At 41.1% G+C, this 119,685-nt stretch overlaps 4 protein-coding genes across 4 annotated transcripts; all 4 read left to right on the forward strand.

Moving 5' to 3' along the window:
• Positions 1-26,552: 26,552 nt before the first annotated feature.
• IFIT3 (interferon induced protein with tetratricopeptide repeats 3) lies at positions 26,553-91,114 on the forward strand (the record flags this gene model as incomplete). Its single annotated transcript, XM_084245464.1, is given in 3 exon segments — positions 26,553-26,666; positions 89,730-90,986; positions 90,989-91,114. Coding segments are annotated over 3 exon segments (1,461 nt in total). The 5' UTR covers positions 26,553-26,588.
• On the forward strand, positions 27,126-43,272 carry LOC311178103 (interferon-induced protein with tetratricopeptide repeats 2-like; the record flags this gene model as incomplete). Its single annotated transcript, XM_084244483.1, has 2 exons — positions 27,126-27,975; positions 41,846-43,272. The coding sequence occupies 2 exons, from the start codon at positions 27,126-27,128 to the stop codon at positions 43,270-43,272; spliced, it is 2,277 nt and encodes a 758-aa protein (XP_084100609.1).
• Positions 47,569-73,995, forward strand: LOC311178104 (interferon-induced protein with tetratricopeptide repeats 2-like; the record flags this gene model as incomplete). Its single annotated transcript, XM_084244484.1, has 3 exons — positions 47,569-48,738; positions 62,912-63,014; positions 72,606-73,995. Exons 1-3 carry the CDS (start codon positions 47,646-47,648, stop codon positions 73,993-73,995), a joined length of 2,586 nt encoding a protein of 861 aa, XP_084100610.1. The 5' UTR covers positions 47,569-47,645.
• Positions 91,115-100,416: 9,302 nt separating the features above from the next.
• Positions 100,417-101,995, forward strand: LOC311179199 (interferon-induced protein with tetratricopeptide repeats 1-like). The gene has a single exon (XM_084246221.1). It carries the CDS (start codon positions 100,432-100,434, stop codon positions 101,755-101,757), a length of 1,326 nt encoding a protein of 441 aa, XP_084102347.1. The 5' UTR covers positions 100,417-100,431; the 3' UTR covers positions 101,758-101,995.
• The last annotated feature ends 17,690 nt before the right edge of the window (positions 101,996-119,685 follow it).

Consider the following 119,685-nt stretch of genomic DNA (forward strand, 5'->3'; position numbering starts at 1 on the left):
CAAGGAAGGAAATTTCCTGGGCCTCTGCCTCAATGGTTATTTCATTCCATTGGGATGATCCCATTTTGTGGCAGGTCTCTGGGAACTGGGGTAGTTGTGCTGAGCATCACTGAGAATCTTTCAGGCCATCACTGTGCCAGTTGGGATGTGCTGAGCCAACTTTACCTAAGTTACCTGGGTGAGTTACCTCATCCCTGGCCTAGAAGAACTGGGAGCCCCGCATGGGTCTATCCTCAGCAGAGATGGCTTAGACGCCTCCTTCCTGCACCTGGATTGGGTTGTCCTCAAGTTGGATTTAAATTGGGAAAAGCTGGTAAGAAGCTTAAAGCAATCACTTCAAAAGAAAAGGGGGGGGGGATGAAGAGAAAAAAAATGAGAAAAAGAAAACAGAAAAAAAAAAGACCAAATGTGAAGGGGGGACACATGTTAACTGTGTTCAAAATCTCTCCAGTCACTGAAAAGCAACTGCCCAAACTAGAAAGACAGCAAGCTAGGCTCAGCCAGACACTTGCAAAGGTGCGTGGAAGTCCACAAGAACAGCTCTGTGTGTATAAGGCCAGAGGAAGAAATGGATTTAAATACAAGACTGGAGATACCCCCATAATGATTTTCTCATTTTATGCTCTCAAAATCCCTTACTCTTGTTTTGGAAAATGAGGGCCCCAAAGAGCTATTTGTTTACATGGGTTATAAGCAACTGATCTTTGCCTTCTCAGAAATTAAAGCCTGTAGGATGCTTCAGTGGCCTTTTCTAATTTGAAAAACTGCATTAATTTGACTTGTAAAGAGCTCACATCTACGCATTTAATATAAGATGCCTTTTTAAAGTCTGAATAATTGGTCTCAAGACAATGCCATAAGTTACCTGATTTTATGACACTGTGAAAATGTTTTTTTTTGTATCGGATACAATAAAGCACATCAATATTATAAACTTAAGGGGAAGATACATGTCACATTTTTATTTCTTTCTAGTGTGCTCAAGCTCTTTGGAATAGGTTCCTTCTTTTCCATACTCCCACCTCAGCACCAGCCCTGCACTTGCTCTTGGAATATCTCCTGAAATATTCTTTCCCAGAGATCCACGTAGCTTCTTCCCTCATACCATGACTTTGCTCTAATATCACATTCTTAGTGAGGCTTTCCCGGATCTCTTCAGCCTTAAGAAAAAAAAAAAATCCTTGCGTATCTTATCTGCCAACCTATCCAAGTCTTTTTTCTATGGACTATTTCAAACATACAAAAAATGGAAAAGCATAAAGGCCTTTCATCATTTTATCTATCATCCAGTATCAATAATTAGTAATATTTTTTCAATCTTAGTTTATACATAAATACTTTAGTCTGCATCTTTAAATATTTTCATTTTAGAAACACACTGTATCATTATCAAATCTAACAGTATCATATGTCAATATATATTCAAGTTCCCCAGTCATCTTAAAGATGTCTTGTTATAGTTGACATGTTTCATGCTTGACAAGGTATACATATTGCTCAATTTTTCCAAAGCCATATCACCATTCAAAACACTATATATTTTACTTAGATGCTTATTGTCTCATTAGAATATTAACTTCGTGAAAGCAGAGATTTTTTATCCTTTGTTACTTCTTCAGCACTGAGAGTGGTTCTTTGCATGCAGTAGGCATTTCAATAAATGTTTGTGGAATGTATGAATGAAGCTAGGATATAACAATCAAGGGGAATGCTGTATAAACCTGGTCAAATACATTCATTTATAGCTCTATAACATTAGGCAATTTTCCTGAGTCTCGGTTTTCCCATTTGTGAAAGGGAACCATAGCACCCACCAACTGTGCCAGATTATTTGCAAGTTTGTAGGGTTGTTGTAAGAATTAGGCAACATGTGTGGTGCCGGGCATGTAATACATTGTCAATGTAGCTTCTATTTTTATTTTTCATTAAGTTAAAGATCTTGAGATATTTCTGGATTCAGGAGAAGCCCTAAATCCAATGTCAGTGTTCTTATGACAGAAAAGAAGAAGACATAAGGACACAAAAGGAAAACCACAGGAAGATGGAGGCAATGGCTGGAGTAATGTGACCACAGCCAAGCATCACCAGAAGAGGCAAGAATAGATTATCCTCTAGCATCTTCGGGGGACATGACCCTGCTCACACTCTGATTTTAGGCTTGTAGCTTCTAGAACAAGAAAGAATAATTTCTGGCGTTTTCTGAAAGATTTATTTATTTAAGCATACAAGAACTGGGGTACAGGCCAGAGGTGTGGGGGTGAGAGGATTCACCAGGGACAGAGCGGGGAACAGAACAGGCAGACTGACGAAATACACTGCTGAGGGGAGTGGTGGGCAAGATAGGAGAGGTCTGCTGCGCCATGTGGGAGGCTGCAGATAGCTTCACAGTGCTGTGCTTAACCCCTTGCACCACAGGGAGGCCCAATTTCTGTTGTTTTGATCAGCCAAGTATAGGATGTTTTATTAGAGCTGCCACAGGAATCTCATACCCATTCCCCTACCCTTATATAACTGGCACATGCCAGTTCTCCACCAATCAGTGGTTTGAGTGACTGACATACATTCTAGAGCAGCTACACGATACATTGAATGGGTTCAAAGTCCAACCCAAATTGGTTCTCATTCTTCATTTATCTATCTCAAGCTCTTGCCAATGTATGTCCCTATGCCGTCCTACTCTCCCATTTTTATGGTAGAGTTAGAGGCCCCAAAATGGGACCCAAACCAATTGGATTGACTATACTAATGTGATTTGATGCTGTACAAACATATTTTCTATCCTCTAAAGGGTCAGGAGGGTGGGATTGCTGGGTATCAAATAGAATGTGCTGGCTGAGTGATTGGAGATAGAAAAAAAGAGGCAAATCAACATGTGTGCTTATGCATACATGTGTGTAAAATGTGCGTGATGAGGCAAGAGAAGCAGGATTTTGTCTTCAAACCTTAATCTGGGCCTCCTCAGTGGCGGAGGGGTTAAGCACAGCACTATGAAACTACCCGTAGCCTCCGTAGCACGAGTTCCATCCCCAGCCAGCCAGGGAGCTACCCACATGGCGCAGCAGACCTCTCCTGTCTTTGCTTGCTGCTCCCCTCAGCAGTGTATTTCAGTCAGCCTGCCTGTTCTGTTCCCCACTCTGTCCCTGGTGAATCCTCTCACCCCCCCCCTACACCTCTGGCCTGTGCCCCAGTTCTTGTATGCATAAATAAATAAATTTACAAAAAAACTTAATCTGTGTCCAGCTGAGTCTCACTCCACCATACCATTAGGGACTTTAGGGCCAACTGTTTCTGCTGTGCCACCTAGTGGGGTGGTAGGTTCAGAGGGCAGCGGGGAGAAAGTATTTGCAGAAATGATGGAGCATCTCTTGGGAAAGAATTTAAGGTAAGGGAAGAGAGAATGGGAGAATATAAATTTGTTCTAAAGAAAATGGCCCTGTGTAAAAGAAAGAGCAGGTTTTGTGCGTTTTTTGACTTCTAGATTGATCCCACACACACCTATCCAGTTCACTTGTGTCAGGGTCATGAAAAGTGGAGACTGAGATTAAAATTCATTAACGTTCTTCCATCACTGAATTTTCCATATGATGTAATTAAGCTCCCTGCAGAGAGCTAACATAAACCCCTTGTTCCACTTCACCCGGGAGCAGCAGCCTGACCAAGGACCAAGGAGCAGTGGCAAGAGAACTGCCAGACACATGGAGGAGGGAGGAGACAATTGTAACTCACTGTGGAACTCAGACACCTCTGGGAGTGGGGGATGGATGAAGGCTGATTCTGCTACTGTGGGTAGGAAATGGAGTTGGAGAAAGAGTTTCGTTTCATCTGTTTCTCACATGAAAACCCTGGTTTTGAATCCAGACTGGAATGGCTTCAGAGACACTGGTGACGGTGCGAAAAGAGGCAGAAGGCAAGTCGCACATACTGAAAACCCATCCTTGCTGGAGCTCACTGAAACGGGCTTGCTCTTAAAAGCTGGTGAAAAGGGACCTCCCCGGTGGCACAGCGGTTGAGCGCTGGGTTGCGAAGCTGCCCGCAGCCTCTGCAGCGCCGATTCCATCCCGGCCGCCAGGCGAGGGTCCCACATGGAGCGCAGACCTCTCCTGCCTCCCGCTGCTCCCCTCAGCAGTGCACTTTGTCACTCTGCCTGTTCTGCTCTCCGCTCTGGCTCTGGTGAATTCTCTCACCCTCCCACGCTTCTGACTGTACCCAGTGCTTGTTTAAATAAGTAAATAAATCTTTTTAAAAAAATTAATAAATAAATAAAAATGTTTAAAAAAAAAAAAGCTGGTGAAAAGAATTTGTAAGAGTTGTTCCAATGTGGTGAAGTTGATCGTTAAAAATAATTAACTTTGCGTAGATGTCAATAACGAACTTGAATTACAGAATAACTCTCCAGGATTGGAACCATGCAGGGCGTCAGATCTATTCCCATAATAAATGTGTGGTGCTATGGCTCTCCTGGCTTCTCTTGGTCTCTCTCATCCAGCTCTCAGATTTACTAGCCAGGATATTCCTGGTATCTGGGACTATTTCAGCCTCAGGCCTCCACTCACACAGCAAACTGGGGAATCCTGGAGACCAGCAAATCTCTCCAGGATGCTTTTCACTGCAGAAACACATTCAAGCTTTTCAATGAAGTGTAGATGGTTACTGAGCTACCATATGCAAGGCAGGGCAGGGAAATCTCCAGGGCTCCATGCACCTTCTCCACCATTAGGAGCAATTTGGGGAAGAAAGCATACATTGAGACTAGAAAAGGAAGAAAAAGGAAGGCAGTGTCATGTAATGGCTTGGGCTCTGGAGTCAAAGAAATATGCAAAGTTCAGGTCTGCAGGAGTGAAGTTTTCTCAACTTAAGCCTCGGTTTTCTTACCTATGAAGTGGGAATCATAATCATATTTGTCTGAGAAGCAGAATCATATCTAGACTGCATGCCTCAGGCAAAATTTTTTGAGGTTCCCCGGCTCTCTGTATATTAATTGGGTCTTGGCAAAATGAGTAACCAGTAACCATTCTGGCAATCTAAGCTCACACCTTCCCACCAAAACAACCCTCCTTTCTGACAGCAGGAAGGATTTGCTGGTTAGGTCACCTTCCGGAACCAGGACTCAGAGTGCCCAAGCCAAGAAGAATGAGGCCTTGAAAAGGTCACTCACTGGGTTTTGGGCAGTAAAGTCAAGCTGCCCCCTATAAGCTCCCCCAGTTTTATTGAGATAAAATTGATATATTATGTAAGTTTAAGGGGCACAACATGATGATCTGATACATATGTGTATGTATTGCCAAATGTTTGCTATATACTAAGTTTAGTTAACATATCCTTCACCTCACATTGCTAACTTCCTACTGCTGTTTTGGTGAGAACATTAAAGCACTACTCTCATAGAAGCCTTCAGGTCTAAGATACAGTACTGTTAAGTATAATCACCACGTTGCACAATTAATCCCCAGAACTCATTCTTTAAACAACCTAAAGTGTATACCCTTTGTACACTTTCACCAATATCTCCCCATTTCCTTCACCTCTCAGATCCTGCAACCATCATTCTACTCTGTTTCTAGAGTAGATCTAGCGAGATCATTGAGTATTTGTCTTTGATTTATTTTATCTAAGATAGTGCCCTCAAGTTCCAACTATAGTGTTGCAACTGGCAGGATTTCCTTCATTTTTTTGCAGCTAAATAATATCCCATTACCATGGGAGATGTGTGTGTGTGTATGCAAAATATATATGTGGGTATTTAGGCTATTTCCAAGTCTTAATTGTTACAAATAATGCTACAAGGAACACAGGAGAGCAGATACCTTTTCAAGGTGGTGATTTCATCTCCTTAATTTTTTTCTTTTTCTGAGATAACTTTAGTTACAATGGTGCACATGTTTTAGAGGTATAAGATTCCCCTCCTTCAGGTGGTGTTACCACACCACACCCACCAAGAAAATACCCATCACCCACCACCGTAGTCCACTGTGCTTCCTCCCCACTTTGTCATTGCCCTTCCCACTCCCCCCCCCCATAGGCTCCATTCTACAGTCAGACTTCTAGGGTTGGTTATTATTTTGGCTTTATCTTAGCTTTTGTTTTGTTTCTCTGTGTTACACATATAAGTGACACCATCTGGCATTTGTCTTTCTTCTTTCGATTTATTTTTCTTAACTCAATCCTCTCCAGTTCCATCCACATTGCTGCAAATGGCAAGACTTTATCTTTTTTTATAGCCAAGTGATATTTTATGGTATATATAGACCACATCTTTCTGATCCACTCATCTGTTTGCGGGCACTTGGCTGTTGTAAATATTGCTGCAATGAACATAGGAGTGCATATCCCTTTGAGTTAGTGTTTTTGTATTCTTCAGGTATATATCTAGGAGTGGAATTGCTAGGTCATATAGCAGATCCATTTTTAATATGTTGAGAAACCTCTAGACTGTTTTCCCCACAGGAGCTGGACCAGTCTACATTCCCACCAGCAGTGCACAAGGCTTCCCATTTCTCTACATCCTTGCCAGTGTTTGTTATTTCTTGGCTTTTTGATAACTGCCATTCTAACAGGTAGGATATGATATCTCAGAATGGTTTTGATTCACATTTATCTGAATAATTAGTAATATTTGTGTGTACCCACTGGCCATTTGTATGTCTTCATTGGAAAAAATGTCTTTTCAAGTCCTCTACCCATCTTTGTCATTTTATTTTGCTCTGGAGCTGTATGAATTCCTCACATATCTGAGATTTTTTAAAAAAATGTATTTATTTATGTATACAAGAGTTGGGGTACAGGCCAGAGATGCGGGGGATGAGAGGATTCACCAGAGACAGAGTGGGAAGCAGAACAGGCAGACTGACTGAAATACACTGCTGAGGGGAGCAGCAGGCGAGTCAGGAGAGGTCTGCTTCGCCATGTGGATTGCTCCCTGGCCGGCTGGGGATCAAACTCGTGCTGCAGAGGCTGCAGATTGCTTCATAGTGCAGTGTTTAACCCCTTGCACCACCAGGGAGGCCCATATTTGAGATATTAACTTCTTATAAAATACATGGCTAGGAAATATTTTTGCCCACTCAGTTAATTACCTTTGCATTTTGTTGATTGTTTATTTTGCTGTATGGAAGCTGTTTGGTTTAATATAGTCTCATTTGTTGATTTTTGCTTTCATTGCTTTTACTTCTAGTGTCATACCCCAAAAAATCACTGCCAAGAACCACATTCAGAAATGTTCTCAGCAAAGGCAATTTTAATACTCTTGAGTGGAGAGAGTTGTGAGGCTTCTCCACTAGGGGGCGTGTTTGATGAATTTGCAAGTCTGCCCTTGCGTTGGACAGAGGAGGCCCAGTCCCTAACCTTGCCTACAAAGGCCTTCCACACCCCCTTCAGAAGTGAGAGCTCTAAATTTAACACTGTTTTCATTTGTGTTTCTAATTTGAAAAAGCATACACAGAAAATTGAGGAGCTACAGAAAACAACAAAGAAAAAATTAAAATCACCCAGTCTCAAAACATTGGGATTACACTAGTGTTTTAATATAGAAAGAGTTGAATTTTCATATGGACAACTAATCTTTGACAAAGGAGCAAAGAATTTGCAATAGATGGTGCTGGAAAAACTGGACCACCACATGCAAAAGAATGAAACTAGACCACTACCCCACACCATGCACAAAAATCAATGTCAAAATGGATAAAACAATTGAACATAAGACCTAAAACCATAAAATATATAGAAGAAAAATTGGCAAGACATTATGTGACAAACATCTCAGTAACATCTTTAAAGACTCATCCCCCAAAGCAAAGAAAGTGAAGGAAAAGATAAACAGCTGTTTTAGTTTAAACTAAAACACTTCTTTACAACAAAAGAGACATTGGGCAAAACAAAGAGCCACCCCACCGAGCCTACTGATTGGGAGAAAATCTTTGCCTGCCATATAGCTGATAAGAGACTGATCACAAAGATCTCCAAAGAACTCACAGGACTCAACAAAAACAAATTAAACAATTCTGTCAAAAAATGGGCAGAAGAGCTAAAAAGACACTTCTCCAAAGAGGAAATGCAAATGGCCAACAGCTATGTGAAAAAATTGTCATCTCTCTAAGCATTTTGGGATAATTAGAGAAGAAACAGGCAACCTGGAGAAAGAGGACCAGTGACAGGGTGTGTCGGGCTGTTTCCTGCGATGGCCCCAACTAGAAGTGAGTGTGTATAAGTCTCTGCTCTTTTCAGTCCTGAAAAGTAACTCACGAGTGAAAGAGAGATTTCTGCATTGAACAACTGGGAAACCGAGGCAGGAGCATGTCTTTAGGAAGCTTGATTAGAAAATAAAAGGGAGATTTTGAAAAATATTTTTGACTGATGGCTATCTCTTAGCAGCCTGGACCTTGTCATCACTGATATATAAAATGACATGGTTTATTGCTATTGGAATCTGGCAAGGTGAAATGTATTTCCCCCAATCCTTGAATTATGACAATTATGAGTAAGAATGGGGTTTTGGTCTCCCGGAAGAGTCAAGAATTTCCTGGTGTGACGGGAAGGAGGTAACTTGTCTGGGTCTAGACTTTGTTGGAGTTTTCTTCCTCTCCCAACACACAGACACCAATGACTTAACATGTGGGTACAGCTGCTATTATTAGAAGAGGCATCTGGCACCATGACTTCTCCTGCCCTCACCCCAGAAATCAAGAATGCATTTTACTCTTTGACATTTTTCTAAGCTGAAATGTTGTTCAGTCTGGAGGGCACTGCCCAAATGCTCACACGACACTAACCCAGTTAGGCCAAAATGAAATAGAATTGTAAGCTTTGAGGATTTTGGAATTTGTTAACTTGACCAGACTGAATCTTTGTATCCCAGAATTTCCTTCTCCATATGTTTTCAGCCAGGCAGAGTTAGGAAACATTTTTTGCATCCAAGTTTGAGAGTAGAAAAGAATCTCTCTCTCTCTCTCTCTCTCTCTCTCTCTCTCTCTCTCTCTCTCTCTCTCTCTCTCGCTCTCTCTCTCTCTCTCTCTTATGCCTGGAACATCAGTGAGGGTGGTGACGTAACCACAGACTATCGTTTAACACCTGAATCGACCCCCTGGTGTACCAGGCCTGTTGCTGCTCCATCTTTCCTTGGCTCCTCCTTTAGTGACTCTAGTTGGTCAGGTGTGTGTTCACCTCCCTGATGAAGGGCACCAGCTTCTCCTGTAGGACCCCACATCATCAACATCAAAGGCAGTGAGAGCTGAATCAGAATTTAGTCCATCCTAGTGGGACTGCAACATGTGCAGGTTCTGGTCTGTTCCTCCATTTCAACTGCCTGCCTGGGCCTTAGCAGGATAGACCTGTGGTTGTGGTGTCCAGTATTAAACTCTACCATGAGACAGGAAGGCAAGAACCTCACAGAGGCCACTTAGCCAGCTCCCACAATTGCATAAAATCAAATTTCTCTATGAAAAATACTGATAAAGGGGCCTCCCTGGTGGCACAAGGGGTTAAGACAGTACTGTGAAGCTATCCACAGCTACTGCAGCATGAGTTCGATCCCCAGCCTGGGACGTGACCCACATGGCACAGCAGACCTCTCCTGTCTTGCCCGCTGCTCCCCTCAGCAGTGTATTTCAGTCAGTCTGCCTGTTCTGCTCCCCACTCTGTCTCTGGTGAATTCTCTTACCACCACCACCACCACCACCACCCACACACGGCCACACCTCTGGCCTGTACCCCAGTTATTGTATGCATAAATAAATAAATCTCTTTTTAAAAAAAGTTGATACACCTCCACTCTCTCATTGACTAATGCACAGAGATACTTAATGAAACTTAGAACTAGAAAGTTAGTAATCTAATTTTATTTCTTCCAATTCTGGTTCTGTCTCTTTATGAACATATTTTTTTAACTTTTTAGGCTCAGTTTCTTTAAAGTACAGGAGTTTTGGGCCTCCTCTGGTGGCAACAGCAGTTGAGCACTAGGCTGCGAAGCTGCCAGCTGCCTCTGCAGTGCCAGTTGATCCCCGGCTTCCAGCAAGGGTCTCACATGGCGCGACAGACCTCTCCTGTCTTGCCCACTGCTCCCCTCAGCAGTATATTTCATCGGTCTGCCTGTTCTGTTCCCTGTTCTGGCTCTGGTGAATTCTCTCACCCTCCCGCACTTCTGACTGTATCCAGTGCTTGTATAAATAAATAAATAAATCTTAAAAAAAAAATAAAGTACAGAAGTTTTACCAACTAATCTTCTTACATCCTGTGGCAACCCCAGGACTGTCAAATGACTTGACGCTATGCTGAGGTAGACCAGATGGTTCATAAATAGCCCTCTCACCACAAAGTATAGAAATTACATTGTGACTTCATATTTCTACATTATCTTGAATTTTCATCTGCACAGCTTGTATGACAGCAAAAATGTCAACTCGGGGGTGATTTTGACCTTTGTATTCCATAGTGTAATTTCGTAGAGAATTTTAAGCTGTTAAAGGCAGAATTTTTAAAATCTAGGTACAAGGACAAGGTAAGGTAAGGCAAGTGAGACACCATTTAAGGAGATACTATCAATGTTGTGCAAATGGGAGTCAGTTTTGTATCATCCTGAGAGCAAGTCTTTCCTTAAATTTTGTACCCTGGATTTCTCTCTCACCTCACTCCATCCTGTTCTGGTTCTGGAACCAGACTACCAGGTTGAAGCAAAGTATGCAAGTTTATGGAAGTTATTTAATCTCTTTGAGACTGTTTCCTGATCTCCAAAATGGGACTCATAACTACATAACATAGAGATATATAGAAATGGAGATATAGAGGTATAAACACACATATAGATATGTCATTAAACTGTGGAGATTAAACACAAAAATCTATGTAGAACAGCTAAAAACAGTTCCTGGAATATAGTTAAGGATCAGTAAATATTAATGAACTTTGCCATTATTTGTATAATATTCAAACAAAGGTATAGAGGAGTCAATAAATATTGACTGAGTAAATTAACGAATAAATAGAGATGGATGGATGGATGGATGGATGGATGGATGGATGGATGGATGGATGGATGGATGGATGAAAGGATGGATAAAGTTCATATTCTGTCTGAGTTCATCTTCCTTGAATTTGTCCTCAGCTGTTTAGGAAAATACAGACAAAACAGAAGGAAAAAAATGCTAACAACTTCTTGATCATTTATTTTTATTTTTTTAAGATGTATTTTATTTATGCATACAAGAGTTGGTGTAAAGGCCAGAGGTGTGGGGGGTGAGAGGATTCACCAGAGACAGAGTGGGGAGCAGAACAGGTGGATCTACTAAAGCACACTGCTGAGGGGTCAGCAGGCAAAACAGGAGAGGTCTGCTGTGCCATGTGGGTTAGCTCCCTGGCCAGGGATCGAACTCGTGCTTGTAGTGGCTGTGGGTAGCTTTATAGTACTGAAACTTAACCCTTTGCACCACCATGGAGGCCCTATCATTTACTTTTAAATGGGGAAACTACTTAAAATAACCTCTGCCATCACGTTTGGGCTTAGAGAAGACATGGGGTTGGGGGTCAGTTAGGAGTCTTCTTTCATTCATTCACCTTCCAAGTAAACAGCCCAATTTGCACTTCGAAATTCTACATGTCTTTTACAAGATATTTATTTTTTTGTTACACAAATAATAGCACTCTTCCCATGCTTCCATGCCCTCATTTTTTGTTGATGTTTTGTTGTGCTCTTGGTGTTTATTATTTGTTTGTTTTTAACTAAACAGTCTCCCTTACCAGTATTATAAAGGTGACGTGAAAACACACTGCTTTATAAAGTGAGGGAAAAAAGATGACTTATTGACATGTTGACATGTTGAGAACTTGTTATTCAATCCTGTCTCTTGTTTACAGTCTACTTCTCCCTGATCAGATCAAGTTCTTTGTATGAATCAAGTTCAGGGCCAAGACTAACACCAGCAAAAGGGTGACACTGAGAAAAAGAACAATTCTTCAAATGCAATTGAACTTGAGGCATTTCACTCTGTTAGGAAATCATAAGTGAAGTAGTTTCGTTTTCCCAGTTCTATATTATATCTTTGTTGAAAGAAACCAAAGATTAGACTTGTGACAAGAGAGATCACAGCTAAACTGTCTCCAAAAGCTGAAGTCCACCCACGAACATCTGAGTCACGGTGCCGTGTCTGCAAACAAGACTTAGGACTGATAAGGCTCTCTGGGTGTGCCAGGGAAAACCACGTAATGACCTTGCAATAAATAATGTAACTAACATTTACTAATAGCTTACAATTTGCCAGGTAGCATTCTGGAATTTTTCTTGGTTTATTTCATTTAATCATTACCACAAACATATATAGTAGGAAGCAAAAGTGGTAAGAGGTTAAATATCTTCTCCAAGGTCACACAACTAGAAAGCCACAACCCTACTTTATTTTTGAGCTGGAGGATTTGATAATTAATATAATGTTAGTTTCAAATATTAGCCCAAGATCAACTTATGAAGACAGGCTACCAATAGTTTATTATACTTTAGAAAAGCAAAAGATCTCATAAAATATTTTTAAAATGTAATATTTCACACTGAAGTTATTAAAAAATTTTATTATTCTTCCATAGTTCATGCAGTTTCACGTAGAAAACCTCAGCCTCTTTTTAAAAATGATGAGTCAGTTCTCTTCATAAACTTTGCAATTTCCTATCCTCAGTTCTATGACAAACCTTTATTTCTAGAATATCTGTCAGTCCTTTACCTGTGAATTCCTCTGCCTATAAAGCAGTGTAAATAACACTTAAGTAAATAAGAAAAGACTTTAAAATGATTGTAATTAAAATCTGATTACAATAAAATTGACAAGGAAGTTTATCCAATTTTGTGATATCCAGTATTTTAACATAAACAGAATTGACTAATAACAATCTGCCTGAACATGTCAGAATTTTAGAGTGTTTTACATAATTATAGAACTCATGTTAAAAGTTTTGTTTTGCTTCTCCATACTTAAGAAAACTTTTTTCCATTTTATTGAGTTACAACTATGACCTGCAGCTATGGTGTAAGCCCTATGATGCATTTATAAATGTAATTCAATATTCCTTATGAAGAGGTCCAGAAAAGCAGGTTTTTAAAAGTGTATAATTATATATTATATCCTTAATTGTGTTTATGCAAAAAAGTCAAATTGATTGGAACTAGACTTAATTAGCAACTGAATTAGTTTTATTATGATGATTTGCTAGAATTAGAGTAAAGGTGGAGGGAAAATAGGCTTCAGGCTTCAGTAATATCTTTTTGTTGACAGCAGATTCTAATCCTCTTAATCATTATTGAGATTTTTGGTTTTTACCTGTGCTAGATTCTGAATTTTTCTTCTATCTGGCTATGATTTTCCCAACTTATGTTTCCAGTTTTTCTCCCAATCTTTTTGGCTTGGATTTATTGAAAACTAAGACTATCTTTTTTCTATAACCACACAATCTGGCTGTAGGCACCTGAACAACTTCAGAGAGATCACCATGATGGCTGTGGACAATCCTCAGTACTTGCTCTTTTCCTAAATACCCGAAGATATCTAGCTGCAAATGGAAAACCACTATTTGCCCTCACCCATCCCAATATGCTGGGACCCCCAACATCTAAACCTCTAGAAATCTTCTTAACTGGCTTCCCTCAAGATGACTCACTGGATTTATGGTTTCTTTAATCCTTAACCTCTTTTTCTTTTGCTTCTATAAAAATGCCTCTTATTATTGGCACACAATAATGTCTCTAAAAATTGGACACACTGTTTAATTGGACACAACTATTCTCAGGACTGAGAGACAGGCTCTGTGAAATAATTGAACAGCTCAATTTCTGAATTGTGAAACTTCTTCAGAAGCTCCAAAGGTGACACTGCAGTGAAGTAAAATTTGGGTTTCTGCTGAAAGTGGCTTTTGATATTTATACATATAAACTTCTTCTACAAGCCCTCTCTCAAGAAGAAGAACCTCCTTTTTAATGCAGAGGGCAGAACTTAAATGTACATTCTTTTGTTTTAAACTCCCTTGCTGAATTTTCCCTTCCTTCCCCAACTTCCCTTATCTTAGCTTACTTAGTCTTGCTGGATGTTTCTCAAGTATACATGAGGTATACATGTTATTATTGAACTCCTACATATTTGGTTTTCTTTTATCAATTTGTCTCATGTTTGTCTGGCTACATGCCATCCAAGGACACCTATCAGACAGCTAGACCTGCCTGTTCCCCTAAGATGAGTGCAAGTAGAGGCAATCTAGTACTTCTAAACATGCAAGCAAGCAAACATCATTTGGTCACCAGAAAAAGAAAAATAAATAAAAATTCCTAAGGCACAACTTGTGATGACTGAACATTCAGGCAAGGACCTCATGGATTTATTCTACCTCATGGATTTATTCAGTCCCAAACAACAACTTTCACAAACTGAGATAGGTGGGAAGAGTAAAAAGAATGTGTTAGGAATTACATATATCTAATAAAACCCTGTGTGAGGACAATAATCAGCAAAAAATTAGCAGTTACAGAAGATTGAGATGCCTGTCCATGATCCCTCCAGAAGGAGGAACGGGTATTCTCACAGACGGGACTTGGTGAGCACAGGGTTAAAGAGCCAAGGTGTTCCCCCTGTTGGCTCAGGTCACCTTGTACACTGACCTCTTGATCATTAATAAAATCTAGATGAGTTAAGAATCATGTATGAGGGCCTCCCTGGTGGTGCAGGGGGGGTGAGCGCAGCACAATGGAAACAAAAATCAACAAATGAGACCACATTAAACCAAACAGCTTCCACACAGCAAAATAAACAGTCAACAAAATGCAAAGGTTATTAACTGAGTAAGCAAAAATATTTCCTAGCCATGTATCTTATAAGAAGTTAGTATCTCCCTCTACTAGGAGATATGGGCCTCCCTAGGTGCGCAAGAGGTTAAGCATTGCACTATGAAGCAATCTGCAGCCTCTGCAGCAAGAGTTCGATCCCGGGCTGGTTGGGGTGCAACCCACATGGCGCAGCAGACCTCTCCTGTCTCGCCTTCTGCTCCCCTCAGCAGCGTATTTCTGTACATCTGCCTGTTCTGCTTCCTGCTCTCTGGTGAATCTTCTCATCCCCCGTGACCCTGACCTGTACCCCGCTTCTTTAAAAAAAAATTCATGTATGTAACAAACGCTCATGTTTTTCAGTCCTCCCCTACTGAAAGTAAAGAATGCTTGATAAAGCTGGTAGCAAGGAGTGGAGACCAGAAGACTCTGGCACAAGGAACAAAGACGTTCCTGAAGACTCCCTCCCAGCCTAAGCAATACTATATGACCCTCTATGAGACAGTGTCTTTAGAAATGCTAGTTTCACTGCCTCTTTTTTCCTGTTAAAAAGAAATAACTACTTGTTTTCTGTGCAGTCTGTCCTGATAGTCTTTTATTCAGCCCAGACACCCACCAAAAGATCAGATTCATTGAGTTTGGTTACACACCAAGTCTGCTCTTACTCGTCTGTCAAATGGCCAGTTCTCACAAAAGTGTAGAGTGAAGTAAATTAGATGAGTCCAGTTATTCTCAATCAACGACTAGCTAGTGGTATTACTAGTGATAGTGTTACTGATGTCAAAAGATTTTTGTCTGGCGCTGACCAATTAATCCCCCAACAAATTTTGAAAGAGCTAACAATAGGTTTCAATGGAGGAATATTTATTGTGGACTACACACAAAAAGAGGGGTACCAAATGTCCTGAGCTACAGTCTCATCTTGAGAGCGGTGGGGGTAGGGGGGCCTGGTTTTATGGAGTTGGTTACCAGGGTGGGGGTAGTGGGAAGCAGCATCGTAGCATGTTTTAGACTGGGCTACACTGGGACGTGTGCGAAGGGTTTTATGGAAAATATGCTTTTCCATATGTGATATTGGCATGTTAAGTCTTCACCCACAGGTGTGCATTTTAGTATGTTAATGAGTTCTAGGCCACTGCTAGGTCAGGTTTTCTGCCCTCTGTGCTAGACCACCAGCAGGTGTCAGCGGGCTTTGGAACCATTGCCTGAAGGCAGGAAACTTCTGCAGCGTTTTTTTCACTGGTGATTGGTTAAGTTCCTATTAGCCTGAGGACTCAGTAACAGGAAGGTCAGGCAAGCAAGGTCTAGGTCCAAGGGATTAATAAAAGCAGCACTCTCCTGAAACAACCGTGTTCAGTGGTCATTGGAATTTCTAGTTCTCTGATCTATGTTCACTGGAAATAAAGTCTGAGTCACAGTTAAATAAAGAGTTCATTAGATAATCAAATGGAGGATTCAAGTGCAGGTAGCAGGCCAACAGATTTAACTCTGCAAGAACTGTTCCAACAATGCAAGTTGGAATTTAGTTCATGTTGGGACAGGAACTTTGTCGCCGTTTTGCAGCCGGAATGCAATGACAGACACAATAGTCATGGAGCAGGTTTGCAAGGCAAGACTCTGCTACTTGAGCAAAAGTTCTTGTGCCATTTTTTTGAAAGCATACAGACTAGTAAAAGCTGATCATGAGACAATGGCATGAGGAATAGGGTCCAGAGGGTAGGATTGGAATGGGGGACAAAGTTTTACAAGGGACAGAGAAAGGGATATTGTGACCATACATCGAGACATTTGTGTCAGCAAAGTATTTGATGTTATCACAGGCAAAGTTATCCAAGACCACCATGGAAATAGTCACAAAATCAGGTCAACAGCGGCCCATCCACTGGCTTGACTCGTGATACGGACTATACTCCATAGGTAGTCAAGGAACGCTCTGCTGTGATTTGCAGATAGCAAATAGGTCACAGTTGCCCATGAGTGGCCAGTTAGTAGCCGACTCATAGGAACCCACAGTTTATATAGGTAGGAACAGTGAGTCACTGCCATTAAAAATGTAATTATTTCTTTTTTTTAAAGATTTATTTATTTATGCATACAAGAACTGGGATGTAGGCCAGAGGTGCAGGGGGGTTGAGAGGATTCACCAGAGAGAGTGGGAAGTAGAACAGACATAATCTACTGAAATACACTGTTGAGGGGAGCAGTAGAAGAGATCTGCTACGCCATGTGGGTCTGCTACACCATCTAATTTGTGATGCAGTGGTTGGCGATAGCTTCAAGAGCTGTGTTTTTAACCCCTGAGTCACCAGGGAGGCCGCAAAAATGTAATTATTCTTGACAGAAGGGTTGCTAGTTCTTAATTGTCCAAACCTAATGCTATGCTTATAGCATTTTTTTTAACTATGTGTCAGGCATCAGCAAACTGTTTTTTTTTTTTTACAGATCTAATTGACTTTATTGAAAAAGTCTTGAATCAGGCAGTATCCTCCTTAGGTTGTAAAAGGGTGCTCTAAGAGAGGGGTTAGACAAATGGGAGGTATGTTTTTTGGGGGGTTTTGTTTTGTTTTGTAGCAGCTAATGATAACTTGAGTTTATTTTTTATTATTTTATTATTTTTTTATTTTTTACATCATTGTTCATTTTTGATCAATATTTGCTTCCCCCTACCCCCTCAGGTATTGTCCCCATTGAGTTTTCTTCCCCAATGCACCTGTGCACCATCACCTCAGTCCCCTGTGCTCCTCCCTCCCTCCCTCTGATCCCTCTCCCACCTCCTCCCCTGCAGGATGTCTCTGGTTTATAATTATCTGTTTTTGCTTTGTTGTGTTTTATACTGTTATTTTTTTTTACATTGATGTCTTATTTGGTACCCCTATATTCCTGCTATTAGTGAAGCGATCCAATATTTTTCTTTTTCCTTCTGGCTTATTTCACTGAGCATAATTCCTTCTAGTTCCATCCACATTGCTGTGAAGGCATAAGTTTATCTTTTTTGATTGCTGAATAATATTCCATTGTGTATATATGCCACATCTTCTTGATCCAGTCATCTATTTTTCAGCATTTGGGTTGTTTCCAGGTATTACCTATTGTAAATAGTGCTGCAATAAACATAGGGGTACAGGTTGTCTTTTGAATCAATGTTTTTGTGTCCTTTGGGTAGATCCCTAGGAGTGGAATTGCTAGGTCATATGGTAGCTCCATTTTTAGTGACTGAGGAACCTCCAAAGAGTTTTCCATAGTGGTTGGACCAGTTTGCAATCCCACCAGCAATACAGGAGAGTTCCTTTTTCACCACATCCTCGCCAACAGTTGTTATTGCTTGTTTTTTTGGTTTTTTTTTTGTTTTGTTTTTTTGATATGTGCCATTCTCACTGGTGTAAGGTGATATCTCAATGTGGTTTTAATTTGAATTTCCCTTATTATAAGGGATGTTGAACTTTTTTTCATATGCCTGTTGGCCATTTGCAATTCCTCTTTGGAGATATGTCTCTTAAGTTCTTCTGCCCATTTCCTTTTCTTTTCTTTTTTTTTTTTAAGATTTATTTATTTATTTATACAAGCACTGGGTACAGTCAGAAGCGCGGAAGGGTGAGAGAACTCACCAGAGCGGGGAACAGAACAGGCAGACCGACGAAATACACTGCTGAAGGGAGTAGCGGGCGTGGCAGGAGAGGTCTGTCATGCCATGTGGGACTCTCGCCGGGGATGGGGGATCACAACGGCACTGCAGAGGCTGTGGGCAGCTTCGCAGCCCAGCGCTCAACTTCTGCGCCATCAGGGGAGGCCCTCTTCTGCCCATTTCTTGACTGGATTGTTTATTTTGTTTTTGTTGAGACATGTGAGTTCTTTGTATAGCTTTGTGATCACTCCTTTATCAGTTGACTGGAGTGCAAAGACTTTTTCCCAATCAGTGAGGTGTCTCTCTGTTTTGGTTAATGTCTTTTGTTGTGCAGAAGTTTTCAGTTTGATGTAATCCCGGGTGTTTATCTTTTCCTTGACTTTCTTTGCTTTGGGTGATGAGTCTTTAAAGATGTTATTGCGATGTATGTCTTATAGTGTTTTACCTGTATTTTCTTCTATGTATTTTATGGTTTCAGGTCTTATGTCCAATTCTTTTATCCATTTTGAGTTGATTTTTGTGCACAGTGAAAGGTAGTGGTCTAGTTTAATTTTTTGCATGTAGTGGCCCAGTTTTCCCAGCACCATTTATTAACAAACTTTCTTTGCTCCATCGCATATTCTTTGCTCCTTTGTCAAAGATCAGTTGTCCATGTAAGTGTGGTTTTATTTCTGGGCTCTCTCTATTTGGTTCATTGGTCTATGTGTCTGTTTTTGTTCCAATACCAAACTGTTTTAATTATTATGGCTTTGTAGATATGCTAATGCTATCTAATGCAATATTTCATCTCTTCCTTTCTAAAAAAATGCAGTGTAGGGATTCAAAGGCTGGGTACCCATTTTTAAATCTTGATCTGGTTCATCAGTCCTCCTGGTGTTAATAAAACTGGCTTTACCTGAAGGCATTAGATTTTGCATAGTTGTTTCAGCCTCAAGTTTATACAGATGACCTCACCCTCCTGTCTCCCAGATCAGGGTGGGGTCCTCATAAAACATTTTACAATATGTTTATACCTGCTATATTTCAGATTCTGCCTCTAGTAAATTTTCCTCTACCTTGAACTTCCTTATGCATGCTTCCTCCAGACAATTTCATCCTAATTGAGTCTCCAACTAGAAAAATCAAAACTCTCTAAAATCTCCTTTTCCCTTAACAGGAAACCAGGGTAGCTGATAGTTAGATGTGCTTGCCAGGATACAATTTCACTTCACATTTACAAGTACACAGAAAGGTACCTTCCATCAATAACTCTGTGCTTCTCACCCTCAAGAAGCTGCAGACAGCTCAGGTATTTTTCCCAGCAGTGAATCAGCCTTTGCCAGAACACTGAAGGATAGCTGGGCAGCGTTCGGCCATGAGGTAAAGTTTTTATTTCTTGCATTGATCCCTTAAAATTGTGTCAACGTCTTTGAAAACCCCAAGGCAATTTTTTCTTTAATGCTAGAGTTCAGCATCTGTTTAAATATTTAATGTACCTTAATCGAGACCAAAAATTGTTTCGGGCATTTTAAATTCTGTAGCAGCACTGGACTCGTAGCATAGTCGCTTCGGAAGCACTGGACTCATAGCATAGTCCTAATGGAAGCTATTAGAAATCTTAATCAGGAAGTGACCAGAGGTTGGAACAAGGAAGGAATGATGCAGGAGGCATTGGAAGGTGGGGGAGGAGCAAATACCTTTCATTACAATGAAAGAAAATTTTCATCATTTAAGGATGCAAACCATGCAGAAATGGTCTTACAGGCCTTTTTGTTTGTTTTGCATTTGAAAGGAAAAGTCAGAATCTTGGAATTATTTAATTATAGAATTATAATTTTTAAAGAAAACCTCCCGCTTTATCAGAGGTCAGCTCTGGTTGTCCAGTGAAAGATGGACAAGCTTTAGCTAATTCTTTTCTAAATCAGAGTGTACATCTCTGAGGTCCCCCAAAGCCTCCAGGGAAGCCGGGTTTTTCAGTCATAGTATCCACCCTCTCCTATTTTGTTTTGTTTTTATTCCTCAGTGTTCTTTTGTTACTGAATTTCTGGGTTCTTGAGTTCTCTGAAAAATAGAAATAATGGAGACTCTAATATTGAAGCAATCGAATAAGAATTTTTTTAAAGCTTATGTAATTCAGCATAAGAGAGTTAACATTATGCTGCTCCCTGAGGAACAGGTGGATGCTCTATTTAAGCAGTTTTAACTCAACATAATTAAAGGACAAGGGTCCTTTAATTTGCTCTTTTTCCACGAAGTCATTCCATCTTTCCCACTTGGGATTTCCTGTGCCCTCTTCATAGTAGATTCCCCAGCATTAATTTAGAAGGGCTGCTAGCTTAAAGGGTTTGCTAGTGGTGAAAACTATTTCATCTAAATTATGTATTGGGGAGGACTTCCTTTTCAGAGACGATACCGTACGCCCACCTCAGGTTCCCCCACCCAGTAAAAGGAAACAGAGTTTGAGGAGAAGGAAAGTAGTTTAATTTGTCGACAAACTGAGGAGGGCAACAGACTCATGTCTGAAAGACCACCATCCTGCCCTTTGGCAGAGTGCAGGGGTATTTATACAAGGAGTAAAACAAAAGAGAAATAAACAAGGGTCAGCATGTTATTTTTTTTAATTTTTTTTATTTTTTTACATCATTGTTCATTTTTAATCAATATTTGCTTCCCCCCACCCCCTCAGGTGTAGTCCCCATAGAGTTTCCTTCACCAGTGCACCTGTGCACCATCACCTCAGTCCCCTATGCTCCTCCCTCCCTCTTTCTAATCCCTCTCCCACCTCTTCCCCTGCAGGATGTCTCTGGTTTGTAATTGCCCATTTTTGCTTTGTTGTGTTTTGTACTGTTATTATTTTTTTACACTGATGTCTTATTTGGTACCCCATATTCCTGCTATTAGTGAAACGATCCAATATTTTTCTTTTTCCTTCTGGCTTATTTCACTGAGTATAATTCCTTCTAGTTCCATCCACATTGCTGTGAAGGCATAAGTTTATCTTTTTCGATTGCTGAATAATATTCCATTGTGTATATATGCCACATCTTCTTGATCCAGTCATCTATTTTTCGGCATTTGGGTTGTTTCCAGGTTTTACCTATTGTAAATAGTGCTGCAATAAACGTAGGGGTATAGGTTGTCTTTTGAATCAATGTTTTTGTGTCCTTTGGGTAGATCCCTAGGAGTGGAATTGCTAGGTCATATGGTAGCTCCATTTTCAGTAGACTGAGGAACCTCCAAAGAGTTTTCCATAGTGGATGAACCAGTTTGCACTCCCACCAGCAATGCAGGAGAGTTCCTTTTTCACCACATCCTCGACAAAAGTTGTTGTTGCTTGTTTTGTTGATATGTGCCATTCTCACTGGTGTAAGGTGATATCTCAATGTGGTTTTAATTTGCATTTCCTTTATTATAAGGGATGTTGGACATTTTTTCACATGCCTGTTGGCCATTTGTAATTCCTCTTTGGAGAAATGTCTTTTAAGTTCTTCTGCTCATTTCTTGACTGGATTGTTTATTTTGTTTTTGTTGAACCATGTGAGTTCTTTGTATAGCTTTGTGATCAGTCCCTTATCAGTTGACTGGCGTGCAAAGATTTTTTTCCAATAAGTGGGGTGTCTCTCTGTTTTGGTTAATGTCTCTTTGCTGTGCAGAAGCTTTTTAGTTTGATGTAATCCTAAGACATACATCGCAATAACATCTTTAAAGACTCATCACCCAAAGCAAAGTCAGCATGTTCTTTTGATGAAGACATACAGATGCAAGATCTCAGGTGGGCACCAGCTTGCTTTGTTAACACCCAATGTTTAACTTCCTTAGATGTTTAATTTCTTTATTATCCTCTTAGGGATGGCCTTCCTTTTCCTTAGAATGCAAGAAGACAAACTTGTTAAATGCAACAGATAGGAATGTTTATCTGATGGGGCAGGAGGAGAGACCTGTCCTGTTTCACTGCATCGGAGATAGGGACAGAACTATCAGAGTGAGGGTAGGTGAACTTGCCTCCAATCTATAGTGGGAAAAATGTTAGGTTATAATGACTCGGTTGGCCTCAATCTGAGTTAATGTAATGGCATTTCCTGAAACTCAGAACCCTTTCTCCTAGCTAACACATTTTAAATCAAACAAGCAAAACAACTAGGAGCATTGTTGGGACTCAGATGATGAGGTTTGGTGGGTGGGGTTCTTGGGCCTCCTTAAGAAAGAATTCAGCAGACCTTCCCATTCATCAGCACATGGCAAGTTTATTAAGGAAAGGCAAAAAAGGAAAGAGAGGTGCCTGCATAGACACAGGCAGGCAATCTTAAAAGATAAAAACTGTGTTTTGCCAGAGCAATGGGTAGTCTTTTATAGTGCTCTTTTATGCAATTATTATGGAAAGTATCCCATGGGGGTTAAGTTGGGTTGACCCCATCTCGAATTCCTGCAAACTTCCATAGTAGGATGACTAATCATCCCTACCCCCACCTCTGGTGTTTATCCTTGTGAGACCTTCCATCCTAAATTTTTCTACTCTAAGTGTCCATCATTATGAAGTGCTTTTCTGAGGATAAAATATTATAGCGCACCAAAGAAACTTTGGAAAAATCCTGGCTAGTATAAGGGGGAAATTCACACCATCCATTATTTCACCAAGTAGAAATAAAGTATCTCAAAACTTCATATGTGACCTAATTTTTCTATAGGCTTAGATCTTTCAATTTCCTTAAGTATTTTAACCTGAAGATATATTGACACTATCTATATTCATGGAAGGCAAATGCTGGCTTTAACGGTGTTGATACCGTAATTTCAGGTTTACAGTTCTAGTTCCCCAGCCACGAATGGATCCCTGGCTGCAGTGGCAGCGCTAGTGTCTCAGGAAGCCGCAGCAGGAACTATGCTGACACTCAGGCAAGCAAGCGAAAAGAGGCAGATTTGTTTAAAGAAATAGATGTAAGGAAAAGTTTATTAAGGAGCAGAAACAAAGTGGTTTCATTTCTCTTGGACTTCCTTGATTCCCTCCATAACTATCTTTTAATCTCTTGCCTGGAGGAAATTAACCTAGCTGCAGCACTTTGGATCTGACTAGGAAAGAAGAAGTGATTTCAAAGTTCAACATGCAGGGCCTCCCTGGTGGCACAAGGGGTTAAGTACAGCACTATGAAGAAATCTGCAGCCTCTGCAGCATGAATTTGATTTCCCCAGCTGGCCAGGGAGCTACCCACATGATGCTGCAGACCTCTCCTGTCATGCCTGCTGCTCCCCTCAGCAGCGTGTTTCAGTCAGTCTGCCTGTTCTGTCCCCCACTCTGTCTCTGATGAATTCTCTCACCACCACAACCACCACCACCACCACCACCCCCCACTGCCACACCTCTGCCCGGTACCCCAGCTCTTGTATGCATAAATAAATAAATCTTTTTAAAAAATCAACATGCAAATATTTATTTAACTCTTGCTTTCAGTGTAGTACCTCAGACTTTGAACTGTGCCTATAATCCCCAGTACAGGCCTCTCTATTTTATTTTCTTTATATGATAAACTTACAATCTTCTGCCTACCTTGAGGAGTAAGAGTTGTAAGTACTAGAAGCTGAGTCTATAGATACAGACTTTTCTGAAACTAACTTTTAACCAATCCTCCTATTCCTAGCTCCACTTCATCTTTTCACACACACACACCCCACTTCTGCACCTGGTGCCACCAATTTTTGAACGTTTTGGGAACTCATCATTACAATTTTGGTTGTTTCTTAGATTTCCCCCACTGTTGACAGATTTAGCTTTTTCAGATTTAGAAAAAGCAATTAATTCAGCTTTTCTACAATTTTTTTTGCCTTTTGTGCTATTATCTATCTTCTTTCCTTATGGATTTTAGTCTTCATAAACTATTATATATCATTTTAATAGGGCTTGAGAAATGACTTAAAATGACTCATTAAATTGAAATTCCCACAATACCTTCAAATATTTTTTATGAACCCTCATCTACTTTGTTTTAAATTTTAAGCTATTAAAATACTCCTGCAATGAACACCTTTTTATCAATTAAAGTTTAACCAAAAAATCAGAAGGAATCAGAGACTCATATTAAGATATTGCAAGATAAGATATCTTAAGATAATGCAAAGAATTCGTTTAGGCATTATGACATCTGGCTAGGCAAGTCCAAATTCATCAAGAAAGGTAAGCTGGAACTCAGACATAAACTACAGTTATTGTACACTGGCAGAATTTCTTTATCAGGGAAGCTTTACTTCTGTATTAAAACCTTTCAACTGCTTGAATCAGGACCATTCTTATTATCCAGGATAATCTTAAATAAAATTAGCTGATTATGGACTTTAATCATGGCTACAGAAAACCTTCACAGCAATATCTTGGTTATTGTTGGATTGAATAACAGGCACTCTAACCTAGCTAAGCTGACTCATCAAAGACCATAAAAACTTTGGCTGAATATGTGATATTCAGTATATTCTTTTTGTGTAAAGGTTTATTTATTTATGCATACAAGAACTGGGGTACAGGCCGGAGGTGTGGGTGGTGAGAAGATTCACCAGAGACAGAGTGGGGAGCAGAACAGGCAGATTAAAATACACTGCTGAAGCAGTAAATGAAATAACAGGTAGGTTATTTTTATTTATCCACATATTTTTGAAGTATATTTTGATATAGAAGTTGCTGGGCATTGTGGTAGGCATACTAAGAGCTTTTGACATAAAAATATGCTTCAAAAATATGTGGATAAATAAAAATAACCTATCTGTTATTTCATTTACTGCTTTGATTAATTTTTTTTCTGTAATGAATAACTTTATATGGCATTGAGCTATTGATTTTATTTACATATCTCTGATTTTTAGTGATGACTTTTTATATACAATGTTGGTAAATTGTAAACTGCCTGTTTCTGTTAGTATTTTCTGAACATTGGGGAGGGGGACTTTTAAGTATTAAAAATGATGATTTTTGTCATATAAGTTATAATCATTTATCTCCTATTTGCTAGTTTGCTTTTTGAGTTTTGTGACCAGAATTCGCATGTGGCCTCCTGGTCATGTTTCTCATCTGCTCCAGAGTTTTCTCCATCTCTGTATGGAAATTGACAACTGTCTTTGTGTCTCTAGGGAGCCTAACCATTGACCACAGCAAAAGGGTGGAGGGTCATGACATTAGATGACACTATCCAGTGGGGAGCATTTGAGCATCCAAAAACAGAAAGAGGGTTCACCCATAAGCTTACCTCAGTTGTTTCCCATCTTGGTATTACTACTGCCCACTAAGTTATTCAAGCCCAAAAATTTTACTATAATCCTAATTTCTCTCTTTATATAACAACACAAATCCAACCCACAAGTCTAGTTGATGCTACCTTCAAAAACACACCTCAGTGTGTCCATGTCTTTTGTTTCTTCTACTCTCACACTGGTCCCAGCCACCCCCACTCCTTGTCCGAACCACAGCAGTAACTCCCCAGCTAGTCTAGCCATTTCCACATTTGACTTCTTAAAATCCATTTCCATACATAAAGATCTTACTCAAGTATTTATAAAATAAAATTACTTTTCTGCTTAAATTTCCTCCCTTTTTCCCCATTTATCCTACCCCATCCACACACCTTTGGGGGTAGTTACTTACCAAAAGCAAATGTTTCTCTTTTGTCCTCTTCCTTCACTGCTTCTGACTTTGTGTGAAAATGTGCTTTTCTTCCACACTCTCTCTCTCTCTCCTCACTTTTGTTCTTGACTGATGGGCATGCAATTAGAAAGACTGGCAGAAAGAATTAAGTGTTCTGTCAAATTTAGGAACAAATCTAATCTGAGTGGGGGAGAGGGAGAATGATCACTTGTCTATATGTGCAAGACTGCAGAACTAAATTTTAGCTAGTGTTGTTCAGGATGAGTGCAGCTCCCCATGTTAGTATGGCAAGAACGTACCATTTTCCCATGCCTGATCCCTCAGATAATATCCTCACACCACTTTCTCTAAGGCAACTTGAAACAGCATGAAAAAGAGGTCCGGAGATTCATGACTTATGTTACCAATATTAAAGAATGGCTGAAAGACTACCAAGTTGCTTATCTTGTGTATATTTAATCTCTTCTCAGCAGAGGTCAAGGGCTCAAGCCCTAAACCTATGTGTTCACTCACATGCAAAATGTTCTTGTGTCTTCCCCTACAGCGAAATCACCAAAAATTCCTTGGAAAATATCTTACCACAAATGAAACGTCATTTTACCTGGAATTTATATGATGAAGAAAGCTCTTTAGATGATTTAGAAGACAGAGTGCATGATCAGGTAGAATTTCTAAACACAGAATTCAAAGCAATCATGTACAACCTGTTTGCCTATGTTAAACACGTCCAAGGCCAAAACCAGGCTGCTCTGGAACACTTACACCAAGCAGAGGAGTTTATCCCACACAGGCAGGCCCACCAAGGCAAGATCAGAAGACTGATCACCTGGGGAAACTATGCCTGGGTCTATTATCATATGGGTAGACTTCCAGAAGCACAGGCTTACATCTTCGAGGTGGAAAATCTTTGCAAGACATATGCAAGCCCCTATAGCATTGAATGACCTGAGATTGACTGTGAGGAAGGATGGGCGCTTTTAAAATGGGGAGAAAAGTATTATGAGCAGGCTAAGGAGTGCTTCAAGAAGGCTCTGGGAAAAAAACCTGCCAACGCAGAGTTTTCCCTAGGATTGGCGATCACATTTTACCGTTTGGGTGACAAAGCACCAACAGAGAACACCATGCACCTTCTGAGGGAGGCCATCCAGCTGAATCCTGAAAACCAATATATTAAAGTGCTTCTTGCTCTCGCTCTTCAAAAGCTCAAGAAGAAAGCAGAAGGAGACAAGCTGCTAGAAGAGACCTTGAAGAAAACACCGTGTCCAACAGATGTCCTCTGCAGTGCTGCCAAATATTACTGGAATAAAGGGATTGTGGACACAGCTATAGAATTGCTGAAAAAGGCTTTAGAATCAGTGCCAAATAACGTCTACCAGCATCTCCAGATTGCATGCTGCTATAGGGCGAAAATCAGACAAATACAGAGGTCAAGAAAATGGGCCACTAATGAGGATGAAGAACTACAGGAAATGATGGGAAATGCTGTGGACCATTTTAAGAAAGTTGTTGAGTTGAATGTCAACCTCCCCCAGGCCTGCTCAGACCTCGCCTGCCTCTGCACCATTACAGGTCAGTATGATGAGGCAGAGTATTACTTCCAGAAGGAATTCAGCAAGGACCTCTCTTCCGCAGAGAGACAGGTGCTGCATCTGCGGTATGGCAACTTCCAGCAGTACCAACGCAGGCACAATGATGCCGCCATCTGCCATTACTTGGAGGGTTTGAACATCAGTGGAACTTTGACCGAGAAGGAAAAGCTGATCACAAACCTCAGAAAACTTGCCAATAAATGGCTCTCACAAAGCACTACAGATGCAGTGGGTTGGCAACTCTCCAGATTCATTCGTGAACTGAATAGAAAAGGGTACCCAACATCTGGTGATGCTAAGAGAGGCCTGGGATGCCTGTTGGACCCGCCAGCTTCAGAGCCTGGCAAATGTGTCCCCTGCACATGTCCATCTGAGAAGAGAGGTAAAGAAATGGCAGAGGCTGCAGGTGGGGCCCACCACTCATAAGAACAGACAGAGCCTCTAAAGGGAGTCAATAGCCAAGATTCCAGACCTGTTGTAAATGATGCTATGAACATTGTGGACCATGTGGGTTTTTGCATTGACAGTTTCTTACTCTTTGTATAAATGCCCAGGAGTAGGCTTGCTGGGTCACACAGTATTAGTGCTTCTTAGTTTTTTTTTAAGATAAATCCACATTTCATTCCATAATGGTTGCACTATTGTACATTCCCATCAGCAGTATAGTAGAGTTCCTCTTTCTCCTCATCCTCTCTGGCACTTATTGCTGAAGGTCTTTTTAAGATGTGCCTTTCCCATGGGTGTGAAATGGTATCTGGTTCTGCCTTTAGCCTGAATCTCTTTTACTGGAATGATAAACATATTTTCATGTCTCTGGTCAAAACCTCTAATGCTAAGTTAAATATAACTGGTGACAGTAGGCATCTTTGCTTTATTCCTGAGGGCAAAGCTTTTAGTTTTCACCATTAAATATTATATGGGCCATTTATTTGTGACATACGGCCTTTGCTAATTGAGGTAGATTCCTTCTATTCCTGTCTTTTTTTTCTAAAGATTTATTTATTTATGCACACAAGAACTGGGGTACAGGCCAGAGGTGTGGGGGTGGGCGGCGAGAGGAGTCCCCAGAAAGAGAGTGGGGAACAGAACTGACTGAAATACACTGCTGAGGGGAGCAGCGGGCAAGTCAGGAGAGGTCTGCTGCGCCATGTGTTTTGCTCCCTGGCTGGCCGGGAATTGAACTTACTGCAGTGGCTGTGGATTGCCTCATAGGTTGCGTCTTAACCCTTGCACCACCAGGGAGGCCTCTGTTCCTGTCTTGTTTAGAGTTTTTATCATAAATGGGTGCCGAGTCTTATCAAATGATTTCTATGCAACTATTGATATGACCATATGGTTTTTACCTTTACTTCTGTTGATGTGTTATATTAAAATAATTGATGTATATTAATTGTTTAATATATATAAGCAATAATAATATAGAACATATTAGTCTATATTGTATTAAAATAATTGATGTATATTAATCCATTCTTGCATCCCTGGAATAAATCCCATTTGATTATGGTGTGTAATCCTTGTGGAGTTAGCCAGTTTTGTCTAGTCTTTTAGATTTTTTTAAATCAGGAGGCCACAAAAATCACACCCAGATTGCTGGGGAAACAGGGCATCACCTAGAGATCCCGAACCATGAGCTGGGGGCAATGATTGCCTTCATCCTGGGTTGACTCTCCTGGGTAAGGTATGAGTACATTCTGTGTTTGGTTTTTTTTTGGTTTTTTTTTTTAAAGAAGATTCATTTATTTATCCAAGAACTGGGATACAGGCCAGAGATGTGGGTGGGTGAGAGAATTCACCAGAGATAGAACGGGGAACAGATTAGGCATATGGACCAAAGACACTGCTGAGGGTAGCATGGGCGAGACAGGAGAGGTCTGCCGCACCATGTGGAATCTCCCTGGCTGGCCGGGAATCAAACTGGCGCTACAGAGGTTGTGGACAGCTTCACAGCACTGTGCTCAACCTGCTGCGCCACCAGGGAGGACGCCCATTGTGACTGTTTAGACTGAATAGGATACTGTCATAGAAATAGCCTTGGACCCACCCAAGCAATTGTTCTACTTCCATAGCTGAAGTTGTCATTGGAGAGGGGCTTCCAATCTGGAACTGCATTACAAGGCACACGTGCCTTCTCCCCCGAAGGGAGAAGGGGGCTGCAGAGTCACAGGATAGAAGGAGCCTGTGTCCAGGAATCACTGGGTGGAGGATCACTCTCAGCTGCCCAAGAGCACCACATTTGGACAGTCACCTGAGCAAGAAATAAACTTCTTTTATAGTGTTGTTTATATTTTTGAATTTCTTCATCAGAGCAGCTAGTTGTATGGAAGCAATAATTCCTTTCTTAGGGAATTATTTGGGGTCTGATTTTATACTTTTCTGCTGTTTGGGCAGTACAAGTATCCCTTTATACAGAATTCCTAGCTCTGCATTCTCTCAGTAAAATCCCAGGTTTTCTCTATGGCCAAGAAGGAAGATCAAGAGCATAACTGAATCTGAAATGGCAACCCAATGTCAGCCACTTGACAACACAGTAGTTGTAGCCTCACATTAGCGCACAGATCACTTTTAGGTGAGTGACCCCTGACTAGAGAAGTAAATGCCTTAGTGGGCATTTATTATGTTCCAGGCACTCTCAGGATTTTATATGTAATGGTCCATTTAATCATCATAAAATGCTATGTGGTAAATATTAATGTAATTCCTATTTTACCAATGAAGAAACTGAGTTATAAAGAGGTTGCTACCTCTACCATGTAAGCATCTGTTAGACCTTAGCCTCTATCCTCCCCTAGTATATAATTCCTCTTACTGACGCTACTTGTTCTTTTTTTCTGTAGCTCTTATCACATACATCTAATTTTATTATTTACAAATACTATTTATTTACAAATACTGTTGTAAATACAAATACTGTTACAAATACTGTTGTAATAAATAGTATCTGTTGTATTTGCAGATACTATTTATTATTTACAAATACTATTATATTTGTTGACTTGGATTGCCATAATAAAATATTAAACTGGGTAGATTACACATCAGAAATGTATTTTCTCACAGTTATGGGGGTTCAAAATCAAGGTGCTGGGCCTCCCTGGTGGCGTAAGGGGTTAAGTCTTAGCACAATGAAGCTATTGGCAGCCTCTGCAACACAAATTCAATCCCAGGCCAGGGAAATAACCCACATGGCGCAGCAGACTTCCTGGTCTCCCCTCAGCAGTGTATTTCAGTCAGTCTGCCTGTTCTGTCCCCAACACTGTCTCTGGTGAATCCTCTCACCGCCCCCACCCTAAGCCTCCGCCCATACACCTCTGGCCTATATCCCAGTTCTTGGGTGCATAAATAAAACAAAATCTTTAAAAGAAAAAATCAAGGTGCCAGCAGAGTTGGTTTCTGATAAAGCCTCTTTTCTTGGCTGGCCTCTGCCAAAGATGGCCAAAGGCCACCTTCCTGCCATGTCCTCCCACAGACTTTCCTCTGGTGTCTCTTTTCTTTTTAAAGTTATCAGTTCTATTGAATGAAGGCCCAACAGTTGTGACCTCATTTAATCTGCATTGCCTCCTTGAAGGCCCTGTCTCCAAAAACAGTCACATTAAGTTTAGAGTTTCAACATGTGAATGGGGTAGGGGGTCACAATTCAGTCCATATAACCATATTTTTGCCTTCTTGATAAGATCCAAGCCACCATAAAGATTAGAATCTTGGTGTACTAATGTATCCCAAGTGTTTATAATGGTACCTAACAGAGAGAAGGTATTCAATATGTATTTATATGTTTTTATTGAATATGTTATAATTTATAGGTATGTGAACAAATGAATAAATGAATGAATGCAGCAAATATTTCTAATGTACAAGAGGGATCCAAATTGTCCCAGCATAAGTTAACTTGGAGGATCTTATTTCCTGCTTATGAATATAGAGAACTGCTTACCTCCAAGTTCCCACAGACTGTTCAAATGCAGCTGAAATGGCTGATACTGAAAAAAAATAATGTTGAATTAACTGTAAAAAAAAAAAAAAGAATAAGAATAGGGAGCTATTGAATTAACTCTAGCAAATTTTAGAAGCCAAATTTTTTTAATTAATTAATTTATATATATTTTACACCGTTGTTCATTTTTAAACAATGTTTGCTTTCTCCCCCCGCCCTCAGGTGTAGTCCCCATAGAATTTCTTTCACCAATTCACCCATGCACCATCACCTCAGTCCCCTGTGCTCCTCCCTCCCTCCTAGAAGCCACTTTTAAACCAATTTTAATTTTAAGCCAATTTTAAAATATCATTTTAAACACACATCTGTTTGTTAATATGTACAGGAAGGAATGGTATGTTAGGTGGGAACACATTATTCCCAACTTGTAGACCCTTGTGGAGATCAAGAAAACCCATCAGGATATGTGAAAATTCTTCTAGCTGATATAAATACTATTGAATTAGCCATCAGCTATTCTGGATGGGCAAAGAAAGGAACAGAGATTGTTTGGCCCACCTTTGGAATTTCTGATTCACTCCATCTAGGATGGAACCTGAGAATTTGCATTGCCAGCAGGTGAAGGTGATATTCCTGGTGGTTGATGACAATAATTTATACAATTTGTAGTCGATGCAGCCCCTCAGGAGACAGCAAACAAGGACTCTACCTTACTCTTGACTGACACAAGGACTGTCCTAGGTCTGTCCTCTAGGACAAAGACAAATATTTGTAACAACCAGAGTAATCAAAACTCGATAAGTTTCATTTTCTCAAGATAAACACTGCTAGGGAAAATTTGGTTTCTCTTTCCACTTTCTGTTTTGTAATCACAGGGCACATTCTCACACTAACCCAAGTGTGAGGACAGCGCAAACATTGCTACTGTGGCAGCAATAGCCACGGGCACTGGCCTTCCACATTTCTGAAGAGTAAATCAGTACCTCTAGGTATTTCAAAACAGCAATCATGTGGTTGCTTTGTGCTTCCTCCCAGCCAGTACTTTCAGTAATAAGATGTAAGCATTTCTATCCAATTCCAGTTTTGTAATGCAAATTGCAAAAAACAAAACCTAGTTTCCTATTTCAACATTCTTGTGTCCCTTAACAGTTACTTCTATAAATTCACAGAACTATGACTAGAACTAGAACCTGTAACTTTTTTTTTTTTAAGATTTATTTATTTATACAAGCACTGGGTACAGTCAGTAGCGCGGGAGGGTGAGAGAATTCACCAGAGCCAGAGCAGGGAGCAGAACAGACAGAGTGACGAAGTACACTGCTGAGGGGAGCAGCGGGGCGGCAGGAGAGGTCTGTGTGCCATATGGGGCCCTCTCCTGGCAGCCGCGGATCAAACTGGTGCTGCAGAGGCTGCGGGCAGCTTCGCAACCCAGCGCTCAACCGCTGCGCCACCGTGGAGGCCCAGAACCTGTAACTCTTGAATGGATTTAAAACTAAGAGTTTTCAACTGGGATAAGCTTAGCTAATAAATAGGTAGCTTGTCAAGAAGCACAGCTTTCACATTGACTGCCCTAGGCAAAACGATCCAAGGTATAATGTTTTCTGCAAGACTGAATAAACTGCTTTAGCAATCTCAGTTTTCTGGAAAATAGTTACATCTTTGCTCTGTGTAACTTTGCTGGGGCCAGCCTCAGCAAACTGTCGTTTCAGGGGTTTCCCTAAGGATGAGACTGCACAGACGAATCTGAGGGATTAGTGGGAGGGGAGTGAGGAGACACAAACACTTGATCAGGGTGCAGACATCATCCTGCTGAGGGTCTCAGCAGCCCTTTATTTATACATTGCAAGCAAACTGAGAGTACATAAGCATATGTATTAGAGTAGGAAGATAAGAATCATCACATCTTCCTCTAGAACAGCCAGGGGTTTATTTGCCATTCAACAGAGGTCTTAACATTCTTTGTTTTGAAGAAGGCACAGTTGCTAAACACAAGTATTCTTAGAATAGTCATTTATCTTAAACCATTATTTTATTACTAGCAAAAACTTATGTGACTGAAACTAACATTTCTATGTTTATCATGGTGAATGATTAACTAAGGGCTAGGGAAGCAAAGGACAGGATGTTACCTGGGGGAAAGGAGACAAAGGGATATTTTCTAACTAACCTATAAAGTTTAGACTAACATATAACCATATGACTAAAGCAAAAAACAGAAGGCTTTCATATGGAAGTTATCATCTAATAGTATATTGTTTTAATAAGATATTGATTCAATATTAAGGAACCAAGGGCCTGGAGGGCGTCAATGCCAGACAAGCCGCACTGACTCTTCCCTAGCCCCAAGCTCTCAATTAAGGGAGGAATTCTCCTAATCTAACAAAAGAGTTTTTCTACCTATTATTCCTATACTTATTTAGTCAGCCTAGTTCCTGTATCTAACTTTAAGATCAAGGGAAAATTCCTTTTTCTTGATTGTTGTTTTAAGGAACTACAAATATTTCATCAGAGGCAGGGCTGGAGATAGTTATAGCTTTTGATTTTCAGAATGGTTAATACATGATATATAAGTAGTTTAATGTTACAGGGCAGCCCCGATATAAAACGGGTTACCTGGCCAGAAAAAAACTGAAAGAATTCAAGCTAGGGATAAAACTGCTTAAGCTCATGGTTGAGGCCACGTTTGGGTCAAAAACACACCCACAAGAACCGTATGCACAGGAAAAAAAAGCAGACCTTTCAAGACGTGAAACAAATATTTCACTGCGAGTCCTGCAGACCTAGTGTGCTTATGGTGACCAACGCAAGGAAAGTTACTTTGGGCTGGTCAACCACGGGTGTAGCTTGGAAGCCACATTGGGTGCCAAACTGTTACAGGGCAGCCCCAATATAAAATGGGTTGCCTAGCTGTGGGTCCCCACCTGCAAGCTTAAAAGGGACTTATTAATACTCTCCTGCAGGCACACACAGAAAAGGTTAATAAAAGGTTTATTTACAAGGGAAGGGGAAATGAGGAAATGTACAACTCAGGAAGAAAATAGGGAAATAAAGTCTTAAATGCTTCCTTCCCGATCCGCCAACCTGGAAACCCAATGGCACTCTGAGAGCTGGCCGAGAGCCGAGAGCTGGAGGAGAGCCCAAAGGAGACCCCCAAGGCCCACGTGTCTGGTTTTATACCAAACCTGGCTGCTTAACTCCAGCCTCAGTTCCCAGCAACCTTCCCTTTGGTGGTGATGGGATTTGTCTTTCCCAGTGTCCTGATGGCTTTGGTCTGGAGTGGGGGTGGAGTCCACAAAGCCTATATGGAATTAGCTTAGGACATCCTTTTCCCCCTAACAGTAACATTGACTATTTTCAAGTGCATTATTTGTGCTGCCAAGGTTATTAGCTTAACCATTCACAAAATTGTTGATGACTTATTCTTGAATACATACTCCAACAGCTACCATACCAACTGTCACTGAAAGGGAACTGTTAAGGAAAAGGGAACTATTAAGGAAAAGGAACTCTTTCCCTGCTAAAGAGCCATAGACATGGAAATGTAAGTAAAAGACAAGTTTGCTTCCTTAATAAGCACATCTAAACAAGGCCTGGCAGCCTGCTAGGCTGGTTGTTCTCCCAGGCCATTCTCAAAGATCTGTATCCTTCCCCTTTTCCTGTGTCAAGAATTTGTATGCTAACTAACCAATGTTATCAATGAATCATGCAGTGCCATTTGCTGTCAAATTGGTTATTCAGTAATTGATCAAACAGCATTTGCAGTTTTACTTTTAGACGAGATCGGGCGCGTTCAGGGTGGTATGGCCGTAGACTGCAGTTTTACTTTTAAATGCATATTTTAACAATGGTAGAAACTAGCCATAAACAAATGAGAGGAATCTAGCAAAAGTCAGCTAATGAGATTCCTGACTTTTCAGGAATCTGCACCATACCTGGACCCTTGTCAGACGACATGAGTAGCATGGCTCCCAGCATCACTTCCTGACCTTAAAGTCAGGAAGCACCTGGTGCTTCCTTGGGTCTGTGGACATTATAATCATTTTCTGATTAAATAAAACAAAGTTTTTCTATCATAACAGACTATGGCTGCAAATTGTGATTGTGGTTGCTGAATACCTGGGGATTTTAAATGCTGTGGAGTTCAGAGAGCTGAGAATGTGTAGAAATGTTAGTGTTAGGGGGAAGTGATGTCCTGAGTTAATCCCATACAGGCTTTGTGGACTCCACCCCCACTCCAGACTAAAACCATCAGGATCGGGGTTGCTCTACAACATTAGGAACTATTTGGTTTGGATTATGGATGATAATGAATCCTAGAATATCAGAGGAGCTAAAGTCCTGGAAAAGGCAGGCATCAAAATTTCCCTTCTGACCTCTTTGGTTAATGATTTTAGTTATTAGTTACAGTAAAAACTAAGTTATTGTGTGCCAGGCATTTTCCTAAAGACACTTCATATATCAACCTATTTAATCCTCACAATACCATCACAAGTTGGTAACAGGAATATTCCCAATTCACAGAAGAGAAATTAAAGCGAAGAGACAAGTAGTCATTGACCTGGGCTCACAGCAGAATAAATAGACCCCGGTATCAAATGTGGATAGACTGACAACATACAGAGTCCTTGGTGCTAATCATATATTCATTCATTTGGCAACTACTTTTGTTGTAGAGCAACCCCGATACAAAACGGGGTGCCTGACTGTGGGTCCTCACCCGCGCGCTTAAAAGGACTTATCAATGCTCTACTGTAGGCACACGTGAAAGGTTAATAAAAGGTTTATTTACAAGGGAAGGGGAAATGAGGAAATGTACAGCTCTGGGAGAAAAGTGGGAGACAAAGTTTTAAATGAGTCCTACCCGATCCGCCGATCAGGAATCACAAAATGGCGCTCTCAGAGTTGGCCGCCAGCCAGGAGCGGTGAAGCCAGGAGGCGAGCGATCGCGAGCTAGAGCGAGAGCAAGGCCCACGTGTTTGGTTTTTATATCCAACCTGGCTGCCCAACTCCACCCTCAGGTCCCAGCCACCCTCCCCTTGGTGGTGATGGGATTTGTCTTTCCCAATGTCCTGATGGCTTTAGTCTGGAGTGGGGGTGGAGTCCACAAAGCCTGTATGAGATTATCTCAGGACATCCTTTCCCCCTAACACTTTCATAAAATAATTTTTATGGAAGAAGTATTACATTATAATATTATATAAATTTCATTATAAGCCAACCTCAGTATACAAAACGTTCCTTTCATACTAAAAGTCCAGTTTCATCCTTCACCACACAGTTGAATCCTTTTCCCTGATTTACTCGCCCTGCCCCCTTCTCCCTTTCTTGCTAATAACCATTAATTTGGTCTTATGGTTTAAAAGTTAATTTTTGTTTCATTCATCCAGAAAAGGAACTGCTAAGAAAAAGAAATCTTTCCCTGCAAAAGAGTCATAGACCTGGAAATGTAAAGTAAATAATAAGTTTGTTTCCTTAATAAGCATATCTAAACAAGGTCTGGCAGCCTACTAGGCTGATTGATCTCCCAGGCCATCCTGGAAGATCTGCATCCTTCCCCTTTTCCTGTGTCAAGAATTAGTATGCTAACTAACCAACTTTATCAATGTAAAGTGGTTGTGTCTAAAAGAAACTCTTTGTCTCTAGATCAGCGCTCAGACCTTAAGGGACTACTCAAGTCTGAGACCTCATGCATGAGTAATAAAGCTTTCCTGACCTCACCATTCCTAAAGTACCGCTTGTTCTTCCCCTGCCTGGGTAAAAGGCAAGAATTTATTTCTGCAACAATCCATTTGTTTGATGTCTCTATATACCACATATAAGTGGAAATAATACAGTATTTGTCATTCTCCCTCTGACTTTTCTCACAAAGCATAATACCTCTAGGTCCATACATACCACATCTTCCTTATCCACTTTTTGAACACCTGCCATGCTCAGGTATTATTGCAAGGACATGAGATGCAGCAGTATAGACAACAGCAAACCCCTGCTCCAGGAAGGCTTCCTGGCTGCAGGACATGTTGGCTATCAAGGCAGGCAGAGTGAGGGGAGGTTGACACTAAGAGAGTAAGGTGCTTTGTGAAGGTGTTCTTCTCTGGGCTCCTTGCTGTCAGTTCATCCAGAACCAGAGAAAATTCTCCTAATTCATAGTTTGGTTCTTGCTCAAGATTCATTTCCCTTGGGAATGCTGCTGGTTTCACTTTCCAGTTTCAGTTTCTCTTTCCTCAAGTCAAGTGCAGAAAAAACAGTCAGAAGTAACAACGGATATTTCCATAAATAGGCCTTTTTAGGATGTATTTGAGGTAAAGGAGGAAGATTGCTGAAGAGTCCAGGAAACTAAACTGCAGTCTTTCAGAAGAGCGTGATGATCATGAGGTAAGGAGGCTCCCTTCTTTGCTCGTATTGCCAATGACTATTCTATCTTGCCAGTCCCAAACAGTCAGGCCCCAAAGACCCTGAACTGTTCGGCGGCAGCAATGTTTGTTCATATAGCATCAATATGCTGCAGGTTGTGTATCTGTCTTACTGGATGACATGTTTCCTCCTAATTTATTTTCAGACTCATAGTCAAGCCTCATAAGGCATCTCTCACCAGGGGAGCATGGAGCTGTGGGCAGAGTTGCTTAATCCGGCAGTTGCTTCATTTAAAGATGGGTTTGGGGAAAGTGCTCCTGTCACTCTTTTGTTCCTTATTTGAAAGGATTAAGTGAAAGATTTTAACAAAACTGTTCTATAGTCAGTTTCTAGGGTTAGTTCTTAGCTTGGTTTTCTCTGACCCTATGTTCGATTTCTCTAAATTAACGCCATCAGTGTTTGTCTTTCTCTTCTGACTTATTTTGCTTAGCAAATGACGTGAGTTTATTTATTTATTTATTTATTTTGCTAAATTCCTATGTAACAAAAGATCTCTTTTCAGTAGACATTGTGAAAGATGGACTGGGGATAGCAACCCACTTCATGTTGAGATGGATTTTGCTTGTGGCATGCTCATTCATCTGGATTTGCACTAGGACTGGTAAAACAACAGAAACATTTTTTAACGCTTAGAAAGCTAGAGTCCTTCTGTCTCAAGTATGAATGGGAGCTGGCTGGAGTCCTGGGAGAAAATAGTTCCCACCTCTAAAATCTTCTCGTATGCCAGAAACAAGCTTGCCCTGGGGAGGAAGTGTTAGCTCACTTGATAAGAAGGGAGCTTTCTGTTTTCTTCCTTTTTGTGGTGTGGGGGTTAGGGAGGGCAGCCAGACCTGATATTTAAGCTCAGTCCTGAGAACTCCTGAATCCTGAGATACCAGCTCCAGCACTTAATTCCTACAGGACACATTGCCTCCTATAAGTTTCCTGATCTCTCTTCCTGAAACAATGTTTTTGCTGTTTGTCTGCATGTCAGTCTGATAGAAAGAAAGAAAAGACTTGAGATATTTACAGATGTCTATTTCTGTAGTAATTCAGAATCGATAAAAAAACCTTGTTCCTATATCTTAGAATATTAGCATGGTCTCGCAGGATCTTTCTCCAATAATACAGACCGCTCAGTCCTTCTCATTTTCATTTATTCTTTAGCTGTACAGACGGTGACCAGGCATTGACCATGTGTGCTAAGATGGTGCTTCTCAAACTTGACTATGTACTAGATCTCCCTGGAGAACTGGCTAAAGACAGATTCCTGGGCTCAGTTGCCCACACTAGATTCTGATTTTCTAGTTCTCGCTTGGGGTTCAAGGATGTAATGGGATTTTTGGTGGTGCAATTACTACTCTGAGACACTGCGGTGCAGCTTTAGCTCTGCACCGAGAGGGCAGTCATTGTGGCTTTCACAATGGGTTAGTTTTTCACTAGGGTTAGTTCTTAGCTTGGCCTTATCTGACCCTATGTTCGATTTTTCCAAATTAACACCGTCAATATTTGTCTGAATGTGTTAGAAGCAGGGGAAGAAATTGTTCTTCCAAACTTGTCTGGGGTTCTGTTCCCATGGTTCACAGGACCCACACATAGGGGTGTGGTGACCCCAACAGTCCTAGAATAGTATGAGGTTAGAGGAACATGGAGTAACTTAGGCTAAAGGAACCTAGAGTGATTCAGGCTCTTTTTTCACCTTCCAAAGGCCTTCCAGACACTGAGCAGACTCAGCAAATTCAGCAGATAGCCCTTAACCTTGATGGTATCCTGCAAGCAAGGAAAAATGTATTAATTAGTTGTGTCGTTATGAGCACACAATTGGCCCTGAGCCTGCTTCGTTCTTTGTACAGTATAAAGAGATGAGAACTCTGCCCAGTGAGACAGTGGGTGTATGGCTACTGCCACCACCACCGCTTGTGTACCCAGCCTCCTGTTGCAACAATAAAGACTTCATGTATGACCTGCCCAGGCTCCCTGACTTTTCTCCAGCTTGCTGGCATCTGGAACCTGGCCAGGTTTGGGGTCCTGGCACAACAAATAAGATACTGGGGGCTTCTGGGACCAGACTCTGTTATTCCCATGTGTGTCCTGGTCTCTATGTGCAACATTCTGCACCACTCTTCCCAAGGGGTAAAGACTCCCTCCTGTGACTTCTCAGTTCCACATCCAGCTTGAATTTGGGTACCCAGACCTGGACCCATCAAATTGTGGGGTAAGGGAATAATATAAAAAGTGAAAGGGCACAGGAAGTAAACGAGAGGTGGCAGGTGTAATCTCCCACTTGGTCAAGCATTTTAAAAGTGATCCTCACCACATGACAGGACTTTCCAGAGATCTCTATTGGATGTCTATGTTGGAGTCCAAAATGTTTAGAATACCAATTCCTGAGAAGCAGGCTGATTAATATATACCATAAAAAAATTAAGTGGGCCCCCCCCTCCCCGGTGGCACAGTGGTTGAGCGCTGGGCTGCGAAGCTGCCGCAGTCTCTGCAGTGCTGGGTCCATCCTCAGACATTGGTGAGGATCCCACATGTTGCGACAGGCCTCTCCTGCCACTCCTGCTGCTCCCCTCAGCAGTGTACTTCGGTCCTTCTGCCTGTTCTGCTCCCTGCTCTGACTCTGGTGAATTCTCTCACCTCCTGCACTTCTGACTATACCCAGTGCTTGTATAAATAAATAAAGAAATCTTAAAAAAAAAAAAATAAGTGAGAGAAAATGACATTTCAGGAATGCTAATACACAGGCAATGTAGTGAAACAATTTGAAGCAATGAATGATTTTAACCTGCTCATTCTAAAGCTCTTCAAGATAAGGTTTTGTCTCTTTGTTGTTTCTTTTTGTGTGTTTGATTTTTTTGCTTATTTGTTTCTTGCTGTTTTATTTATTTGACCAAGACTGAAGGAAAATGAACTCTTTTCAAGAGTTAAAAGGACACCCTAATGGAAAAAGAGTATTTCCCAAAAAGGAGATACGAACATTGGCTGTGTGCCTTACTCCCTGTTGTGAAAGGAAAGCACAGGAAGGAAGAAAAGTTTCCAAAGCAAATTAGAACAATACGTGCAAAATTATTGAGATCAATTCAATGAGACATGTTAAGAACAGAAATCGCCTGCCTGAGAAGTGGGGGGAAGGGTGATTATATTTTGTTCCAAGATAAAATCTCAAGATATCGTTTATATAAAAATACTAACAAAAGATTAAGTAATACAAAAGCAGGGAAATGACTAAAAGTCAAGAATGGTTGCAATAAAATTTAAATGGTTTAAATAGAAACATTCAGGAAAATGAGAATATATCACAATAATAAAAAGACAAACAAAACTAATTAGATTATTAAAAGTTTATCTAAACAAAAAAGTCAATTAAAGATATATGAAAAGTTCAAATGATTAGATAGCAAATAGAAAATAATGAAGATTTTAAAAGACAAATAAGGAGAACAAAGGAATTGAAAATATAGTAGATAAATTAGAATTGAATTTCAGAGCGATAACCAGAAATCAAATATCAGGTTGAGGACATATTGAAATAACAGAAAATTATAAAGTTAATATTTTCAAAACATAAAATACTGAGTGAAAAAAATTTAAATACACTTACTTCTGAAAAGCTACATAAACTCAAAATATCACTGAAATCAATTTCTACAGATTTGTCGGTCCCTGCAGAGTTCCTTCCAACCAGAAAGCGGGGTCCAGTGCACCCTAATAAAACTGCTCTATTCTGAGGGAAACTTGCCTCAGGCTCAGAGATCTGCCCAATCTCCCTTGTTCTCCTGCTACCAACAATCACTCTATTGCTGCTTTGCCAGACATTTCAACATAATGCCAAAATATAAAAAGGAAAAAAAGGAAAGATTTTTCTCTCTTGATTGACAAAGATGAGAATCATCTTTGCCATGCTCTCTGGTTCTTGCTGCAGGAATTGATGCTATGTTTAAAATTGTTCATCTTCATTTTTCCTATAGTGAGACCAGGAAGAACTCCTTGGAGAGCAGTCTACAGCAGTTAAAATGCCATTTCACTTGGAAGTTGGTAGAGGGAGAAAATTCCTTGGGTTATTTTGAAGACAGAGTGTGTAACCAGATTGAGTTCCAAAACACTGAGTTCAAAGCTACAATGTGCAACCTGTTGGCCTACATAAAACACTGCAAGGGCCAAACTGAAGCAGCCCTGGAATGCCTAAAGCAAGCTGAAGAGTTCATCCAACAGGAGCACACTAATCAAGCAGAACTCAGAAGTCTGGTCACCTGGGGAAACTATGCCTGGGTCTACTATCACCTGGGAAGACTCTCAGAAGCTCAGACTTATGTAGACAAGGTGAAACAAGTTTGTGAGAAGTTTTCAAATCCTTACAGTATTGAGTGTCCTGAGATGTATAGCGAGGAAGGGTGGACACGGTTAAAGTGTGGACATAAGCAAAATGAAAGGGCAATGGTGTGTTTTGAGAAGGCTCTGGAAAGGAAACCAGAGAACCCAGAATTCACCAGTGGACTTGCAATTGCAACTTATCGTCTGGAGGACAGACGACTCCGTAAGAATCCCACTGAACCTCTGCATGAAGCCATTCGACTAAATCCCAACAACCAGTATCTTAAAGTCCTCCTGGCTCTGAAACTGCAAAGGATGAATGAAGAAGATGAAGGAGAGAGGTTAGTTGAAGAGGCCTTGGAGAATGCCCCGTGTGCAACAGATGTGATTCGCCAGGCAGCAAAGTTTTATCGAAGCAAAGGTGACCTGGACAAATCTATGGAACTGCTAGAAAAGGCTTTAGAATATATGCCTGACAATTCTCATGTTCATTTCCATATGGGATACTGCTATAGAGAAAAAGCCTTCAACATGGAAAATATGGGCATAAATGAAATGTATGGAGAAAGAGAGAAGTTTCAGGAACTAATAGCACAAGCTATTTATCATTTTAAAATAGCTGAAGAGAGTAATGGAAACTATTTCTCTGTCTGCTCCATTCTTGCCACCCTCTATATAATAGCTGGTCAGTATAAAGAAGCAGAGAATTACTTTCAAAAAGAATTCAGCAAAGAACTTCATCCCATAGCCAAACAGAGGCTCTATCTGCGTTACGGCAACTTTCAGTTGTATCAAATGAAGTGTGAGCACAAGGCCATCCACCATTATATGGAGGGTGTGAAAATACACCAGCAATCCACTGAGAAAGAAAAAATGAAAACTAAACTGCAAAAAATTGCCAGGAAGAGGCTTTCTGTAAACCAAGCAGATGCCAAGGCTTTGTGCCTTTTAGAGTTCCTTCAGGAGCAGGATGGAGAAATGCAGCCAGCAGGTGACAACTCTGAGAGGGGTTGGGACTCTGGAGCCTCATCCCATTAGTGTCTTTAGCTGAGAAATGAGGCCGAGGGAGACAGCACCCACAGAGAGGTGGGAGGGAGCTGAGCCCCAACACCAAGTGAGATTCAACACATTAATAACTGGTATGGCAAAGATATGGAGTAGACATTGGGCATGGGCTTTGTAAGACATTAGATCTTAATTATTCTTACCTTTAAAAAAGAAATGATAGCTATGCCATGTGATACAAAGATTATCATCACTACAGTGGCAATCATATTACAATATGTGAATGTATCAATCCACATGTCCGCCTTAAATAGACACAATGCTCTACATCACTACATTTCAATAAATACACATATACAATAACATTTTCATTAAGTAATGAAAGCAATGTCTAAAATTCAAGCATCTGAAAATTAAATTCCAACTACTGTATCACTAGTTTCCGTATTATTGTTGTATGTACTTGAGACCGTAAGTATTTATAGTATAAATTTTTGAAAAAAATATTGTAGATGTAGTTAATAAAACTCTGATGTGATGGAACATAAAGGAGTATTGTAATTTTTCTGAGATTGTGCTCTATTTAAGTCTTTCAGCACCCAATGATAAACAGCATTACAATGGGATGACATAGCTCCACTAATCCTGACTGGTCATAATCAGTGAACACAACAAAAACAGTTTCCTTTATATTCAGCTTATCCTGCACCCACCACCACTCACCCTCATGTGCACAACATCTGCCCAGCACTGACAAGAAGGCTGCTAACTTGTCTCTCACACATTGTTAACATTTCATACATTCACCACATTCTCGTTCCTCTTCTGAACTCCATATTGAGAGATTAGGATGTATCACAGATTCTCTTTACACCCCATCCAGGAAGCAATAGGAAAGTTTTCCCAATTTACAATAGGAAAGAAAAGAAAAAGACTAGATCCTGCAGTCTCTTTTTTGTCTATTCCCTCTTGTCTCTTCAGATGAAAATAGAAGTCACTCAGATACAAAGGGAAACTCATTCCATTTGATTGAGTAGGACAATGTATGCCCCAGGAGAAGGTTGAGCTCACTTGACTGAGGTTCTTGTGACTGGATCTGCTGCCTGGGGAGGAAATCCAGAAGTGGTCTGAGTGCAAGGAAAGATGGGTAGGGCTCCTGGCCTTGAGAAAGGGCTACTTGTACTTGTGTTAAAAACGTATATAGCCTTGCCCTTCAGTGTTCTGTCACCTAAACCCTTGCTGGAACAAATCCCTAGAAGGAAAAAGATGATGTATGGCATGTTATTCACTCACTATTTATTTGAGGCTCTAGAGACAATAAATGATTTGGAAATGATAAGGAAAATCATTTAAATGTGTGTGTTTGTGTGTGTACCTTTCACTCTCTCTGAAATCTCACTCTCCAGATATATAACAGAGGCACCACATTGACTGCAATGGCTTGTAACTCCCCCGCCCTTCACACATCTCCCAGGGCAGGACATTGGCCTCTCCTCACATACTCGCCAGGTGAATAACAGCTACCAGAATTTCAGTCATTTAAACAACATACATGGTCATTAAACAACATAAATGGTCATTTAAACAACATACAGTCATCACAAATAACTTGCTCTTCTGTCTTAAGTGATCTTGACCTCTACTTGAGACTGTAAATCAGTTTCATTTTCAGTTCTGTAAAGCAACTGCTCAGAGGCAGAAGGAAATGTCACCTGATGCACCACACTCACACCATCTCTATAAAGGTTGTTCAACAGGAACTTGAGACTCACTAGGATGATTACCGAAGACCTACCTGCTTGGACACCAGCTATCAAAACAGCCTGGAACGAGATGGCCATCATGAGGTGGGTGAGACAGAATTGCTTAGCACGCTTAATACTGAATGCAAGTTACAAGCTGAGCTTCTGGGGTGCAGGCAAGCTCCTGTGGTGACCTGTTAAGTATGAACTAAATTTTATCAATTCAGGCAATTTTCTTCTGTACCATTTCACTATAAACAGAGAATCCCTAAACTTCTAGATCACTCAGGTTGCTGGGAGCCAGATCCAAATGAGAGAGGTTTGGCAGGAGAGCAGTTTGGCAGAACCATCCACAAATTGGATGGTTCAAGGTAGACCCAAGGAAAGTACTCTTCATGGACTTTGTAGCGGTTATTCCCTTAGTCTGAAGGGTGAAGACAGGCTTTCCTCTTGCAATTATAACAGGAATCATTTCTTTTCATTATGTATTAGTAAAGGTGGAATCAGAAAGGCAAACCCTGCTCACGTTGCGTTGAATTTAGCCTGTGAAATATTTAATCATTTCCGGGTGGGGAGTTGAAAGGAACAATTACTATACATGGGCATTGTTCCATTTTAAAGCCAAAGCTTAGATTTTCTTGCTGTCATGAGAGAAAGTGAGCAGCAGGAAACAATTCTCTTCAAATCATGCTGACCTGATCTCTTTTCAAATACTAATGGGATCTCTAGCTTCAGGGAAGATCGGTTGCCTGGGGATGGTCGGGTGTCGGTTTGGGAATGACTAGGAGGGCACATGGGAAACTTTAGGATGATTCAAATGGTTGATGGGGTGAGTCTGGTGGTGGCACTCAACTATTATCCATGTCTCAAAACTCAGCGACCTGTACCCTTAAACTGGGTGCATTTTATTGCATGGAAAGGACAATTTGTAAACTTCAGTTTTAAAAACACATATAGACCTGCTGGAGGTCTTTCATCAGCATGTCAGGAATGAGATACATTTCTTCTTGGAATTGATTTCTATTCTCACACTCCTGTGACCAGACAAGATACCTGACATGATTTCAGTCTTCTTTTTGTGAGCCAACATATGAACTATCCTGGAGAGTATTCCATGTGTCCTTGAGAAGAATGTGTATTGTGTTGCTATTAGCTGGGATATCTGCAAAGGTCTGTTGAGTCCATTTGGTCTAATGTACAGCTTAAGCCCAATCATTCCTACTCAGTTTTCTGTATGGGTGAACTATACATTGTTGAATTTATAGAAGTAAACTTGCCTAATAATATTTTATTGCTATGTCTTTCTTCAGGTCATTGAACCTTAGTTTTATATGCTACAGTGCTCCTGTCTTGGGTGCATAAACATTTACAAAATAAAATACAAAATAAATGCGTTGTGTAGACATCAAATGCTAGTAATATTTTTTCCTTCAAGTTTTGTTTTTTGATTATTGTACTAAATTTACAAATTCTTTATCCACCAAGGCAAGAGCATTTTAGTGCAAATCTCCTGCACCTGGCTATGTTTCTTGTTGCCCCACCTCAGGACTAAATTCCAAGAGATAAACAACCATGGGCTTTCATGTCTTATATGACTCCTTCTAACCAGACTCAAACTTCTGGGGGCAGAGAAGGCAATGATAACCTTTATTTTACTTAATATCCCTGAAAAATAAGAGAGTGTCATGAAGAGATGGTCCTGTAAAGGACCAATGGCTGCCACAATGAAACTTATCTCAATAAATGAGGAGTGAGAACTGATTTGTACAGAAGAAAGACCACATTTCCTTGTGTCATCCTCTCTCCTTCCATCCACCCCACCTTACCTCCTGCATATCCACACTCATAGTACATTCACCTGCTTTGTGTGTTCTTGCACAACCAGCTTAGAAATATAATTTAAGGAAGTCAAAGGAAAGGACCTCATTTCTATCTAGTAAAACTTAAGTGTGTGGAGTATTCGGGGTTGTCCAAAGGAACAAGGACAACCGAGGACCCAGAAAAGGCAACATATGGTGCTAGTCTGAGTCTGAAGGCTTAAGAACCAGGAGGGCTGATGTTATAAAACCAAATCTCATGGAGAAGATCCATGTGCCGGCACAAGCAGCCAGTCAGAGACAGCAAACTCATCCTTCCTCTGCCTTCTGTTCTACTCAAGCCCTCAACAGGTGGGGTAATGCACATCCACCTCGGTGAGAGTTAGATACTTTATTTAATCGATGGAATTAAAGCTAATCCCATCTGGTGACACTCTGACAGCTAAGCACAGAACAAATGTTTAACTAGACTTTGGGTATCCCAAGTCCCAGGCACGATACTTGATATGATTTCCGTCTTCTTTTTGTGACCCAACATAGGAACTATCCTGGAGAATATTCCATGTGTCCTCAAGAAGAACATGTATTTTGTTGCTGTTAGCTGGCAGTGTGACATTCAAAATTAAACTGTAATTGCATTCCTGTGCCAATGCTTGCAAATGCACATCACAGTAATCATGTTTATTTTCTCTACAGTGAGGACAGCAAGAGTTCTTTGGAGAAAGTACTCTCGCAGCTGAAATGCCATTTCACTTGGAACTTATTTAAGGAAAGCAGTGTGCCAGAAGATCTTGAAAGTCGAGTTCTTGACCAGATTAACACGTTAAATACTGAGTTCAAAGCTACAATGTACAACCTGTTGGCCTACATAAAACACTGCAAGGGCCAAACCGAGGCAGCCCTGGAATGCCTAAAGCAAGCGGAAAAGTTCATCCAGCAAGCCCACGCTCATCAAGCAGAACTCAGAAGTCTGGTCACCTGGGGAAACTATGCCTGGGTCTACTATCATTTGGGAAGACTCTCAGAAGCTCAGACTTATGTAGACAAGGTGAAACAAGTATGTGAGAAGTTTTCAAACCCTGACAGTATTGAGTGTCCTGAGGTGTATGGCGAGGAAGGGTGGACACGGTTAAAGTGTGGAGATAAGCAAAATCAAAAGGCAATAGTGTGTTTTGAGAAGGCTCTGGAAATGAAACCAGAGAACCCAGAATTCACCAATGGACTTGCAATTGCCACTTATCGTCTGGATGAGAGTCTACCGTGCGAGAATCTCCTTGACCGTCTGCATGAAGCCATTCGATTGAATCCTGACAACCAGTATGTTAAAGTCCTCCTGGCTCTGAAACTGCAAAGGACGAATAAAGAAGATGAAGGAGAAAAGTTAGTTGAAGAGGCCTTGGAGAATTCCTCATGTGAAACTGATGTGCTTGAAAAGGCAGCAAAGTTTTATCGAAGCAAACGTGACTGGGACAAAGCTATAGAACTGCTAAAAATGGCTTTAGAAAACATGCCTGACAATTTCCGCTTGCACTTTCATACTGGTAGTTGCTATAGAGAAAAAGTCCTCCAAAAATTACCAGAAAAGAAGAAAATGTCTGATGAGGAAAACCAGAAGTTTAGGAAACTAATAGAGCAAGGTGTGTATCATTTAAAGAGATCTAATGAGATCAATGGAAATCACTTCACTACCTGCCTCTATATTGGTGACCTCTATACTCTAGGAGATGATGTTGAAAATGCAGAATATTACTATCAAGAAGAGTTCAAGAAGGCCTTTACTCCAATAGCCAAACAGAGGTTCCATCTGCAACGTGGCAACTTTCAGTTGCATAAAATGAACTGTGAACGAAAGGCTATCCAGCATTATAAGGAGGGAGTGAAAATACAGGAGGAGTCAAAGGAGAAAGAAAAGATGAAAAAGAAGCTGCAAAAGATTGCCAGTAAGAGGAGCAGATGAACAGGCTTTGCTAAAATCCCTTCAGGAGCAGGATGGAGAAATGCAGCAGGCAGATGACAACTCTGAGAGGCTTGGGACTCCGGAAGCCTCATCCCATCAGCATCTTTGGCTGAGAAATGAGGACTAGGGAGACAGCACCCACAGAGAGCTGGGAGGGAGCTGAGCCCCACCACCAAGTTGAGATTTAATAGTTCAATAACTGGGGGCTTCCCCAGTGGCACAGCCCTTGAATGCTGGGCTGCGAAGGTGCCCACAGCCTCTGCAGCGCTGGTTCGATCCCCAGCCACTGGTGAGGGTCCCACATGGCGCGCAGATCTCTCCTGCCACCCACTACTCCCCTCAGCAGTGTACTGCGTTAGTCTGCCTGCTCTGCTCCCCGCTCTGGCTCTGGTGAATTCTCTCACCTTCCCGCGCTTCTGACTATACCCAGTGCATGCATGAGTAAATAAATAAATCTTCAAAAAAAAAAAAAGTTCAATAATTGGAACAGCAAAGATATGGACTTTTTAAAAAGAAACGAGAATTATACCATGTGGATCAAAAGCTATCATCCCTACAGTGACAATCATATTATAATATATGAATATATCAAATCCATACACACTTTAAACAAATGCATTGCTATAATATATGTTGCTATATTTCAATAAATTTACGTATACATGAACATTTTCTTTAAGCAATCAAATCAATTAAACTCAAGCATCCTCCAATTACTGTATCTCTGGTTTCCACATTAGCGTTTTGTGTACTGAGATCATCAGTTTCATGGTACACATTTTTTTTTAAATGTCATAGATGTAATTAATAAAACCAATGTGATGGAACATAAATTATGTTCTGAAACATAATTATGGCTGTGGCTTTTCTGAAATTATGCTGTATCTGAAGTCTTTCCCTCACCCGTTGGCAAACAATATTCCAGTGGATGAACCGGCTCCACCTAAACCTGACTGGCCATAACCAGTGATCACAGCAAACATGGTTTCTTCTATATTCAGCTTGTCCCTGCACCCCCAACCCTCACCCTCATGCACACAACACCTGCCCACCACTGACATGTGGGGCTGCTGCCCTTCTCCCTCCTCTATCTTGTTAACATCCTGTACATGTATCTCTATTCCCTTTCCTCTTCTAAATTCCATTTTGAGAGATTAGGATATACCACAATTTCTGTACCATGCAGGAGGCAATCTGGAGAGTTTCCTTAATATAGGGAAAAAGAGAAAAAGACAAGTCCAACAGGCTTTTGTTTGTCAATTCCCTCTTGTTTCTTCAAATGAAAACAAATCACCTCAGATGGAAAGAGAAAGAAACTCATTCCATTTGATTGAGGGGGGACAATGTATTCCCCAGGAGAAGCTTGTGCTCACTTGACTGAGGTTCTTGTGACTGGATCTGCTGCTTGGAGAGGAAATCCAGAAGTGGTCTGCGTGCAAGGAAAGATGGGTAGGGCTCCTGGCCTTGAGAAAGTGCTACTTGTACTTGTGTTAAAAGCATATATAGATGATGGGCGGAGCAACAGATGATGGGCAGAGCAACATGGCGGCGAGGAGAAGCTGCGAGTAAGATCTCCCATTAAAAAAAGTTAATAGGGAGGAAAAGCGGCAGGTCCCAGTGAGAACTGGGACACGGAGGATAAACGGACGACTCCAGCAAACTACCCGAAGAAGAAAGTGGCCATAAAAGAGGACTAGAAGGGAGGAAAGCGCAGAACCCGGCTCCCCTCCCCCGCCCACAGAGTCGGCACTCTCCGACCAGCAGAGAGGAGGGAAAAAAAAAAAAAAAACTAAAAGGACCAACAAGAACAAACTACGCAGCAAGCGGGACTGTGAGTGGAAAGGAACTATTTCAGCCACCACACCCCGTGAACGGGAGCTGTGGAGAATCCTGCAGGATCCACCGCAGAGGTGAGCTCCAGGCGCCATTAAAGAGAGACCCCGCCTCCCAGGAGGAGACCAGCACCAGCACACAGCCCCAGGCCACTGGCGGTAAGCTTGCACGGAAAAGCGGCGCGCTGGAAAAGCAGACGCGGACCGGAATCGGGATCGCGCGGAAAAGCAGTGCGGTTGAAAAGCAAGCACAGGTCCCTGTGCCTGCGACCTAGGCTTGTGGGGAGATGCGTGGAGACCCTCACTGAGTGAGCAGGAACCAGGCGCCCACGCACGGGAGCGGGATTCAAAAGGCGCCATTCCCGCACCACTGAACTGGGCTACAGCCCAAGTCCTGGAACTGAGGGCTTTGGAACTGAGACCCGGGGCACGAAATTAGGGGTGTGGGTTCCCCACGACGGTGGGGCACAAGGCAGACACAGCACCCCAAAGCCGTTGAGGTTTACCCTACCATTCCCGCTCTGTTCCCTGTCCCACGGGGTGGAAAATCAGCTCCTCAAGGGCTCTAGGAGAGATCTCTGGCGCCACCTAGCGACTTGAAGCCAGCAGAGGCTCCTGGAGGAGCCAGTGGCCAGCTGGGGAGTTAGCCCACGCCGGGCCCCTTCCGACCAGTAGTCTGAGCCCACAGGGGGAGCGAGCACCCACAACCGGGGCAGACCAGGAGCGCAGAAGAGTGTGCCTGAGACCGGACGCGCAGGGAGTGTGTCCCACATCACCATTTTAGAACAGGGACATTACTTCAGTAAAGACTACCTGCAGAAGGCTCCCTCAGGAGCCAGAGGTGAGCGGGGGAAGTTCGCCCACGCCAGACCCCGTCTGGCCTGCAGTCCAAGCCCAGAGGGGGAGCAGGAACCCACCGCCGGGGCAGACCAGGCGCACAGGGGAGTGTGTCCCCACATCAGCATTTTAGAACAGGGAACTTTCTCCAGTAAAGACTGCTTGAAACTAACATATGGCTCCTGGAGGAACCAGAGGGGAGCAGAGAAGCTCACCCAAGATGCCGGCCAGTCCCAACAACACAGTGTCCCAATGCATACGGCAAATTAGAAAACAGACAGTAGGGAGTAGAAGAACCACACGCAACCTAGCAACTCCCCAGGGAAAAAGCACACCACAAAAAGAAAACCAGCCCCCAGATTGCAACGACAGTAACTTGGAAGAACTTCTGAGCCTTCCAGAAAGAGAATTTAAAATTGCCGTGATAAAAAAACTGACAGAAGTCATAAAGGAAAACAATGATAAGGGAAAAATAATCAACGATCAGAAGAATGCAATTGAGTCCCTAGAGAGGGAAAACAATGGTCAGAAGAATGAAATTGAGTCCCAAAAGAGGGAAGTAAAAGAAATGCAGGATATCAAAGAATTAATGGAAGAACTAAAGAATTCTGGGAAAAGCAATGAAAGCAGAATAGATGAAATGGAAGAACGAATAAGTACTCTTGAAGACACAGAAATAAAAAGAACCAAAACAGAAAAGGAAAGAGAAGTATGAAGGAAAAAGAACGAAGAAAGACTTCGGGAACTATCTGACTCCATGAGGAAAGGAAATATAAGAGTTATAGGAATACCAGAAGGAGAGGAGAGAGATGTAGGAACAGAGAAAATATTCAAAGAGATAATTGAAGAGAACTTCCCAAATGTGAAGAACGAGCTGAAAATTGATATACAAGAAGGAAGAAGAACACCAAACTTCCAGGACGAAAGGAAAAATACAGCAAGACACATAATAGTAAAGCTCCCAAGAATCCAGGACAAGGAAAAAATAATGAAACTGGCAAGAGGGAAGAAACAGATAACATTCAAAGGAAAGCCAATCAGGCTGACATCAGACTTCTCCGAAGAAACACTACGGGCAAGGAGAGAGTGGAGGGACATAGTCAACAGACTCCAAGAAAACAGATGCCAACCAAGAATACTCTATCCCGCAAAGCTCTCCTTCCTCTTTGAAGAAAGAATATGGACCTTCCCAGACGAACAGAAACTCCGGAATTTCATTACAACTAAACCCCCACTCCAAAAAATACTACAAGGAGTCCTAAAGCCAGAACCTCAGAGGGACGAATAACAATGAAAGAAGGCCAAAAAAAAAAAAAAGTTATTAAAAGAATAAATAAATAAAATCAAAGGAGAGACAATCACAATGGCAAATACAGATGCTAACATATCACTATTAACTCTAAATGTAAATGGACTAAACTCTTCAATTAAAAGACACAGAGTTGCAGCCTGGATTAAGAAACAAAACCCAAACTTTTGCTGTCTCCAGGAAACACATTTAGCTACAAAAGATAAAAATAGGCTCAAAGTTAAAGGATGGAAAACAATCCTACAAGCAAATGGGCCAAAAAAGAAAGCAGGGACAGCTATACTTATATCAGATAAAACAGATTTCAAACTCAAAAAGATAAAAAGAGACCCCAATGGTCACTACATTATGATCAAGGGGATAATACTTCAAGAAGAAATAACACTCATTAACATATACTCACCAAACAAAGGAGCACCAAAATATATCAGACAACTGTTGTCCTCTCTGAAAACAGACATCAGAGAAAACACATACGTAGTGGGAGACTTCAACACACCACTATCAACAATGGATACATCAACAAGACAAAAAATAAATAAAGAAACCAAAGCTCTAAATAAGGACCCAGAGCAATTGGGCTTAACAGACATCTATAGAACACTAAACCCCAAAAAAACGGAGTACACATTTTTCTCAAGCGCACACGGATCATTCTCCAGGATCGATCACATACAGGGGCACAAGACAAATATCAACAGATACACCAAGATTGAAATCATATCAACCATCTTTTCTGACCATGAAGGCATCAAACTAGAAATAAACCATAAAAAGAAGGCAAGGAACTTTCCTACCTCATGGAGATTAAAAACCACACTACTGGAAGACCACTGGACTAATGAGGAGATCAAAGAAGAAATTAAAAAATTCTTTGAATTGAATGACAAGGAGTACACCAATATCCTAAATGTATGGGATGCAGCAAAAGCAGTAATAAGAGGAAAATATATAGCAATAGAAGCTCACATCAAGAAACAAGAAAGAACTCAAAGAAACAACCTAATCTCGAAGCTCAAAGATCTAGAAAAAGAACAACAAAAAAACCCCAAAACCAGTAGAAGAAAAGAAATAATAAAAACCAAAGCAGAAATAAATGAAATTGAAACTAAAAAAACAATCCAAAAGAACAATGAAACCAAGAGCTGGTTCTTTGAAAAAATCAATAAAATAGACAAACCCCTAGCCAGGCTCACAAAGGAAAAAAGGGAGAAAGCACAAATAAACAGGATCATCAATGAAAGAGGAGAAATCACAACGCACACAGCAGAAATCAAAAGAATAATCAGTAACTACTATGAACAGTTATATGGAAACAAGTTCAACAATCTAGAGGAGATGGACAAATTCCTACAACTCTACAATCACCCAAAGCTAGATAAAGAAGAAATAGAACACCTAAACAGACCAATTACAAGCAGCAAAATTGAAATGGTAATCAAAAACCTCCCCCAAAACAAAAGCCCAGGACCTGATGGATTTACAAATGAATTCTACCAAACATTCAGAGACGAATTAGTGCCTATCCTTCACAAACTCTTCCAAAAAATTGAGAAGGAAGGGACAATACCAAACACGTTCTATGAAGCCAACATTACACTAATACCAAAACCGAACAAGGACAACACAAAAAAGGAAAACTACAGGCCAATCTCCCTAATGAACACTGATGCAAAAATCCTCAATAAAATTTTAGCTATCAGAATCCAACAATGTATCCATAAGATAATTTACCACGACCAAGTAGGATTCATTCCAGGGACACAAGGATGGTTCAACATCCGAAAATCAATCAACGTTATCCAACACATCAACAAAAAGAAATATAAAAACCATATGATAATATCAATAGATGCTGAGAAAGCTTTTGACAAAGTGCAACACCCATTCATGATAAAAGCCCTTGAAATTCTTGGGATACAAGGAACATACCTCAACATCATAAAGGCCATCTATGACAAGCCAACAGCCAGTATCATTCTCAATGGTGAAAAGCTGAAAGCAATTCCATTAAGATCTGGAACAAGACAAGGATGTCCACTCTCACCACTGCTTTTCAATATAATACTGGAAGTCCTAGCCAGAGCAATAAGACAAGAGAAAGACATCCAAGGAATCCAAATAGGAAAAGAAGAAGTCAAGCTATCACTATTTGCAGATATTATGATAATATACATAGAGAACCCCAGAAACTCCACAGAAAAACTAATTCAACTCATCAATCAGTTCAGTAAAGTGGCAGGATACAAAATCAACACGCAAAAGTCAGTAGCCTTCCTATACACAAACAATAAATCTGAAGAAGAAGAAATCAAAAAAACCATCCCTTTTTTTATTGAAACGAAAAAAATCAAATATTTGGGAATAAATCTAACAAAAGAGGTAAAGGACCTATACAAAGAAAACTATAAAACACTGTTAAAAGAAATAGAAGAAGACACAAAGAAATGGAAAGACATCCCCTGCTCATGGATTGGAAGAATAAACATTATTAAAATGGCCATCCTTCCAAAAGCAATATACAGATTCAATGCTATTCCAATCAAAATTTCAATGTCATTCTTCAAAGAAATAGAACAAATATTGATGAAATTCATATGGAATCACAAAAAACCCCGAATAGCCAAAGCTCTCCTGAAAAAAAAAGAAGGGAATGGAGGCATCACACTCCCAGACTTCAAACTATACTACAAAGCCATAATCATCAAAACCGCATGGTATTGGAACAAGAACAGACATACAGACCAATGGAATCGAATAGAAAATCCAGAAATAAACCCACAGATTTATGGTCAACTAATCTTTGACAAAGGAGCAAAGACTATGCATTGGAGCAAAGAAAGTTTGTTCAATAAATGGTGCTGGGAAAACTGGGTTGCTACATGCAAAAGAATGAAGCTTGACCACTACCTCACACCATACACAAAAATCAACTCAAAATGGATTAAAGAACTAGACATAAGACCTTAAATCATAAAATATATAGAAGGAAATATAGGCGAAACACTACGTGATTTGCACATCAAAGACATCTTTACAGACACATCACCCAAAGCAGTGATAGTGAAGGCAAAGACAAACAGCTGGGACTACATCAAATTAAAGAGCTTCTGCACAGCAAAAGAGACAATAACAAAAACAAAGAGAAACCCCACCAACTGGGAGAACATTTTTGCACCCAACACTAATGATAAAGGACTGATCACAAAAATCTGCAAAGAGCTAATGAGACTCAACAACAACAAAGAAAATTATCCAGTCAAAAAATGGGCAGAAGAGCTAAAAAGAAACTTCTCTGAAGAGGAAATGCAAATGGCCAACAGGCATATGAAAAAATGTTCAACATCACTTGTCATCAGGGAAATGCAAATCAAAACTACCATGAGATACCATCTTACACCAGTGAGAATGGCACATATTAAAAAAACTAGCAACAACAAATGTTGGCGAGGGTGTGGAGAAAAATGAACTCTTCTGCACTGTTGGTGGGAGTGCAAACTGGTCCAACCACTGTGGAGAGCTGTGTGGAGATTTCTGGACCTACTAAACATAGAGCTTCCATATGATCCAGCAATTCCACTCTTAGGTATTTACCCAAAGGACACAGAAACATCAATTCCAAAGAACACCTGCACCCCTATGTTTATAGCAGCACTATTTACATTAGCTAAGCTTTGGAAACAGCCCAAGTGCCCAAAAATAGATGACTGGATCAAGAAGATGTGGTACATATATACCATGGAATATTACTCAGCATTCAAAAAAGATAAACACATGCAATTTGCAGCAACATGGATGGCGCTGGAAGGGATCATGCTCAGCGAAATAAGCCAAAAAGAAAAAGAAAAATACCGGATGGTCTCACTCATAGCAGGAATCTAGAAAACTTAAATAAGGGACCAGGAAAATGAATAACTATAAGAAAGTGAAAATCAAAATCAACAAAACCTATGATCCAGAGACACTTTTAAGAGGGCGGGGGCGGGAGGGGAGGGATTGGGGTCAGAATGGGGGGGGCTGCAATTGTATGGGGAATATAAAAATAAAATTTATTATTTAAAAAAAAAAAAGCGTATATAGCCTTGCCCTTCTGAGTTCTGTCACCTAAACCCTTGCTGGAACAAATCCCTAGAAGGAAAAAGATGATGTATGGCATGTTATTCACTCACTATTTATTTGAGGCTCTAGAGACAATAAATGATTTGGAAATGATAAGGAAAATCATTTAAATGTGTGTGTTTGTGAGTGTACCTTTCACTCTCTCTGAAATCTCACTCTCCAGATATATAACAGATGGTACCACATTGACTGCAATGGCTTGTAACTCCCCAGCACTTCACACATCTCCCAGGGCATGACATTGGTCTCTCCTCACCTACTCATGTACTCAGGTGGCTAACAAACCACAGGAGTTTCAATCATTTAAACAACATACGTGGAATGAGTCATCACAGATGACTTAAGTTTTTTGGTTTTGCCTCTTCTTGAGATTTTAAAACAATTTCATAATCAGTCAACTTCTCATTCCTGCGTGCAACCACTCAGACAGGAGGATAGCATCAGCTGATGCACTACCCTCACACCATCTCTATAAAGTTCCTTTAACATGGACCTGACACTCACTAGGACTATTTCCAGAGAGCCTATCAGCTAGAACACCACTTATCAAAGGAGCCCAGCCACCAACAGCCGTCATGAGGTGGGTGAGACAGAATTGCTTAGCACCCTTAATACTGAGTGCAAGTTACAAGCTGAGCTTCTAGGGTGCAGGCAAGCTCCTGCGGTGACCTGTTAAGTATGAACTAAATTTTATCAATTCAGGCAATTTTCTTCTGTACTATTTCACTATAAACAGAGAATCCCTAAACTTCTAGATCACTCAGGTTGCTGGGAGCCAGATCCAAATGAGAGAGGTTTGGCAGGAGAGAGGTTTGGCAGAACCATCCACAAAGTGGATGGTTCAAGTTAGACCCAAGGAAAGTACTCTTCATGGACTTTGTAGCGGTTATTCCCTTAGTCTGAAGGGTGAAGACAGGCTTTCCTCTTGCAATTATAACAGGAATCATTTCTTTTCATTATGTATTAGTAAAGGTGGAATCAGAAAGGCAAACCCTGCTCACGTTGCGTTGAATTTAGCCTGTGAAATATTTAATCATTTCCGGGTGGGGAGTTGAAAGGAACAATTACTATACATGGGCATTGTTCCATTTTAAAGCCAAAGCTTAGATTTTCTTGCTGTCATGAGAGAAAGTGAGCAGCAGGAAACAATTCTCTTCAAATCATGCTGACCTGATCTCTTTTCAAATACTAATGGGATCTCTAGCTTCAGGGAAGATCGGTTGCCTGGGGATGGTCGGGTGTCGGTTTGGGAATGACTAGGAGGGCACATGGGAAACTTTAGGATGATACAAATGGTTGATGGGGTGAGTCTGGTGGTGGCACTCAACTATTATCCATGTCTCAAAACTCAGCGACCAGTACCCTTAAACTGGGTGCATTTTATTGCATGGAAAGGACAATTTGTAAACTTCAGTTTTAAAAACACATATAGACCTGCTGGAGGTCTTTCATCAGCATGTCAGGAAAGAGATACATTTCTTCTTGGAATTGATTTCTATTCTCACACTCCTGTGACCAGACAAGATACCTGATATGATTTCAGTCTTCTTTTTGTGAGCCAACATATGAACTATCCTGGAGAGTATTCCATGTGTCCTCAAGAAGAATGTGTATTGATTGCTGTTAGCTGGGATATCTGCAAAGGTCTGTTGAGTCCATTAGGTCTAATGTACAGCTTAAGTCCAATCGTTCCTACTCAGTTTTCTGTGTGGGTGAACTATACATTGTTGAGTTTATAGAAGTAAACTCGCCTAATAATATTTTATGCTATTTCTTTCTTCAGGTCATTGAACATTAGCTTTATATATTTAGGTTTTCCTATGTTGGGTGTATAAATATTTATCAAAGTTGTGTGCTCTTGCTGGTTTGTCATTCCATATGGCTTTTCTTGTATCTTATTAAAGTTTGTATCTTATTAAATCTATTTTGTTTGTCTTAAGATATATTTATGCATACAAGAACTGGGGTATAGGCAGAGGTGTGGGGAGGCTGAGAGGAGTTACCAGAGACAGAGTTGCCGCAGACCAGCACAGCAGTAGATGATGAGGCCACCTCAGGGTTGAGAGAAGCGTGCATGGTGGTCAGGGCATCGGCGAAAGAAATGACAAACAGACACACTTCAAGAGTGAAAATCTGAGTGTAATTTTCTCTAAATTTGTGACCAGTATATATATGTTTTCCAAAAGCACAGGAATGAATATCAAGGAAATTAGCTTGCTCATGGGCTCAGTCTATCACCATCAGGGAGGTGATCTACATAACAAGCAATGACCATTATAGAAGAAAGAAGGAAGTTTAGAAAGACAAATAAGGGATTAAAGTTTGTAGTTCTAGGAAGAGGGATAAGATTTTTAGCATTCTTGTAGTGGTTCTTGGTGGTCGTTGTCTTTTGATAAGCTTCTGCCTTTTCAGGGAACTTCCGCTGCACTTCCTCTGCTTCAGGCTGTTCTCCCACCGGGCTGGTTGCCCAGAGGGATCTAGGGAGCGTGTTGAAAGCCATTCCTAAAGATCACTGCGGTGGGAGGTGCAGCAGGTATGTAGGGTTTTGCTGTTCTTCCCCTGCGCGCTGGTTGCCCAGCTGGACCTAGGGCCGGTTAGCCCTAAAGGTCACTGCAGGGGAAGGTGCAGCACAGAGTAGGGCTCAGAACAGGCATACTGACATACTGACTGAAATACAGTGCTGAGGGGAGCAGTGGGCAAGTCAGGAGAGGTCTGCTGCACCATGTGGGTCACCTCCTTCTCCGGGGATCTAACTCATGCTGCAGTGCCTGGGGATAGCTTCATAGTGCTGCATCTTAACCCCTTGCTCCACCAGGGATTCCCCCTGGTTTAAACCTATTTTGTCCAGTGTAAGTATAGCTACTCCACACTAATTTGATTTCCATTTGCATGGAAAATATTTTTCCATTCCTTCACTTTCAATCTATTTTTCCTTAAAGCTGAAGGCAGCATATAGTTAGTTATTGTTTTATCTCCGTTCAGTCACTCTGTCTTTTTTATCTAATCTGTTTACATTGAAAGTAATTATTGATAAGTATACATTTACTGTTACTAATTTGCTCTTTTTGTTCTGGTAGTTTGTAATTTTTTCATCTGGTCATCTATTGCTCTTTGTGATTTGATGATTTTATTAAGAATATTCTTAGAGTATTTCTTTACCTTTTCTGTCTTTACTGTAGATTTTTGCTTTGTGGCTACCATCCATTAAATGAGACATATTAGAAATCTTTTGACTTGATAACAGCTTGTTAAAATACATATCAAAGCTCTATCTTTTTACTCCCCCATCAAAGTTTATTCTATTAGTGTCACAATTTGTTTCTGTTTACCTTGCATATCTATAACACTCTAGTATAGTTTTTGCTTAATTTTGGTTTGCTATCTGTTGCACATATTTACAAATGATTTACCCACCAAGGCAATAGCATTTCATTTTAAAACTGCTGCATCTGGCTGCTTTTCTTGTTGTCCCATCTCAAAACTTTCAGTTCAATGTACTTTCCTGCAAATCTTACTTCAAGGAGATAGTGTAGACATAATACTACTAAAATCGGATACCTCAGATAGGTGGGTTAGGAAAAATCAACAGACCAGAATTCCAATTTTCAACAGACTTTATAATCACAAGGCCACTAACTACATTTCTGGCCTCTTCCTGAACAAACAGTTCCATGTTACTCTGATTTTTTTTATCATGGCCAGCTGTAGCATTCTTGAAGAGATGGGATGTCCATTACCAGGGCTTTACCGGGTTCAGGAATGTAGAGTAAGCTCCTCCACTTCTTCTGAACTTTTCTGGGGGATCAGCATCTCCTAAAGCTGCTACAAGGCAGAGTGGAGTATATTTCATCACTGAGGAGAAAATAGTTATGAGTAAGTGCTCAGAAGTTTATTGGTGAAATCACTCGGTTTTTCAAATAATTACTAATATGTCAAACCTGCATAGCCATCCCCATCTCTGCTTCAGCCTTAAAAAATGGTAGTGACATCAAACTGGCAAGTGGCATCTGTTTTTTTGAAATAAATACATCCAAGGACTCCTGTATTTCTCTTGGGTCACTGAGAGTTGGGTTTTTTAGTGTTCACCTACTATCCAGGCAAATCTGCAGACACATTCTGTTGATCTGAAAATTGCATTATTTTTCCTGTTTCTAAGCTTCCTAATTTAGGAAGAAGGAAGCAGACTTTTCTATTTTCAAAGGAATCAAAGTTAACTTCTGTTGAAATTTTGATTCTTTGAAGATACTTTAGTGGTAACAATTATAAAGAGATCTATGCAGTGATCAGCTTCATAACTTAATCTTTATTTTCCAATAATTGCTAACTGGAGTGTTGACTTGTAGTTCTTTGTACAAGGCAGCTAAATTCTCCATAGGAAGCAAAATTGGGAAACCCTGCAATAGAGAGGGAAGGCATTGGCATTGTAGTGCTTATGCACTACAATGTCTAACCAATGACTAACCAGAGTCTAAACAATGACTCTGGGGATGAAAAAGAATTTCAGGAAGAGGGCTCCCCTAGTGGTGCAGTGGTTGAGCGCTGGGTTGCAAAGCTGCCCACAGCCTCTGCAGCGCCAGTTCGATCCTCGGCTGACAGGTCTGCCACATGGCATGCAGACCTCTCCTGCCACGTCCGCTGCTCCCCTCAGCAGTGTATTCCGTCAGTCTGCCTGTTCTGTTCTCCGCTCTGTCTCTGGTGAATCCTCTCAACCTCCCACACTTCTGACAATACCCAGTGCTTGAACTAAAAAAAAAAAAGAATTTCAGGAAGAGAGGCACACACATAAAGAAAATAATTGGTATTAAAATGAACCCTGACCTTGAGTTCATTTTCTTGTTTGTGCCTCTCTCACAAAAGCATTTTGCATGCAATCACATTGGGTCAGAAATGGTTTAGGTGAACATTGTTAATGAGTGACCCAAACTACGTCAGACAATTGCAAGAGTGGTATGTGTTGGCACTGTCCATAATAAACTGCAAATAAAAGCAGTGCATCCTTAAGGAGCAGACTGCAATTTGTCAATTTAAGAACTTCCTCTTACTCTCGAATTATATCCTCCTTATCTCCTTCCTTCTCTCCATTTCTTTTTACAAATAAAATGTTGGTAAGAATGATGGTGTTTGTTTGTTTGTTTGTTTGTTTGTTTGTTTGTTTGTTTGTTTGTTTGAATGAATGAATAAATGAATGACTTGTCTTCCAGGTCATTCTATTGCCAAGTAAGTTCACAACAACGATTGGTTCATAACTTTATCTGAAGTTTTGCTACTGTGTGAAATAGAAAATGGACAATGATTTAATGATTGCTGGAGGTTTTATGCAATAGTGTAGTATATCCCAGTAGCCAAAACCTACTGGGAAGAAAGAAGTACAAAAGCAGTAAAACTTAACCCTTCCACAGCCTGAAAACATAGATGTGAGGACACATTGAGATCTGATGCAACTCATGAACTCAATAGGGAAAGTGACTTCCCTTGATAACTTCTACCTATAAGGCATGCTAGTCAGTGTTGCTTTTGTGTCTCATAGAACGCATCTCCAAATTCATTCTCTTTGGGGATGTGGTCAGTATCAGAGACACTGTTACAATCAGAGTGAAAATGAGCCTACTTGTGTGTGTGTGTGTGTGTAATGTAGGGAGATGGTGAGAAGATGGATGTTGAGTAAAGAACTATATCACAGAACACCGTGAAAAACAACCATGGATTTTCATGTCTTACATAGCTCCTTCTAACCAGACTCTGTGGTCTGAATGGCCAGGATAAACTTTATTTTACTTAGTATCCCTGAAAAAGAACAAAATGTCATGAAGAGATGGTCTGTAAAGGGCCATTGGATGCCTCAATGACCTTACCTAAATGGGTGAGGACTGAAAACTGACTTAGTGATTACAGGATAAGAAAGTCAACATTTCCTCGTATCAGCCTCTCTCCTCCCATCCACCCCACCTCATCTCCTGCATATCTACTCACAGGTAAGGACCTGCTTTGAGTGTTCTTGCACAGCAAGGTTAAAAAGGTAAATTAAGGAAGTCAAAGGACAATACCTCCTTTCTATCTAGGAAAATTTAAGCTGCTGGAGTTGTCAGGATTGTCCAAAGAAATAGTGTCATTAAGAATATATCAAGAGGGAGAGGCGGATCAATATGGCGGCAAGGAGACGCTGTGAGTAAGATCTCCCATTAAAAAAAAGTTAATAGGGAGGGAAAGCGGCAGGTCCCAGTGAGAACTGGGACACGGAAGATAAACGGACGACTCCAGCAAACTACCCGAAGAAGAAAGTTGCCATAAAAGAGGACTAGAAGGGAGGAAAGCGCAGAACCCTGCTACCCTCCCCCACCCGCAAAGTCGGCACTCTCCGACCAACAGAAAGGAGGAAAAAAAACAAACTAAAATGACCAACAAGAAGAAACTATGCATCAAGCGGGACTGTGAGTGGAAAGGAAGTATTTCAGCCACCACACCCTGTGAACGGGAGCTGTGGAGAACCCTGCAGGATTAGCCTCAGAGGTGAGCGAACGGCTCCTGGCGCCATTAGAGAACAACAGAGACTCCCAGAGACCTGCACACAGCCCCGGGCCAGCCGGTAAGCTTGCGCGGAAAAACGGTGCGCTTGAAAAGCAAACGTGGATCGATGCTGCCCAGGTCCCAGTGCCGCGACCTAGGCTTGCGGGGAGATGTGTGGGGGCCCTCACTGAGGTGAAAGTCCCTTACTGAGTAATCAGGAACCAGGCGGCCGCACGGGAGCAGGGTGCAAAAGGCGCCATTTCTGCGGTCATTGAATTGGACTACAGCCCGCGTCCTGGACCTGAGGGCTTTGGAACTGAGACCTGGGGCACGAAATTTGGGGCATGGGTTCTCCACGATGGTGGGGCACAAGGCAGAAATATCACCCCAAAGCCGTTGAGGTTTACCCTACAATTCCCGCTCTGTTCCCTGTCCCACGGGGTGAAAAAAACAGCTTCCCAAGGACATTAGGAGAGATCTCTGGTGCCACCTAGCGACCAGAAAAAAAGTCACTAACACCCTATAGAACAGGGACCTTTCTTCAGAAAAGACTGCTTGAAAAAGGCAGAAGGTTCCCGGAGGAGCCAGTGGCCAGCTGGGAAGTTAGCCCACGCCAGGCCCCTTCCGATCAGCAGTCTGAGACCACAGGGGGAGCGGGCACCCACGGCCGGGGCAGACCGGGCACACGGAAGAGTGTGCCTGAGACCAGATGTGCAGTGAGTGCGTCCCTCATCGCCATTTTAGAACAGGGATATTTCTTCAGTAAAGACTGCCTGAAATCAGCAGAAAGCTCCCTCAGAATCCAGAGGTGATCGGGGGAAGTTCGCCCACGCCAGGCCCCTTCTGGCCTGCAGTCCAAGCCCAGAGGAGGAGCGGGAACCCACCGCCGGGGCAGACCAGGCAAACAGGGGAGTGTGTCCCCACATCGGCATTTTAGAACAGGGACCATACTTCAGTAAAGACTGCTTGAAACTGGGCCTCCCTGGTGGCGCAGCGGTTGAGCGCTGGGTTGCGAAGCTGCCCGCAGCCTCTGCAGCACTGGTTCGATCCCCGGCTGCTCCCCGGCCACCGGAGGAGGGTCCCACATGGCGCGCAGACCTCTCCTGCCGCCCGCTGCTCCCCTCAGCAGTGTACTTCGGTCCTTCTGCCTGCTCTGCGCCCCGCTCTGGCTCTGGTGAATTCTCTCACCCTCCCATGCTTCTGACTGTGCCCAGTGCTTGTATAAATAAATAAATAAATCTTTAAAAATAAAAAATAAAAAAAAAAAAAAAATTAAAAAAAAAAAAAAAAAAAGACTGCTTGAAACTGACAGATGGCTCCTGGAGGAGCCAGAGGGGAGTGGAGAAGTTCACCCAAGATGCCGGCCAGTCCCAGCAAAACAGTGTCCCAATACATACGACAAATTAGAAAACAGACAGTAGGGAGTAGAAGAACCACATGCAACCTAACAACTCCTCAGGAAAAAACCACACAACAAAAAGAAAACCACCCCCGAGATTGCAACGACAGTAACTTGGAAGAACTTCTGAGCCTTCCAGAAAGAGAATTTAAAATTGCCATGATTAAAAAAGTGACAGAACTCATAAAGGAAAACAATGATATGAGAAAAATAATCAACGATCAGAAGATGAAATTAAGTCCCTAAAGGGGGAAGCAAAAGAAACGCAGGAGATCAAAGAATTAATGGAGGAACTAAAGAACTCTGGGAAAAGCAATGAAAGCAGAATAGATGAAATGGAAGAACGAATAAGTACTGGGCCTCCCCGGTGGCGCAGCGGTTGAGCACTGGGTTGCGAAACTGCGCGCGGCCTCTGCGGCGCCGGTTCGATCCCCGGCCACCGGAGGAGGGTCCCACATGGCGCGCAAACCTCTCCTGCCGCCCGCTGCTCCCCTCAGCAGTGTACTTCGGTCCTTCTGCCTGCTCTGCTCCCCGCTCTGGCTCTGGTGAATTCTCTCACCCTCCCGCGCTTCTGACTGTACCCAGTGCATGTATAAACAAACAAACAAACAAACCAGCAAACAAATAAATAAAGCATGCCTCTATAAAAAAAAAAATAAAAAAATAAAAAATAAATAAATAAATAAATAAATAAGAACGAATAAGGAAAAATACAGCAAGACACATAATAGTAAAGCTCCCAAGAATCCAGGACAAGGAAAAAATAATGAAGCTGACAAGAGGGAAGAAACTGAAAACATTCAAAGGAAAACCAATCAGGCTGTTATCAGACTTCTCTGAAGAAACACTATGGGCAAGGAGAGAGTGGAGGGACATAGTCAACAGACTCCAAGAAAACAGATGCCAACCAAGAATACTCTATGCTGAAAAGCTCTACTTCCTCTTTGATGAAAGAATAAGGACCTTCCCAGACAAACAGAAACTCTGGAATTTCATTACGACTAAACCCCCACTCCAAAAAAATACTACAAGGAATCCTAAAGCCAGAACCTCAGAGGGACGAATAACAACGAAAGAAGGCCAAAAAAAAAAAGTTATTAAAAGAATAAATAAATAAAATCAAAGGAAAGAAAAACACAATGGCAAATAAAGATGCTAACATATCAATATTAACTCTAAATGTCAATGGACTAAACTCTTCAATTAAAAGACACAGAGTTGCAGCCTGGATTAAGAAACAAAACCCAACATTTCGCTGTCTCCAGGAAACACATTGAGCTACAAAATATAAAAATAGACTCAAAGTTAAAGGATGGAAAATAATCCTACAAGTAAATGGACCAAAAAAGAAAGCAGGAACAGCTATACTTATATCAGATAAAACAGATTTCAAACTCAAAAAGATAAAAAGAGACCCCAATGGTCACTACATTATGATCAAGGGGACAATACTTCAAGAAGAAATAACACTCATTAACATATACTCACCAAACAAAGGAGCACCAAAATATATCAGACAACTGTTGTCCTCTCTGAAAACAGACATCAGAGAAAACACATACGTAGTGGGAGACTTCAACGCAACACTATCAACAATGATAGATCAACAAGACAAAAAATAAGTGAAGAAACTAAAGCTCTAAATAAGGACGTAGAGCATTTGGGCTTAACAGACATCTATAGAACACTAAACCCCCAAAAAACGGAGTACACATTTTTCTCAAGCGCACACGAATCATTCTCCAAGATCGATCACATACTGAGGCACAAGACAAACATCAACAGATACACCAAGATCAAAATCATACCAACCATCTTTTCTGACCATGAAGGCATCAAACTAGAAATAAACCATAAAAAGAAGGCAAGGAACTCTCCTACCTCATGGAGATTAAAAACCACACTACTGGAAGACCACTGGACTAATGAGGAGATCAAAGAAGAAATTAAAAAATTCTTTGAATTGAATGACAAGGAGTACACCAATATCTTAAATGTATGAGATGCAGCAAAAGCAGTAATAAGAGGAAAATGTATAGCAATAGAAGCTCACATCAAGAAACAAGAAAGAACTCAAAGAAACAACCTAATCTCAAAGCTCAAAGATCTAGAAAAAGAACAACAAAAAAACCCCAAAACCAGTAGAAGAAAAGAAATAATAAAAACCAAAGCAGAAATAAATGAAATTGAAACTTAAAATAAATTCCAAAAGATCAAGAAACCAAGAGCTGGTTCTTTGAAAAAATCAATAAAATAGACAAACCCCTAGCCAGGCTCACAAAGGAAAAAAGGGAGAAAGCACAAATAAACAGGATCATCAATGAAAGAGGAGAAATCACAACGCACACAGCAGAAATCAAAAGAATAATCAGTAACTACTATGAACAGTTATATGGAAACAAGTTCAACAATCTAGAGGAGATGGACAAATTCCTACAACTCTACAATCACCCAAAGCTAGATAAAGAAGAAATAGAACACCTAAACAGACCAATTACAAGCAGCAAAATTGAAATGGTAATCAAAAACCTCCCCCAAAACAAAAGCCCAGGACCTGATGGATTTACAAATGAATTCTACCAAACATTCAGAGACGAATTAGTGCCTATCCTTCACAAACTCTTCCAAAAAATTGAGAAGGAAGGGACAATACCAAACACGTTCTATGAAGCCAACATTACACTAATACCAAAACCGAACAAGGACAACACAAAAAAGGAAAACTACAGGCCAATCTCCCTAATGAACACTGATGCAAAAATCCTCAATAAAATTTTAGCTATCAGAATCCAACAATGTATCCATAAGATAATTCACCACGACCAAGTAGGATTCATTCCAGGGACACAAGGATGGTTCAACATCCGAAAATCAAACAACGTTATCCAACACATCAACAAAAAGAAATATAAAAACCATATAATAATATCAATAGATGCTGAGAAAGCTTTTGACAAAGTGCAACACCCATTCATGATAAAAGCCCTTGAAATTCTTGGGATACAAGGAACATACCTCAACATCATAAAGGCCATATATGACAATCCAACAGCCAGTATCATTCTCAATGGTGAAAAGCTGAAAGCAATTCCATTGAGATCTGGAACAAGACAAGGATGTCCACTCGCACCACTGGTTTTCGATATAATACTGGAAGTCCTAGCCAGAGCAATAAGACAAGAGAAAGACATCCAAGGAATCCAAATAGGAAAAGAAGAAGTCAAACTATCACTATTTGCAGATGATATGATAATATACATAGAGAATCCCAAAAACTCCACAGAAAAACTAATTCAACTCATCAATCAGTTCAGTAAAGTGGCAGGATACAAAATCAACACACAAAAGTCAGTAGCCTTCCTATACAAACAATACATCTGAAGAAGAAGAAATCAAAAAACCATCCCTTTTATTATTAAAACAAAAAAATCAAATATTTGGGAATAAATCTAACAAAAGAGGTAAAGGACCTATACAAAGAAAACTATAAAACACTGTTAAAAGAAATAGAAGAAGACACAGAGAAATGAAAAGACATCCCCTGCCCATGGACTGGAAGAATAAACATTATTAAAATGGCCATCCTACCAAAAGCAATATACAGATTCAATGCTATTCCAATAAAAATCTCAATGTCATTCTTCAAAGAAATAGAACAATTATTGATGAAATTCATATGGAATCACCAAAAACCCTGAATGGCAAAGCTCTCCTGAAAAAAAGAAAGGAATGGAGGCATCACACTCCCAGACTTCAAACTATACTACAAAGCCATAATCATCAAAACTGCATGGTATTGGAACAAGAACAGACATACAAATCAATGGAATCAAATAGAAAATCCAGAAATAAACCCATATATTTATGGTCAACTAATCTTTGACAAAGGAGCAAAGACTATGCATTGGAGCAAAGAAAATTTGTTCAATAAATGGTGCTGAGAAAACTGGGTCGCTAAATGCAAAAGAATGAAGCTTGACCACTACCTCACACCATACACAAAAATCAACTCAAAATGGATTAAAGAACTAGACATAAGACCTGAAACCATAAAATACATAGAAGGAAATATAGGCGAAACACTACGTGATATTCACATCAAAGACATCTTTACAGACACATCACCCAAAGCAGTGATAGTGAAGTCAAAGATAAACAGCTGGGACTACATCAAATTAAAGAGCTTCTGCACAGCAAAAGAGACAATAACAAACACAAAGAGAAACCCCACCAACTGGTAGAACATTTTTGCACACAACACTAATGATAAAGGACTGATCACAAAAATTTACAAAGAGCAGATGAGACTCAACAAAAACAAATAAAATAATCCAGTCAAAAAATGGTCAGAAGAGCTAAAAAGAAACTTCTCCAAAGAGGAAATGCAAATGGCCAACAGGCTTATGAAAAAATGTTCAACATCACTTGTCATCAGTGAAATGCAAATCAAAACTACCATGAGATACCATCTCACACCAGTGACAATGGCACATATTAAAAAAACTAGCAACAACAAATGTTGGCGAGGGTGTGGAGAAAAAGGAACTCTTCTGCACTGTTGGTGGGAGTGCAAACTGGTCCAACCACTATGTGTGGAGATATCTGGACCTACTAAACATAGAGCTTCCATATGATCCAGCAATTCCACTCCTAGGTATTTACCCAAAGGACACAGAAACATCAATTCAAAGAACACCTGCACGCCTATGTTTATAGCAGCACTATTTACAATAGCTAAGCTTTGGAAAAAACCCAAATGCCCAAAAATAGATGACTGGATCAAGAAGATGTGGTACATATATACCATGGAATATTACTCAGCATTCAAAAAAGATAAACACATGCCATTTGCAGCAACATGGATGGAGCTGGAAGGGATCATGATCAGCGAAATAAGCCAGAAAGAAAAAGAAAAATACTGGATGGTCTCACTCATAGCAGGAATCTAGAAAAATTAAATAAGGGACCAGGAAAATGAATAACTATAAGAAAGTGAAAATCAAAATCAACAAAAAACTATGAACCAGAGACACTCTATGGGGGCTAGGGGGTGAGAAGGGAGGGATTGGGGTCAAAATAAGGGGGTTGCAATTGTATAGGGAATATAAAAATAAAATTTATTATTAAAAATATAAAATAAACAACATACGTGGAATGAGTCATCACAGAAGACTTAAGTTTTTTGGTTTTGCCTCTTCTTAAGATTTTAAATCAATTTCATAATCAGTCAACTTCTCATTCCTGCGTGCAACCACTCAGACAGGAGGATAGCATCAGCTGATGCACTACCCTCACACCATCTCTATAAAGTTCCTTCAACATGGACCTAACACTCACTAGGACTATTTCCAGAGAGCCTATCAGCTAGAACACCACTTATCAAAGGAACCCAGCCGCCAACAGCCGTCATGAGGTGGGTGAGACAGAATTGCTTAATACTGAATGCAAGTTACAAGCTGAGCTTCTAGGGTGCAGGCAAGCTCCTGCGGTGACCTGTTAAGTATGAACTAAATTTTATCAATTCAGGCAATTTTCTTCTGTACTATTTCACTATAAACAGAGAATCCCTAAACTTCTAGATCACTCAGGTTGCTGGGAGCCAGATCCAAATGAGAGAGGTTTGGCAGGAGAGAGGTTTGGCAGAACCATCCACAAAGTGGATGGTTCAAGTTAGACCCAAGGAAAGTACTCTTCATGGACTTTGTAGCGGTTATTCCCTTAGTCTGAAGGGTGAAGACAGGCTTTCCTCTTGCAATTATAACAGGAATCATTTCTTTTCATTATGTATTAGTAAAGGTGGAATCAGAAAGGCAAACCCTGCTCACGTTGCGTTGAATTTAGCCTGTGAAATATTTAATCATTTCCGGGTGGGGAGTTGGAAGGAACAATTACTATACATGGGCATTGTTCCATTTTAAAGCCAAAGCTTAGATTTTCTTGCTGTCATGAGAGAAAGTGAGCAGCAGGAAACAATTCTCTTCAAATCATGCTGACCTGATCTCTTTTCAAATACTAATGGGATCTCTAGCTTCAGGGAAGATCGGTTGCCTGGGGATGGTCGGGTGTCGGTTTGGGAATGACTAGGAGGGCACATGGGAAACTTTAGGATGATACAAATGGTTGATGGGGTGAGTCTGGTGATGGCACTCAACTATTATCCATGTCTCAAAACTCAGCGACCTGTACCCTTAAACTGGGTGCATTTTATTTCATGGAAAGGACAATTGGTAAACTTCAGTTTTAAAAACACATATAGACCTGCTGGAGGTCTTTCATCAGCATGTCAGGAAAGAGATACGTTTCTTCTTGGAATTGATTTCTATTCTCACACTCCTGTGGCCAGACAAGATACCTGATATGATTTCAGTCTTCTTTTTGTGAGCCAACATATGAACTATCCTGGAGAGTATTCCATGTGTCCTCGAGAAGAATGTGTATTGTGTTGCTATTAGCTGGGATATCTGCAAAGGTCTGTTGAGTCCATTAGGTCTAATGTACAGCTTAAGTCCAATCGTTCCTACTCAGTTTTCTGTGTGGGTGAACTATACATTGTTGAGTTTATAGAAGTAAACTCGCCTAATAATATTTTATTGCTATTTCTTTCTTCAGGTCATTGAACATTAGTTTTATATGCTTACATTAGTTTTATATAGTTTTATATACAGGAGCACCTCAGTGCTCCTGTCTTGGGTGCATAAACATTTACAAAATAAAATACAAAATAAATGCGTTGTGTAGACATCAAATGCTAGTGATATTTTTTCCTTCAAGTTTTGTTTTTTGATTATTGTACTAAATTTACAAATACTTTATCCACCAAGGCAAGAGCATTTTAATGCAAATCTCCCTGCACCTGACTATGTTTCTTGTTGCCCCATCTTAGAATTAAATTCCAAGAGATAAACAACCGTGGGCTCTCATGTCTTATATGGCTCCTTCTAACCAGACTCAAACTTCTGGGGGCAGAGAAGGCAATGATAACCTTTATTTTACTTAATATCCCTGAAAAATAAGAGAGTGTCATGAAGAGATGGTCCTGTAAAGGACCAATGGCTGCCACAATGAAACTTATCTCAATAAATGAGGACTGAGAACTGATTTGTACAGAAGAAAGACCACATTTCCCTGTGTCATCCTCTCTCCTTCCATCCACCCCACCTTACCTCCTGCATATCCACACTCATAGTACATTCACCTGCTTTGTGTGTTCTTGCACAACCAGCTTAGAAATATAATTTAAGGAAGTCAAAGGAAAGGACCTCATTTCTATCTAGTAAAACTTAAGTGTGTGGAGTATTCGGGGTTGTCCAAAGGAACAAGGACAACCGAGGACCCAGAAAAGGCAACATATGGTGCTAGTCTGAGTCTGAAGGCTTAAGAACCAGGAGGGCTGATGTTATAAAACCAAATCTCATGGAGAAGATCCATGTGCCGGCACAAGCAGCCAGTCAGAGACAGCAAACTCATCCTTCCTCTGCCTTCTGTTCTACTCAAGCCCTCAACAGGTGGGGTAATGCACATCCACCTCGGTGAGAGTTAGATACTTTATTTAATCGATGGAATTAAAGCTAATCCCATCTGGTGACACTCTGACAGCTAAGCACAGAACAAATGTTTAACTAGACTTTGGGTATCCCAAGTCCCAGGCACGATACTTGATATGATTTCCGTCTTCTTTTTGTGACCCAACATAGGAACTATCCTGGAGAATATTCCATGTGTCCTCAAGAAGAACATGTATTTTGTTGCTGTTAGCTGGCAGTGTGACATTCAAAATTAAACTGTAATTGCATTCCTGTGCCAATGCTTGCAAATGCACATCACAGTAATCATGTTTATTTTCTCTACAGTGAGGACAGCAAGAGTTCTTTGGAGAAAGTACTCTCGCAGCTGAAATGCCATTTCACTTGGAACTTATTTAAGGAAAGCAGTGTGCCAGAAGATCTTGAAAGTCGAGTTCTTGACCAGATTAACACGTTAAATACTGAGTTCAAAGCTACAATGTACAACCTGTTGGCCTACATAAAACACTGCAAGGGCCAAACCGAGGCAGCCCTGGAATGCCTAAAGCAAGCGGAAAAGTTCATCCAGCAAGCCCACGCTCATCAAGCAGAACTCAGAAGTCTGGTCACCTGGGGAAACTATGCCTGGGTCTACTATCATTTGGGAAGACTCTCAGAAGCTCAGACTTATGTAGACAAGGTGAAACAAGTATGTGAGAAGTTTTCAAACCCTGACAGTATTGAGTGTCCTGAGGTGTATGGCGAGGAAGGGTGGACACGGTTAAAGTGTGGAGATAAGCAAAATCAAAAGGCAATAGTGTGTTTTGAGAAGGCTCTGGAAATGAAACCAGAGAACCCAGAATTCACCAATGGACTTGCAATTGCCACTTATCGTCTGGATGAGAGTCTACCGTGCGAGAATCTCCTTGACCGTCTGCATGAAGCCATTCGATTGAATCCTGACAACCAGTATGTTAAAGTCCTCCTGGCTCTGAAACTGCAAAGGATGAATGAAGAAGATGAAGGAGAGAGGTTAGTTGAAGAGGCCTTGGAGAAAGCCCCACGTGCAACAAATGTGATTCGCCAGGCAGCTAAGTTTTATCGAAGCAAAGGGAACCTGGACAAATCTATAGAACTGCTAAAAAAGGCTTTGGAAAACATGCCTGACAATTTCCGCTTGCACTTTTATATTGGTAGTTGCTATAGAAAAAAAGTCCTACAGAAAGTTCCAGAAAAGAAGAAAATGTCTGATGAGGAAAATCAGAAGTTTAGGAAACTAATAGAACAAGGTGTGTATCATTTAAAGAGATCTAATAAGATCAATGGAAATTACTTCAATACATGCCGTTATATTGCTCACCTCTACATACAAGCAGGACAATATAAAAAAGCAGATTATTACTTTCGGGAAGAGTTCACCAAGGACCTTACTCCAATAGCCAAACAAAGGGTCCATCTGGATTATGGCAACTTTCAGTTGCATCAAATGAACTGTGAACACGAGGCCATCCAGCATTATAAGGAGGGTGTGAAAATCCAGGAGGAATCAAATGAGAGAGAAAAGATGAAAAATAACCTGCAAAATATTGCTGATAAGAGGCTTTCTGTAAACCGAGCAGATGCGAAGGCTTTGGGCCTTTTAGAATTCCTTCAGGAGCAGGTTGGAGAAACGCAGCAGACACTTGACAACTCTGAGAGGCATGGGACTCCGGAAGCCTCATCCCATCAGCATCTTTAGCTGAGAAATGAGGACTAGGGAGACAGCACCCACAGAGAGCTGGGAGGAAGCTGAGCCCCACCACCAAGTTGAGATTTAATAGTTTAATAACTGGAACAGCAAAGATATGGACTTTTTAAAAAGAAATGATAATTATACCATGTGAATCAAAAACTATCATCACTAAGGTGACAATCATATTCTTTTTTTTTTTTTTTAAGATTTATTTATTTATTTATACAAGCACTGGGTACAGTCAGAAGCGCGGGAGGGTGAGAGAATTCACCAGAGCCAGAGTGGGGAGCAGAGCAGGCAGACTGACGAAGTACACTGCTGAGGGGAGCAGTGGGTGTGGCAGGAGAGATCTGTCACGCCATGTGGGCCCCTCACCGGTGGCCGGGGATCAAACCGGCTCTGCAGAGGTTGCGGGCAGCTTCGCAGCCCAACGCTCAACCGCTGCACCACCAGGGGAGGCCCAACAATCATATTCTAATATATGAATGTATCAAATCCATATACACTTTAAACAAATGCATTGCTATAATATATGTTGCTATGTTTCAATAAATTTACATATACATGAACATTTTCTTTAAGCAATCAAATCAATTAAACTCAAGCATCCTCCAATTACTGTATCTCTGGTTTCCACATTAGTGTTTTGTGTACTGAGATCATCAGTTTCATGGTACACATTTTTTTTTTTTTTAAATCCTAATGAGCTTTTTTTTTTTTTTTTTTAAGATTTATTTATTTATTTATACAAGCACTGAGTACAGTCAGAAGTGCGGGAGGGTGAGAGAATTCACCAGAGCCAGAGCGGGGAGCAGAGCAGGCAGAAGGACCGAAGTACACTGCTGAGGGGAGCAGCGGGCGGCAGGAGAGGTCTGCGCGCCATGTGGGACCCTCTCCCGGAGGCCCGGGATTGAACCAGCGCTGGAGAGGTTGGGGGCCGCTTCACAACCCAGCTCTCAACCGCTGCGCCACGGGGGAGGCCCTGGTACACATTTTTTTTTAAATGTCATAGATGTAATTAATAAAACCAATGTGATGGAACATAAATTATGTTCTGAAACATAATTATGGCTGTGGCTTTTCTGAAATTATGCTGTATCTGAAGTCTTTCCCTCACCCGTTGGCAAACAATATTCCAGTGGATGAACCGGCTCCACCTAAACCTGACTGGCCATAACCAGTGATCACAGCAAACATGGTTTCTTCTATATTCAGCTTGTCCCTGCACCCCCAACCCTCACCCTCATGCACACAACACCTGCCCACCACTGACATGTGGGGCTGCTGCCCTTCTCCCTCCTCTATCTTGTTAACATCCTGTACATGCATCTCTATTCCCTTTCCTCTTCTAAATTCCATTTTGAGAGATTAGGATATACCACAATTTCTGTCCCATGCAGGAGGCAATCTGGAGAGATTCCTCAATATAGGGAAAAAAAGAAAAAGACCCCCCCCAAGGCCTACATATCTGCTTTTATACCAAACCTGGCTGCTTAACTCCACCCTCAGGCCCAGCAACCCTCCCTTCAGTGATGATGGGATTTGTAGTTCTGGGTGTCTTGATGGCCTTGGTCTGGAGTGGGGGTAGAGTCTACAAAACCTGTGTGGAGTTTGCTCGGAACATCCTTTCCTGGTCACAGGATTATTCTTTCAAACATCAGAAAACAAGTATGTTAAACAAGGCACGGTTGTTAAATAAGGGAGGGTAAATAAGCAGCAATGCTTATCTGGTGGGGTAGGAAGAGAGACATGTCCTTTTATCACTGTGTTACCCATTCCCTCGTGGGTAAATGCCCAGCCATACAGGCTCAAAACAGGGCTCAAATCAGGTCCACAATTCTAAGGCACCTCCTGGTGAGGAACCTTAGGAAAGGGGCAGAAGGGGCCAGATGAGTCTGGAAGAAAAAGAGCAAAATCAAAATCAAGATAAATGCTGCCATTGTTAACATTCCCATGGGCCTCTCACCCACATCTGTTTCAAATGTCTTTTTCCATGTCCCCCAAGTCCCTGGTACAAGTACAAGGCCAAGAATCAAGCACAGCTTCTTCACATGTCTCTCTGCTCCAGGTGCCTCCTCCAGGTCTCCTTCTTCTCTCCATCCTTCTTTCTTCCTTCTTCAGTCTCCTCTTCAGCTGCTCCTCCTCCCTGCTCAGTTCCACCCTCCCTTGGATGGGGCAGGGAACCTGGAATCTTGGCTTTCCCTGGGGATCCACCTGTTAGACTTGGACTCAGGCCCAGATCCCAGCCTTAAGTTTTCATTTACTGCTCTTGCTTTTAGTCAGTTTCACTTTCCATTTCTTCTCTCTAGTTGGACAAGCATCTACTCAGAAGCTTGAGGAAGAGCATCAGCTGATGCAGCTACACCCCCACACCCACATATACCTTGCCTTTATAAAGCTCCTTCAGCATTTACTTCAGGCAGACTAGGAAGATTTCTGAAGAACAAGTCATCTTGGACACCAGCTTTTGAGAACAGCAGGGAAGCAGACTGCCATCATGAGGTCAGTGAGAAAAGAATGCATAAGCATGCTTTCACCTTGAATGCAAATTGTAAGGCAGCTCCTGGGTTGCAAGCTAGTTCTTGAGTTGTCCTGTTAATTATTGTCTTAACTTGCCTCTATCTGCCTCTGTCTATTTCTATGACTTTTTCTGGAACCTTCACTTTCCTAGTCATATAGGGTTGGCTGGAAAAATGCCAAACAGATACAGGAAAGTTCTAAACTGGTGTAACAAGTTCTAAGCTACTAATACTCATCACTGAATGGTGCCTAGAGCCAGGAAATGGGGTAAAAGAGACCTGGCAGAAGGGATACCACTTTGTGATTCAAAGATCGACCCAAGGAAATGACCCTTTATGTGCTCTGTCCTTGTTTTGCTTGAAAGAACAGGAGGTTTACTTCTCATAATTTTAAAAGGAAGCAATTTTTCAGCATGGATTATTAAAGATGGAATTGGTAATCAAACTTAATTCACATTGAAGGGGATTTTGCTCTGAAACATCTGATCACTTTACAGTGGGAAGTTGGAGGAAACAATTCTTATAGATGGGCATTTTTCCATTTCTTAAATGAAAACTAAAACCAAAACTTAGTTTATTTTTATTGTTCTCATGAGAGGTGATGAGCAGCAGAACATTCCTCTTCAAAACATGATGACCTGATCTCTTTTATAACACTGATGGGGTCTCCAGAAAGCAGAGCAATGGTTGCTAGGAGTGCTTGGGAGTGAGGTTGTGACTGACTAGAGAGAAAGGAGCACAGGGAAAAGCTTGGGGATGATACAAATTGTCTGTAGGAGATAGGGGGTGTTTTGCCTGAACATTTGTCAAAACTCAAGAATCTGTACAATAAAATTGGGTGCATTTTAATGTACATTAAAGATAATCTTTGTAAACTTCATTATTGCATACAGACCTGTTAGAGTTCTTCCATCAGAGTCTCAGAAAAGGGAGCACAGGGAGAAAAACATGCCTTTCCCACCAAACACCTATAGGGAGAGACAGAGGGGTGAAAAGCTTAAGGAAGGGGGATCCTATTTGAAGGTCTTGGAGAGGTGTTGGTTAAACACTGGGAAAAGTTTCTCCAGAGTTCCCCTTTCAGCCCCACACAGTGAGACAGTTAAATCCAAAAGCGTAGGCTCTTTAGTAAAAGAGGGAGAAGAATAAAGGACGCTTGCACAGACACAAGTGGGCAGAAAGAGTTGCCCCTGAAAAGGGACAGGTTCAGTAAAAGAAAGTTCTGCATAGTCACAGGTGGGCAGCCTTAGGAGGAGAGCTGCCTCTGCTGCCTTGCAAAGGGAAGAGATCAGTGAAGGGAAGCACCAGCATGGTCACAGGTGGGCAGAAGGGCTGCTGCCCCTTGCCAGTGAAGAAATTGCACTGATAAAAGTCTTCTCTTTGGGAGGGGCTCATTCCTTTGTGGAGTTAACTTTTGTTAACCTAATTAGTTCTAGGGTGTGACTATGTTGATATGTAAGGACCAGTGATTCTCTATAACGCCCCTCCCCCATCTCCATATCCCCACCTCTGCTCTGCAGCTCTGTGATACTCGCTATAGTAGTCTGACACTTGCCATAGCTGTTGGCACCTAAGGATTTTTCATTTCTATAGGTGGTTTAATGACCACCTTAATCACTTCTACCCCCACCTGCAGCTTCTGGCCTTGTGAAAGTCGGTTTCTGGTCTTGTAGTGCCTCCTTTCCATATTTTCTACTCTTAACTTCCATCACTATTATCCTTCATAAAGAAAGGAAAAGAAGACCCCAGGAGTAAGGAAATGAAGCATTCTCAAATGCTTTGCAGGGTTATGTCTGGGGAGGTGGTGAGTGAAAGGAATTCACTGTCAAGTACCTCAGGTTACCCTTTTCCCTGTCGGAGTCCTGGTTGTAAGTGGTGTTAACTGTGCATAAATGAGGTTGACCAGAAATCCAGGCTCTTTCCAGTCCAAGCTTTGGTAATTTGCCTGCTGAAAGCTTTTACAATGGTCCATGCTTGAGTGTATGTCAAGTGCCACTGATATGCAAGGCCACAGACCCTTTTCTCTGGACTGTAGTCTCTGGTCTATGCTGAACTAAACTCCACATGATACCTATTCCCACCAGCTGTAGGGACACAAGCACCCTGGGCTGCTCCTCCCCAGCAGTGCTAAAAATTACCAAAGAGAAATACCATCTGGGAAAATGCCTGGCAACTGCCCGCTGATGGAGGAACTCTGCCTCCCCCTTCAGATATTCAAAATTCACCTACAATATAAATAACAGTCTCTATGTGATCAGATATAAATAACAGTTTCTATGTGATCAGTAGTTGGCAGTGTACTCTGTTAAGTTCTTTTTTTTGCTAAGATTTATTTATTCATGCATAGAAGAACTGGGGTACAGGCCAGAGGCGCAGGAGGGTGAGAGGATTCACCAGAACAGGCAAACTGACTGAAATACACTGCTGAGGGAGGAGCGGGAAAGACCAGAGAGGTCTGCAGCACCATGTGGGATTTTCACCAGCTGGCCGAGATCCAAGTTCTTACCTGCATTCTCACCTCACCTTCACATTAATCTTAGGAAGGATTATTCATTTTTTTATTCACCTCAAATTCTTTTTTTATTATTTTATTTTATATATTTTACATCATTTTTCATTTTAGTACAATGTATGCATTTTCATTTTGGTTATAGTCCCTGTGAAATTCCCAACACCCATTCACCTGTGTACCATCACCATAGTCCCTTGTGCTCTTCCCACCCCTGTTTTGATCCTGCTTCCTTCTCCCTCTTTGCAGAATGTCTCTGGCTTATAGTTGCTTATTGATTTTGATTTTGATTTTATTATGATTACTTTTTGTTTCCTGATCCCTTATTTGGATCCTCTACATTCCTCCTATAAGTGAAACCATCCGATATTTTTCTTTTTCTTTCTGGCTTATTTCTCTGAGCATAATCCCTTCTAGCTCCATCCACGTTGCTGTAAATGGAATGAGTTTATCTTTTTAGATTGCTGAGTAATATTCTATAGTGTATATATACCACATCTTCTTGATCCAGTCATCTATTTTTGGGCATTTGGGTTGTTTCCATAGCTTACCGATTGTAAATAGTGCTGCAATAAACATAGGTGTGCATCACCTCAAATTCTTGATCAGCAAAATGGGACTTAGAAGGGCAAAAGTCTAGGGCCTCCCCTGGTGGTGCAATGGTTGAGCGCTGGGCTGCGAAGCTGCCCACAGCCTCTGCAGCGCTGGTTCGATCCCCAGCCACTGGCGAGGGCCCCACATGGCGCGCAGACCTCTCCTGCCGTGCCCACTGCTCCCCTCAGGAGTGTATTTCGTCAGTCTGCCTGTTCTGTTCCCGGCTCTAGCTCTGGTGAATTCTCTCACCCTCCCAAGCTTCTGATAGTACCCAGTGCTTGCATTAAATAAATAAATGAATGAATGAATGAATGAATGAATAAATAAAAGAAGGGCAAAAGTCTTGCTCAAGTGGTCACACAAAGAGCAAGCGTCAGAAATGGGTCCCTACCACTGAGGCACTGAGAACCTTCTGGCTCCATGCAAAAAGACCAAAATGGTTGCATTATGTTCACTATGCTCACGGTTTAGAGAGAAGGGAGAGGACTATTACGATAAGACTCTGAGGGCTCTGTTTGGAGAGTGAAGACCACTCTGGTGGTGACCCTCTCCTTACAGTGCCAGAGTCACAGTGTAAGTGAAGGCAAAAGTGGATATAGGAGAACTATTTCTTTAAAAAAAAAATTTATTCATGCATACAAGAACTGGGGTACAGGCCAGAGGTGCAGGGGTTGAGAGGATTCACCAGAGACAGAGTGGGGAACAGAACAGTAGATAATGGAAACACAGGACTGAGGGGAGCAGGGGCAAGTCAGGAGAGGTCTGCTGTGCCATGTGGGTAGCTCCCTGGCTGGGGATCAAACTTGTGCTGCAGTGGCTGCAGTTAGCTTCATAGGTTGCATCTTAACCCCTTGCGCCTCCAGGGAGGCCCCAGAGAACTATTTCCTGAAACTCATTCTCCCACCCTTAGAATGGGCTGGAAAGAATTCCTTTTCCTTCCTTCCCAATTAAAGGAACCCCAGGGAGAACCATTTTCCATTTCTCCACAAAAATCTTAATAGCACTCTATCAGTTTCTTTTTCTTTCTCTCTTTTTTTAAAGCACATACCTAAGAGCTAGCTAGCATCCTGGGTGGAAACCTGTTCAGCATTTTCTATTGATCCACAAGCAGAAAATAAAATCTGCCTAAACCACAGCCTTTCAGAATTATAGAGAAACAGCTCACAAAGTAATTCATTCCTGTTTCTCAAATAAGAGGCTGAGAATTTCTGAGTACAATATCCCCAATTAGACTGACTCGTTTGTTGCATGCTTTCAAATCAAATATATATTTATCTAATTCAATGATAAATCGTTCCTACCAATTCATGCATTTTTATTTCCGTGACTCTTTCTCATTTACAGAGTCAGACAGTGTGAGGACCCAGAGGGAAGGGATCCCAGCTGAACTGGCAACTGGGAGCTGGGGGAGAGAAAGGAGCTTACTGGGGAGGTGGGGAGGAGGTATGCTCAAAACTTTGCAAGCAAAACCTGGTCAACAAGAGCTGGGGCCTGGAGGAAGTTGACCAGGTTCTGTTCCCTTTTTTTGTTGTTGTTTCTTATATTTGAAAAGGTTACATCAGGGCATTGTGAATTTCCCTGTGGTTATTTTGAAAGCATGCTTCCTTCTTCACAAATGTCCTCATGATTAACCCAGCATTGCAAAACTCCATTTCACAATGAGGGTTTTTCCTTGAAATTTGCCTTTTCAGATTTGGGGATAAATACTTGAATATTGTTACTTACCTGCTAGATATCCCATTTGAACTGTGAGCAGGGGAAAGAGGTGCAGAATCTCCCAAACTATGTTGCAGATACCCTCTATCACCCCCAACCTAAGTGATCTATCATTGTGAAAATTCCTGTGTCTTGCACTCTGAAATCCTGACTGAGTAGATCAGAAATAAGGTTCAGGAGAAAAATGCATATTAAAAGGGGACCAGAAATATTTCATATGTATACTAATTGTTTCCTGCATTGGATGTGTGTACATGTGAGTAGAAGAACCCCAAAGTGTGTGGAGATGTTAACATAAAGCAACGCTTGACTGTTCAAGGGATATTTTAGGGATGAGAAAGTGGCCTTGAGAAAATCACTGCCATGAAGTGAAGTCTTACCAGAGTCTTCATACTCACTGTGGTTCGATCCAACCTCACCTGAGAAGGTGTTAGAAAGGCAGCCTCCCAGAACTACTGAATCCAATATGCAGCTTTTTAAATTGAATTAACATTGCTTTATAATATTGGATAGGTTTCAGGTATGCATCATTATAAAATGACATCATGGACCTCCCCGGTGGCGCAGTGGTTGAGTGCTGGGCTGCGAAGCTGCCCGCAGCCTCTGCAGCACCAGTTCAATCCCCGGCCACCAGTGAGTGCCCCACAGAGATCGCAGACCTCTCCTGCCGTGCCCGCTGCTCCCCTCAGCAGTGTATTTCGGTCCATCTGCCTGTTCTGCTCCCCGCTCTGGCTCTGGTGAATCCTCTCACCCTCCCGTGCTTCTTTTTTATTTTTTTAATTAATAAATTTTATTTTTATATTCCCCATACAATTGCAATCCCCCCATTCTGACCCCAATCCCTCCCCTCCCGCCCCCCACCCCCCAAAAAGTGTCTCTGGTTCATAGTTTTTGTTGATTTTGATTTTCACTTTCTTATAGTTATTCATTTTCCTGGTCCCTTATTTAAGTTTTCTAGATTCCTGCTATGAGTGAGACCATCCGGTATTTTTCTTTTTCTTTTTGGCTTATTTCACTGAGCATGATCCCTTCCAGCGTCATCCATGTTGCTGCAAATTGCATGTGTTTATCTTTTTTGAATGCTGAGTAATATTCCACGGTATATATGTACCACATCTTCTTGATCCAGTCATCTATTTTTGGGCATTTGGGCTGTTTCCAAAGCTTAGCTATTGTAAACAGTGCTCCTCCCGTGCTTCTGACTGTACCCAGTGCTTGTATAAATAAATAAATAAATCTTTAAAATAAATAAAATTGCATCATGGTCAGATCTGCATTTTAACAAGATTCCCACATGGTTAGGTCCATGTGCTCATGAAAGTGAAGAAGCACTGCTTTGGAAAATTCCTTGGCTCACATTTTGAAGCAATGGACTCCTTGGGTTGTAGCTATTCTGATCAATTAAGTGGACATGTGGTCTGTCTGTCCCTTTGTCACCATAATTTCAGGTTTTCAGGCCTAGTTTCCCAGCCAGGAAGGGATCCCAGGCTGCAGGGGCAGCGCTGAGTCCCAGCCACTAGACCACCCAGGGCTGGTGTCTCACAAATCCGCAGCAGGAACTTCACCGGTGCGCAAGAAAGCAAGCGAAAAAAGGTAGATTTGTTTAGCAAAATAGATGTAAGGAAAAGTTTATTAAGGAACGAAGGAACAGAAACAAAGTGGACTCCCAGGCCTGTGGAAACAGGCCAGGGAAGAGTAAAGAAGCCAGAGCAGATTCCTGCCTCGGGTAATATTCACCTTCTTTCCCTCATTATTCGGTCTCTTTGTGATTGGTTAGTTCTCAGCGGTCTCACTCACTCTGCCTCTGCTGAGAATGACCTCCTGCATCCCAGCCCTTATCTTGAGTCCCTTATCTTTATCATCCTTGTCCAGAAATGTCCTGATAGTCCTTCTTAGAATTTGCTGCCCTAGCAGACCTCTTCTGACTCCCCTCCGCAGTGTATTTAGGTAGATCTGCCCATTCTGCTCCCCACTCTGTCTCTGGTGAATCCTCCCACCATCCCCCTACCACACCTCTGCTCTATACCCCAGTTCCTGTACGCATAAATAAATAAAAATAAATCTTTTTAAAAAACTAAAAAATAATTTGCTGTGCTTATCTCTGGAGCCTCCCTTATTTCTTTCAGGCTTATGCTGACTTTAGACACTATCCACTTGCGTTTCACTCGCCTTTATGTAATTGACTGGGACAAAAAGAAAGCAATTGTGGCACAAGCATCCCAGAAACTTCTCTGGAAACGCTTACTCTTATCTATTGTGCAGGGGTCTTGAAAATTTCAAGATACTACTCTAGTAATGGTTTTTGCCAGGGATGTGTGTGCAGTGTCAACAGGCTGTTACCACCAAGACAAGGGAGCGTGAGAAGGAGGAAAGTAGGTTGATCTAGGGATTTCCTAAGGACTAGCAGTTCTTGTTTTCTCTGCTTTGGTCAGCAAAACCTCGGGACTGCAGCTTGAGGTCAAGAGAAATCTCTCCTTAAGCAGAGGGAACTCACCACTCACTGTTTTCACTAGATACTGACTCTCTAGGTAAAAATAGCGTTCAACTCCCCATGTTTTAACCAGAGTTTGCTACTAGATACCAAGTCTCCAGTAGGAAGCACATTCATTCCCTGTTTCACTCTCCACCAAAGCTTACCACTGTTGTAGAGAATCCCCCTAGACACAGACCCACATCTGAATCAGATTTAGAAAAAGCCTTTATTAGCCAGCCAGCTCCTGTCCCTCGGGTTGGGAGCTGCCCCCAGCAGAGGGTGACAGGGTTTTTAAAACTGAAAACTGTAACCAGGAGTTTGCAGGCACCAAAGCAAGCAAGAGTACAGAAGCAAAAAACAGGCAGTTGCAAACAGTGAAGCCTTTCACCAGATGCTGGGTTTCCCCTACAAAGGATACATACATCTTGTTTTTCTGACGAAACCCAGCCTCTATTGTTTTGGAGTGGAATTTTCCCACAGTCCTAATTTATCCTCCTGAGATGGCTCAAGCTTAGGCCTTGCATGGTCTGCTACATTTCACATTGCCCCTGTTTCACACCACCACCCACTCCAACCCACTCCCACTCCATCCCTACCCCCCACTACACCCTCACCCACCACCACCCCTCACTCCACTCCCGCCCCCTCAACTCCTACCCCATCCCCTTGCACATCCTCCCACACCCCACCCTTCATCCCCTCCCACACCCCCACCCCCACACCACCACCTTCTTTGCTTTAACCACCACAGTTTTCGTTGTGTTTTACAGGTTTGTTTGCTTTGGTTATACATAGTCCACAAATAAGAGAAACCATCCAGTAGTAGTCTTTCACTTTCTGATTTATTTCACTTAGCATAATCGCTTCAAGGTCCATCCATGTTGCCCCAAAGGCACTATTTCATCTTTTTTATAAAAACTGAGTCGTAACCTATTGAGTTTATATATCACAATTTGTTTGTCCAGACATCAGTCAATGGGCATTTAGATTGATTCCATGTCTTGACTATTGTGGAAAATGCTACTATGAACACAGGGGTATGTAAATCTTTTTCATATTAGCGTTTTCATATTTTTCAGATAAACACCTAGGAGTGGTATTGTTGAATTACATGGTTTTCTATTTTTAGTTTTTTGGGTGGGTTGTTTGTTTTTTGTGGGACCCTAGCTGGCGGCTGGGGATCGAACCAGCGCTGCAGAGGCTGCGGGCAGCCTCGCAGCCCAGGGCTCAACCGCTGCGCCACTACAGGAGGCCCTCTAGTTTTAGTTTTTTAAGAAATTTCCACACCATTTTCCACAGGGGCTGCACCAATTTACATTCCCACCCACAAGGAATGAATGTCCCTTCATTTCCATACCTTCACCAACAGTTGTAGTTGCCATTCTTTTCAATATAGGATATAGGCCAGTCTCACAGGGTTGAGATAATATTTCATTGTGGTTTTAATTTGCATTTCCATATAATAAGTGATGTTCAGAATTTGTAAAGAGTATTTAGAGTAACTTTCAAAATCACATGGGGTAAATTTTGTATCCTGCAACTTTACTGAATTTTCTCTCCTTATAGAATCCTCGTCAGATTTTGCTATTAGCATAACTTTGGCTTCATAATATTATTTTTGGAAGTATTACCATCTCTTCTGTTCTTGAAAGAGTTTTGAAAAGAATTTATATTAATTCACTAAATGTTTGCTACTCCACCAGGAAAGATATCTGGCCCTAGACTTACATCTTTTGAAAGGATTTTGAATATTTATTTAGTCTCCTTCTTAGTAATAGGTCTGTTCAGATTTTCTATTTCTTCATGATTCAGTCTTGGTAGGTGTGCATTTCTAGGAATTTATCCCTTTCTTCTACATTGTCAATGTATCGATATATAGTTGTTCATAGTGGTGTTTCCTTATATTTCTGTGGTATCAGCTATAATTTCTCTTCTTTTAGTTCTAATTTTACTTATTTGAACTCTTTCTTGGTGAGTCTAGCTAAAAGTTTGTAAATTATTTATCTTTTAAAAAAACTTTTGTTTAATCAGTTTTATTTTCTTTTTAATTTCAATTTACTTTCACTCAGATCTTTGTTGTTTCCTAACTCCTACCCACTTTGAACTTAGTTTGAGCTTCTGATTTGAGATCTTTCTTTTTTCCTAAAGTAGGCATTTTATCACTACAAATGGCCCTCATAGAACTACGTTAGTCACATCCTACAAGTTTTGGTAGATGTTTATTTCCATTTTCATTTGTCTCAAGATATATTTTTTATTTCTCTTTTGAGCTATTCTTTGACCCACTGGTTAGTCAATACATGTTGTTTAATTTATATATATTGGGCCTCCCTGGTGGCGCAGCGGTTGAGCACTGGGTTGCAAAGCTGCTCGCAACCTCTGCAGCGCTGGTTCGATCCCAGGCTGCTCCCCGGCCACTGGAGGGGGGTCCCGCATGGCGCGCAGACCTCTCCTGCCGCCCGCTGCTCCCCTCAGCAGTGTACTTTGGTCCTTCTACCGGTTCTGCTCCCCACTCTGGCTCTGGTGAATTCTCTCACCCTCCCGCGCTTCTGACTGTACCCAGTGCTTGCATAAATAAATAAACAAACAAACAAACAAATAAATAAATAAAATCTTTTAAAAAATAATTTACATATATTACGAATCTTGCAGTTTTCATTAGGAATTGATTTTTAGAGTCACAACATTTCGGTTAGAAAAGATACTTGATGTAATTTGAATCTTCTTGACTTTATTAAGACTTTTTTCATGGTTTAACACATGGTTTGTCCTGGATAACATTCCTTGTGCACTTTTTTTTTTTTTTTTAAGATTTATTTTATTTATTTATACAAGCACTGGGTACAGTCAGAAGCGCCGGAGGGTGAGAGAATTCACCAGAGCCAGAGCCGAGAGCAGAGCAGTAGACTGACAAAGTACACTGCTGAGGGGAGCAGCGGGCAGCAGGAGAGGTCTTTGCGCCATGCGGGACCCTTGCCCGGTAGCTGGGGATCGAACCAGTGCTGCAGAGGCTGCGGGCAGCTTCGCAACCTAGTGCTCAACTCCTGCACCATCGGGGAGGCCCTAGATCTTATTCTTTACACATTCATTCTCTCTGTGTTTTTGGATTGAGGAATTTTATTTATTTTCATATAAAGTAATTATTGGTAGTTATGGACTGACCATTGTCATTTTGTTTATTGTATTCTGGTTATTTTGTAATTCCTTTGCTCTGTTCTACTTCTCTTGTTCACATGCTTTGTGATTTGATGATTTTTTGTAGTGGCATGCTTAGATTCCTGTTTCCTTATCATTTATAAATTTACTGGGGTTTTGTTGTTGTTCGTTTTGTAACATTTTTTAAACTGATTAAAAACTTTAGTTCTAGTGCATACTAAAGATCAACCATTTTTATTCCTTCAACATATTTAATATTTTTGATGTTGAAATTTATATTTTCATCTTATTTATCTACTAACAAACTGGTGTAAGTATAGTCTTTTTTTTTTTTTAAGTTTTGTCTTTAACCTTTATACTGGATTTGCAAGCAATTTATCCATCAAAACCTCCTGGACACTGGTGGTTTTGGATTCATATTTCTTATTATCTGGTCTCAGAACTCCCAGTCTAAAATATTTTGCTCAAAATCTTACTTCTAGGAGACATCAAGAATCTAATACCAATCCAATGGGTTTTAAGGGGAAGGCTTAGGAAAAATCAGGAGACCTGAATTTCAATTTTCTTTTCTTTTTTTTTTTATAGAGGCATGTTTTATTTATTTGTTTGTTTGTTTGTTTGTACATGCACTGGGTACAGTCAGAAGTGCGGGAGGGTGAGAGAATTCACCAGAGTCAGAGCGGGGAGCAGAGCAGGCAGAAGAACCGAAGTACACTGCTGAGGGGAGCAGCGGGCAGCAGGAGAGGTCTGCGCGCCATGTGGGACCCTCCTCTGGTGGCTGGGGAGCAGCTGGGGATCGAACTGGCACCGCAGAGGCCGCGGGCAGCTTCGCAACCCAGCGCTCAACCGCTGTGCCACCAGGGAGGCCCCTGAATTTCAATTTTCAATCACTTTTATAATAATAAAGTCACATGCATAGTTGATTTTCTTACTAAATTGTTCAGTGTTACTCTAAATGTATTAGGTTGGCCAGCTTAGCATTGCTGAGCAAACACTTAGCAAACACAGTGTTTCTAAGATGTCCAGTGGGAGCTAGCTCATAGGTTTAGTAACGTTGAATGACCTCTTCTACTTGCCCTACACTTTGAGTAATCAACATCTTCTGAACTTATATATGACAGGTTTGGAATATGTTGCGCCTTGAAGGGATGAAATTTATATCAATAAGTACTTAAAGGTTTAGTTTGATAAGATTCTTCTGGCTTACTGATTTACCAAAGCCTACATCCTCTCCTTTGTCACATCCACTCCAATCTTGCAAAAACACAAAGAGATAGTCACCAAACTCATGAAAGCGCTTCCCATTTCTCTTTTTCTCCTTTTTAATATAATATTGGTAAGAATAGATGATGCCATTTTTGGATGAATGTTCTTCCATGTCAATTTGTGGCAAATAAGTTGGCAATATATTATTTCAGTCATAACTTTTTTTTTAAATTGTACTACTCTGTGAAATCCAAAATTATGGATAACACTGGATTTAATGATTTTGGGAATTTTTTCCCAATCTTATGATGCCAATAAACTACTGGTAAAAAGAAGGAACACAAACTCAGTAAAACATATCCCAAACCCCAAGCAAATATAGATGTGAGAATAAACTTTTAGATCTTATGTAATTTATTTCATTAAAAAGGGCAAATGACAGCCCTTGGCATCTTCCAACTCAAAACACACACCTGTCAATGTTTATTTGTTTCTCAAAACCAATTCATTGCCTCTGGGGATCTAGTCTATGTCTGGAAGACTGCTTAAAATAATTGAAGATGAAGGGACAAGGATTAAATCATGTAGCATGGTAGCAAATATCCCTGGGCTTTCATGTCTCACATGGCTCCTTCTAACCAGACTCTAAGCTTCCAGGAGCAGAGAAGGCCAGGATAACCTTTACTTTACTTAGTATCCCTAAAAAAAAAATAAGTGACACAAAGAGATAACCCTTTAAAAGGTCACTGAATGATTCAATGAAACTTACCAGAATGTGTGCATATAGAGAACTGAGTTAATAATTGTGTAGGACAAGAGAGACCAAATTTCCTTGTGTCAGCCTCTCTCTTCCTATTCCCCCCACCTCACCTTCTGCACATTCACTCACATAGTGCAAGCGACCTGTTTTGTAAGTTCTTGAACAGACCCTACCTATAGGAAAATGAATCAAAGGGGCAGAGTAAAGAACCTCCTCTTCTGTTTGAGAAAAACTGTGTGTAATAGTCAGGGCTCTCCAGAGAAACAGTAGGAAGCTTATAGAGAACCCAGGAAAGTCAATGACGAAGTTCTAGTCTGAATCGGAAGGCCTGAGAATGAAGAGGTTGTTGGTTTAAAATCCAGTCTCACAAGAAAAGGACCAGTCTCCCAGCTCAAGCAACCAGGCAAGAGAGAAAATTCATCTTTCGTCTGCCTTTTGTTCTACTCAAGCTCTCAATAAGTGGGATGAGGCCTATCATTTACTGAGGGAGATCTACATTATTCAGTCCATGCATTCAAATGCTAATACCTTTTGGAAACATCCTGAGACTTATGTACAGAACAAATGTTTAACTATATATCTGGGAATCACATGGCCCAGTCAGTCTGACATTCAAAATAACTTGTAATTGCATCATTGCTGCAATGCTTGGCAAGTACACATCACAGTGACCATGTTTATTTTCTCCACAGTGAGGACAACAAGAGTTCTCTGGAGAAAGTCCTCTCACAACTGAAATGCCATTTCACATGGAACTTATTTAAAGAAAATGGTGTCCCAGATGATCTGGAAAGTCGAGTGCTTGACCAGATTAGCACCTTAAATATTGAGTTCAAAGCCACAATGTGCAACCTGTTGGCCTACATAAAACACTGCAAGGGCCAAAACGAGGCAGCCCTGGAATGCCTACAGCAAGCTGAAAAGTTCATCCAGCAGGAGCACACTAACCAAGCAGAAATCAGAAGTCTTGTCACCTGGGGAAACTATGCCTGGGTCTACTATCACCTGGGAAAACTCTCAGAAGCTCAGACTTACATAGACAAGGTGAAACAAGTATGTAAGAAGTTTTCAAATCCTTATAGTATTGAGTGTCCTGAGCTTGAATGTGAGGAAGGGTGGACATGGTTAAAGTGCAGAGAAAACCAAAATGAAAGAGCAAAGGTCTGTTTTGAGAAGGCACTAGAAAAGAATCCCAACAACCCAGAATTCTCGTCTGGTCTAGCAATCGCTATATACCGTCTGGATACGAAACCACAAAAGTACTTTTCTGTCGATGTTCTGAAGCAGGCCATTGAGCTGAGTCCTGATAATCAGTATATTAAAGTCCTCTTAGCCCTGAAACTGCTGCAAATGAATGAAGAATCTGAAGGGGAACAGTTGGTTGAAAAAGCCTTGGAGAAAGCTCCTTGCCAAACAGATGTCCTTCGTAAGGCAGCCAAATATTACAAAATAAAAGGCAATCTAGACAAAGCTATTGAACTCTTTCTGAAGGCAATAGAATTCACACCAAATAATGGCTATCTGTATTACCAGATTGCATGCTGCTACACGGCAAAAGTCAAACAAGTTCAAGATACAGGAGAATCTGGAGTCAATGGGAATAGAGAGAAGATTGAAGAACTGAGGGAATATGCTAAAGCCTATTTGAATAAAGCTATTGAGAAGGGACTAAGTCCTCTGTATTCATTTTCTGATCTCACTGAGCTCCTAGAAACAGAAGAACATTATCAGACAGCTTTCAGTAAAGATGTCCCCAACACAGAGAAACAACTCCGCGAGAGCTATTGCAACTTTCAGGAGAATCATGGGGAGTCTGAAGACACTGCTGTCCGAAGAGATGTAGTGAGTTTGCCCACAAGCAAAAAGCCATTTGAAAAGGAAAATAGGAAATACCAACAACAGAATATAGATGAAAGTCAAGTTCCACAAAATGCACCAAATTATTGGTATCATCAAGGATTAATTCACAAGATGAGTGGAGATCTGCTGCAAGCAGCCAAATGTTACGAGAAGGAACTGGGACGCCTGCTAAAGAATAGCCCTTCAGGCATAGACCGCTTGTTCCTGCAAACATAGCTTCTTCTGAGCTTGAAGAAGGCAGTGAGGAACTGGGTCCAAACACAGAGAGCTCCCTGACTCCTAAGCTGAAAAACATAGGCAGGAGAGGAACAGAGTATCCGAGAAACGTGGAATGATGACCATAAGGGCGGGATGGGAAGGCGGGAGTTACCCAGTCTGAGTTTGCCTTTTGCTTTAATGTACTTTTTTTTTTAGAAAGCTGTTTTCTTGCGTTCCTCTCCCTGTCCACACTCACCACACACAGTTCTCTAGTCTGTAGTTCTTCTAACTACTCGAGGAAACAGTGCTCTGAGCCTAGTTGACACTGCTCAGTTTTCATTTTTCACTTAGTTCCCCAGATACCCCCATTTCTGTCCTTTTTGCCAAGTGACATAACTGGTGACTTTACCAACAGAATCTCACATCCCTCATGCATTACTCTCTAGACCTTAAGACCTCCTGAAGGAATGAATAGCTATTGACTAACCCTGGAATATTCCTTATGTCTTGCTCTTGACATTAGCCATGTATTGATATGTATTCCTGATAGTGATACTGTGCTTTAACAATAATAATGTTACAATAAATTTTAAAATTGAAACTCAGGAGAAAGGTAATTGTGTGGTTTGCATGTGTGACTAAGAATAATTTTTATTCCCCAAACTTCTTTTTCAAGGGACAGTGGGTGATCACTACACCAATTCACATTCACCTTAGCTCCTTGGAGCTAATACTCTCACTCCATAGCCAACCCATCTATAACTCCAAGGCTTAGCCAAAGAAATGGGAGCCTCAAGCTTCCAAGAATTGAGTGTCCTACATTCTGGCACTTCTGCTTCTTTTATAATGAAGAACTGTGGTCCCAAAAACTGCCGGTATTTACAGAGATGGCAGAATCTCACTAAGACAACCAACCATAGTGTAATCATTAATGGATGGGACAGGACATATGGGCAAATTGAGTGCCCCCTAAACACATTTCTTGTGTGGCTCCCCCCTCTCAGTTCTTGGTAGCTCTGCCTTTCCCATTGCTCTGTAGTCTCCCAACACCTTCCTCTCACACTCCATGTGCTGTTTGCTGGAAAGTCTGGTTGATTCTGCCTTCAACCCATGTCGTATCTATGAACTATGGAAACTATGACTCTTATTCAGCCCACGTGTCTCTCTTGAGCGCAATGCCCAGTTAGCAGTTGCTACTGGTCTCTAGATTTTCTGTACAGCCAGGAAGACATGGACAATTGTCTCCCTAACAGAGCATAAGGGGCACCAGTACTAGGCTGCTTGTAGGGTCAAAGATCTTCACTCTCCATGATAAATGAAAATATTTATTTTTTTAAAGATTTATTTTATTTATTTATGCATACAAGAACTGGCGTGTAGGCCAGAGGTGTGGGAGGGGGTGAGAGGATTCACCAGAGACAGAATGGGGAGCAGAACAGGCAGACGTTGAAATACACAGCTAAGGGGAGCAGCTGGCAAGACAGGAGAGATCTGCTATGCCATGTGGGCAGCTCCCTGGCTGGGGATCGAACTTGTGCTGCAGGGCTGACAATAGCTTGATAGTGTTGAGACTTAACTCCTTGTATCACCAGGGAGGCCCTAAATGAAAATATTTAAGATATTTAAGTATTCTCCTCCCAGCTGGGAAATCCACATGGATTGGGGAAAGAGGCTCCTTCTCTAACAAAGGGGCATAAAATAAAGATTACAGCAGCACCTAATGATTACATTAGTGTCCCCCTAAGCCAAAAGAAAAAAAAAAAAAGCCACCAGAAACACTCTTCCAGGTTTGTAGGTTACAGTTTCACTGGCCAATGCCAGGAAGGGAATGACTTCTGACTGGCATGTCAGAGCTGGTCCTATCCCTAGACATCCAAATAAAATAAGATTCATTTCTTGAAGTCAAAATTCTCCATTGGAAATGTTTCGCTGTTTTTATTTTGAAATTATTACCATCCCATCACACTCAGGTGCATCTCAGCCTTTTTTTGTTCACATTGCTCATTTGTCCTTCCAGATGAGATTTCTCTCCTTCTCCTTCTTCTGGAATTTCATGGGGAACATTTCTGGTAGAAACTGTGTGTCCATATGTTACATTTGTTTCAGCATATCCAGACAGGATCTGCTTCAAAAGAATTTAATTATTATTCATTATTATTCATTAATGTATAAAATTTTACACTGCATATATGTACACATATACCCACAGATACACATAAAGATATTTGGAGTAACTGTCAAAAACACATAGAAGAATTACTGAGGAAACCTTGCTAAATGGAGTACCTGTTTTTAAAAAGACAATTTTTTTTTACTCAATCAAGATTATCTCAAATTTATTTTTTTTTAGATTTATTTATTTATTTATACATGCACTGGGTACAGTCAGAAGCCGGGAGGGTGAGAGAATTCACCAGAGCCAGAGCGGGGAGCAGAGCAGGCAGAAGGACCGAAGGACACTGCTGAGGGGAGCAGCGGGCGGCAGGAGAGGTCTGCGCGCCATGTGGGACCCTCCTCCGGTGGCCGGGGAGCAGCCGGGGATTGAACCAGTGCCGCAGAGGCTGCGGGCAGCTTCACAACCCAGCGCTCAACCGCTGCGCCACCGGGGAGGCCCCAAGATTATCTCAAATTTTCTTATTTATTCAGTTAAATATGTCAACATTATTTTAAGTATGTCAATTACATATGAATTCATCAATGTGCCAATTAACACGTAAAAATATGTAATGAAAATCTGAAGGGGAAAAAAATCAGTATTTCATGGCCCTAAACTGTATAAAAGAAAAAATGATACACACTACAAAGATAATTCATTTTTAAAGTTTCAGTTTTAAAAGGCGGAGGGGGCCCAATAGGCTATAGGTACTTTAGTGGTGGGAATTCTGTAGTAACATACATTTGAAGAGGTATAAACCTATATTCCTAAACATATACAGTGCTGTAAACTGTTACCTCAATAAAACATGATAATAAAGTAAAATAAATGTACATACATATAGTTATATGCATGTACACATATAGTAGGAACTTCAAAATATATCCAGCAAGAAAAAATTCACTTTTCACTTACACAAATGTTTTCATTTTCATAACACAATTTTATATACTGCATTTGAACACTGCAAATTATATTTTAAAATAACATTTCAGGATAGTGGAGAAAAAAATTCAGATTTATTAAGAAATAGTTGACATGTAGAATCATAAGATGATTGCAAATTAAAGTGTATACACATACACACACACACACACACACACACACATTATGAAAGGATGTCCCCAACTAGTCTTTAACACATCCATCACCCCATGTGTGTACCCTTTCGTTCTTATTGTTGTTGTTAAGAACTTCTAATCTAATAGCAAATTTCAGTTATATAACAGAGCATTATCAACTGTCATCAGTCACCATGTTTTACATTAGATCCTCAGAACTTATTCATCGTATATCTGAAAATGTGTATCCTTTTGCCAACCTCTCCCGATTTTTCCTGCTCCTTATCCCCTGCCAACCATCACTCTTACTATTTCTATGAGTTTAACTTAAGTCTTTTTAGATTCCACATTTAAGCGATAGCATGTAAATTTGTCTTTCTCTGACTTATTTCCTTTAGCCTAATACCCTCAATACTCATTCAGGTTGTTCCAAATGGCAGTATGTCCTTCTTTCTCATAGCTGAATACTATTCCTTTGTGTATAATAACCACATTTTCTTTAGCCATTTCATCCACCAATGGACACTTTTGTTGTTTTCATAGCTTGGATTTTATGAGTAATGTTGCAACAGACATGGGAATGCAGGTATCCTCTTTTATTTCCTACAGATATGTAGCCAGAAGCTGCAATGTTGGGTCAAATGGCAATTCCATTTTTTAATTTTTGGAGAAACTTCCATAGTGTTTTCCATAGTGGCTGCACCAATTTACATTTCCACCAACAGTGCACACAGGCTCCCATTTCCACAGACTCATCAACCCTTGCCATCTCTTTTTTCTTTATATATCAGCCATACTAACAAGGGAGGTGATAACTCACTATAGTTTTGATTTGCATTTCTCTGATGAACAGTGGTGTGTGTTCCTGGTGGTCTTTGGTTAAAAGAAATTGATGGTGAAGGGCTCATCTCTACTGTCACCACTTCTCCATCCATCACCAATTACAGACCAACTAGAGATACAAGAAAGACTGGGCACTCTTCCATCATCAGGAAAAAAAAAAAACCTGAAATAGTGAAAGGAATATCTAATCTGTGTGGGTATTTCAGTACACAATAACTAAAAATCTCATAGGAAACATTCCTGACCAATTGCTTTCTCTTAGTGCCTTAACAATTGTTTATTTTATACAATTAAAGAATCAAAGTGCTGTCTAGCCCAACAAATAAGTTGAATTTCAACAGATCAAAGTATCTGAAATTTAGGAAAGTATTACAGTTTTAACTTTTCCTGACACTCTGTTATCACAGAGGAAAAGTGTGCAATAGAGAGAAGAGAAAGAATGTGGTTTCCAAATCAAGCCCCCAAAGATACCCATCCCCTCCTGAGCAAATGCCCAGCCAACAGGGTTGGCCCAAACCAGGACCAGTGAGGCCCAAAAGCTTGCCACAAGTCTAAGGCACCACCTGGTGGGAACTCATAGAAAAGTGAAAGAAGGGGCTAGGCAAGTCTGGAAGGAAAAGGCAAAAATCAAAATCCAGATAGCAACTGCCATTGTTAACCTCCCCCCGTGTCTCTCACCCACGTGTGTTTCAAGTGTCTCCTTCCATGTTCCCCAAGTCCCTGGTACTAGTCCAAGGTCAAGAAGAAAGCACAGCTTCTTCACATGTCTCTGTTCCATGTGCCTCCTCCAGGTCTCTTCCTGATCTCCTTCCTTCCATCGCTCCATCTTTCTTCCAACTTCTCATCCGTGCCGAGCCCGAGCCTTCCTTAGGGTGGGGCAGGGAACCTGGAACCCCCCCTTTCCCTAAAGAAACCCTGTTATCAAAGGGAAAAATAGATATCCCTGATTGGCAGGTGGCTCTTCTCCATCCAGTGATTCAGCAATTAAGAGTCCCTCCGTTTTTTTGACTCTATCATCTCTAATATGTTTGTTTCCAAATGTCCACACAAGAGAGAAAAGGAAATACAGGACTGCACATGGACGTTTTATGGGCACATGTAATGTTTGCCCATTTTTCATTAGTCAAAACTCAGCACATACTTGACCACAAGAAAACCTGAGACATGTAATATAGTTGCAGACCCAGAACAAAGAGGAAACAGCATAACCAGGAAGTGTAGACCCAACACGGAAATACTCACCCAAGGGGAGTTCCTCAGTCTTGGCCCCTTCCCTTATCTTGGTAGGTTACTCCCTTCATAAGTAAGACACAAAATCTCATTGCATGACTCGGTAACACTTCACAAGAGAATTTTAGAAGCATCCATTTTCTAAATTTTCATATTGCTGCTCACCATGTAGACAATTACACCAGCCTTGGCCTCATAGGAAACTTTCATTAATCGTGAATGTTGTTTCACTTATCCTCTGGTGGTTGCTGCTTTCTAACAGGTGATCTAAAAATGAGTCAAAACAGAAGAAACATGGGAACAAAATGAATTTAGATTGAGTGAATTACGTGAATTCAGATTTAGGCCATTGCAACGTGGTTGTTGAACCAGTGATGGTGAGCAGTGAGACTATCAAAATAGCCCACATGCCCGGGCAGGCTCCTCTGTGCACTGAGTTAGCGGTAATATAAGTTACACCGCCAGAAGGTGTAAACAACAGGGAACTTGTCTCACAGACCAACAGTTCAAAACCCAGAGGGAGCCATCTTGCCTAACACAAAACACAGGCCTAAACATCCAAAACCTTATTCTGCATGAATTGACAGTGGCTTTCTACAGTGTTCCTTTGGGCATAAACCGCTGACCCTTCCACTGTAGACATCCCTGGAACCGCATGACTGGGTACATTGTGATAGTTCAACTTTAACAACAGAGTCTGCCACCTTCCACAAAAATCTATATCCCTGTCCTCCAGTGAGCTTTCCTCAGCTCAAGTGTCACTATATGGTCCAGAGATCTCTCTCCTAGTCATTGACCTTTAGGGAATTTGCATATAGAAGTGCTTCTCACAAATATCATCTCAGTTGGCACAACTGAGCAAGTGCTTATCATCAAGGCAGAGATAGCCCTTTCTAAGTTTTATTTCAACAAGATAGCTCCTGACAATTTCACTGGGTTTTGAGGTTGTGCAAACTAGTCTGGGGATCACCACCCAATCTGTAACTATCATGTTTATCTGAAAAACCCTAGGACTCTGTTGGCAAATTTCAAAGGGTGCCTCCTGCCCTGAACCAAAGCACTAGCTAGCGCCTGCTGTCTCATGGTGCCATTCGGGAAAGGCTTTCTCTGCTTCGTTGACCTTGTTTCTGTGTATTTTGATATCCAGAACTCTATGCAGTCTCTCTCCCAAGGCTGCTGACTCACTGATGATTCTGCCTCTGACGGGCACCCTCAACCTAGTAACTGAGGAGTCTAACAAGTGGGTTATTTAAGGTGGGCAAAGTTCAGGGAACTCAGGAAAAGATGGTTCTGGGCACAGCACCTAACAACAGTGGTGACTTGACACCCTTAGGCCTGCAGGGACAAGAGGCCGTCAAACCCAGGGAGCTGCAAGGAGAGGACTTCTCAAGAGGCTTTTGGTGAAAAATTCAGCCACTGACAAACCAAAGCCTGACAGAGTGGGAGTTTAGCAATGAACACCCTTGCCCTCTCCTCTTTCTGTGCGCTATCCTCTGGCTGGTGCTACAAGTGGATAATCTAAAAGAAATTAAAAATCAAAGAGGTCAACTTCAGCTACACAGTTAGCTGCCACAAGCACACAGCAAGGTCATGAGGGCAGGACCAGAGGGGCAAAGGAGGAATACAAAACAGAAGCGCGCTCCCAACTGTCCTCTTACCAAGCCTGCCTACTCAGAGAATGGATGAGAAAGCTCTCTTATGGCCAAAGGAGATGGCATTTGGGTAGCACTTTCTAATAGTGACGATTTCCCAGGGGAAACCGTTACACTGTCCACCAGAGAACAATCAAAATGGTAGCATTTAGAGCCTTTCAAGCAAATGTGATTAAATCCAAGTGTGAAAGGAAAAGTTTAAGGATGGCCATCTTCCTAATCTGATTCGGAGTCTTGTGATTGTCATGAAACTATGAAGTTGTGGTTACAAGCAACTTGCTTTTCACTAAATGAACTGTTCTCAAAGTATGGTCCACTGACCTGAAGCACCAGTATCACCTAGGAACTTGCTAGAAATGCAGAATCTTAGGCTCCTCCTAGACCTGCTGACTCCAACTCAGGGATGTATGTATGTTATACATCAGTCTGTACGTTACAAGTCTTGCAGGTAATCATGACATGTGCTAAAATTTGAGAAGCCACTCTGCTAGATATTAGAAAATAAGAAATCTTATCGGGACTGTGATGTGTTCACTCCCAAAAATATATATTCCTTTCTTTCTTGGTTTGGTAAAAACTGGTGAAGTGCAGTAAATATTTTCTGCTTAAACGTATGTTGACCTATAAGAGTCCTCCTTTCAGATATTGCAGTCAGCAGGAGAGGAAGAGCTTACAATAAAAGGGGCTCATCCCTCAGCACACACGTATACCTTTCTCCAGAAGAGATCGCAAGCGCAGGGTTTTTTCATATAATGGCTTCTGATCATAAAATGATGTTAATGATATCCACATCCGCACGGCTGATAGAAACTCTCCCTCTCCCCCAGCCCTAGCAGCAAGGTTGCCCAGGAGATTTTGCAGTGACCTCCTGACCTGAAGCAGTGTTGAGGGGGCTATGATAGACTGAATAAAACCCACATCAAAATACCCCTGATCCTAGTGGTATAGGGACAGGAAACAGGTTGAGCTCTTCCTTCCTCTTATACTCATGGATTAAAACAGCTTAAGGGAAAAGGACTCAGGAAAATGCCTGACAGCTTAAGTGTATTTGCCACATCCATAGGTCACACACATGCACACACTTGGAATTTCATAATAATACTTACACTACTAATAATTACACTGTGTGCTCACTATATGACAGGAGGACTTTAGGTCTTTCCATTCCTTGTAGAGCGAGGATGCTTTATAATAACTTTCTTTTCCAGAGTCTTCCCAAAGCCCAAGCCAAGAAGGTAAAAGATGACACATATTGATGAATAACTACCTATTAGGAAGAGCAATAATTCTTTTCTGGCAAGTTGGCAGGGTAACCTTGTACGAATGGTTAAGTTGCACACTTGAAGTCTTGCAATCCCAATGCAGGCTAAAATCCAATGTACTTTCCACCCACTAATTCCTGAAGCCTGGCCCTGATTAGATCACCCAGAAGCAGGAGGGCCTCCTTCTGCTTCTCACAAATGTCCTGCTGGACAGAGATGCCGAAATTGGGGCACTTGTTTAGAAAGCCTGCGTGGCTCATCCCTGAACAACCTAGCAGCTCCCTTATTTCACGTAGCAAAGAGTTCTGCATGGGTGATGTCCCTGGGCAGTGTCTGTCCCCATCCTGCCGCGGCTGCAGCGGAGAAGTGGAGCATTTATGTCCCAGGCTCTTCCTGATTCCATGTCCTTTAAAGCTGGCAATTCTTTACAGTGACCACTCTTAGGAACAATAGTGATTATTCATCTCATCCCCTCCCCCACAACATACATGCACACGCAAGTTTCATGGAGTCATCTTTCTGGAGTTTCTCACCTCAGTATTCTGCCACACAGTCATGCCTTGAAGCAAAAACAGACTCAGGTCAGGACGTCACCTCTAAGGATGGCGAGTGAAATGAGAGCATTATGTTGAGCTACAGCTGCAGGCAGTCGTATGCCTGAGAACCTTCTGCTCATTGAATGTTGGGAATTTTCTCCTCCCCTTTATTTTCAAATGGGAATGTTGCATAGGCTGGTTTTGTGCTTCTGATAGCATTACTGGTATAATGCAATGTTGTCACAGGGACACAGGGTAATATTTGACTATTTGAAATGCTAGCTCCATTTCCATTAGACTAAATGTCCCTTAAAAATACAAATAATTGGGGCCTCCCAGGTGGCGCAGCGGTTGAGCCCTGGGTTGCAAGGCTGCCTGCAGCCTCTGCAGCTCGGGTTGGTTCCCCAGCCACGGGTGGGGGACCCACATGGCGCGCAGACCTCTCCTGCTGTGCCCGCTGCTCCCCTCAGCAGTGTATTTCGTCGTTCTACCTGTTCTGTTCCCCGCTCTGACTCTGTTGAATCCTCTCCCCCTCCCGCTCTTCTAACTGTACCCAGTGCTTGTATAAATAAATAAATAAAATCTTTTTTAAAAATACAAATAATTGTTTTTTTTTTATTTTTACAGTGACGAATCAAATGGAACTCTCATAAAAGAGAGTTTAGTTCAACTGAGATGCCACTTTACATGGGAGTTGCAAATTCAAGACACTGAAATGACTGACTTAGAAAACAGGGTCTTTGATCAGATGGACTATCTAGACGTCCAGTGCGATGTGGAAATGCACAACCTACTGGCTTACATGAAACACCTCAAAGGCCAGCATGAGGAAGCCCTGACAAACTTGAAAGAAGCTGAAGACTTAATCCAGCAAGAATATGTCAATCATTCGTATGTGAGAAGTCTGGTTACTTGGGGCAACTATGCCTGGCTCTACTACCACATGGGCAGACAGGCAGAAGCCCAGGCTTACCTGGACAAGGTAGAGAACACTTGCAAGGAGCTTGCAAGTCCCTCCAGGTATACACTGGCGTGTCCTGAGATGTACTGTCAAGAAGGATGGGCTTTGCTAAAATGTGGAGGACTTCATTATGAACGGGCCAAGGCCTGTTTTGAGCAGGCTCTGAAAGTGGACCATGCAAACTCTGAATCCAGCACTGGGTATGCAATCACCATGTATCGCCTGGATAACATTAGAAAAACAGGACATACAAGTCTGCGCCACCTGAAACATGCCATCAGGCTAAACCCAGAAAATGTGTATCTTAAGGCTCTCCTTGCCCTGAAGCTTCAGGAGACAGGAAAAGAAGCTGAAGGAGAAGTGTGCATTCAAGAAGCACTGACCAACATGTCCTCTCACGTCTACGTCCTTCGGTACGCAGCCAAGTTTTACCGAAGAAAAGGTGATGTGAATAAAGCTATTCAGCTCCTAAAAGAAGCCTTGAAAACAACACCCGATTCTTCCTTCCTGCACCACCAGATAGGACTTTGCTACAAGTCACAAATATTCCAAAACAACAATGCTACGACCTGGAGGCATAGAGGACAGCCTAGAGAAGATGTTGAAAAATTAACAAGATTAGTCATATATCATTTGGAATATGCTGTGAAAATAAAGCCTACTTTTGTGCTTGCTTATGTACACCTGGCAAATATGTATGCAGAAGCAGGTAGCCACAGCAAAGCTGAAGACATCTATCAGAAACTGTTAGGCATAAACTCATGCACAGAAGAAGAACGGCTAACGATACATTTCAACTATGGCAGATTTCAAGAACATCACAAAAAATCAGAAGTCGACGCACTTGTCCATTATTTAAAAGCAATAAAAGTAGGAAAGATATCATATATTTGGGATAAAAGTATCAGTTCTTTAAATAAATTGGCTTTAAAGAAACTCAGAAATAACAAATTAGACCTGGAAAGCTTGAGCATCCTTGGGTACAGCTACAAATTGCAAGGAGACTTGGACAAGGCCTTACAGTATTATGAGCAAGCCCTGGGTCTGGCTGCTGGCCTTGAGAACTTTGAGGGATATTGACCCCAGGCACTGAAATCTTAGGGACCACTTGCATACTTCACTTAATTTTAGGTTAACATGTACTAATCTTTTCTGCTCGTAGCTTTTAGAGCTATGTTCCATGCACTGTAAAGTTGCAATATTTGAACAATTACTAAAACTTGATAAAATATTAGTTGTATTCAGAAAAAAAGTGAAACAGAATGTCTTTATATCTGTTTGTGAGCTATTTAGTAAAAAACAGTCTGTTGATTATATTTGTAGCAAATAAAACACTGGACTTACATAAAATAAAATGTATGATTCATTTATTTTATCGGCAAATGGTTTTCTTTCTTTCTTTTTTTTTTTTTTGAGGGACCCTCGCCGGTGGCCGGGGAACCGGCGCTGCAAAGGCTGCCGGCAGCCTCGCAGCCCAGCACTTAACCACTGGGCAGGCCACCAGGGGAGGCCCTCTTTCTTTTTTTAAAATATTTATTTAATTAATTTATTTATTTATTTATTTATGCATACAAGAACTGGGGTACAGGCCAGAGTTGTGGGAGCACTGAGAGGATTCACCAGAGAAAGAGTGGGGAACAGAACAGGCAGACTGACTGACATACACTGCTGAGGGGAGCCACTGCCAAGACAGGAAAGGTCTGCTGCGCCATGTGGATCAGTTTCCTGGCCAGGGAATGGAACTCATTCTGCAGTGGCTGCGGATAGCTTCATAGTGCTGAGACTTCACCCCTTATGCCACCAGGGAGGCCCTTGGCAAATGGTCTTCAGTGCTAGACACCCAAGGTACTATGGTAATGTAGGAAAGGAAAAAATAATTTACCCATTTTAGGTTTATTGGCTGGCATACCATAAATTAAAACTGAGAAAAGACATTAACAGAGAAAAACAAACAGTATATTAAGACTTGCTTCAAGCAAACACTCATTACCCAGTAATGAGTAACTCAAAGGGAGGGTTAGAACATGGACTGATGTAGCATATTAACAAATAAATTTTTAGAGAGTGATAAGACAAGGAAAAGAACTTTGAATTTCTAGGGTGCTAAATTGTGGGAAGGTGAAAATAGGGGGAAACTAATGAAAGCTACTTAGTAACATTTATCATATAGATTCCTTAGGTTTTGGCTCTGAACTAATATGGATTATATCAGGCAATTAATTATATTTATTGAAGTAACATTATATGAGTTTCAGGTCTGCATCATTAATAATTAAGTGGTAACATTAATGTGATCTGTATTTAGGCAATTAAATTCTTTCCTTCCTGGTAGACAGGGGAGGGTAGACACCTGTTTAAATATCTGTCCTACTTGGAGACAGATAAGGAGAGGCCAGAGAGTTTTTCACAGATCTTTTTTTTCAATCGCCTTCAGCTCAAAATAATCTTTATGCCAAGGTAGCATATTCTGCTACCGCAATAGCAGAATTTTCATCAAACTTCATGCATCTTGCAATCTATCAGAGAGACAGTAAAACAAGTCCACATTCAATGAAAGGTCAGTTTGAAGCTGAGGATGTTTGAAGGTTAATCCATTATCAAGTTGTTCCAAGCAGCTTCTCTTATTTTATGCCACTGTGTTTGAAGAATTATTTATTCATTCATTTGCTGGTATTGACCCAGTTAGATCAAGAAATATGAAACAGATGCTATATGATCTGAGAAAGCATCTTTGCTCACCTCTGATTATGACATTTTATTAAAAGGCAATGCAAAAAATAATATTTTTTAAATGAAAAAAGCAAACAATGCCATTGCTTTACATTTATGTTTGGGGGAGGGATTTATAAATGTATTATTATGGTTGTAACAAATTTTCACAAACTTGGTGGCTTAAAATCACACAAATTCATTATCTTGCAGTTCTAGAGGTCTGCTATCTGAAATCAAGGTTGGGTATAGCTATACTCCCTCCATAGACTCTAGGGAATAATCCTCTTTTGTACATTTTCCTGCTTCTAGATGCTGACTGTATTTCTTGGTCAGGATCCTTAACCCATGACAGTACAAGTCCCCAAATGATTCATAGAACTATTGAACAGGACTTTTCATTTCTACTGAAATTCTATAGGAATCAAAGTGAACAGAATTTATATCATGAAAGGGTAAGCATCAGGTTTACATAGAAGCAATCTTCCCAAATTCCTTACCACTAAAGCAGGAGAGTCATCAGATTTAGCAAAACAATAGCTTCAAGTGCTTGTATTTGGAAAAGGAGGCTGTGTGTTGCTAAAATATGTCAAATCACTGCAAACTTTCCCAAAGTCAGAAACATTCAAAGTAAACCACTTTTGGATAGCTGATTGATTCTCTATTATGCAATTCTTCCCAACTATTGCTATTAATAATTTGTACCCAGAAAACAGAGCTGGAAAACAGAGCTGGTTAATAAATCACTGGTTATGTAATGCATTTGCGTGAGGTGTGATTGACAATCCCCAGAGATCACGGTTACTTGGTGTGTCTTTTAACCCAGTACTGCCTCTCTGACCAACCAACAGCTCCCACCACTAACTATGATAGTAGATGCTCCAGCCCAGGTCTTTGCTAGTTGTGGTATACACAATCTAGCTCCTTGCAGATCCCTGTGGCCACCTGTGTCTCCATTCTCATGGTCTGCTAAACCTGGAACTGCATTGAGACAAAGGGCTTCTACCTAGAGTCTGCCCCACCTTGGATTATCCACCCTGAGCCTGTGTCCACAGTGCTGTGTCTTGTCCCCAGCCAGAACAAAAGCAATAAGCCACCTCCCTTTTGGATTCCATGCTACCTGGCTTGGCCAACATCAATAAGTCCTCTGGACTCTGGACTCAACAACAAACTCTATGGACTCCATCTCTCCTCCAGTATGACACAGCACATTGGTGCTGCCTCTACATCCAAACACGTAGCTGCCAACAAGCCATGCTAATCTGCCAAACAACTCTTCATTTGCCCCTTCTTCCTCTCGCCTATACAATACAAAGGGGTGACATGTGGGTTTCTATGGGCTGGCTACTAGCTGGCCACTCATGGGCAACTGTGATGTATTTGCTTTCTGCAAATCACAGCGGAGCATTCCTTGACTACCTACGGAGTATAGCCTATATTATGATGCAGGCCCGGGGACACCTAGGCCGCTGTTGTCCTAATTACATGACTATTTCCCTGGTGGTCTCGGATAACTCTGCCTGTGATAACATCATACCTTGCTGACACAAATGGCTCTTGACATATGGTCAAAATGTTCCCTTCCCTGTCCCTTGTAAAACGTTGTAAACCCCCCCCCCATTCCTATTCCACCCTCCGGACCTTATTCCTCATACCATTATCACATGATCAGCTTTTACTAGCCTGTGTGCTTTCAATAAATGGCACAAGAGCTTCTGTTCAAGTAGCAGAGTCTTGCCTTGCAAACCTGCTCCATGACTGTAGTGTCCCTCATCGTGTTCCTGTGACAACAAGGTTCCTGTCACAACAAAGTGGCGCCCAAACAGGGACTTCATCAGTGACCCACTGGCCCAAACTGACCAGGGATGGATTGACCAGGGATCTTGAGGGATTGACCATTTCTCAACCTAGTGAAGGGCAGGACGTCTGCTTCAGCTGCATTATAGCCCCATGGGCCTTTGAGTCTACAACAGAACAGCATTTATGACTTTCTTTCATTCTTTCACACAGCAATTGTGCTATCTTTTCTTCCTTACTCTCCTATTTTCTTTACAAAAAGTAGGGTGGGAAGGCCAAATGCCGTTTGTTTTAAGTAGGCCAGAAAGGCTCACCTGGCAAATGTTTTTCTCTCTTGTTTAACATCACCTATATCTCAGAGCCAATTAAGAGGCCATATAAAAAAGGGCACCGGTCAGCCAATTAAACATTAGGTGGCTGCCATTAGACTTCCATGACAAGATGCAAAGATCTGGCACCAAAAAAAAACCACCCCAGCTTCAGATCCCCTCTCAGATATCTAAGTGGCTCGTCTTGTCTCTTTTTTGTCTTTCCTTATCTTGGAGACAAGTTTAACTTTTGCAAAATGGGGAATACACCAATGTATGGGGAAAAACAACTTAAAAAACCATTGCAGCTCCCTATGTTTATAGCAGCACTATTTACAATAGCTTAGCTATGGAAACAACCCAAATGCCCCAAAATAGATAACTGGATCAAGAAGATGTGGTACATATATACCATGGAATATTACTCAGCATTCAAAAAAGATAAACACATGCAATTTGCAGCAACATGGATGGAGCTACAAGGGATCATGCTCAGCGAAATAAGTCAGAAAGAAAAAGAAAAATACCGGATGGTCTCACTCATAGCAGGAATTTAGAAAATCTAAATAAGGGACCAGTAAAAATACTAATTAATACAAAGTAAAAGTCAAAATCAACAAGCAACTATAAACCAGAGACACACTACGGCGGGGGGGTGGGGGGGAGAAGAATGACTAGGGTCAAAATAAGGGGGGGTGCAATTGTATGGGGAATAAAACCAAAATGAAAATGCATACATTGTGCAAAAATGAAAAATGATGTAAGAATTATATAAAATAAAATATTAAAAAAAAAAAAACAATTGCAGGAACTCTTAAAAGTGGCCGGCTACACAGTAACAAGGCAACAGTTTAAAAATCTCTTGATAACCATCAGAAAGAGATGCCCCCAGTATTCTTGTAAAGAAACCTTAAATTTAAATAATTGGGGAAAAGTAGGGCAATGAGTAAGGCCATCAGCTAGCAGGTAAAAACACCTCACCTTTCCACATGGAATCTCTGTGGATTAGCACTAAGACCCATTCAAGGGGATAAAAAGATATTACATCCAAGTGGCCCAGGGGCTCCTGCCCTAACTTGCCCTCCCCCACCACCCCGCCCCACTGCACTGCCACCATAGTTTGGGTACAGTTGAGATCCAAAAGGACTACTGCCTGCAACAGATTTTGAGCCACTCATAAAAAAATGTTTTCATAAAATACTAATGGAGGGGAAAATGCACCAACCTTTTCCAGTTATTTGAGGAGGAGTCCAGGGACCCTGACACAAGAGTATGCCATTTGTTGTTTCTTAGTAATTAAAAAAAAAAAAAAAAAAAAAAAAAAAAACCGTATTTCTAAAAATGGTATTCAAAGTTCATTTACCAAAAAAATTGTTAAAGTTATTTTAAAAATAGGTAAAAAATAACTGCATGGGGCTGGAAGGTTCTCATCAAAACAGTACCAACTTACTGTAGCTGGCAGTGGAGGGCTAACTGGCCTCAGCAAGCAGCTGTCTGAAACTTTGCTCCAGTGTTAAGATCATTGGCATGTCTCTACTTCCAGCTGTGGGAAAACTGGGCTCTCCTTTTGTCCACCTTAACACACTGGTCTGTTATGTTTTGTGGGTAAAAAATTCTATTTCCCTTTGTTTTCCTACAGAATGCTTATTGGTTGAGTAAAAACTTTTAAACTTCTTTTTCTTTCTGGTTTATTTCACTGAGTATGATCCCTTCTAGCTCCATCCACGTTGCTGCAAATTGCATGAGTTTATCTTTTTTGATTGCTGAGTAATATTCCACTGTGTATATGTACCACATCTTCTTGATCCAGTCATCTATTTTGGGGCATTTGGGTTGTCACTCATAGCAGGAATTTAGAAAACCTAAATAAGGGACCAGGAAAAATACTAATTATAATAAAGTAAAAATCCAAATCAACAAGCAAATATAAACCAGAGACACACTACGGGGGGGGGGGGGGGGAAGGAGGATCAAAACAATGGGGGATGGAAATTGTACGGGGAATATAACCAAGATGACAATGCATACATTGTGCAAAAATGAAAAATGATGTAAAAAATATATAAAGTTAAAATAATAATAACAATAAACTTTTAAATTTCTTATTGGGCCTATAAAAAGTTAAGTTTCTTATTAAAATTAATTAACCTGGTAAAAACCATAAAGTGAAAAAACAACTTTCTTTGAGCTAAATTTCAAACTTGTGATTTCTGATAAGAGTCTAGGAACAGACAACCATAAAAGAAAAAGAAAAAAAAAAAAGATGTTAATCTCTGTCTTCTCCTGTCCTCAAGGAAAAGTATCTTTTGTCTTAAAAATGTCTTAAAAATACAAACTCAAAAATGTTTTCCTGTCTAAAAAGGTTTATAAAAACTACTGGTCTTTATAATTATTATGGTCTTGAGCCCTAGGTCTTTAGTAATGGTTAAAATTGGACATTTATTCTATATAAAGATTTTAGCTTCTATTTCATTAGAAATCTCCTTAATATAAAAAAGGACATTACACTGTTGGTTAAATGGATGTGTCAAACAAATTAAAAGCTAAGTTCAAGCCAAAGAGTCACTCTTAAAAATTTAAGACATGTTTTAACCTAAAGGAGTTACTCAACAACAAAAATTTAATCAATTAAAGTTTCTCAGTATCTTCACAAATATTGATAAAATAACTAATTCTTAAAATTAGTACAAATGGTCAAAATTTTAAAATCAAAATCAAAATCTCTGTGTTTGTCATTGTCTTTTGCCTCCAGAGGATTAACTATAAATGGGCCTATATAAATTCTAACAAAATCCCAAATTTTGAGATCATGATCTAAAATATTGCTACAAAAAAACTAGTTCAAAATTTAATGGTTTAATTTAAAGCATACATGCCTTAAGGTTATAATGTTGGAGGGAAACTCATGGTATTCAACAAAAAAGAGTAATTAACCTGGTCTATGCTAACAAAGATATAGTTGCCTTTAGTTTATACCAAAATTCTCTTCATAAAGTCCTCTCCAGGAAGACTAATCCACTCATCTTTTCCCCTTAAAAAATTACTTTTTTTCCCAGTAGATGCCCTAACGTCTTTCCTCCCCTAGCTAAGAAATTCAAGATGACATCTAAAGCCATGAGCTACTCAGCCAAACTAAATCTCTCACAAGTATACAAAAAGTTATTATCTATTAAATCTCTCTGATGTTTCTTGCTTTTATCAATCTATCTAATGCAAACCTTTAAAAAAAAGTCCAAAAAACTAAAGCTGCTTTCACTAGCTTCCCACAACAAAATGAAGACTGTGTAGGTAATCTAAAAATCTTGGTGCTCTCTTACCCTCAGATACCTAAAAAAAATTCTTATCTTATCACCATTGCTGAGACCCATTCTTAAAAATCCTTGTCACTCTAAGTAACTATTTTATAAAAATCCGTAAGTTTGGTTAATCCTGAGACAACTTCCCTGACATCAAAAAAAAAAAATCTAAAATATTAAAATCTTTATCTTAAAAAGACTCCTAATACAGACAATAAAAATGTTTCCCTTGTATAAAACAATTTAGATCAATCTGGGTACATTCATACCTCATGAAAAACATTATTATAAAAAATTGTTACACCTTTTCTACATAAATGTAAACTAATGGGAGTATTGTAAAAATACATAAGGCTTCTTAAAACTAATATATCTGGGGCCTCCCTGGTGGCGCAGGCGGTTGAACGCAGCGCTGTGAAGCTGTTTGTTAGCCTCTGCAGTGCCATTTTGATTCCCACCAGCCTCGGAGCAACCCACATGGCGCTGCAGACCTCTCCTGTCTCACCCACTGCTCCCCTCAGCAGTGTATTTCGTTAGTCTGCCTGTTCTGTTCCCTGCTCTGCCTCTGGTGAATCCTCTCACCCTCCGGCGCATCTGGCCTGTACCCCAGTTCTTGTATAAATAAAAAAAAAAAAAAACCTAATATATTCTGGTAGATTCCAAACACTGATCTCAGTGGAGTTCACAACTCCAAGACTTGGTCATAGAAACAAAAAAAGTGATTATCTTCCTCCTTCAGGGCATACATAAGACAATTTTTAAGCTAGTCGATTATAAAAATCTGATAAAAGTTATGCAGAAACAAAAAATCCTTAAATCACAACTTTTAAATCAAAAAAGGGAGACTCTAGAAAGTAACTTGTCCCCTTAGAAACAAATATGCAAGGCTTTATTTACTTTTAACTTTTTAAATTGTAGTTCCTCCAGGCGAACAGCTATTGAACAACATTTCATTCATAATTCTTCTGGCCTCAAGGCAGAAAACAACATTTTATCCCTTGAGAACCAAGTCCTAGGCCCTGGGTTTTGTATTGCCACCCATTGTAAGGACCAACTTGGCTGGGACCTATAGAAATTTTAATATGGGGGAGAAGGTAAGTTTCTGTTTTATCACCTACAGGACCTCCTTGGGCTCCACTGAAAGCAGTACACCCCTATCATGAGCTGGCATCAAGGAAAGACCAATCCTATTCCAGAGCTCCAGCTGTTAAGCGATTCAGTCACCACCAGGAATGGATCCCTTTCCATTGACGGTGAAGTCCTCCAGAATCAAGACTTGATGCCCTTGAGCCTGCTGTACTAGCCTCTATGCTTTCAATAAATGGCACGAGAACTTCTGCTCAAGTAGCAGTCTTGCCTTGCAAACCTGCTCTACGACTTCTGTGTCCCTCATCACGATCACGTCCCTTTGCGACAGGACATGAGGAAGGGACTACGCATTCTCTGGCATTCCCTCAACAGCTACCCTTTTGCTTAGGCCTCCTCTAGGAAAATGGAACTCCAGAAGCATTCCCACACTCTTGATCTGTATTCCTGGAACCCATCTCCTTGCCCTTGCAGGATGTGCTGAGAGGGCTACTAAAAAAAAAAAAAAGGAAAACACACAAAGGGTACTATTTACATCAACGATTCTCAACTTAAGAGGATGGGGATAAGAGGGAGGAAAAGGAGCAGTGTGTCCCTAGAGACAAAAAGAAGTTGCATTTGGCCAGAATTCTAGTTGTCACAACTGCAAAGTGCTACTGACATCTACTGGGCATACACAAGGGTGCTGCTCAAACATCCAACAATGCACTGAACCGCTTCCCACACAAATAACCCAGTCCAAATGTCCATGATACCAAGGTGGAGAAACTCTGACTTGCCTCCAGTCCCTGGCAGAGTTACTGAAAGTGAGTGTTTATCTGAAACACTGCCTGAGGGAGGACCTTCCCTATATTTGAGTCTCAGTCTCCCAAGCAGGTTTTAGATCAGCTACCATGTTGAACGTTCCACTGCTCTTTTTCTCTTGTCTTCCTGAATTTGAATTCCTAAACAATATAAGTAGATAACCAGGAATTTTTTTCCTTTGATTTTTGCCATTGATTGCTTTGTTGCTATCCATTTAAACCATAGCAAGCAAAGGCTATCTCTTGAAACAGATACAAGCAAAAAAAAAAATTTTTTTTTTTAAAAAGGGAAAGTAGTAGAAACAAGGAGAAAAAACAAAGTCAAAGCACTGGAACATTTTTCAAACATTGAAACGCTATTAAATGTTTCCATAGTAAGGAGGAAAGTCCAAAATATATCCACCAGCACATTTTCTGAATTGTGGCTTCCCACTTAAGATAAATATTGCAATAAACTACTGGCCCAGCATGCCCACATTACCTCTCTGACCTTATTTCCCACGACTTTTCCCTGCTGTCTCCACTCCAATCACTCCATTCCCACACAGCAGGTATGCTCCCATCTTCAGGCCTCTGTTCTTTATGTCTCTTTATGTCTCGCTCTTTTCCAGCCCCCTAACCACACTTCTCTCTCCTTCACCTCCTTCAGATCTTTGCTCAGTTGCCATTTTCTCAAGTGAAACCTTCCCTCACCTACGTATTTATAATAGCAAAACACCCCGGGGGGGGGGCAACCTTCTCTATGCTTCCCCCCCCCCCATGTTTTATTTGTTCTTAATCTCCCACAGTAGAAATTCACTCCATGAAAGGAGGTTCCTTGTCTGCTTTATTCATTGCTAGATTGATAGTGTCCTAAACAATGTCTGACTCTTAACAGCTGTTCAGTAAAATCTGTTGAAGGAATGAGGGATTGAATACAAAGGAAACAAAAAATTTAATGAATGGGTGTCTGGCATTTTCTGCTTAGATTCCCAGCACCCCCTCCATCTGAACTGGGACCTTAGTACAGAAAGCACGGTTGGCAACTGCGCAGAGGGCAAACGTCCTCATAAGGTTGCAGGTGGGGCGCTTAATTCTCTTTGCAAAGCTATTCAGCGGCTCGTATCCTAAAGTGAAGTTACGTACATTTTCACCCAATTTTTTCTCTACATGTACCCAATGGAAGTAATAGCACAAGTGCACATCACTGCCACGTTGTTTATTGAATCCAGATTGAGCTGCTGTTTCAGCTCAGGATGCAGAGGCTGGAAAGAGTATCCGTGCCATCCTTACAACAAAAAGAACGCTGAGCAATCTCCTGTCGTTTTACTTTAAAAAATAAATAAATAAAGGAGAAGTGAACGGCACGCGGTCTCAGCGAAGCAGGTGAAACCAAAACCAGGGGTCTAGCTACCCACTCAAGTCCCAGCGACCGTGCGCTCCGCGATGGTCTCCCCGGGGGGCCCCCAAGCTAGCGACACACACAGACACACACTCTAGGCTCCTTTAGAAGTTTCCGTTTCCTGGCGATGGACTCCGCCTAGTCAGGGATCAGATTCACTTTCTAGTTTCCCTTCCCGCGGGGGTCCGGCTTTAACAAAGACCGACGCCTGGACACCGACCCTGCGCGGCCGTCGCCGGGGCCCAGCGCGCGCCCCGCCAAGCGCGCACTCGCCCGCGCGCGCCCAGCCCCGCCGCCCGGGATCCGCGGTCGGGAGGAGCAAGCGCGAGGGGTCCGCCGCCTCCCGGGAGCCCCCAGAGCCCGCCACCATGAGGTAAGGCTGACCCCGCTTCTCCTCCCACGTCTGCGCGGGTCTTTGTTTCTCACGGTGCCTCTTTCATGCGGTCCTCGTCGCGGGGCTGTGGCCCTGGAAGGCGCCGAGCCCCTCGCGCCGGGCATCGGCCGGGCGTCCGCCTCTGGGAACCTCCCCTGGAGCCCGGTCCTCCTGGCCGAAGTCGGGCGCGAGGGGGAAGGTGGCGGAGCGGACCTTGCCGGGGTCCGCGCCTCCCCGGCGTGCGCGGCGGGACTGTCAGCGGGTGGCGCGGCGACGCGCGGGGCGGGCTGCCAGGCTCCCTGCGGCTCCTCTCCGCCCGCGCGACGGCCACCTGGCTGGGTTCGCGGCCGCCCCCGGGGCCATTCGGGGCGGCTTCTACGTGGCGCGGGTCCCCTTCGGCCTGCCACCTCCTCTTCTTCCCAAATCTGCAGCTGCCATCCCCTGCGTGGGCAGACGCGGCTCGCCGCAGCGCTGCAGGCGTCGCACACGCCCGCCACTGCCATCTTGCCTTTTTGATTTGTGGGTCCGAGTTCTCCACCTTCCCTGACCTGCCTTTGTGTCGCGTACAGATGTGTATTGTTCGACCCAAAGCTCTGTGTGGTGGGATTTCTTTATCGGTCTCCTTTATCAATTTATGGCGGTGGGTCCTTGGCTCACCCATTTTGGACCCCCAGAGGCTAGCGCTCTATCCTTCTCCCCCGTTTAATTAGTCGAGGAATGAATGATGAAGATCTGGGGCTCCGCATGCAAATAGCCCTTTTTTCTAAATCCTGAGCTGAACACCGCCTGGTTGTGTGATCCAAAGCAAAATTTATTAAACTCTGCGAGACTCTCCCATCTGTAAAAATTGATGGCATCCGTCTCTTAGGACCAAGAAAGGGTTAATTGACAGTTTAGCACATATTATTTGTGGACAGTGGTGATGATGATGATGATTACCAAAAACTATTTTTAATTAGTGGCTCACTTGTAACATATATAAGAAAGAAGGGGGAAGGTATCCTAAAGGGGTCAGAGAATCCAGGAGGAAAATGCAAAACATGAATTATATATTTGTATGCAAAATAGGGTCGGAGAGGGCTGGACCTCACTGAGAACTGTATCCCAAGGAGTAATGAAAGGCTAGTTCCAGGCAAAAGAAAACAAAATTACCTAAGATAAAGCTTGCCTCTTCAGAAACAATAGCTTCTCTCTGCCAACTTCCCAGAGACAAAAGTTAAAAAATAAAATAGAAACAATTTAAAAAGTAAAATTTCTCATATATCCAGTTGTGTGTAAATTCCACAGAACTTGGACAAAGCACTTCAGTGGCTGACAAATTGCCCCTTTGAGATCTCATGATCACATTCATAATACCTGAGATAGTATTCTTCATGGTCCTTCATTGTCTGAAGGTAGAAACCTGCAGAAACCTGCAGAACAGAAGAGATGTTCATTTTGCTCTACAGATATCCCCCAATTTGTGTATCTGGGCAAGCTGTTACGGGCATAGCAAGTGTTGCCCATGATTTTGGTGCAGTTACACCAGAGAAAGGAGAAACTGCCGAGGGTAGTCATATCACATTCCTAGTCAAGACCTTAGGAAACAATTCAAAACCTATTTTTAAAATCCAAACATGGGACCTCCCTGGTGGTGCAAGCGGTTGAGTGCAGCGCTGTGAAGCTGTCGGCAGCCTCTGCAGTGCAGGTTCCATCCCAGCCAGCCAGGGAGATACCCACATGGCGCTGCAGACCTCTTCTGTCATGCCCACTGCTCCCCTCAGCAGTGTATTTTGGTCAGTCTACCTGTTCTGTTCCCTGCTCTGTCTCTCGTGAATCCTCTCACCCCCCACACCTCTGGCATGTACCCCAGTTCTTGTATGCATGAATAAATAAATCTTTTTAAAAATTAAAAAAAAAATCCAAACATGAAGCCAGGCAAAAAAAAAAAAATATATATATATATATATATGCCAAGGTATAAAAGAAAGACAAACAGAACAGTGAAGACTGCTGTGAGAAATTTTGGAACCATTAGCAGGAAAGGAAGAACTAGCAGGAATTCTGTCATCTAGAATCCAGGGGCTTTTTTTTTTTTTTTTTTTTTTTTTTTTTTAACCAGACCTGTTCCTCTAGGCTGGACATGCCACAGCTACCAGTCTGTAACTTCATTCATTCAACAAATATTTATTGAGATTTTATGGTATTCCTGGAATAACAAATGCTGAGGACACAGTGATAGAAAAACAAAATCAAAACAAGGTCTCTATTCATATGGGGTTTACATTTAAATAGGGGAAATAAACAATAGATAAGTTAGCCAACAATCATTATTTGGAAAATAATAAGAACTATAAGGAAAATGAAAGTGTACTAAGAAGGTGACCCAGAATGATGGGGGACTATTTTAGATAACTTCTAGCCTCTTGAGTGTGGAATATTTGAGCAGAGTTATGGGAAAGAACTAGTTATGCAAAAGTTTAGAACAGAGCATTCCAACTAGTCTTTCAACTAGTACAAATATCCTTGAACTTGGTATGCTCAAGATAGGAAGAAGGTCATTGTGTCTAAAATACAGTGAACAAGGAGGAGGTTAGTAGGAGAAAATGTTGGGTGAGTAGATAACTGATCCTTTGGGGATATATAGGACATGGCAAGGTTTGGGTGAATACCTAAGGGTGTTGGGAAGTCATTAGGAGATTTTAACCAAAAGAGTAACATAACCTGGTTACATTTTCAAAAGTGTGGATATAAGGAGACCAGATTTTTTTTCCCGCAACTCAAAGAAAAGGTAATTGTGGTTTAGATTAGGAAAATTGTAGTGTAAATGGAGAAAAGGGGGTTGGATTTGAGATTTATCTGGTGATAGCATTAATAGGTCTTCATATTGGATTTGAAGAGGAGTAGAGAGGCAAAAAATCAAAGATTACTCCTAAGTTACCTGGCTTTTGTAACTAAGAGATACCAAATAAAGTGGGGAAGACTAGGCTCAAGGAAACCAGATTTCTGTATTGGACATAATTATTTGAGATGCCAACTGAAATTGTAATTAAAGATGTAAACTACAATTACATTAACCTGGAATTCAGAAGAGCGATCCAAGAGAGAGGAAATATACTGGAAGGTTATAAACATCAGAAAATCTTTTAATTGTGGCAGGGAACATATTTTAACTCATTTACCTTAATAATGATTATATCTTTGATAAGTAGCATTCTTATCTTTCCTTCAAATCAGATCCTTTAATATATTTTTACCTAGTTCTTTCATTCTTTCAGAGAATCACTAATCACCCCCAAAATAAATAAATCTCTGTCACTCTATATCTGAAGCACTCTGCACAGCACGTCCTGGTAAGAAGTAGCTGCATCTCAGAACAACTTCAGCAATGTAGAATGTTGTGACTTGAAATTGAGGGTCATATTTGAAGCCATTGTTTTCTTAATCTGAGACCTTTAAATATCTGGCATGTCTTTCCAGTAGGCAGTCACACAGACCTCTTTTTTCCTCTTGAGGTTGCTCTAAAATCTCTTCATGTTTTCTTATTAGGTTCTCCCAAGGCAAAATGAAGTTTATATACTTTAGATATAGCCTATATTTTAAAGCAAGCTATTCTTAAAAATAAACTTCCAGTGTTTATATTAAAGAGGTATTATAGCGGTATGGTTGAAAATCATAAGCTTTTGAGTCTGGCAAAGCTGGGGTTGATTCTTGGCTCAGCCATTTGATTGCTGTGTAATTTTGGACTTGTAATTTAAACTGTCTGTCACCCAGTCCTCATACATAAAAATATGAAAATGCTGAAAGGTTTTTATAAATATTAAATGTAATTTGAATAAAATATTTAACACACTGCCTGGCACATAGTAAACTATCAATGAATGGTAGTTTTATTAATATTTTGGAACACTCACCAAATTCTAGATAGTTTATATAAATTGTATAAAATTTATACTGAATCTGCATTGAGGCCAGGTCATATGCATAAGGCTGTTTTTTCAAAAAATATTCTTGCTTGCTGTTTAATTTAACTCTTCACCTTGAATAAAATAGCAAAAATTTCCAGTTAAAGGAGAGCTTTAACCTGGTGGGCATAAGACTTTTTACCCATGAGCCCTGTTGACCCATTGTCTCCAACTCTCCTGCCCAGTACAGTAGCCACTAGTCATGTGTGACCATTTAAATTAACTAAAAACAAATAAAATTTAAAATTAAGTTCCTCATTTGCACTAACCACATTTCAACTGATCAGTGATCAGCAATGGCTAGTGTGTCTACCATATTATACAGTACAGATAAGAACATTTCTGTCATGACAGCAAGTTCTGCTAGAAAGGTCTGGTCTAAAACCTACAATGACTAAAAATTTGGCACCTGTATATATGTGTGTATACATACACACAAAATGACAGAGAGAAAGAGAATATAAATAATTTTATACAAAGAATTTAAAAATATAAAAATTGATGTTAATAATTATAAACTAACTTTAATGTCTACCAAATATAATATTAAGCTAACGATTTATGTATAAGTTTAGTATTTATAAAAATGGGAAAACATTTACTGGACTAGATTATAAATAGGAAGTAGTTTTATTTTTTCAGCCACTACTACTAATTGTACAATTAATCCAGCTCTCTAACTTCTTGTTACTTTGAATATTAGGACAGTTCGTTCCAGTTCCTACAGACTTAGTCCAATTCAGTTTAAAGCCTAAATATCACATTTGACTAAAGTACTCTTTTTCTTCTTCCCAGCTCCCGACAAATATTGATATATGTGTAATGAGTAACAGGAATATGTGTAATGAGTAACAGGAAAATGTAATACTTGCCAGTCATGCTAGATGGCAAGATGAGGATGCAGCTTTAGCTAAGGTGATCTTTGAAGAGTGGACATTTGAGCCAATTAAAATAATTATGAGAATAAATAAGCCCTAGAATTTTCTTAAGAAGAGTTTACAGAGCAAGAAAATAAAAAGCAGGTGCATTACTAAAGTGCAGTGAGTGAGAGGAATGTGGTCCAAAATGAGACTGAGAAATAGACAGGGGCCAGATGATACAGGGCGTAGCAACCGTGGCTAGGAGTGGGGGCTGGAGGTAAAGAGTTGAGTATTAGCAATGTTGCACAGCTTTGCTTCTGCTTTTTATTCCATATTTCTTGCAATTATCCTCCTTCTCACCCCCAAGCATCATTTTCTCCCTCAAGATTGGATATAATATTGCTATTATAAATATCCTGATTAAAAATTTTTTTGACAGCTCCCACAGCCTCCCTCCAGATGCAGCTTATTTCTCTATAGCCTTCATAGTGAGACTCCCTTGAAGAGTGGCCTGTAGGGTCTCCCTGGTGGCGCAAGGGGTTAAGCACAGCACTGTGAAGCTATCCGCAGCCTCTGCAGCACGAGTTCAAACCCCTTGCCAGTCAGGGAGTCACTCACATGGCGCAGCAGACCTCTCCTGTCTCACCCGCTGCTCCCCTCAGCAGTGTATTTCCATAGATCCTCTTGTTCTGCTCCCCACTCTCTCTCTCTGGTGAATCCCCTCACCCCCCTCACCTCTAGCCTGTACTCCAGTTCTTGTATGCATAAATAAATAAATCTTTAAAAAAGAAAAGAGTGGCCTGCAGTCCCCTTGTCCACATCTTCACCTCCCACTGTCCCCTCAGTCCACTCCAGCAATGGTTTCATCCCTGCCATTCTAGAAAAATATTTACAAGGTCCCCCTCAACTTTACTCCTGTCAAAGCAGCAATCTTTTCTCTATCCTCTTATAATCATTTTACACATTTAATATTTATCTCTCTTGAAACAGATATTTTCTTCCTTAGGTTTTCATGACACTGAGTTTCTGATTTTCCTGCTCCCTTACTGACTAATTTTCTTGGCCTCCTTTCCCAGTCTTTCTGCTCTACTTGACTGAAATGTCTTGCAGCTTAGTTGTTTTGTTTTTAAGTTATAAATATTTTATTATTTATTTTAAAGACTTGCCACTAGTTTCCACAACTATATCATTTTGGGAGTACAACCTCACACTTCCATATATGACCACACCTCACCCTCCACTAAAGTTTCAGTGACACTAACCTGTCATCTCCCCCTCTATACCTTTCTGCCTCCACCCCCAAGCCCATTCTCTCTGGCATAGAACCATATTTTTCATAAGGCCTAAGAATTATTGTTGTTTTGCCTGTTTGCTCTCTTTGGTTGTGTATATTCTATAAATGAGTGAGACCATGGAGTAATTCTCTCATGTTCTGACTTGTTTCCTTTAGCATAGTCACATGAAGCTCCATCCATTTTGTCCCAAAGGACAGTTATTTTTGTTTTCTTTAAAAAAAAAAAAAAAACAGCTGAGTAGTAATCCATTAGGTATATATTCCCATAAATTCTTTATCCAGTCACTGTCAGCAGGCATTTAGGTTGATTCCACATCTTGGCTATGGTGAATAATGGAGTGCATAAATCTTTTTGTATCAGTGTTTTCATATTCTTTGGGTAAATACCTATCAGTGGTACTGCTGGATCATATGGTATTCCCTTTTTTATTTTTTTGAGAAATCTCCATATCATTTTCCATAGAGGCCGCTCCAAGTTTCATTCCCACCAATAGTGGATGAGTGTACCCTTTTCTCCACATCCTCACTAGCATTTGTTTTCTGTATAGGCCATTCTCACAGGGTGAAGTGATATCTTATAGTTTTGATTTGCATTTCACTTGTAATAAGTGATGTTGAGTTTTTTTCCATGTGTCTGTAGACCATCTGGATGTCTTGGAGAAGTGCCTATTTCAGGTCTTGGCCTATTTTAATTTTTTCTTAATTGAAGTACCATTGTTTTATATCCTTGTTAGTATTTTAACTGTATAGGATTTACCCCCTCAGATGTAGGAACCACAGCATTCCCATAGAATTCTACCATAGTCCCTTTATCTCTCTTCCTTTCCCTCTCCTTCCCACCCCTCCACCTCTCCCTCTGGATGCCTCAGCTCTGTGGTCAGCTTTCTAGGGTTGGCTTTATTTTTTTTCTGACCCTTTGTTTGCTTTCTCTATATTCCATAAATAAGTGACACCATCTGGTATTTATCTTTCTCCTTTTGGCTTATTTAGTTTAGCATAATCACTCCCAGCTCCATCCATGTTGCTACAAATGGCATGAGTTTATCCTTCTTGATTGCTGAATAGTATTCTATTGTGTATATGTGTATATTACATCTTGATATACTTTGGCTTGATCCACTTTGGCTATTTTTTTATTGGGTTTTTGTTGTTGAGTT

The sequence above is a fragment of the Talpa europaea genome, assembly GCF_964194135.1.
Source record: "Talpa europaea genome assembly, chromosome: 10".
NCBI classification, from domain to species: domain Eukaryota; kingdom Metazoa; phylum Chordata; class Mammalia; order Eulipotyphla; family Talpidae; genus Talpa; species Talpa europaea.

Excerpts from the sequence above, each read along its gene's own strand:
- LOC311179199 (XM_084246221.1), top strand. The coding sequence starts at position 100,432 with ATGACTGACTTAGAAAACAGGGTCTTTGATCAGATGGACTATCTAGAC.